The following is a 143299-nucleotide window of genomic DNA, read 5'->3' on the forward strand; positions in this document are numbered from 1 at the left end:
TTTTGTATTTATTATGGATCCCCATTAGCTGCTGCCAAGGCAGCAGTTACTCTTCCTGGGGTCCAGCAAAATTAAGGCAGTTGGACATGGAGAGGTAGTAAATCAGGGTGGATGGGACATGAGGTAAATCATGAGGTATCATTTATGTGCTACAATCCATTTCATTATGTTTTAACATTCATCTTGAAAGCCTCAAAGGAAATGACTATTATCATGACTAAATATGGACCAAAGTACATCTTTATCTATCTCAGCCCTTACCTTGGCGTTCTTCCACCAGTACTTGTTCTTGAGTTTTGCAGCGCTGGTCTCGAATTGTGAGGCTCCAGCCTGCAGGGCATCGGCTCGATCATCCAGCTCTGACAGCTTCTGATCACGCTCCAGAACCTTATCCACATTTACACGCATGATATCGACCACCTGTGGAGGGCAGACACATGGGCCGAAAACAGGGGCAGGATGAATCACTCAATCAACTCAGACTGAGTGGCTGTGTGTTCTCTCCACAGTATATTTACATAATGTATTGATTGTTGACCTAAGTGTGTTGGACATGCATTCATCCAGTCCATGTCGGCTTGTGACTATTCACAACATGTGAAGAAGGTTATGATATTTCTGTGGGTCAGTATGTGCGTAATGCAAGGTGAGTGTGTCTGCATGTTACTCACCTCATCCACCTGAGCCTGTGTCTGTTGCAGGCGGCGGTTGCTAGTGAGGTTGGGAGGGGGCGCCGCTCCATCTGCGGGGGCGCCGGCAGCAGCTGGGGCAGACCTGTCAATCAAACACAACTCATCAGTCTATTCACCTTCAATGATGTAAGAATGGCCATGTAGTAATGCATGCATCTACTAAAATAGGCCAACCTATCCCTTTGGTACATAGAAGTACAGATAAGTTACTATCAAATCATAGCTGCTTGGAATTATTTACCGTCACAGTACTCACTGAGATAGAATCTCAACGTTATAGGTTTGGATCAAGTCAACAGCTTTATGATGACTGGATGATGGGAAAAGGAGGCAGAATATCTCTCTTTAATGAGCCTCAACAACAGGCTGAATGGTTTACAAATACTGAATAAAAAAGAGAACAGTAACATCCAACACCAGGATCCAAGGGCCTGAATAAAAGGATCCACCGAGCATGAAATACAATTATGCGTATCCGTTGTGCTTACGGCCCTTTTCTACTGTATTCATAACACCCACTACTAAAGCACATTCAGTGAGGTTCTGAATTAATTTATTCAAACCATCACATTCTATGGGGCAGCAGGTAGCTTAGTGGTTAAGAGCATTGTGCCAGTAACCGAAAGGTCGCTGGTTCTAATCCCCGAGCCGACTAGGTGAAAAATCTGTCGATGTGCCCTTGAGCAAGGTACTTAACCCTAATTGCTCCTGTAAGTCGCTCTGGATAAGAGCGTCTGCTAAAAAATGACTAAAAAAAAGAAGGCATCTGAATTATGCTCCCTCTAATTAAAACCAGGAATCAAATGTTTTACAAGACAATAGAAAGAAAGCTAATCATAATGACTGGCTTGCATACTATCTGTCCTAACTGCATCCTCCTAAAGGAAACATGAAGACGACCCATATATTCTGCATATCATATCTGGCAGACATACCATCCTGTCCTACAACCCTCAGCTGGCATTGCTAAGGGGAAACTAATCGACGACAATCAAAGATCCTGACACAATTACTACAAGTCTGGTCCTATCAATCTATTCTGACCATCTATTTTAACCAGCTACAACTGGGTACAATAACTAATTCCTTATCACCAAACTATCTGAATGTGGTGTCTTTATTTTCATTCTGATCACAATGCAGTTGTTATTTTTTTCAAAACCTTGACTATAGGCTAGATGAATCTACCATTAGGCCTAGTTGTTAAAAATATGTCAAGGCACTGTAAAGCCCACTGGCAAGGCCCAAAACACTATGATGCAATGGAGTATGCCGGGTAGTCCTTCCTTTGCGTGCCCCCATTGATCTGATAGTCCTGCTGAATTTGTGTTAGTAACTCACTGGGTGAACCATGGAGCTGAGCTGTGTTAATATCTCACTGTGTGAACCATGGAGCTGAGCTGTGTTAGTATCTCACTGTGTGAACCATGGAGCTGAGCTGTGTTAGTATCTCACTGTGTGGACCATGGAGCTGAGCTGTGTTAATATCTCACTGTGTGAACCATGGAGCTGAGCTGTGTTAGTATCTCACTGTGTGAACCATGGAGCTGAGCTGTGTTAGTATCTCACTGTGTGAACCATGGAGCTGAGCTGTGTTAGTAACTCACTGTGTGAACCATGGAGCTGAGCTGTGTTAGTATCTCACTGTGTGGACCATGGAGCTGAGTAACATACGTATATCAAAGAGAAGGCATCCTTTTCTTGTGTCTCAGTTTGGTAATGGAGTGTATTGTGTCCCTCCAGTATTTCCAGCACCCATGTAGAGCAATAGTCATGTAACTGTAACTGCACCCCCAAGCTGGGGTCATACGCTGTACTATAAATGGATTCATGCTTTAGGGAAGTACTATTGTTCATAATATCTCTAGCCTACATACTGTATGTGAGAGTGAGTATCAAGCTCAACTTGGTATTTAATTTGAAGTGTCTGTAGCCTTTTCATTATAGTACAATCATAGGTTCACAATTTAAGGATACGTGGGTAGTAAATAATGCACAGCATCGACTTTGAACCACGTTCAATCTGGTTTCTCAACTACATCTTGAGGCTGCTTCCTGCCTGTAGTGACCCACTTCCTCCGCCAGAGTGAGACAAAACTCAGTATAAAGGTCACCTTTAAGGCCGCGACACACAGAGCGAATCCCCATGTGGCTACAAATCCTTCTGTACACTCATGATGTTTTCGTTTGCCTTTATCAGTCCAAAGCAAGCGCTGTCTGGAAACACTCATTTGCTGGGTTGCGTCATCTTGCCACAATAATCATTATGCTACCCAAATATTGTGTGTTTTACTAGGAGACTCCATTATGTTGATGTTTAGGACGGTTGTGTTCTTTCTCATGTCGTTTACAACAATTCTATTTTTAGAGGCCATCCTACCCAGACTCTTTCACCTTCTCCGCGGAAGAGGCCATCGTCATTGTGCCGCGAGCATAAGCGAGATGAACGATGGACGAGGACGTTATTGTCAACTCCCCTTGTGTGTTTTGTACATCATTCCCCACATTGCTAGACCAACCATTGTTTTCTCAGGGCCTCAGATAAAAGAAGAGGGCGGATTGTGTGTGTGCACGGGGAACATATTCAAAGGGCACGACGAAATGGATTGTGTAGGCTATCAAATAAGAGTAATGGAGTGTCGACAGAAGTCTGGGGGAAACCCAGGGCAAGGCTTACCTCACATTCGCAACGTCCTCCACCAACAGGGCGAAAAAAAAGGTCCCTTGTCAAGACATTGGCCAGTAAAATGGTCTTATTCCCTTTGAAAACAGCTGGCATGCTCTTCTTAATTATTATACAGACACGACGATCGGCCACTTGTTATTAATAGGCGACTACATTAATCACATGTCTTTCTTCCCTGCTTTATGGGCTGTATATGGCCGATTGCCATGAACATTCTGATGAAGCATTTACAAATCGTCTCTCACCCATTACGAGACAGCGCGCATACACACCATAGCCACAAAAACCCTCTAGTCTGCAAGTCTGTTTCAGCACTGTTGGGGAAGACAGCGACAGGCAGCGCTGTCCTGTGCTGAAAAGTAGGATATAGCCTTGGCACGGGCGTTGCATGGTTCCTCAACATTTCTCCATTACAGTTAGCTTTTTTTATTTTATTAAGGGGTGTTTCATATTTGTTGAAATGGTGAGGGTGGTCCTGAGTTTCGTCTAAAAGCAATGTCACCACCAATTTATCGCGGGCATTACAGTGAGAAAATAGGAGAACAATTCGTATGGCTACATGTGTTTATCAACAGCATGTTGAAGATGTAACACTAAGATTTGTTGCTTGGCCTCAATGAGATGTAGTCTGTTTCAACAGCTTGTTTCTATGCACGAATCGACAGAGAAAAGAATGCCACGGCCATCTTCCCTGGCAGTGAAACACCTGCGTCCTGTAGCCTAGCAGTCGCTAAACAAAAACAACCTCAGACGACTGAACATGGTATAGCTTTTCAAGGAAATTAGCGGAAACGGCCACATCCCCGGTGTACCCTTGAAACATAAAATAAAATAGGCTACATTTAATTGGCAGTCCATGCGTGACAATCGACAGATATGAGCGTCAGTTACCCCCACCCCCACAGTTGGTTAGCAATATCACGTAGGCTAAGCCCACAATATGGCTAATAATAGTCTACCCTACTACATCCATTACATCCTAGATAATTTTGATTTGTTGCTTCTCTAATAAGATGTTCAACATGTTGAATGGTAGAAAATGTGTTATTAGGTCCAAGTTGCTTAGCCTATAATACGTGTATATTTAGCCGTAGGCCAATGCATTCATTTGTGGCAGAAACCAATGCATACGTCCAAATAAGCAAATTAGAAATGTGTAGGTTTCTACTTTCAATTCCAATTTCAATTTTCAAATGGATATTAAGACGAACACGCGCACGTCAACCCATTCAAATCAAACCAGTCCAATCCCGAGAAAAGGCGTGCGTGCCCAATTCCAATGATGAGAACATATATATTTGACATTTGAATACATATAACTAACTCATCATAACTAGCCAACATGACTGAATATTTCGTAAAGAAATGTGGCTGACAACAGGGGCCAACCGCCAAAGAGTTGCCTAACCGTTATTCGACGCCTATGGAATAGCCTATAGGCGAATGTTGGATGCTATTTAGCCTATGTGTATAGTCAGTAAATGTCCATAAATAAACATTCAGTAGTAAATCAACACAATGATCGTGTAATTATAGGGTTATTTAACCCTGACGCACGATTAAAATACAATAGGCCTATATGCCTTGGAGACAATTGTTCATTTAATTGGCTTTCTAAAACCATTTCTGAACAACAAATAGGCTTGCATCCTGCTATCCACCGACCACGGATAAATAAACACACATAGGCCAAGACATAACAATAGGCACACAAAGAAAATAATCGTCACAAGGAGGCAACAGTGTAATACTTACATTTCTTATGGTGGTTTATTAATGCAGGCTACGCAAGTCCGACTGGAATGTATTCGCCTAATAAGTGGCTGTTGAGTGGGTTGCCTTCAGCGCTCTTTTTCTCTTTTTCCCTCTCGCTCCCTCTCAGTCGATTCACTCTTCTGGCGTTTTCTATGGGAGGGAGTGATAATGTTTACCACCAAGTTGCTTTTATTCCCCCCTTGTAAATGTTCCCTTTTCTCAGTTCGTGCGCTTATTTTATGCCGCACCTTGCCAATGTATTTTTATTATAACTCAGCTACCGCTAGTCTCCCCTGTGTCACTACTGTAATGAACATGTAATAAACAGACGCTTGGGTTATGAGAACAATGATGGCTTGATGACGTCATTCGTCATCCACGGAGCAGCAGGTTGAAAGGGTTTTGTCTAGAAGGGATACAGTTTTTGTCAAAATGGACTTTTCGTAGCAGGTTTAGGAGAATTTACGCAGCAGGTTAGGCGAATTAACGTAACCGGTTAGGAAATGTAGGTTAAGGTTAGGAAAAGGGTTAGGGTTAGCTGAAATAAAATAATACATCTGCTTTTGACGTCAATTTGGGAAAAACTGTATCCCATCTAGACATGACCTGTTGAAAGGGGTGGTCCGGTTGAAAGGGACGTCCCTACCCTAAACCCTAATCTTAACCCCATACCCTTACCCTAACTATAACCCTTACCTAACCTTAACCCTTACATTTAAACTTTAATTGGGGGGGGGTATGGACGTTCCAAGGATCCCGGATTGCACGGTCCAAAGGAATGGAAGAGAGCAGCCTTGTCTGTAACATGGCAGTGTGTCCATCTACGGTCAAGCGTTAGCAGGGTTGATCAATTTTGAAATCCATATAAATTATAACGGGGAATAAACTATGTCATTGAAAACCTATGCGATTAGTTGAAAACGCACAGTAGCCTACTGTCCTTTTGATGTTGGAGAGACTCATTGGAGGTGGATGGAACGTCAACAAAATGGCATTCCTTGAAAGGGGGTGGGGTGAAACTCCAGCCTCACATTGAAACCCGCAGGTTAATCCCGAGAATTGAGATTTACCGTCTACCGGTAGGAAATGGACATTCCAAATGGCAAAACTTGAAGCCTACCAACCCAACATGGTAACACTACTGATTAGTTGTGCAAGAAAAAGAAAAAAATCCTGGTAAAGACAAAGCATAGAGTGAATTCGGAGAGATTGTGACATCATATAAACTGGCACATCTTAATCCTGACAAGTTTATTTCTTGTTCTAACAAGAGAAAATCAAAACTATTGTTACTAATGCTGCATTCAGGTGCTAGTCGGAAATATAAAACTCAGAAATGTCAGATTTTTAGTTATACACGTGCCACGTTCAACCAGTTGGCAAGTTGGACATTTCAGAGTTTCCTAGTTCCAACTAGTAAGTGAACAGGAAGCTCACCCGGCAAAGTACATTGTAAAATCAGTGGGGACACAGGGCGTTTGAATGGTAGGCCTAATGTCGCGTTCACATACTAGTCGGAACTAGGAACTCTGAAGTTTCTGACATGCTAACTGGTTGTAGTTATACACGTGCCGTGCTGCGTTCAACCAGTTAGCAAGTCGGACATTTCCCAGGTTTCCTAGTTCCGACTAACACATGAACGCAGCTAATACAACCTCCTATAGCTCCTCCCACCAGCCTCCTCTGGTGTGTACATTGTACAATCAATTAGTGAGAGAGAGACTTAAATATTAGGTTCATTCCACTGTATGAATCGCTGCAAAGTTGGTTCCTGTTTCAGTCATCTCTTTGGTCACATTGGCGTGGGTCAAACAAAAATACCCTAATGATTGGTTGACCATAGAGCCTCCCACAATGCAGGTGATGGCTGTTGGTGAAGAGTAACTGCAGAAGCTTGTAGTTGACTGCAGTCAAAACCTCATGACCTTTGAAGCAATGATTTTTGTAAAGTTCATACAGTCGACATGTAGGTGCAAGTTGGACAATTGTTATCCCCATAATGCAACTCACCTTGAAAGACGGTGACCGACTTGACAAAAGTGATCTGCTCGAACACACCCACACTCTTTTCACAGCACTTCCATACAAAGTGATTTTAGTAGCAGGTTAGGAGAGCATTTTCCGTAACCCTAACTCTTTTCCTAACCTTAACCTCAGTCTCCTAACCTGCTACGTTAATTCTTCTAACATGCTGCTTAAGTTCTCCTAACCTGCTACAAAAAAGTCATTTCAGTATTGACATGCATTAAATAGAGTGTTTCCCAAGATCAGTGACATAGCTTTTTTTCTGTTTTGATGTTAAGGTTAGAAAACGGTCATAAATAATGCCAAATTCTGATGTGAATGTCCATCAAAACACATGAAAAAGTTGTCAATATTATGTTTTGTAATTCAGTCATTGTTTTGGTTTACCAACCATAGCTAGCTAAAGTAGGACAGCATGGAGTAGCTAAAGTGGGACAGTTTTATAGGCTTTTCCAATGGAGAAAATAGATCCAGTTTACATTAGAGACCCCGTGTACTTAGGTTAGGCAGGGCTCTGGTTCTTGTAGTACTATATCCTGTTCAGTTCTTCTTGTAGTACTGTTATTAGTACTGTTATTTGCAGTGGAGGCTGGTGGGAGGAGCTATAGGAGGACGGGCTCATTGTAATGGCTGGAAATGAATAAATGGTACGGAGTCAAACATGTGGTTTACATATATTTGATGTGTTTTATACCGTTCCATATAATCCATTCCAGCCTTTACATTGAGCCCGTCCTCCTATAGCTCCTCCCACCAGCCCCCACTGGTAATTTGAGTGAATTCAGAAAAAGTGTGACACTTTTTGCATTTCCATCTTCTGTAACCTCTTCAGACATCTATCCAACATATTAGCCCAACACATGATACATTTCCTAATCACATAAAATGTAATTGAATTGTCATTGGGGTACAATTAGGACTATAATAATGGTATTCCAGTTTATCGAACCTGCTGTCCCAGTCTACCAAATGCCAACTGAAAATATGGTTTTGACTCTGTGTACACAATGGGTGTGTCCTGCCTACTGTGAATATAATATACATATGGTTTTTGTCTGTGTGATTAGGAAACATCTTGCGGATTTCAGAAATGTGTCATGTGTTGGGCTAATATGTTGGATAGCTGTCGAAAGAGGTTACAGAAGAAGGAAATGCACCATTTATTTCGAATTCACACATGCAAAAGTATACATCCAGACAATGGAAACCAACGGATTTATTCTATGGCACAGATCAATAAAAACATTTGGCAGCGGTGGGATTCGAACCCACGCCCCCGGAGAGACTGGAGCCTTAATCCAGCGCCTTAGACCGCTCGGCCACGCTACCTCTTGAAAGAAGAACTTAACATAAAAGGAACATGTAATTGCAAATACATAACATACATCTACACATAATTGTAAATATATAACACATCTCTACACAGGCGTAATCTCTATTCATGTTTGGTTAATTGTGTTGTCCTACCTGTAGATGACTCGCCTGCTCCAGTTTGCTCCAATTCCACATCAGTTACACGTTACATTGGGCGCGTTCGAGCGGATCACATTTGTCAAGTCGGTGACCATCGTTGGTCGACGCCTTTCAAAGTGTGTTGTATTATAGGGGATAACACTTTTCTGACTTGCGCCTACCTCTCGACTGCATGAACTTTTGACTGCAGTCGACTGCAAGTTTCTGCAGTTGCACTTCACCAACTTCATCCTGAAGCCATCATCCACATAGTAGGGCACAGTGGACGCAACATAATACCCATAAAACCTAGCGGTAAAACCCGGTAATGGTTCCAATCGTGTTTTCACCATTCATTTTTGCCTTTGGGATTTTAGAACTACTTCATTTAAGGTCTGTGTTTCGTGTAGGCTTACCCTGGCTTGACATTTTGGTAACTGTGTGATTCTTACTCAGACAAGGTGAGTTTTATCAATATATTAGCTCAAATTTACTCTCAAAATTCGAAATGCTAATACCATTCACCAGCGGGATCAGAGACCTTCTGTGTCCAATCCATGAATGTATTATGTCCCCTTTCTGTCTTAGCTAGCCACTGACTACACTTTATCGAGCTAGTTAGCAGAGCAGTAGAGCAAAACATATTTTTGTTTTACTTAACCTAGATAATTGTTTGTACATTATGTCTGTGTCCAATCCATGAACTTCGTATGTCCCCTTTCTGTCTTAGCTAACCACTGACTACACTTTAGTTAGCTAGAGCAATAGATCAAAAAATAATTGTGTATTACTTAGCCTATATATAATTGTTTGTACACAATGTCGACTTTGGTGTCTATTTCAGACCTTATGGCATTCTTCAAGGATGAGCATAAGAGCATTAAAAGGGGAGAAGACCACGAGAAGTGGAGAAGTGAGGAGCAATTTACCAGTTTGGTCAGGGCCAGCATAAGGGATAAAGTTTATCCTGTGTCGGTGAGTTTAGCTATTAAGTTAAGTTTAAGCATCTTAGCAATACAATGTGTTCTATACAGCCGTCAACATTCTACAAGGAAAGAGCCACTTAATCAATTATATAATCATTAATCAGATTACCCCCGGATACCAGACTTTGATGAGTGATAACTCAGTTCTAGAATGTTGTCATTGATGAGAATGAATCCAAAAATCTGTTGACATTCAGAATTGACTTTGTTTAGACATCCAGCCTGTACTGTAGTTCCATGATCAGAGACACAGTATTTATTTATTTGAAGTGGTACATGCATTCACAGTCAATTCCACTATATGATGGAAATGTCAAGTGATAAAATCCCAAGTTATCAATTGAATAACGTCATTTAGCAGACGCTCTTATCCAGAGCGACTTACAGTTAGTGAATACATTTTATTATTATTATATATATTTTCTTTTCATACTGGTCCCCCGTGGGAATCGAACCCACAACCCTGGCGTTGCAAACGCCATGCTCTATCAACTGAGCTACATCCCTGCCGGCCATTCCCTCCCCTACCCTGGACGACGCTAGGCCAATTGTGTGCCGCCCATGAGTCTCCCAGTCGCGGCCGGCTGCGACAGAGTGTCCTCATGTGAAAATGACAGTTTATTAAATATTCTACAGATGTAATGTTATCAATCAAATCAAACTTTATTTATATAGCACGTTTCTTACAACTAAAGCATTTCAAGGTGTTCAAAGTCATTCATTGAAAAGCATATGGCACTTAACATCCTTCCTCTTGGCAGGTCTCTATAGGTGACCTGCAGTCATAATGGCGCCGGAGGGGATGGCTGCCGTTTTACAGGCTCCTAACCAACAGTGCTATTTTGTGTGTTTTTTCGCATTATTGGTAACTTATTTTGTACATAATGTTGCTGCTACCGTCTCTTATGACCGAAAATAGCTTCTGGATATCAGAACAGCGATTACTCACCTGGAACAAATCCCCGTCATTCGTGTGAAGAAAGACGGAGGTACAGGGTGTGGAGATCGGGGTGCCTTGTGAGAATTTGTCGGCGAGTGGGTAACCCACCTCTATCATCCGTTCTATTGGCCAATGTGCAATCACTGGAGAATAAACTGGATGAGCTCCGTTCGAGACTATCCTACCAACGGGACATTATAAACTGTAACATCTTATGTTATATAATATACAGTTGGCTGGGTTATCTGTGCATCGGCAGTGTGATGAGTGTGATTAGAAGGAGTCAGGCGCAGGAGGGTAAATCACTGAATACAGAGTTTATTCCGTCGTACACAGTTGCGCTGGATAGCGACAACAAAATACAGGCACAGGGGAACAATCTACCCTGGCAATACAAGGTACGGGTAGGTCCAACAAAATACAGGCACAGTGGAAAAATCTACCCCGGCAATACAAAGTATGAGTAGCTCCACCGAGCTACACTCAACTCACATAAAACAATCACCCACAAGGACAAGGGGGCAGAGGGAACACTTATACACGGACTAATGAGGGGATATGAACCAGGTGTGTGTAATTGACAAGACAAGACAAATGGAATGATGATATATGGAGCGGTAGTGGCTAGTAAGCCGGTGACGACGAACGCCGAAGCCTGCCCGAACAAGGAGGGGAGGCAGCCTCGGCAGAGGTCGTGACAGTACCCCCCCCTTGACGCGCAGCTCCAGCAGCGCGCCGACCCCGGCCTTGGGGACGGCCAGGAGGACGCGGAGCAGGGCGAGCCGGATGGCGACTGTGGAAATCCCGCAACAGGGAGGGATCGAGGATATCCCTCACCGGGACCCAGCACCCTTCCTCCGGATCGTACCCCTCCCATTCCACGAGGTACTGAAGGCCACCCACCCGACGCCTCGAATCCAGGATGGAACGGACAGAGTACGCCGGGGCCCCCTCGATGTCCAGAGGAGATGGAGGGACCTCCCGTACCTCAGACTCCTGGAGCGGACCAGCCACCACCGGCCTGAGGAGAGACACATGAAACGAGGGGTTAATACGGTAATCAGGGGGAAGTAATAACCTATAGGTGACCTCGTTGATTCTCCTCAGGACTTCGAACGGCCCCACAAACCGCGGGCTCAGCTTCCGGCAGGGCAGGCGGAGGAACAGATTCCGGGTCGAGAGCCAGACCCGATTCTCCGGTACGAAGACTGGGGCCTCACTGCGGTGGCGGTCAGCGTTGGCCTTCTGACGACGCACAGCGCGTTGGAGGTGAACGTGGGCAGCTTCCCACGTCTCCTCCACGTGCCGAAACCAGTCATCCACCGCAGGAGCTTCGGTCTGGCTCTGGTGCCACGGGGCCAGAACCGGTTGGTAACCTAAAACACATTGGAATGGCGTTAGGTTAGTAGAGGAGTGGCGGAGAGAGTTCTGGGTATATTCTGCCCATGGCAAGAACACCGACCACTCCCCCGGCCAATCCTGGCAGTAGGACCTCAGGAACCTACCCACATCCTGATTTACCCCTTCCACCTGCCCATTAGACTCGGGGTGGAACCCAGAGGTCAGGCTGACCGAGACCCCCAGACGTTCCATGAACGCATTCCAGACCTTGGATGTGAACTGGGGACCTCGGTCAGACACTATATCCTCTGGTACCCCGTAGTGCCGGAAGACGTGTGTAAACAGGGCCTCCGCAGTTTGCAGAACCGTGGGGAGACTGGGCAGAGGAAGGAGGCGGCAGGCCTTGGAAAAGCGGTCCACAACGACCAGGATGGTGGTGTTACCTTGGGAGAGGGGAAGATCAGTCAGGAAATCAACACTTAGGTGAGACCATGGTCGTTGTGGAACTGGTAAAGGTTGTAACTTACCCGCTGGGAAGTGCCTAGGTGCCTTACTCTGGGCGCACACCGAGCAGGAAGAGACATACACCCTCACGTCCTTAGCCAAGGTAGGCCACAAGTACTTTCCGGTCAGGCAAGATACCTGGGTGACCAGAGGAGGGTAACGTGTGTGCCCAGTAGATCAGCCGATCACGGATAAGAGCAGGCACATACCGCAGCTTAGCTGGACACTGAGGTGGAGATGGATCTGTGCGTAATGCCTGCTCTATATCCGCATCCATCGCCCATACTACCGGCGCCACAATGCAGGAGGCCGGGAGTATGGGGGTGTTGTCTCTGGGCCTCTCCTCTGTGTCATACAGCCGTGACAATGCGTCTGCCTTCACGTTCTTCGTACCCGGGATATATGACAGTGTAAAATCGAACCGGGTGAAGAATAGGGCCCACCTGGCCTGGCGAGGATTCAGCCTCCTCGCTGCCCGGATTTACTCCAGGTTACGGTGGTCCGTCCAGACGAGGAAAAGGTGTTTCGCCCCTTCGAGCCAATGCCTCCACACGGTCTAGGCTCGTACAACAGCCAACAGCTCCCGATCACCAACGTCGTAGATCTGCTCCGCCGGGCTGAGCTTCTTAGAGAAGAAGGCACAGGGGCGGAGCTTGGGTGGCGTGCCCGAGCGTTGAGACAGGACAGCGCCTATCCCTACCTCGGACGCATCCACCTCCACTGCGAATGGTAGTGATGGATCGGGGTGGGCCAGTACCGGGGCTGAGGTGAACAGACCATGGAGTCTGCTGAAGGCCAGGTCAGCCTCAGCAGACCAGCAGAGCCGGGACGGCCCACCCTTCAACAGGGATGTAATGCAAGCTGCGACCTTGTCAAAGCCCTGGATAAACCTCTGATAGTAGTTGGCAAAGCCAAGGAAGCGCTGCACCTCCTTAACCATGGTTGGAGTCGGCCAATTATGCACGGCTGAAATGTGATCTCCCTCCATCTCCACACCTGAGGTGGTAATGCGGTATCTGAGGAAGGAGACGGACTGCTGGAAAAACATACACTTCTCTGCCTTGGCATAAAGGTCATTTTCCAACAGTCGGGCCAGCACTTTACGAACCAGGGACACATGCTCGGCACGCGTAGCAGAATACACCAGAATGTCATCGATGTAGACCACTACACCGCGACCAAGCATGCCCCGAAACGCCTCATTCACAAAGGACTGGAAGACAGATGGAGCATTCATCAAACCGTAGGGCATCACCAGGTATTCATAATGCCCTGTGGTTGTGCTGAATGATGTCTTCCACTCATCCCCCTCTTGGATACGCACCAGGTTGTACGCACTCCTGAGATCTAATTTGGTGAAGAAGCGCGCCCCATGCATTGACTTGATCAGTGACGGAATGAGAGGGAGAGGATAACTAAATCTGATCGTCTCCTTGTTCAGTAGTCGATAATCAATGCACGGGCGCAGACCGCCATCTTTCTTCTTCACAAAGAAGAAACTCGAGGAGGCGGGTGAAGTGGAGGGACGTATATACCCCTGGCGCAGGGACTCGGTGACGTATGTTTCGATAGCCGCCGTTTCAGCCTGTGACAGGGGGTACACATGACTCCTGGGAGGTACAGCGTCTACCCGGAGGTTTATCGCGCAATCCCCCGCCCGATGAGGTGGTAACTTGGTAGCCTGCGTTTTTGAAAATATGTGCGCCAAAATCGAGGTATTCGGGGGAGATGCGCATGGTGAAGGTAATGTCTGGACTTTCCACCATGGTTGCACCAACGGAAACACCTAGACACCTACCCTGACACTCTCGCGACCACCCCGTGAGAACCCTCTGCGGCCATGAGAAGGTGGGGTTGTGGAGTGCTAACCAAGGGACACCTAATACCACAGGGAAAGCAGGATACTCAATAATATAAAAAGTGACCTGCTCACAATGAGTCTCCTGAGTAATCATGGTGACTGGTGCAGTAACCTCCTTAACAAACCCGGACCCTAATGGTCGACTATCAAGGGCTCTGATGGGGAGTGGAATGGTTAGGGGAACCAATGAAATGCCTAGACGGCGTGAGAATGCCCTGTCCATAAAGTTCCCAGCTGCGCCTGAATCAACTAGCGCCTTACACTGGGGAACTACCATGTGATCGGGAAAGTAGATGGGTAGGTTACAGTGTGCAGCAGAGGGCTCTGAACGAGTGTGGGTGTTCGATACCTGGTGTGAAGCGAGAGTGCCCTGCCTGCCACCTCCAGACCCAAATGAGCATTGACGACAACGTGTGGTGTACTGTCCCTTCATGCCACCAGAGTCGCACTGTCGCTGTCGTCCTCCGCTCTCTCGGACAGCGGCTCCACCCAGCTCGGGATTCGAGTTGGCCAGGGTGGGAATGGGCAGACCCCTTCCAGGATGTCCTCTGGCTGCCAGCAGGTTGTCCAAACAGATGACCATGTCCACCAGTTGCGTGAAGGACAACATGGTGTCCCGGCAGGCTAACTCCCGTCGGACATCCTCCCGCAGATGGCACCGGAAATGGTCGATCAGGGGCCGTTTGTTCCACCCTGACCCCGCTGCAAGAGTCCGAAACTCCAAAGCGAAGTCCTGCGCGGTCCTCGTCCCCTACCTCAGGTGGACCAGCCGCTCGCCTGCCTCTCGACCTTCGGGCGGGTGATCGAAGACAGCCCGAAAGAGGCGAGCGATCTCCCCGTAGTTCTCCAACGCGTCTCCTCCTTCATTCCAAACCGCGTTGGCCCACGAGGACGGGCACCTTCTCCCGCTCCGATGGGGCCGGCCTGATGCTGGAGAAGTAGAGTTTCAGTTGGAGGAGGAATCCTTGGCAGAGCTTCGCCGTCCCGTCGAACTCCCGTGGTCGGGATATCTGGATCCCTCCGGGTGCTGGGGTGTAGGTGGCTGGATCTGGTTGGCCAGCTGGTCTCGACAGAGCTGGCCAGCATCGTGGAATGGTCCTGGACCCGTGCCACGACTCCAGGCATGCGCTCCTCTCCCGCTGACTCGGGTATACCATATCGGGTGGGTGATTCTGTGATGAGTGTGATTAGAAGGAGTCAGGCGCAGGAGGGTAAATCACCAAATACAGAGTTTATTCCGTCGTACACAGTTGCACTGGATAGCGACAACAAAATACAGGCACAGGGGAACAATCTACCCCGGCAATATAAGGTATGGGTAGCTCCAACAAAATACAGGCACAGGGGAATAATCTACCCCGGCAATAGAAGGTACGAGTAGCTCCACCGAGCTACACTCAACTCACATAACACAATCACCCACAAGGACAAGGGGGCAGAGGGAACACTTATACACGGACTAATGAGGGGATATGAACCAGGTGTGTGTAATTGACAAGACAAGACAAATGGAATGATGATATATGGAGCGGCAGTGGCTAGTAAGCCGGTGACGACAAACGCTGAAGCCTGCCCAAACAAGGAGGGGAGGCAGCCTCGGCGGAAGTCGTGACAGGCAGGACAGAACTGCTACGTCCGGTAAGACAAGGTTTGGTGGTGTGTGTCTACTTGTCAATAACAGCTAGTGCGCGATGTCTAATATGAAGGAAGTCTCGAGGTATTGCTCGCCTGAGGTAGAGTACCTCATGATAAGCTGTAGACCACACTATCTACCAAGAGAGTTTTCATCTATATTTTTCGTAGACGTCTATTTACCACCACAAACCGATGCTAGTACTAAGACCGCACTCAACGAGCTGTATAAGGCCATAAGCAAACAAGAGCTCATCCAGAAGCAGCGCTCCTAGTGACCGGGGACTTTAATACAGGCTAAATTAAATCAATTTTACTTAATTATTACCAGCATGTCACAAGTGCAACCAGAGGAAAAAAAACTCTAGACCATCTTTACTCCACACATAGAGAAGCATACAAAGCTCTCCCTCGCCCTCCATTTGGCAAAGCTGACCATAATTCCATCCTCCTAATTCCTGCTTACAAGCAAAAACTAAAGCAGGACGTACTAGTGACTCGCTCAATACGGAAGTGGTCAGATTTACATTTTACATTTGAGTCATTTAGCAGATGCTCTTATCCAGAGCGACTTACAGTTAGTGAGTGCATACATTTTCATACTACAGATGACGCAGATGCTACTGTCGTGTATTGGGATTATGCTGTTGTTAAATGTTTTTAAGTGGAACTGAAAGAATGTTGATTTTAGTATCAAGAGGGAATGTTTTAGTGTAACGCCACATACAATAGACAGGAAGAGTGTTGTAGACAGAGGAGACTGGTGATTGCCAGAAGAGGGAGCCACCCATCTTTTTGCATTGTTTATAAATAGGGGCTAGACACAGAAAGGGCAGAACGGCCATGGCAATCTGGGACGCCGTTCTCCGGACACCGCGGGTCTGTAACTTATGCTGTAACCTTGTGATATTAATAAAAGCCTCTAATCATTGTGCAGCATAAGCGGACTCTTTGTTGACAGCAATAATTGCCACCATTCACCCGATACGACAAATGGCGCCCAACGTGGGGCTGGTCTGCACCTCTCCTTTGTTTCAGTCAGCCGCCAGGCTAACTCAAGCTAACTCGGTCTGAAGTCATGACCAGACAAGGGTGAGTGTTCCTCACAGCTTGGTTTGGATGCTATGTGATTGTACACTGGAGGGGTGTACCAGAAATGTGCCTCATGTGGCGTTATTGCGGTCGACTAGAGTCTGTTATAATATATTCCATGGGTAAACGGCAGGTAATTGGAAGTTTAGAGCATAAAACGGTAGGAATTAAGTATTGAAGGTGTACAATTAAAACAGATATGCGCATTCATTAGGGCACTGTACCGCTTAAGACCCCGGGGGGGCCATTTAGAAAATGATGGGCCGACAAATCCGCTTACACGATAGAATGTGCAGTCGGTGGGTTTTTAAAGAAAACTCGGTTTGATGGGGTTTATCTGATTGTGATTATGGTTCGACTTTCGTCCGACGGGGTGTCTGATTGGGTCTAATTTCTCGGGGAAATGGTCATTAATCCACGGTAGCAAAAACGGTAGGAGAAATATATGTTAAAAGGAATAAGGGCAGTGCAGGATGTCTGTTGCGTGGTGCAAGCCACAGGTTGGCTAAATGCTAATGCTAATGCTAAATGCTGGGTTGTGTTTCAGGCTACATTATACATAGCGGCTAATGCTAAAGGCTAATGCTAAATGCTAATTGTGTTGCGTGCTACATGCTAACGGATATCCTTAGAGGGCTATTGCGATAGGATAAGCCTCTTAAACTTGTTTGTATGTGGGTGGAATTCAGAGTTCTACGCAAATGTGAGTTCTGTTATGTGTAATTGTGTGAGTATAAGGTATAAAATAGTGAAGCTGTAGCGTAATGCTATCGTTCTATTGTCCGGGAATCGTATCATTGAATGCATTTGCGCATGCGTTTAATTTTATGACACTACACTACAAAACGTGGGAGTTGTAGTTTATGGCACGAGATTATGAGACGTTGGGTTCCGGTACTAAAAACTACGACATGCGGTTATTTGCTAAAACTACAAAAACGGGATTGTGGGAAACGTGTCATATTTCTGGGGGGCTGCGTGCTGCAGGAAGAGACACAGACGTGGGAACAAAGAGGAGAGATTTTAACACGAATCTTATAGGTTAAAGTGACTGTTATTCGAACATGAAACTATTTGTTGAGATGTAGTAAATTTATAAATTAAATATATGTTGACGGAGTATAATGAATTGAATTAAATGACGGATTAAAATAAAATAAAAAATGTTTTTGAGCGATCTATTTAGTCCTGAGTTAAATGACGGATTAAAATAAAATACGTAATGAATTAAATTAAGTCTTAGAGCGAATATGAACGAAGGAATGTTGAATATGGTTGAGATAACTCAGTGATTGCATTAACTACTAAAATGTTATTCTGTGTCTTTGTTCTTCTGTCATATGAGAGGAACGATAAGCAAGAGGAGAGAGGAGATACAGGAAGTGCTGACGTAACATCACGTGACGCGGCAGAGGATCAAGTAAAAAAAAAAAAAGGTTTTGAGATGACAATTTCACATAGGCTTGGCAAACTGATTCATTAAAAATTGCATTTTGGAGGCTATGTGCATCACTTGGGTTAATTACAGATGTGTTGGGAATCAAGGACTGACATTATTCGGTAAAATTAAGATAAGGGTTTATGGTAATTGTAGTGTTGAAGGGTTACAGGCTTTGTTTTTGGGATTGCTTTGAAGTTGACTAACTTACATTTACTTGCATTTGATGGGTTGTGGTAAGATGGCCAACACTAATTGATAAATTGGTGACATAGAATATAGGAATAAAAATTGGTTTTAATTATTCATGATTTTTAATTGATTTATAAAAATAAAAAAAATAAAAGAAATAAAGATTTTTTTTTTTTGGGGTTGTTTGGGTTATATTAATAATTAGAGGGGGGAAGCCATAGGCTATACAGTCTAAAATAAAATAATTCACGATAAAGGAATATAAAAGGGTTGTTACAATGGGGAGAAAACGACATCAAGGCTATAAAAGTCATTACACCGGTTGATATAGTACAAAATGGTAATCCTTTAACTAAAGTATTGCTAGGTTATCCGGCAAATGAAACAAATGTTGCCCTTCATTCTCAAACAAAAACTGATAAAAGATTCCAGCGATAAGATAAACAAAGCTATAGAGATGGGTCGGCAGGTAGCTTAGTGGGTAAGAGCGTTGTGCCAGTAACCGAAAGGTCGCTGGTTCTAATCCCCGAGCCGACTAGGTGAAAAATCTGTCGACGTGCCCTTAAGCAAGGCACTTAACCCTAATTGCTCCTGTAAGTCGCTCTGGATAAGAGCGTCTGCTAAATGACTAAAATGTAAAAAATGTAATAAGGCTAAGGGAAGTAGAGCTTAGGGATGTTTATCCTCAGCTTCCGGTGATCATCCAGGAGGGTGATTGTTGCATCAGAGATGAAGATGAATAATAGATAGAGGACAAGCAAAAACGACGATAAAGGTGAATCCAAAACTCCAGAAGGAAGAAAATGAGATGTCTGGAAGAGAAGAGTGAGGTTAAAGAGGACGAGGATGATGAAGATCAGAGTGATGGAGAAGAGATCATGGGTGGATATGACTCTGTGATCAGAAGGAAGTTGGCAAGAGAGGAAAGAAGAAGGATACTAGAGATTTGATCTCTGATGGAAGTTGAAGGAAGAAGGATACAAGAGATTCGAGTTCAGATGAAGACAGCGATAAAGAGGGGACTAAAGGTGCTGTGTATTCAAAAGGAGTTTGTCCTACAAGGACTGGCACAGAAGAAAAGTAAGAAGATGATGGAAGATGATATTTTGAGGACAGAACTTAGAATATAAGCTGTTGAAGAATCCTGATATGTCAACAGCAAGAAAGAACAGGATCAAGAAACTCAGAAAACTCAATCATACAACTGGTGGAGAAGAGAAGCTTTGGTTATGAAGAATCAGAGTGAACCAAATCAACAATCACTGTTACAGCTTCAACTGAACAATATCAAATGCAATTGTACCAGCCAAGGGGGGTACCAGATGTTCCATATCCACAGCCAGTTTCTGGACAGACACAGAATTGGAGAGGAAGAGGACGAGAAGGCTTAGAAGGAGGAGGAAGATTTCAGCTACACTTCCAGCAACTTTCAGAAGACTGTTATAATTGTGGACAGATTGGTTACTTTACCTGTGAGTGCAACAAGTCAGGAGGAAACACAGAGATCATTTTTAAGGAAGATACAGGGGCAGTCGAGTTCACCTGTTAGTGCCTAGAAGATACGAAGGGGGGTGTCAGCTGATAGCATCGATTAGAGAAGAAGAGAAAATAGCTAACAATTGAAGTAAAACCAGAGGACTATGAGAAGTGATAGTGAATAGTGTAAAAACTTATCTGTGTTGAGCCTAAAGAGGTTAAACATCTCACTATGTAAAATTAACTAATTAGGATAGGGATTTGAGGTAGTAAACAGCTAATTACTCTTAAGGAACCAAGTGAGCTCTGCTATAAAACTCAAGGAGAAATTAAAATAGACATACTAATATTAAAAAATATACCTATTGCAATGTTGGGAAGAGATGCATTGTTTAAATTGAATTGTACAATAAGATGTACACTAAACGGCTGTCTGGTAGAAGATTTTAAAAAGTAGGGTTTTTGGGAATCATATTGGCTTAAAAAGATCATATCATAGGAAGGATGATAATCTATTAGACTGCCTATTAGACAATCTGTCTGACAAATAAAGTTAAAAGGGGTGACTGTTATTCTGGGTTACATTCTTACACCAAGAGATTTCAGGCTAGGCTAAAAGGTGTTTAGTCGTTTGCCAAGTCTGTGTAAAAAAGTCAGAAGCAGGTGGGGACTTTCCCAATCACATATTCTAAAAATTTGGTGGTAAAGGGATTTTGTGAATAAATCAGTGGAAAAGGTTTTTAAAGGTTAGGAGAAAAGATTAGATTAAAATAAGTTAGGAGAACTAGGTTGAAGGAACTCTAAGACAGTAAGCTAAGTTTCAAAGTTAGTAGTAAGAGAGAGAACAATGGTGAAGGACACATTAGAGTAGGGAGATCAAGGTAATTATAGGTGTATTTTTATAATCAAAAGTTTGAAAGTTAGGGATTAGAGATAGGACTGAGAGTTGGGAAAAAGTGACACTAGTGGTGATAGATGGAAGTACAAGCAAAGACAACTTTTCTTTGGGGAAAATGGATGAAGCAACAATAAGGACATTAACACTTCAGTCTACTAAAACAACAGTGAGAAGCAATTTAACTCTTTCAACATTGATAGTTATTAAAGCCATAAATATATTGCATTTGATTATAAGGGAACCAATAGCTCCAGCACCAATTTTAGGGGAAAAAATACTTATTAGGGTTAGGATGCTCGCTTCGAGGCAAGCAACACTGAAGCATGCATGAGAGCACCAGCTGTTCCAGACCACTGTGTGATCACGCTCTCCATGACTGATGTGAGCAAGACCTTTAAACAGGTCAACATTCAGAAGGCCGCGGGGCCAGACGGATTATCAGGACGTGTACTCAGAGCATGCGCGGACCAACTGGCAAGTGTCTTCACTGACATTTTCAACTTCTCCCTGACCGAGTCTGTAATACCTACATGTTTCAAGCAAGAAAGCTAAGGTAACCTGCCTAAATGACTACCGCCCCATAGCACTCACGTCGGTAGCCATGAAGTGCTTTGAAAGGCTGGTCATGGCTCACATCAACACCATCATCCCGGAAAAACCCTTGACCCACTCCAATTCGCATACCGCCCCAAAAGATCCACATTCCACACTGCCCTTTCCCACCTGAACAAAAGGAACACCTATGTGAGAATGCTGTTCATTGACTACAACTCAGTATTCAACACCATAGTGCCCACAAAGTTCATCACTAAGCTAAGGACCCAGGGACTAAACACCTCCCTCTGCAACTGGCTCCTGGACTTCCTGATGGGACGCCCCAAGGTGGTAAGGGTAGGCAACAACCAATCTGCCACGGTGATCCTCAACACGGAGGCCACTCAGGGGTGCATGCTTAGTCCCCTCCTGTACTCCCTGTTCACCCATGACTGCGTGGCCAAGCACGACTCCAACACCATCATTACATTTGCTGATGACAAAACGGTGGTAGGCCTGATCACCGACAATGATGAGTCAGCCTATAGGGAGGAGGTCAGAGACCTGGCAGTGTGGTGCCAGGACAACAACCTCTCCCTCAACGTGAGCAAGACAAAGTAAATTATTGTGGACTACAGGAAAAGGAGGGCCGAACACGCCCCCATTCACATCGACGGGGCTGTAGTGGATCATGGTCCAAACACACCAAGAAAGTCGTGAAGAGGGCACGACAATGCCTTTTCCCCCTCAGGAGACTAAAAAGATTTGGCATGGGTCCCCAGATCCTCAAAAAGTTATACAGCTGCACCATCGAGAGCATCCTGACCGGTTGCATCACCGCCTGGTATGGCAACTGCTCTGCATCCGACCGTAAGGCGCTACTAGCGCGTGCAGCCCAGTACATCACTGGGGCTAAGCTTCCTGCCATCCAGGACCTACAGTACCAGTCAAAAATTTGGACACACCTAATCATGGGTTTTTCTTTATTTTTACTATTTTCTACATTGTAGAATAATAGTGAAGACATCAAAACTATGAAATAACACATATGGAATCATATAGTAAGCAAAAAAGTGTTAAACAAATCAAAATATATTTTATATTTGAGATCCCAAACCATCTCAATTGGGTGGAGTTCGGGGGATTGTGGAGGCCAGGTTATCTGATGCAGCACTCCATCACTCTCCTTCTTGGTAAAATAGCCCTTACACCGCCTGGAGGTATGTTGGGTCATTGTCCTGTTGAAAAACAAATGATAGTCCCACTAAGCCCAAACTAGATGGGATGGCGTATCGCTGCAGAATGCTGTGGTAGCCATGCCGGTTAAGTGTGCCTTGAATTCTAAATAAATCACAGACAGTATCACCAGCAAAGCACCCCCACACCATAACACCTCCTCCTTCATGCTTTATGGTGGGAACTACAGATGCGGAGATCATCCGTTAACCCACACCACGTCTCACAAAGACAAGGCGGTTGGAACCAAAAATCTCCAATTTGGACTCCAGACCAAAGGAAACATTTCCACCGGTCTAATGTCCATTGCTCGTGTTTCTTGGCCCAAGCAGGTCTCTTCTTATTATTGGTGTCCTTTAGTAGTGGTTTCTTTGTAGCAATTCGACCATGAAGGCCTTATTCACACAGTCCCCTCTGAACAGTTGATGTTGAGATTTGTCTGTGACTTGAACTCTGTGAAGCATTTATTTGGACTGCAATTTCTGAGGTGCATTTAACGCTAACAAACTTAACCTCTGCAGCAGCGGTAACTCTGGGTCTTCCTTTCCTGTGGCGGTCCTCATGAGAGCCAGTTTCATCATAGTGGTTGATGGTTTTTGCAACTGCACTTGAAGAAAGTTTCAAAGTTCTTGAAATGTTCCGTATTGACTGACCTTCATGTCTTAAAGTAATGATGGACTGTCATTTCTCTTTGCTTATTTGAGCTGTTCTTGCCATAATATGGACTTGGCCTTTTGCCAAATAGGGCTATCTTCTGTATACCCCCTACTTTGTCACAACACAACTGATTGGCTCAAACGCATTAAGAAGGAAATAAATTCCACAAATTAACTTTTAATTCTAGGTGACTACCTCATGAAGCTGGTTGAGAGAATGCCAAGAGTGTGCAAAGCTGTCATCAAGGCAAAGGGTGGCTATTATAAAATATAAAATATATTTTGATTTGTTTAACACTTTTTTGGTTACTACATGATTCCATATGTGTTATTTCATAGTTTTGATGTCTTCACTATTATTCTACAATGTAAAAAATAGTAAAAATAAAGACAAACCCTTGAATGAGTAGGTGTTTCCTAACTTTTGACTGGTAGTGTATATACTAGGCGGTGTCAGAGGAAGGCCCAAAAAACTGTCAAAGACTCCAGTCACCCAAGTCATAGACTGTTCTCTCTGCTATCGCACGGCAAGCGGTACCGGAGCGCCAAGTCTAGGTCCAAAAGGCTCCTTAACAGCTTTTACCCCAAGCCATAAGACTGCTGAACAATTAATCAAATGGCCATCCGGACTACCTACATGTACAAATTACCTCAACTAACCTGTACCCCCGCACATTGACTCGGTACCAGTACCCCCTGTATACAGTGGGGAGAACAAGTATTTGATACACTGCCGATTTTGCAGGTTTTCCTACTTATAAAGCATGTAGAGGTCTGTAATTTTTATCATAGGTACACTTCAACTGTGAGAGACGGAATCTAAAACAAAAATCCAGAAAATCACATTGTATGATTTTTAAGTAATTAATTTGCATTTTATTGCATGACATAAGTATTTGATCACCTACCAACCAGTAAGAATTCCGGCTCTCACAGACCTGTTAGTTTTTCTTTAAGAAGCCCTCCTGTTCTCCACTCATTACATGTATTAACTGCACCTGTTTGAACTCGTTATCTGTATAAAAGACACCTGTCCACACACTCAATCAAACAGACTCCAACCTCTCCACAATGGCCAAGACCAGAGAGCTGTGTAAGGGCATAAGGGATAACATTGTAGACCTGCACAAGGCTGGGATGGGCTACAGGACAATAGGCAAGCAGCTTGGTGAGAAGGCAACAACTGTTGGCGCAATTATTAGAAAATGGAAGAAGTTCAAGATGACGGTCAATCACCCTCGGTCTGGGGCTCCATGCAAGATCTCACCTCGTGGGGCATCAATAATCATGAGGAAGGTGAGGGATCAGCCCAGAACTACACGGCAGGACCTGTTCAATGACCTGAAGAGAGCTGGGACCACAGTCTCAAAGAAAACCATTAGTAACACACTACACCGTCATGTATTAAAATCCTGCAGTGCACGCAAGGTCCCCCTGCTCAAGCCAGCGCATGTCCAGGCCCATCTGAAGTTTGCCAATGACCATCTGGATGATCCAGAGGAGGAATGGGAGAAGGTCATGTGGTCTGATGAGACAAAAATATAGCTTTTTGGTCTAACACACACCGTGTTTGGAGGAAGAAGAAGGATGAGTACAACCCCAAGAACACCATCCCAACCGTGAAGCATGGAGGTGGAAACATCATTCTTTGGGGATGCTTTTCTGCAAAGGGGACAGGACGACTGCACCGTATTGAGGGGAGGATGGATGGGGCCATGTATCGCGAGATCTTGGCCAACAACCTCCTTCCCTCAGTAAGAGCATTGAAGATGGGTCGTGGCTGGGTCTTCCAGCATGACAACGACCCGAAACACACAGCCAGGGCAACTAAGGAGTGGCTCCGTAAGAAGCATCTCAAGGTCCTGGAGTGGCCTAGCCAGTCTCCAGACCTGAACCAAATAGAAAATCTTTGGAGGGAGCTGAAAGTCCGTATTGCCCAGCGACAGCCTCGAAACCTGAAGGATCTGGAGAAGGTCTGTATGGAGGAGTGGGCCAAAATCCCTGCTGCAGTGTGTGCAAACCTGGTCAAGACCTACAGGAAACGTATGATCTCTGTAATTGCAAACAAAGGTTTCTGTACCAAATATTAAGTTCTGCTTTTCTGATGTATCAAATACTTATGTCATGCAATAAAATGCAAATTAATTACTTAAAAATCATACAATGTGATTTTCTGGATTTTTGTTTTAGATTCCGTCTCTCACAGTTGAAGTGTACCTATGATAAAAATTACAGACCTCTACATGCTTTGTAAGTAGGAAAACCTGCAAAATCGGCAGTGTATCAAATACTTGTTCTCCCCACTGCCTCATTATTGTTATTTTAATGTGTTACTTTTTATTTAGTAAATATTTTCTTTACTCTATTTCTTCAACTGCATTGTTATTTAAGGGCTTGTAAGTAAGCATTTCACGGTAAGTTCTACACCTGTTGTATTCGGCGCATGTGACAAATACAATTTGATTTGATTTGATTCTCCCTACCACATGCGAATGCCTCCGTGGAGCTCATAAGTGTAGCCATGCCGCCTATTTTGGCGGTTCACAATATCTGCCGTACGGATGTGGAATGCGAGTGGAGGAAGCCAGGGTGCCCAACCAGGTGCAGTCAGTGGAGGACCTATACCTGGCTGAAGACTACAACCCTCTGTCCCGAGAGCCCACAGAGGAGGATCTTCAGTGGCTAAGGAACCGTCTCCGGGACAGGTTCAGTGGATGGCATGTCTCCTTGAACCTGAGCCAGAACATTGGCTACACTCCCTGTCATGCCTGTCTGTACTGGACATTGTTAAAAAACAAGGGCACCTGGGGCATGCAGGCATCCTGGCTGGCATGGCACTGTCGGTGGAGCAGGCTATACGGCAGGCAACAGTTGGACAGCGCACCAACCCCAACTGGCACACTATGAGGAGAGGGAGGTTGACGGCCAGCAATTATGGAGCAGTGGTTAGGGCCAAGTGCGTTACTCCGTCACAGCTAAAAAGCGTTCTCAGATCACAGTCGTTGGATGGGGTGTTGTCTGTAAAGTGGGGCACAGACAACGAAGAGGAGGGCACCAGACCATCCAGTGAGGCATCAAGGCAAATGGCTACCGGGATGGATGTAAAGAAGTCAGGGCTTTGGGTCTGGGATCCTGGGCGCCTCACAGGATGTTCTGGTGGGCACCACAGCAGTGGTGGAGGTCAAGTGTCCCTATGGTGCAAGGGACCTTACCATTGAAGAGGCAGTGAAGTCTAATAATTTCTATATCAAGGAGGGAAGGTCTTACAGCCTCCGTGGTCCAAGGTCTGCTCCACATCACTGGACCACCAAAGCCTCCACCATCCCCATCAGCGTGACGACCTCTGACAGACTCATATTTCTCCTCCTGTCAGTACCTGTTTTCAGAGAAGCCAATAGTCCAAAAATATTCCACATAGTTCATACACACACTCTAGGCTCCCAGAATAGGATATATTATAAGCAAGTTTTGCACAAAGCAGCCAACTAAAGTAATGTAGTTAACTTTATCATGGGCGCAGTGGGAATTTATATCTGTGAATCTTACCCCGTGTCTTACTTGCTGAAGGCCCCAGTCATCCCTGCCTGTACCTGACATTGTTGAAAAACAAGTAAACTATGATTAAAGATCATACACAAACAATGGGCTCCTAGAATAGATTATATTACATAAAAGTTTTGCTCAAAGCAGCCAAGTAAGGTAATGTAGTTAACGTAAGTTCAATCACAAAGGCTGGTCTGAGTGCATCTCCTCAGTTTATTCTGACCTGTCCGTCCACAGGCTCGATCTGCTGTAGTCCCCACAACCGGACCACACTGGCACAGGATGTCCATGCCTGAGGGATGCGCTCCTGTTGGACTGGAAAACAGAGACATGGTCAGTGGTAGGTATTTTCCAATGCTGTATCACCATCTTTATCTGGACAGAAAACGCATTGTTTATCATACTCAACACCCAATCCTCATGACTCATTGTTTGTTCTTGTTTCCTCTTCTGCCATGATGGACAAGCTTCCTTTTCTGGTAAATACAGGGCAACTTCTCTTTCCCACCGGAAAATGGCAGCTACAGACCCAAGTGTTGTCACTGGGTTTCCGGTCCACCCATCTGAAAGACCAATTTTTTTTTTACTTTTACTAGCTAACTAAGTAGATTAACATCTGTATTAAAATACCATAACCCACAAACTTGACTATAGTAACGGTAAAATAGACTGGGCTTTGTTCTATCTGGAGATCTAAAATCCTACTATGTGGATGGGACATTTCTGCTGGGATGGAGGAATTATCTGGAATGCTCAACTAGATGATCGGACAGTCTAGGGTACTATTTGCCCGAAGAGGTGAAGTATTGCAATGAGCTATATGACTGTACTTCTAATTCTAATTCTCAAGAGGAAAGTTAAAACCCTCAGCCGTAAGGTCACTTAGGAGGACCAACAGTGATAGGTGGATCGTCTGAAAGGGACTGACATGCAGGGATGTAACATAAGGATTTGGGGCACTGGCCAGCAGACCACGATTTCTACATTCTGGTCCTAAATCTGTGGCATGCGATGTTTGTAAAGGCAACATTTTACTGCTGTGTCAGGCTAGTCAATTAGCCCAGTCTGAAAAGTACTAGACTCAGGCTAGCTTAATTTCCATCCCTGCTGACATTTCTAACTGACTTCACAGGTCATTTGATTAGTCATGTACAACAGATGCCCTCATAGAACAAAACCGTTTCTGTGTTTTTGTATGGGAAAAACATTGAGCCCATAAGTCCTTTGTGAGCTAGCTAGCTAGCCAACTTTAGCTAATGTCGCTAACTAGCCAACCAAGGTGCCTAACTAGCTAGCCCACCAGGTGATATTTAGCTAGCTAACATTAGTTCACAGTTCGTGTAGTCAGACTTTTCTAAGTGGTGACATGCTAGCTAACCAACTATCCTTGCCATGGTGCCGGCCTAACGTTAGCTAGTCTGGTTTATGGGTATTATGATTCATACTGTGGTACTCAATTGTGGGAAGCTGTATTGCCAGCCAATCATTAGGGTGTTTTTGTTTGACCCACGCGAACGTGACTAAAGACGTGACTGAAACAGGAACCATCTTTGTCGCAATTCATTTATACCACGTGTCAAACTCATTTCACAGAGGGCTGAGTGTCTGCAGGTTTTCGCTCCACCCTGTACTTTATGAATTAAGGTTACTAATTACTAATTAGTAAGGAACTCCCTTCACTTGGTTGTCTAGGTCTTAATCGAAAGGAAAAAACAAAAACCTGCAGCATTTGGACCTCTGGGAACGCTCCGCAAAGCAGACTCGAAAGACCAGAACGGTTGTCACTAGTTACCACAGACACAAAAATTCCCTTTTGGTCTTAATATAAGGTTAGGCATAAGGTTATCTGTGTGGTTAAGGATAGCTATGGTTAGGGTTAGGTTTAAACTCTGATTTTTAGAAGAAAGTTACAGATGCACAAACATCACAAAGTGATTCATCCATTGATTCTGAGAGACAATGACTAAAAATATGGCTTCGTTTTCTTTATTTACTTACCCATCACTGCTAGTGAAGCAATGGGAGTGGTAGGGCCTATGGCAGGATGCTTCAAAATGCATGCCCAAATCCTCAGTCACTTCAAACCAAATGTTATAGCAAACCAAATACCATAAGAAGTTACACATATAGAATATTGGAGGCTGTGGCGATTTTAGCATGTAAATCTTGGTGGGGCAAAAAAAAAAATGTTTTAGATGCATGCCAGCAAAGCCACTACACAACACTAAACATTACATTAATTACACTATAACGGTGACAAACGGTGCCCACAAACTGTTAGGGCCTACATAAAGCTGTCCCAAGAGCAGAGCTTTCTTTTCAGCACCATGGAGTGCATCCTTACCACCGCTACACCTGGCTGGCTATCAGCGGAGCCTTGTCTGGCTGCGAAACAGTTAATTCAGCCTAATTTACTACCTTTTTAAAAAACATAGCTGATATGGCTGACTTGCTTAAACAAATGTGGTTTCTACTGACAATTGAGATGTACAAACAATGACATAAGGGAACGACGAGCGATTAAGACATTAATAAACGAGCTAGGACGGACATAGTCAATATAACTATTTGTTCAGCGCTTTTGAAATGTACAGTGACAGAATTCAGAACATGGGCCGTTCTTACAGTATTCTCCCTGTACACCAAGTCAGAACCGTAGGATAAATACCCATACACAAAAATGTATGCACGCATGACTGTAAGTCGCTTTGGATAAAAGCGTCTGCTAAATGGCATATTATTATTATTATTATAAATAAAGGGGGCATATAAGCAGACAATGAAAGCTCTTACAATATCCTGGTTTGAATCCAGGCTCTGTCGTAGCCGGACGCGACCGGGAGACCCATGGGGCGGCGTACAATTGGCCCAGCGTCGTCCAGGGTAGGGGAGGGAATGACCGGCAGGGATGTAGCTCAGTTGGTAGAGCATGGTGTTTGCAACGCCAGGGTTATGGGTTCGATTCCCACGGGGGGCCAGTATGAAAAAAATAATAATATTATGCACTCACTAACTGTAAGTCGCTCTGGATAAGAGCGTCTGCTAAATGACTAAAATGTACATATTCAATTATTACATTTCTCTAAAACAGTCTATAGGCTACATGTGCACAACCAAGTCAGAACAGTAGGCTAAGTTATGAGGGGGAAAGGGACCACATTGTTATGGTGAGGCACATGGGCTACTAACAGCTTACTACACAACATACACTTAGTATTACTTAGCTACAGTATACATATCTCCCTGATATATTACATCATTTATGCAGCAGCATACAATACATTTTTGGACTCACCTTGTTGTGCTGTGCTCACTTGAACAGGAAGGTGGCGCGGCGGTCCTTCTTGTGGGCAAAGTTTTTCACCAAACTTTGTCATCAAAGTCTGGCATTCTCTGGATTAATGGTGCTTTCAAGACAACTGGGAACTCGGAAAAAAAACAATGTTGAATCATGACGTCAGTGATCTTCAGGTCGGAGTTCTAGAAAGAGGCCCAAGCTCCCGACTTGGAATTCCGATTTGGATGACCATTCAAAACGTATTTTCCCAGTCGGAGCTCGTTTTTTTCTGAGTCCCAGTTGTCTTGAACTCACTGAAGTCTGAGATTTCCCAGTTCTGAGTTTCCAGTTGTTTTGAATGTGGCCGGATTGACAGCATGGCCAATGTATTCAAACTTTTCTGGCCCATGCTGTTGCATGTGAATGTTTATCCTTTTAAGCTTGGAAAAGAGACCCTTAAATCCAGACTTGGACCACACAACCACTCCACTGAATAGCAGGCTAGTGATTGCTTTGCAACGCTTGCAGTTAGCCACTGATTCCTTCCAAACCACTCACTGTTGAATTTGCAATTTCCAAATTGTTGTGTAATGTTTATGTTCAATGGCCGATGAGCACCGATACGTTTTATCTATAATTTCTCTTCATATGACAAGGATTGAAAAGGATTTGCCAGTAGATTGTGTGAGAGAAAAATTAACATGTAACATGTTTACCTGCTTTGTTTAATATTAATAGTTAACAATTATATACTGTTTTACTAATGCTGTGTTTTTTTCAATGGAAGTTTTCTACTCCAGCTCCCTGCAGCTAGTCTAAGCGTGTGGTCAAGGACATGGGTTTTACTTGAGATAGGGGTATCTGGAGCTGACAATTGATTTATGAATGGTTTGGTGATAAAACCTACAGCATGCATTCCATAGAATTAGTTGGTGTTTGTGTAATGTAAAATACCAGGGAGAGATGGCTCGGGTATGGATAATGATGAGAGGAACCTTGTCTTGGGGGCCAAACCTTGTCTTGGGGGCCAAAGAACAGTCTTCATAGCAAATGCTATCTGGCTGGGGGATACTCCTTTCTCATATATCAAGTCTCACCTTTTGACTCATTCCACACATCTGCTGTTTGTCATGTAGACAGAGGGTGTATCGTGCTCTAAAAGATATTTGTATTTTTGTATGTCAGAGCTCTCTCGGCCCAACACTCAAGAGTGTTGGGTCGACCAGCCTCACTTACTACCTTATTAATAAGTTTTAAATAAAGTAATATCCTGATTGGTGATTGACGTTGTCTCTCCTCATTATTGATTAGAATTTCCACTACAATTGTCGACTTGATTCATGACGGCTTGTCTAGCTAAGATTTTGAAAGTATGATGTTGACATGATCAGACCAATCAAACCTACAGTAGATATAACATTTTTTTTACATTTTTAGTCATTTAGCAGACGCTCTTATCCAGAGCGACTTACAGTTAGTGATTACATTTTTTTTTTTTATACTGGCCCCCCGTGGGAATCGAACCCACAACCCTGGCGTTGCAAACACCATGCTCTATCAACTGAGCTATATCCCTGCCGGCCATTCCCTCCCCTACCCTGGACGACTTGTGCGCTGCCCATGAGTCTCCCGGTCGCGGCCGGCTGCGACAGAGCCTGGATTCGAACCAGAATCTCTAGTGGCACAGTTAGCACTGCGATGCAGTGCCTTAGACCACTGCGCCACTGACGTCATTTTATCTGTGGCCAATGACCTTGAGCATTCTTGGATGGGCACTTCTAATGTAAATATATGGCAGCACCCAAGGGGCTTGAATTTTCGAGCTCTCCCTGTAGATTTTGCGGTGACGTAGTGTCCCCATGAGTGACAAAACACTGAGCCAATCACGGAACAACTAGAGAACATTGCATTTTGGAGCTGCCTTACTCAAGAAAGCAAAAAAGAGACCATGTTTGTATGCAGCTTTATTAACTCAAATTTTTTAAATGACATTGTTTGCAAACTGATATGTGACACGTATTAATGACAAAATAACATGCGAAACAGGCAAAGAATTACAATATATACAGTACAAGTCAAATGTTTGGACACACCTACTCATTCAAGGGTTTTTCTTTATTTTTACTACATTGTAGAATAATAGTGAAGACATCAAAACTATGAAATAACACATATGGAATCATGTAGTAACCAAAAAAAGTGTTAAACAAATCCAAATATATTTGCGATTTGAGATTCTTCAAAGTAGCCACCCTTTGTCTTGATGACAGCTTTGCACACATTCTCTCAACCAGCTTCACCTGGAATGCTTTTCCAACAGTCTTGAAGGAGTTCCCACATATGCTGAGCACATGTTGGCTGCCTTTCCTTCACTCTGTCGTCCTACTCATCCCAAACCATCTCAAGCGTTCTCTAGACTGTGTGCTTAGGGTCATTGTCCTGTTGGAAGGCAAACCTTCACCCTAGTTTGAGGTCCTGAGCGCTCTGTCGCAGGTTTTCATCAAGGATCTCTCTGTACTTTTCTCCGTTCATCTTTCCCTCTATCCTGATAGTCTCCCAGTCCATGCTGCTGAAAAACATCCCCACAGCATGATGCTGCCACCACCATGCTTCACCGTAGGGATGGTGCCAGGTTTCTTCCAGACGTGACGCTTGGCATTCAGGCCAAAGAGTTCAATCTTGGTTTCATCAGACCAGAGAATCTTGTTTCTCATGGTCTGAGAGTCCTTTAGGTGCCTTTTGGCAAACTCCAAGCGGGCTGTCATGTGCTTTTTACTGAGGAGTGTCTTCCATCTGGCCACTCTACCATAAAGGCCTGATTGGTGGAGTGCTGCAGAGATGGTTGTCCTTCTGGAAGGTTCTCCCATTTCCACTTAGGAACTCTGGAGCTCTGTCAGAGTGACCGTCGGGTTCTTGGTCACCTCCCTGACCAAGGCCATTCTCCTCCGATTGCTCAGTTTGGCCAGGCGGCCAGCTCTAGGAAGAGTCATGGTGGTTTCAAACTTCTTCCATTTAAGAATGATTGAGGCCACTGTGTTCTTGGGGAACTTAAATGCTGCAGACATGTTTTAGTACCCTTCCCCAGATCTGTGCCTTGACACAATTCTGTCTCGGAGCTCTACGGACAATTCCTTCGACCTCATGGCTTGGTTTTTGCTCTGACCTGCACTGTCAACTGTGGGACCTTATATAGATAGGTGTGTGCCTTTCCAAATCATGTCCCCACTTGCCCTGAATGACTGGTCGCCACTGATTTGAGGATATTAATTAATTAAGGGGTTTTATGGTATTTATATAACATTTCGCGTAGAATAACTATTTTTGAGAGAATACATACCAATACAGTACTATTGTAGCGGGTGATTTTGGACAGAGTGAGGCACAGGAGGGTAAATCACAGAATACAATGGTTTATTCGGCAATACAGTGGTACGAAGCAATGTGTAAAACACTACAGTGCGGTATAACGGTGCACTGGAGAAAACAAGGCACACGGGTCAATATCCCGGCGATACAAAATACAATATAGCTCCATTGAGCTATAGTAACCTCCACAATAAACAATCACACACAAAGACATGGGGGCATAGGGAATACTAATAAAGGTACTGATGAGGGGATATGAACCAGGTGTGTGTAATAAACAAGACAAAACAAATGGAATGATGAGATGAGGAGCAGCAGTGGCTAGAAGGCCGGTGACAACGAACGCCGAAGCCTGCCCGAACAAGGAGAGGAGGCAGTTTCGGAGGAAGTCGTGACAGTACCCCCACCTTGACGCACAGCTCCAGTAGCGCGCCAACAACAACCAGGAGGACATGGAGCAAGGCGAGCCGGATGCCGACGGTGGAAATCCTGCAACAGGGATGGATCGAGGACATCCCTCACCGGGACCCAGCACCACTCCTCCGGACCGTACCCCTCCCACTCCACAAGGTACTGAAGGCCCCCCACCCAATGCCTTGAATCCAGGATGGAATGGACGGAGTACGCCGGGGCCCCCTCGATGTCCAGAGGGGGCGGAGGGACCTCCCGCACCTCAGACTGCTGGAGCGGACCAGCCACCACCGGCCTGAGGAGAGACACGTGAAACAAGGGGTTAATACGGTAATCAGGAGGGAGTAGTAACCTATACGTAACCTTGTTTACTCTCCTCAGGACTTTGAGCGACCCCACAAACCGCGGGCTCAGCTTCCGGCAGGGCAGGCGGAGGGGCAGATTCCGGGTCGAGAGCCAGACCCGATCACCCGGTACAAAGATCTGGGCCTCACTGCAGTGGCGGTCAGCGTTGGCCTTCTGGCGATGCACGGCCCGCTGGAGGTGGACGTGGACAGCGTTCCATGTCTCCTCCGCGCACCGAAACCAGTCATCCACCGCAGGAGCTTCGGTCTGGCTCTGATGCCACGGTGCCAGGACCGGCTGATAACCTAAAACACATTGAAATGGAGATAGGTTAGTGGAGGAGTAGGGGAGAGAGTTCTGGGCATATTCAGCAAGAACACCAACCACTCCCCCGGCCGGTCCTGGCAGTAGGACCGCAGGAACCTACCCACATCCTAATTCACCCATTCCTCCTGCCCATTAGACTCGGGGTGAAACCCAGAGGTCAGGCTGACCGAGACCCCCAGACGTTCCATGAACGCCTTCCAGACCCTGGATGTACACTGGGGACCCCGGTCAGACACTATGTCCTCTGGCACCCCGTAGTGCCGGAAGACGTGAGTAAACAGGGCTTCCGCAGTCTGCAGGGCCGTGGGGAGACCGGGCAGAGAAAGTAGGCGGCAGACTTTAGAAAAGCGGTCCACAACGACCAGGATGGTGGTGTTACCCTGAGAGAGGGGAAGATCAGTGACATGGGGGCAGAGGGAATACTTATACAGGTACTGATGAGGGGATATGAACCAGGTGTGTGTAATAAACAAGACAAAACAAATGGAATGATGAGATGAGGAGCGGCAGTGGCTAGAAGGCCGGTGACGACGAACGCCGAAGCATGCCCGAACAAGGAGAGGAGGCAGCTTCGGAGGAAGTCGTGACAACTAATTGTCCATTCAGAGGGTAGCTGATTTCTGTATGACAGTTCTACCAAGTATTCATACCACTGACAGACTTTTATGAGCTCTTTGGACTGCAACAAAGCATACATCTGAAGTTATTTTGATTTTTGTACACGTCATACCAATATATAACCAGTTATGGCCATAGACGAGTACATGGTGCTCCATCTCTGCAAGTGATCTATCAGTTCAGCATCACTCCAACCGGTCCCCCTCCACCCTCTGAGGATATGTCTTACTTAATATTATGTCTCCAAAGAAACCTGCATTCTAATAAATAATAAAAAATGTATTTGCCCTAGAATAACTACTTTTCGGAGAATACACACCAATACAGGTCTCTGCGTAGATTCAAAGTGTATCTTTTTTTGGCTGGTGTGAAAATGAAACCCAAAGGACTTGAATGTTTAAAAAATCCATATTGATACAGAAACACCAAACAATAATTTAGATTTATTAAGAACAAGTTGATTGACAAAGTCATGACATTTTTCAAAAATTGAATAAACCACTTTTGGGCTATGAACAAAAATATGTATTTGGGGTCAAAATGACTCCAGTAGGTAGTATGAGGGTTAACTCTGGTTGTCATAAGATATAAATTCTGTTGAAAAGATTATTGCAATGACTTAACTCTGGCTAGATAAAACATTAAACAGTGATGGGGCGTCATATCCTGCAAACTGTAGGATAGTGGCGAATGAAATGGTGTTCCATTACATTGGATAGAAAGTGATAATAGGCTAGGACCAGATGACTTGAAACAATGAGGCAATAATTTAATGATGTAACTATAATGAATCAGTAAATTCATATTGAAATCAATTGGGTCAGCATGGGTTAGCCTACCTACTACAGTCCTGCTGCTGAAAGGGTTTTCTGAGTGTGTTTCTTTCTGTCACGGTCTCAATAATAAGCAAGTGCAAATGCAATGTTTATGGGAGCAGCACAGTCTTGTAAGTTGTTTGGTGTGGTGATGTCGTTTTACTTTTCTGCCGCGGGGAGCAGCAGCCACTCGCTTTTTGAAGGCAGCAGAGAACCTTTGCTAGCACGAGTGCGGTATAAGGAATGGAGTAGCGGTCTCGCTACTTTATTTCCGACCGTTCTCTTTTGTATTTATTCAGCGAAATAATACAGAACATTTGGACGAAGTTCATCACAAAACATTTGCTTGTAGAAATAGGTTGTTGTGATTAAGATGATAGTACAAATGTGCCACTTTAAAAGCAAATAAACCAACCAGAGTATGCACCAATGGGAAGGCTGGTGGGGCTGAGGTTATGCTAATATTCGCCGCAAAGCATTCTCAAATAAGCTGAAGACACTGACTTTCCATGACATGTACGTAAATGTAACGACAGGGATACAAAATATACATTTTTCAGATAGGGTTGACATGGAATTACGGTTTGAAATGTATGAGCATCGGCTCAAATGTAATCCTGTATCCATGACCTAAAATGAGTTGCCACGCATACTTGTACATTGCTGCCATTGAATGTTAGTATCGTCAGTGAGGTACATCCTTACCTGTTATTTCAGTAATGAAGTATCAGAACATGATGAATGGAATTTCATGAGAAATGATTATTCTCACCTGGTCCTCGGAGAAACGCAACACTCCGAGGATCCCATTCTGATTAGCTGACGATAAAAGAATCATGTTAAAATAAAACTGAAATTCGGTGCGCTTGCCACAGTCTTCCGATTTCTGATCAACAAGTCTTCCACCCACGCACACCTTCAAAATACTGCGTCCATTGTGATACTGTATACTTGAGACTTAACCTCTAATGAGAATTGGGAAATATAGTTGAAAACTAAAATTTGTTGGGAATAATTATTTTTGTTCATGAGTGTTTTAAACAATATGGAACTGGAACAGAGGTTACACATACGACGAGGTGGCCGAGTGGTTAAAATACTGCGTCCAATGTGATACTGTATACTTGAGACTTAACCTCTAATGAGAATTGGGAAATATAGTTGAAAACTAAAATTTGTTGGGAATAATTATTTTTGTTCATGAGTGTTTTAAACAATATGGAACTGGAACAGATGTTACACATACGACGAGGTGGCCGAGTGGTTAAGGCGATGGACTGCTAATCCATTGTGCTCTGCACGCGTGGGTTCGAATCCCATCCTCGTCGTGGGAAGAGATTTTGTCCTCGATGGAAGATTTGTAAATGGAGTTCTCTGCTAAGATCAATATGGTTGGTAATGTTACGTATAGCTGGAATTCTACTCGAGTATTTAGGAAGATGTGTTGGAAACAATATCTGGATGCGGAGCTGTATAGTGAAATGTAATTAAATGTAGGCCTATTCACAAAGATACCACCATGCTTGCAAATACTGTAGAAATTAGTTACATTTTCTATATTTGACTAGTTTACAGACTAAATTATTTCGTCACCTTTAAATTAGCGTGCTATTAATTACTACAGTCAGAATCATTTTCGCAGTTAATGCACTGACTGGACAACCTACAAAAAAAACACTTCGCCCTACGAACTGCAGGCGGTGCCGTGGCTTAGATGGTTAAAGCGCCTGTCTAGTAAACAGGAGATCCTGAGTTCGAATCTCAGCGGTGCCTTTTACCTCTATTCACTTGATCATAAATACATTATAAAAGGTGTATGAAGTATCAGTCACTAATTAATTTAACAGAAATGCAAATGTTGGGTACAGTTATTCATATATTAGGTGCTTTGCAGTTCAACCGTCTATATATCTAATTTTTTTTTCCTGTCAAATACTCTAGCTACATTACTGTCGCTGTTAAATATTTTATACCACCATGTTTACTTGTCTGGCTACCAAAACATATTGCGTCGGCCAAACACTACGCCACCGCGATAGACGATTGGGGGCACACTGGGCTTGTTTGAGTTGTACGGCGAAGCAACCGACTGTAGACGAAAGTCGAGGAGTGAAGTCCGAGGAGGTGCATCTGCAAAAACCCTAATGATTGGTTGACAATAGAGGCTCCCACAATGCAGGCAAAGGCTGCAGGATGAAGTTCGATCGAGTACAGGCTTAAAGCTGCAATAGTCACTTTTTGGGCGACCTGGACAAATTCACACACAAATGTGGGTTATAAATCTGTCATTCTCATTGAAAGCAAGTCTAAGAAGATCTGGCCCATGTGTGCTATTTCTAAGCTTCCCGTTCTTAAGTTTGTTTTTGCATCTTACTTTCGGTTTTGTACACCAGCTTTAAAGAGCTGAACACAATATTTTTGGTTATGGAAAATATATTTCACAGTGGTTTAGATAGTACAATGATTCGCTACACTACACTTGCTTGTTTTGTCACATAAACTGAAATTAGGCAAACTATTAGAATTTTAGCAACCAGGAAATAGCAGCGCGATTTCGGCATAGTGCATCTTTAACTGAATGACAACGGATAGTTTGGGGTAGGCTGGGCAGCTGGCATCGACTGTTTCTCCTGATGTTAGTTTCTTCTCAGCAATGACTCTGGATGATGTTTTTTCTGAGGTCTTGGCTGATTTCTTTTGATTTTCCCATGATGTCAAGCAAAGAGGCACTGAATTTGAAGGTAGGTCTTGAAATACATCCACAGGTACACCTCCAATTGACTCAAATTATGTCAATTAGCCTATCAGAAGCTTCTAAAGCCATGACCTCATTTTCTGGAATTTTCCAAGCTGTTTAAAGGCACAGTCAATTTAGTGTAAGTAAACTTCTGACCCACTGGAATTGTGATACAGTGAATTATAAGTGAAATAATCTGTCTGTAAACAATTGTTGGAAAAATTACTTGTGTCATGCACAAAGTAGATGTCCTAACCGACTTGCCAAAACTACAGTTTGTTAACAAGAATATTGTGGCGTGTTGAAAAACGAGTTTTAATGACTCCAACCTAAGTGTATGTAAACTTTCGACTTCAACTGTATGCAGCGAACATAGAACAGCGGAAGAATTCTGTTTGGAGTCGTCAGGCGACATATTTACATGATACTACAACAGTTGATTAAGTGAACATTTGATCATAGGATCACGCGAGAATTGCTATTAAAACTCAAATGGCAGCAGTGGGATTCGAACCCAAACCTCCAGAGAGACTGGAGCCTTAATCAAGCGCCTTAGACTGCTCAGAGGTGAAAAGTAAAAAATAAAAATAAAAGCTATGCACAGCAAGCGACTTAATAAGAACATAACTGTTTTGCTTCTTTGCCCGTAGACCATTATACATACTAACATATTATGTCGACATACTCACACACTATGTTGTCCTGCCAATTACCCAGTCATAATACTCTAGCATAGTGTGTTGTTACAGTATCCAAACCTTAGAAAATGCGAAAACTACACATTTACTAAACATTCCAGTCTATTTTCCTAACACTGTCTGGAGAACTCGTTTCATTTTCTGTTTCTCACCACTGGAGACCGCCCTTTGGCCACAAACAATCTAAAATTTGACTATATACAGTGCATTCGGAAAGTATTCAGACCCCTTCACTTTTTCCAAATTTTGTTACGTTACAGCCATATTCTAAAATTGATGACAATTTTTTTCCATCAATCTACACACAATACCCCATAATGACAAAACAAAAACAGGTTTAGGAATGTTTGCAAATGTATTAAAAATAAAAAACAGAAATACCTTATTTACATAAGTATTCAGACCCTTTGCTATGAGACTCGAAATTGAGCTCTGGTTTATCCTGTTTCCATTGATCATCCTTGAGTTGTTTCTACAACTTGATTGGAGTCCACCTGTGGTAAATTCAATTGATTGGACATGATTTGGAAAGGCACACACCTGTCTATATAAGGTCCCACAGTTGACAGTGCATGTCAAAGCAAAAACCAAGCCATGAGGTCGGAGGAATTGTCCGTAGAGAGCGCTGAGACAGGATTGTGCCGAGGCACAGATCTGGGGAAGGGTACCGTAAAATTTCTACAGCATTGAAGGTCCCCAAGAACACAGTGGCCTCCATCATTCTTAAATGGAAGAAGTTTGGAACCACCAACTCTTCATAGAGCTGGCCGGCCGGCCAAACTGAGCAATCGGGGGAGAAGGGCCTTGGTCAGGAAGGTGGGCCTTGGTCAGGGAGGTGACCAAGAAGCCTCAGTAAAAGGCAAATGACAGCCCGCTTAGAGTTTGCCAAAATGCACCTTAAGGACTCTGACCATGAGAAACAAGATTCTCTGGTCTGATGAAACCAAGATTGAACTCTTTGGCCTGAATGCCAAGCGTCAAGTCTGGAGGAAAGCAGGCACTGATCATCACCTGGCCAAATCCCTACGGTGAAGTATGGTGGTGGCAGCATCATGCTGTGGGGATGTTTTTCAGCGGCAGGGACTGGGAGACTAGTCAGGATCGAGGGAAAGATGAACAGAGCAAAGTACAGAGAGATCTTTCATGAAAACCTGTGTCAGAGCGCTCAGGACCTCAGACTGGGGCGAAGGTTCACCTTCCAACAAGACAACAACCCTAAGCACACAGCCAAGACAACGCAGGAGTGGCTTCGGGACAAGTCTCTGAATGTCCTTGAGTGGCCCAGCCAGAGCCCAGACTTGAACCTAATTGAACATCTCTGGAGAGACCTGAAAATAGCTGTGCAGCGACGCTCCCCATCCAACCTGACAGAGCTTGAGAGGATCTGCAGAGAAGAATGGGAGAAACTCCACAAATACAGGTGTGCCAAGCTTGTAGCGTCATACCCAAGAGGACTCGAGGCTGTAATCGCTGCCAAAGGTGCTTCAACAAAGTACTGAGTAAAGGGTCTGAATACTTATGTAAATGTGATATTTCAGATGTATATTTTTTATACATTTGCTGTAAATAAAAAGCTGTTTTTGCTTTTTCATTATGGGGTATTGTGTGTAGATTGATGAGGGGGGAAAAACTATTTCATCCATTTTAGAATAAGGCTGTAACATAACAAAATGTGGAAAAAGTGAAGGGGTCTGAATACTTTCCGAATGCACTGTATACACTGGAGTGTACAAAACATCAGGAACACCTGCACTTTCCATGACAGACTGACCACGTTAATCCAGGTGAAAGCTATGATCCCTTATGATCCCATGTCTATTGTTAAATCCACTTCAATCAGTGTAGATGAAGGGGAGGAGACATGTTAAAGAAGGATTTTTAAGCCTTGAGACAGCTGAGACATGGATTGTGTATGTGTTCCATTCAGAGGGTGAATGGACAAGACAAAATATTTGAGTGCCTTTGAATGCGGTATGGTAGTAGGTGCCAGGTGCACCGGTTTGAGTGTATCAAGAACTGCAACGCTGCTGAGTTTTTCACGCTCAACAGTTTCCCATATGTATCAATAATGGTATCAAAGGACATCCAGCCAACATGACACAACTGTGGGAAGCATTAGTCTGTGGATTTCAACACCTTGTAGAGTCCACGCCCCGACTAATTTCCTAATGTTAAGGAAAATAACCGGCACACATACACACGTTGAATACAAGATTTTATAAGACTTGTCTCTAAAACTGAACCCATATCCTCTGATGGAAGTGAAAAAGTGTCATACTTGGGGGAAAATTGTGTACAATTGGGTTTTTAATGGTTTTGTTCACAGTTCTACCTGTATTTGTTTACTGACCTGTTGTAAAGTAGCACTACTGTGTTTTATTTGTACGTAGTTTTTTGTGTAACCGTCTACTGGGGGTCAGGGGCTTGGTCAGAATAGCGGTAAGGGTCAAAGAGGTGACGCTGGTAATCATAGGGGTCAAAAGGTGATACAGTCTCCTCAGCAACAACTTCTTCCTTCACCACCTCCTCCTTCTCCCCCACAACAGCGGGGAGAGTAGGGGGTGGTGGTGGTGGCTCAGTCGCCTGGACAGGGCGAGGTGGGTGATCGATCAGGCAGTCAGGGTCCCAGTAAGGGTCACAGTCATACGCCATCCCTTTAATGACGATGGGAGTAGGAGGAGGAGGTTGGAGAGACTTCTTAGGAGGGGGTGGAGGTGGGGGAGGTACTTCAACAGCTGGCTCCAGAGGTGCTGCAGGAGCTGGCTCCATAGGTGCGGCAGCAATGACCACCTTGCCAATTTGGGGTTTGCAGGCAGGGTTGTAGCGTGGGTCACAGAGGACCGGGATGGCCCCTGCAGGCAGGTAGACGATGTGAGCTTTACAGAGGGGGTCTTTGGGGTTACACAGATACAGGACGTCAGCCTTAGTAAGAGAAAGTGGTGCTAGGGTAGTAGGAGGGGGCTGAGTGGTAGGAGGCAGTGTGGTGGTAGTAGGAGCTGCGGTGGTGGGTGGTGGGGTTATCACACCCAGGGCATTCTGGTAGCTTGAGGCGTCTGGGCCATAGACCTGCTCCAGGTGACGCATCTGCTGATACAGTATCCTGATCCTGTCAATCTCATACAGCTGCGAGGAATAGAGAGAGATCCACACAGGGTTTGAGAATGAGAGAGGGAGGGAAAGACAAAATAAGTGATCAGGTGGGTTGAGGAATGTGCAGATGACAAGAACCTGTAGTAAATCCTGTTTAACATTCATTCTAATGACGCAAAAATCAGCTTTAAGTGTCTCTCATGATATGATCCCTTTACTCACTCCTTCAATATGGCCTATGCTGTTGTAGAATTTGTAGTAGGACTGGAAATCAGGCGTGCCGCGGTGCCACTTGGGGTCGACGTTCCGTTTGGGGCGTGACTGAGACAGGAAGCCATGAGCCTTGGCGGAGTCGATGCTGACCTCCCCCACAGCTGCATTTAATGACAGGAATCATGGTGGGAGAGAGGGGGATGGGGACAACACATTTAGGCAAAATAATAATAAAAAAAATTCTCACGTGCCAACACTCTCTCGCACACACGTCAAACATAAATCAAACAGTAGGCTACACAATCAAACAAGCACGTGCCGTTGTTGTATTTTCTTTTACCTCTAGCCTTCAGAGGTGTAGCATCCAGCAAACCTGCAGAGAGGGATAAGGTGTCGAGAATACAAACAGGGTCAGAGGTGTTGAGAAGGGTCTCGCTGCAGAAATATCTGCAGACTCAGAAGTTTCTGAAAAAAGTTATTTCATAAAATCTGTTTGCGTTATCACGTTTGCAATAGAAAGCTATGCCCCCGTTCTATAGGCTATATTTAGTTGCCATCTAGGCATACATGTTAGTTTAGAGTGGAAACGGACCTGGCAGTAGGCAGCATAGTGTCCCCGTCAGGAGAACCTGAGAAATCATCCTTGCCACCTGGATAACACACAAAAAGACACTTGACTGGCGTAGAATACAGTATTAATTCTATTTGCTTCTGCTTTGATCATAGAACACACAAACATAACTTGCTGTTCACTTAGTAGTAGTATTGGCACATTGGATGATAAACTGACTTGTTTCTTTCACATTTGAAACTACATCAAAATATCCTTTACTTTTATCAGACTACACAATATTTCAATTTACCACATGAATCAATTCAATTACCAGTCCATAATAGATTAATTACATTACACATGACCCTAAACTGACAAGTTTCGCCTTGACTGAGCAGCAGTGACATTTTATATAGAATATAAAGATCTTCCCACTTCACTCCAGCAAAGGCTCTGGTGCTCCAACTTATGTCTACAGCATCAATTAACTCATTTAAAATATCCTGTTTTAGGCACACAATCAATCATTGATGCATGCAATCAAACTTATCCTTATACAATAATGATAAATATATTAATTGAATTAACCTAGTCAGGCCTCTTGACCAGCCTAATGCTCAAAGCACATATTATATGAAGCAGATCATTTGCAAATTATATTCTTACTTGCCTGTACTTGTATCGCTCTTCACAGTCCAGTGTCAGTCTGAGACAACTTTACAGTTCATAAATACTGAACTCAATGCCTCTCATAATTTGGGCGCTTTCCATTGGCTATTGACCCCAAATAACTCCACCCTTTGCACCTCTACCATCCTTTTCTTCTTGAGACGTGGAAATGGTTAAAGTGCTCATTAAGCACTATTAGAAGTGTGTACCCGAGGGAATTAACGATAAAAGTGAAACTTCAAATGAAATAGGCTTACAACGCATTGTAAAATCATGACAGCCAGGCACCCGCTGAGGGCAGAAACAGTGCATGGGGCAGTAGGGTCCCTTGATGTTTTGGCCTCACTACAGCTGCATATGATCCTGTTAGAAATACTCTTCAGAAGAGATACATTGTAGGCTCTCTCTTCATTTCATATTACTACCAATATGGTATTGCATGATGAACATCAACTGACACATATACAGAATACTTGAAACTTTTCAACCCCTTTTCAAGTTTTTAAGCTCTGTTGAGACATGTGTTGGACTCCAAGGGGGTAATATTCGCAAAACAGCCCTTTTCTTGACGATACCTGCTTGAACAGCAAAATTAACGCCTTCTCTCAAAACAGCTGGGGTTTTCCGTTTTAACTTCTGTTACTTGGCAAGACAGAAATTAGGTTGGGGTGTAGGGTTGACTTCTGTTTCAAGTTCATATTGCGCTACTTTACTATCACCCTAAGAGAGACAAATACATTGTACCTCTGCGATCTAAGGCAAATACCAGTACCTTGTCATCATGTTCTCTGCAGGGCATTGAGAAAGCACAAAGAGAATCACTACCCTTCATGAACCAGACAGGCGATGTGGCATGGGGGCCGCCTCCTTTAATTCTTCACTTTGAGAACACAGTCACTACTATCTAAAACACCTAAGAGGAACATTAGGCCTATTTGTACACCTACAGAAATGTTAACATCAATGAAAAAGGGGAACTGAGGGGTGGCAATATGACTGTAGGGGCCTTCATCTGGGCTGTAGTCGTGGCATAGAGTCAGAGGCCCCCTGAACGGGCAAGAGCCATACTTTTAAGGAGGCAGAGAGGCGTCTCAGAGAGATGCTTAAACAGGTGTGAGGGGGACAGGGCAGGAATCTGAGAAATGCGCTAAAACAGTGGGGAGACCCTGACAGAAACACACTCACCATAATAAGAATATCCTGTAATGATACAGCAGAGGATTATAAACCACTTTCATAGCCAGCCTGTCCTGACCAGTCTATCCCCACCCCCTTCAAAGACATACATTCCAAGGAAAATGAGCAGTTGTGTTTTGGGGCACACATTATGACAACATATTACACAACTACCATTATATGGCAGACAGTGAAAATGACTAATATTATATCCTTTAGGGGCACTTCATCATAATACTGCTAAAGATATTCTTCCCCAGCCATGCATGACACCTCTCCAATGCTCCACATTAGGGATAAAACACAATGTTCAATAGTATTTGGGGTTTTAGGCTGGGTATCTGTAAAACACTTTATGACAACTGCTGATGTAAAAAGGGCTTTATAAAATAAAATTGATTGATACAGTACAAACAACAATATGGCACGATGTTCAAAATATGTTATTCGTCACTGGCCTTTGCCACAAGTTGGGATGTTGTAGCTAAGAGACTGCTATCCTCCTCAAGACCAAGGGGATTTATTGTCATTTCGAATATTTGATTTGTCGTCAACTTAATAACAAGTACTATTTTGATTTACTAGTCGACACTGAAAGCTGTATTATTACTATTGCATGATTATAAAATACCTTCAAGCTACAGTAGAGTTCACTTCATTCTGTGGCACTTCATTCTGTTATACTACAACAAAACAAAGTCTCAATGCAAGATGGATAGGGTCCAAACAAACACTTTATTTCTGACTTGTTCATCTAAACATACACTTCATGTCACATTTCAAATACCTCTCATGTACTGTTTGTCATGTGATCTTACTATCCTCCACTGTACAATCCTTTACAGAAATATGGTTGACATTCTTGCCCTGCCTGTTCTCTGTGAGTTAACAGGCCTGTTTGTGCTGTCACTTCCCATGTTGCCCCCATCTGATTTGCTCCAGTGGTCGCGCTCTGCCAGTGCTGTCAGACCGAGACAAGTGCAATGCCTCTTAAGATTGCCGGCAATTGCCCAAGACTCCGCCTCTCAACACAAGCTAGTCTTAGTGGCCCCACTTAGAATGTAAAACCACAAGGAAGCATAGCACGTTCCACAACCAGTTGCAATAAATTCCAATAAATTAGAGAAAATGGTGAAACACAAAATGACTCCTGGGCTGTTCAGGGAAAGAGACAAGCTGTGTAACTCAGTCAGACAGCTATCATAGTAGCTAAAGGGCCCGGGCCCTATTTGGGTCAAAGAGGAGACAGCAAAGGTGCAAGTCGATATTAGGTTTATTTGTGTTGACAAGGGGTAGTGAGTCAGGAAGGGTGATCAGTTCCAGTCATAGTCAGTTTTGCATGGGTTTGCACAGCGACTCCGAGGTGCACAGGCTGACTGTTCACCCAGCAAAGCTGACCAGAACCAGCAGCAACGTGGTTGGATGTTTTCAAGGGATCTAAACCTTTATGAATTCACATCAGAGACACAGCATCTGGACTGTGCTTTCATTATAGTGCAAAACCCACACTAGAGATCCCTGGCAATGTTATTTGCAGCAACTGTGACCAAGGAATTCCTACCCTCTGGTGGAAATGGATGAGTGGTGCACCCTGTGAGTCAGGAAGTGCTGGTTTTGCAGTAGGTCTGATTAGTTTATCTACCTGCACAAACAGCACTTTGGACACCAATGGGCAAAAATTGCAAGTTCAGTGGATCCCACCAATTACAGAAACGATGTAATTGTGGAAATAGAATGAAGTGGACTTCTTTTTATCACCAAAATGTTGGATGACCACGTCAGATTTGAGCAGATAGGGCGTCTGCCTTGTGACAGAAGTGCTCACATTGCGGTAGGTAGGGCATAACCATTACCTGCACTGTAAGCACTTTATTACATAGCAGACAAGCTCCCCACAAAGCACCAGCACAGAGCATTCTCAGTAAACCTTGTAAGGCATCTGGGGTCTCAAAACATTAATTAAATGAAATGCAGCGGTATGTAATTAGGGGGTGAAGTGTTCAAAAGATGCAAGCAAAATGTTTATGTATAGAATCTCCATGTTCCCACAGTCCATAACACTCACCCTCAGGCCTTATGAATGGTCAGTTTGACCCAATCCTAGGGAACTGAAACTAGGCATTGAATTGGCAGGTACAGTATGTCCCACGGTCTGAATAGACTGCTCCAGGCCAGTTGCAGGTACTGGGGAAATAATATTGCATGTTAATGTCTGAATAGCAAATCATGAATCCACAATATCAAAGTCCATTAATAATGTAACATTGTAAAACATACGTGTAGCAATGACCATGGCCTAACCTAATGGAGGAACTGGTGTGGGGGGGGGGTTGTAAAAAAACGTTTCACCCACGTGACCTTCCCCTCCCCCCACCTAAAATCCACACGAGGACATCCCTGTAATAGTAAATGTACGCTCTATGCAATGTTATTAGAGCGCCAATCTATTGCAGAATAGTTAGCTGGCTTCGAGTAAATAGGTTTCAGTGCGCAGTCAATTATTCTCCCACACACCGAATGTTAAAGTGCACTTCCAAAATTAGATAAGGCATGAGTCATGACACATTTAGCTATTATGACAAATCAAACAATATAACTAGGTAAATCTGGTGATGCAGTTCAGAGCTAAACAAACTTTGGGCTCGTTGAGATGTTCGTCCTTACAAATGCAGCTAATGAAAGGTAACATTTGTGCCACTTTCTTCAGGGGTCTTTACCCTCCTTACGAAATCTCTTTGTTGCGTAACTAGCTAGCTAGCTAACGTTAGCAAGCTGGCTAGTGGCTACACACCATCCGGTGCTTCCACACCTGATACCGCAAAGTTACTGGCAAGCTCCATAATGCTAATTGCCGAAAGATTTGAGTAATTTACGCAAACAATTTCTGGTTTGATGGTCAAAGCAACATTGATACCAAAATAATCCGAAATATGGGCGCGCATGTCAAAGGCCACCTACAAAGTAAATATACGCGTTTTATGTCTCATGCAACAAAAAAAAGGACAACAAATTCATTAGATTATTCTTCAACTACACTAAAACGCAGACTTTCTCACCGGTTGTGCGACTCACTTCTTATATGTCCAAATTCCAGGTTCTTTATATAACTATTCACACAATTTCACCACTCCACAAACAGCCGCTGTTTTTGTAAACAAAGAAGCACATGGCTTCACAGCCATATATCTTAAGCGAAATACATTTTCCTACGCTCATCAAATAGTACCTGCACTCCATTTGTCATTTATTGGCTTTTCAGACATAAAACAAAATCGTTGCTCTATTGAAACTTCCATCCTATATCAACGAAAGGATACATTTTAATTCGTTTTTAAAAAATGAATGTCTTCAAAATACCGCTTCGATGTTGCAAAACAGGGCGAGGCAAGCCGCGAGTACTCCGCCGACATCCCTGTCAGTGCACACCGGATGGATGGAGCCTGTGACGCATGGGGTCAATATGTTTAGGAACTCTGTGGTACAACACTTCGATGTTACTTTACCTAGTTACAGTATTTGATCATCTTGGGTAAACATTTATCCCTCACAAAATTAGCCTTTGTAATATCAGCCCTGAGCCTCAAATACATTTTTGTTTCAACATTTCAGAACTCGGACCCAAGCTGCATTATACCAGTCTACCAGAGGGAGGCAGAAGCAAGCACGAGGACTGGGAGACGTACGACTCGATTACACCGAAAGTGCTATTGCATTTTGGTACACCAGAAGTACATTCATTTCCAATAGAACGCTGCCTTTGACTTGCAGCGTTGCAAAGGCAGTTTCAGTGCGTTCTGTGTGGTGCATACATTGGATTTATTGAATTTATGAATCAAACGACAAACTGTATGCGTAGACGGCTTGACAGAAATGGTAGCGGAAGGTGAATGTTGAACTTTTGTTCACACATATCCAGATGATGCTGCGTCCCATTTTGCGCCATGACGCTGTTGGTAATGCCTCGATCACACTGACAGTGTAGATGCTAATGCCTCGATCACACTGACAGTGTGGATGCATTTTGGTACACCAGAAGTACATTTCATTTCCTATGAAACGCTGTGTTGTTCTTGCAGCGTTGCAGAAGCAGTTGCAGTGCGTTCTGTGTGGTGCATACGTTGGATTTATCGAACATATGGATCAAGCTGTATGCATAGAAGGCTTGACAGAAATGGTAGAAGAAGGTGAATGTTGAACTTTTGTTGCACACAGCTCCAGATGATGCTGCGTACCATTTTTGTGTTACGCCTCGATCACACCGACAGTGTAATTGCATTTGCCTTGCAGCATTGCATTGCAGAGGCAGTTGCAGTGAGTTCTGTGCAGTGGCGGTCGGTGCCATTAAAGATAAGGGAGGACGATTTTGGGGCCTTATTTCTATTACAGCATATTGGATAACTGTCATTCATATTCCATCTATCCAGTTTAACATAGATAGGTTTAGGCTACTACATGATACTCAAATTTTCCCTATACCCATCATGAGGTTGCTACAACCTAGCCTATGAATTCAACGTAGGTGCACACAGGTCGAGAGAAAGATTTGAGGTGGAAGATAGTGACACACGGACAGACAGTGACACATTCAATACTGCCTTGCACACTCTTGCCTGCATCTAGCTAACCTAGGGTGTAATCATTAGTCCAACAGTTGCAAACAAGAGTTTCTGTTAGACAAATTCAGGTATGTTTATCCCCGTTTCGTTCTGTTTGCTTCCGTTTAAGAAACGTTTTTAATCAGAATCGGCGGTATTAATACACCCCTGATCACACGCAAATAGTTCACTTTCATAGCCACATACAAACAGCTCGCTGTATTCCTTCTCGCATCTACGCGCTCTCGTCCTCTCACCTTTTCACTTCGCTTGTGGACTTCAATGCACAACACATCAGCTGTCTGTGACCAGGCGAAAAAACCTTTCCAAGCCAAACCTTCATATCATAACCGCAGCTAGCTCACCATATTAGCTAAAGTAACGTCATAGTCAACATAGCTAATAGAACTAATGCGTTAGTAAACCCGCTAAAGTAACGTCATAATCAACATAGCTAATAGAACTAATGCGTTAGTAAACCCACTACAATCATGCAGTTCCAGTGTTGGATAGTCATAGCCAGCTAGCTAACATAGCATTCCTCTGTTTGAGCCGGGTTTTTGAGTATGCTAAACTAGCTAGCTGCATTTGGTAGCCAGCTAAATTAAAGTGAAAAAAATGAAATATAGCTATTTCTCGCTCTCTCAATCTCTCTTGCTCCTCCTTCATTTTTGAATAAATTAATTTGTTCAAAACTGTTCAACTATTGTCTTTCACTCTCTTTGAGTCATCTACACACCACATTTGATGTACTGCAGTGCTAGCTAGCTGTAGCTTATGCTTTCAGTACTAGATTCACTCTCTGATCCTTTGTCTAGGTGGACAACATGTCAGTTCATGCTGCAAGAGCTCTGATACGTTGGAGGACATCCTCTGGAAGTAGTCATAATTACTGTGTAAGTCTATGGAATGGGGTGAGAACCTTGAGCCTCCTAGGTTTAGTATTGAAGTCAATGTGCCCAGAGGAGGACGGAAGCTAGCTGTCCTCTGGCTACACCATTGTGCTACCCTACAGTGCTGTTGAGGCTACTGTACACCTTCATTGCAAAACAGTGTGTTTTAATCAATTATTTGGTGACGTGAGTATATTTTGTATAGTTTGATTTAAAAAGGATAACTTTTTAAATGTAAAAACTATTTTTATTTTTCTGAAATTCACTGACAAGGATGGTCCTCCCCTTCCTCCTCTGAAGAGCCTCCACTGGTGTGGTGCATACGTTGGATTAATCTACTGAACGTATGGCACAAGCTGTATGCATAGACGGCTTCACAGAAATGTTAGCAGAAGGTGAATATTGAACTTTTGTTGCACACATATCCAGATGATGCTGCGCACCATTTTGAGCAATAACACTGTTGGTGTGATCGAGGCATTAGGTCGCATTCCTCTGCTCAGATGTAGCATGCATCAACCAATGGTTGCGTGTCACCATTGACTGTGTCATCGAGTGACAGATTGATATAACATATGATGTGGTTAGCTAATACATAAAATACCCATCCAGGTGTTGTAATGCCTCGATCACACCGACAGTGCTGTTGCATTTTGGTACACCAGAAGTACATTCGTTTCCAATGGAACACTGCGTTTGCCTTACAGCATTGAGTTGCAGATGTAGTACGTTCTGTGTGATGCATACGTTAGATTTATCGAACGTATGCGTGAAACTGTATGCGTAGATGGCTTGACAGAAATGGTAGCAGAAGGTGAATGTTGAACTTTTGTTGCACACATATCCAGATAATGCTTCGTATAATTTTGCACAAGAAACTGTCGGTGGGATCAAGGCGTAAAATCTGGCATGCGACAGCAACGCCTATGCAAAGGAACGCGCCCTCAGACTGTTTTGTCCCTGTTTTATCGCTGCTATACTAGCAGTTCTCAGCGCCAATGTTAGCAAGGTACGAGGCCAAAGTTTACAATACTGCAACCCTAGCCAGAAAAAGCTATAAATGACTAGGAAAAACTAGCAAACTTGCTTAATAATTAATCTCCGTGATTGTCATTGTAGCTGTTAATCGAAGACGAAGAAAGTCCACGAAATCTGAATTACACCCAAATCACTGTACTGCTATCAACATAATTGACTGGAACACACACGAGATCCGTTCTGTGAGTATTGCATACTCAGATTATCAGACCATACGAGTTGATTTGTTCTCAATCAAAGCAATTAGGTAATGCTGGGAAATTATAATTTGTGCAGGAGTCTCTGACGCAATTAGGTAATTCGGGGAAATTATAATTTGTGCAGGAGTCTCTGACGCGAATAATCCACATCAACTACTGTCTATAGTTGTGAATCTGTCCAGTGTTCCGTCTAAACCTATTTTACATTCACAGACAATGTATTTGGCTCGGGTGTTTTGCCGTTTACATGGCTATTTGCAACCCATTTCGAAAGCACAGGCTCCTTTGGTCTCTGGACTCATACGGACCCAGAATGAAGTGAGGTGTTGGAAGTATACTGCTGCTCCACAGTCGACGAGTTGTCACTGGCAACTTCAGGAAGAATGCCTTGGTGAGTGTCTTGGCTATTGTTTTTTTTATATGGGCTTCCCTTTACGAAAGGCTATGATTATTTGGCATTTGATTCGCTCTAGCTACCTATGTGTGAAGTTCAAATTGTTCATATCAAATACAATTGTATTCGTCACATGCTTCGTAAACAGGTGTGGACTAACAGTGAAATGCTTACTTACTTCCTAACAATGCAGAGAGAAAGAAAATAGAGAAAGAATAAAAAAAAACAAGTAATATTAAAAGTTATAATAGATACACAATGAGTAACGATTAATTGGCTATATACCAGGGGTACGAGGTAATTGGAGGTAGATATGTACATATACTGAACAAAAATATAAACGCAACGATTTTACTGAGTTACAGTTTAAGGAAATCAGTCAATTGAAATAAATAGATTAGGCCCTAATCTATGGATTTCACATGATTGGGCAGGGATGCAGCCATGGGTGGGCATAGGAGGGCATAGGCCCACCCACAGGGGAGCCAGGCCCAGCCAATCAGGATGAGTTTTTTCCCAAAAAAGGGCTTTATTATAGACAGAAATACTCCTCAGTTTCACCAGCTGTCCGGGTGGCTGGTCTCAGACGATCCCGCAGGTGAAGAAGCCAGATGTTGAGGTCCTGGGCTGGCGTGGTTACACATGGTCTGCGGTTGTGAGGCTGGTTGGACGAACTGCCAAATTCTCTAAAACGACGTTGGAGGCAGTTTATGGTAGAGAAATTAACATTCAATTCTCTGGCAACAACTCTGGTGGACATTCCTGCAGTCAGCATGCCGAATGCACACACCCTCAACTTGAGACATCTATGGCATTGTGTTGTGTTACAAAACTGCACATTTTAGTGGCATTTTATTGTCCCCAGCACCTGTGTAGTGATCATGCTGTTTAATCAGCTTCTTGATATGCCACACCTGTCAGGTGGATGGGTTATTTTGGCAAAGGAGAAATTCTCACTAACAGGGATGTAAACAAATGTATGCACTACATTTCAGAGAAATATGGCTTTTGTGAGTATGGAACATTACTGGGACCTTTTATTTCAGCTCATAAAACATGGGACCAACACTTTACATGTTGCGTTTATATTTGTGTTCAGAATAACTAGGAATAAAGTGACAGATAGTAAACAGTAGCAGCAGTATATGTGATGAGTCAAAAAAAGTTAGTGCAAAAAGGAATCAATGCAGTCTTATGGCTTGGGGGTAGAAGCTGTTTAGGGTCCTGTTGGTTCCAGACTTGGTGCATCTGTACCACTCCAGACATGGTGCATCTGTGATAGCAGAGAGAACAGGCTATGATACCCACTGGTATAGAGGTCCTGGATGGCATGGAGCTCAGCCACAGTGATGTACTGGGCTGTACGCACTACCCTCTGTAGCGCCTTGCCAAGTTGCCATACCAAGCGCTGATGCAGCCAAAATGCTCTCAATGGTGCAGCTGTATAACTTTTTGAGGATCTGAGGGCCCATGCCAAGTCTTTTCAGCCTCTTGTTACTTGAGAACCAATGTTGGACTTTAATCTGGTACAGTGGTTAGAACAGTGTCTGGACCTGGCACTTCACACTTGAATAGGCCAGTTTCCACATTCTACGCTAATATTTACTTGTAAATCTAACATTTGAATCTTCAGAGCTCAGCTATGGAGGGCTTATGATGCACTTTGACTATGTGTGGCTACGGGATCATTGCCGCTCTGCCTCCTGCTACAACAGCAAGACCAACCAGAGGAACCTAGATACATCAAATGTGGAGCTGAACATACGTCCCACCAACACCAGGGTGGATGATGAGAATCTCTTCCTCACATGTAAGTCTTGGTTTGAAGATTGCTTCTCTCAACTAAGGGGGAGGAGGGGGGGCTGAAGAAACCCAGGACCAATTTCGTCTCATATCACATACGTTTCTTTCTTTGTTTTGATTTGCTGTAAAAAAAAAAAAAAAAAAGTAATATGAATAACTACAGTTGGTTTTGGCATTATACATAGTTTTCTTTGGAATCAAAGTGAAGAATTACTTGTTTTTTTCCTTTAGACCCTGTGGGAAGCCCATATTGTGAAGTAGCCTAGAACTTCTCCACTGCCAAACCTGAGATAGTTACTACATTGTTCAGGGAGACCTTTGCCTCTTGTAAAAGGCTGTAATGACGTACTGTAGACATTGCAGACATTGCTACCATATGATTTATTTTACACTGCACCCAGAGTAAGGGATATAATGGTTACAATCAGTCATTTCATTTGAGGTCGTATATCTAGGTCTGTTTGATATCGACAAGAACTCTAAATCCATGCCAGTCATTCATGTTTTTTATTTCATCCCATTTTCTCTTTGGCAGCACTTTGATATATGCACCTATTGTTGCTCATCATTCTTTTTAACAGTTATTGAATGTATAATAGAAGGAATTGTCTTTGATTTGTCTATTCCAGGGCCCGATGGTCATGTGACAAGGTACAACCTGAGTTGGCTGGCTCAGAACAGCTATGAGGGACAGAAGCAGAGTGCCATGCAGCCACGCTTCATCTGGAACTCAGACATCTATAGCAATGCCAAGGTGCCCTCTGCCAACTGGGACAAGTTTATGACCTGTGATGATGAACTGAAGAAGTTCCTTAGGAACTTTCTGCTGTATGGCATTGCTTTTGTGGAGGGTGTCCCACCGACTGTTGAGGCCACAGAGACGGTTACCCAGAGGGTCAGCCTCATCAGGTACTGGCCTCTGTTAGGGAATGAGAAGGGGGTGTTCAGGGGGCTTAAAAGTAGCAGCATACCACCCACCACAATACATACAAACATAAATGGTTTTGGAATGGGAGATTATTTAATAAGGGGTTAGGACAAACACCCCAGACATCCCTGGGATAAAGTATTTTGGGGGGCATTTCAAAAGCTTGATATTTATCAGGGTTATTTATCAGGGTTAGCTTGTTTACAATGCTTGTGTTACAAAGCAACAGTGCTACAGGGAAGATGTTGGTTTCCTTAACAACAAGCCCCTGATACTTTACTTTTGCCAAGTTAAAATGCACAACAAACTTTCTCAGCACTTAGAATGGAGGGTGGTTTTGTCAAAGAGGAGAAGAGAGAGTAGAGGTACTTTCTTCTCATTCATCCACCAGGTTCATTAAGGACTCCACAGGTGGTGTGGGTTTGAAGTTTCCAATGCCTGAACCAGCACACTAATCCCTCTTTATACTAGACTCTAATTTGGAGTGAAGAGGGAGGAAGCAGTGTCTTATAAGAAATGCATTGCTGCATTGCACATGTTCTTCTAGTCCAGTAACGCTACCACCCGGTTACTCAACCCTGCACCTTAGAGGCTGCTGCCCTATATACATAGACATGGAATCACTAGTCACTTTAATAATGTTTATATACTGCTTTACTCATCTCATATGTATATAATGTATTCTATTCTACTGTATTTTAGTCAATGCCACTCTGACATTGCTCGTCCTAATATTTATATGTTTCTTAATTCAATTATTTTACTTTTAGATTTGTGTGTATTGTTGTGAATTGTTAGATACTACTGCACTGTTGGAGCTAGGAACACAAGCATTTCGCTACACCTGCAATAACATCTGCTAAATATGTGTATGTGACCAATATTTATTTTAATTTATTTGACATTTGGTCATCATAAGTAATCGCCCTCCTCCTGACACCCCAAAAAAAACAAAATATCACTATTTGGAGCCAAGTTGCCATTATAAACCTGCGTTTTGAATTGTTCTTGTATGATGTTGTCGGTATTATTTTTGAGACAGCTGACTGTACTTTGTGTTTTCATTCTGGTTTCCTATTAGGGAGACTATGTATGGCAAGATGTGGAACTTCACTTCAGATTTCTCCCGAGGAGACACTGCCTACACCAAACTGGCCCTGGACCGTCACACAGACACTTCATACTTCCAGGAACCTTGTGGGTACGTATTCAGATAGAAGATGTTCACACACGGATGGGTGTTAATTGAACTGTGTTTGAGTTATCATGTCAGGTCAATTTAGCAAGGCAGCACACATGCTGATCTGTATCTGGGTTAGGTTGAGATTCCTCTTCAGATGAAGACAGACGTTAAACATCTGTAGGTTATTGTGTTAGGCTATTACAATGATGTGGTCTTCTGTAGCTGAGTTGGCAGAGCATGGCGCTTGCTACGCCAGGATAGTGGGTTCAAATTCCCGGGACCACCCATAATTGAAATGTATGCACGCATGACTAGGTCGCTTTCGATAAATGCGTCTGCTAAATGGTGTATATATATATTATATATTATTGTATTGTTAGTCAAATGGAAGTTGTAACAACAGATTCAGCATTGTGAAACAGGCCATTTCTTTTGGAAGCTGCAGTTTGACACCTGTTTGACACCTGTTAATGGATTATTTTAACTGATAAGATGCAAGCCAGATGCACATTGCTATGCCACAGATTTATTGAATCTTGATAAAAGAAGATAAAGTACACTGTGAAACTAGGCTCCACCTTGGTGTCCCATGAAATGACAGGGCAATCCGCCATCTACTGGGCATTTCATAACATGTGACTTACTTTGATGCCATTGACTTTGATTTGCAGGATCCAAGTGTTCCATTGCCTTAGACATGAGGGAACGGGAGGAAGAACACTACTTGTGGATGGATTCTATTCTGCAGACCAAGTGCTCCAGAAGATGCCTGACAACTTTGAGCTGCTTGCCCGGGTGCCTATCAAGCATGAGTACATTGAAAATGTCAGCGACCACCGCAACCACATGATAGGCATTGGCCCTGTGCTCAGCGTGTATCCCTGGAACAATGAGGTGTACATGATCCGGTATGACCAGTCTGTTTTAATTGAGATGTGAATGTCTCCCTGAATGTCTTGCTTTAAACATATCTTCCAATGTCATCATAGGCCATGCAACCTCTAACCAGTCTTGGTTAGCTATTAACTCACAATGTTGTATGCATTTGAGAAATGGTACACCCATCAATATGAATTAAGTCACTTGGGAAGGTTCTTTGTAGAAGGCTCAGGATTTGTTGCTCATAATAAAAATAATAATGCATACACAGTAACACTTGTTAATCCAGAGCTAGCTCCTTTGAGATCAATGTAATGAATATATGATCTAATATTGAGGATTCATATGGTATCACCTCCTGCTTGGTTGCATCTCTTACAGATACAATAACTATGACCGTGCAGTCATAAACACTATCCCCCATGACATTGTCAAGCGATGGTATGTGGCTCACAGAGAGTTGACCACAGAGCTGAGGAAGCCGGATAACGAGTTGTGGGTCAAACTGAAGCCTGGAAAGGTAAAGAAAAAAAGATGCCTTTTCATTGATCTAGCCAGAAAGGATTAATCACTACATGTTGATATAAGAGGGGGGTGGGGGCATTCTGAAACCAGGATTGGTTTTCAGGGGACGGGTGAAGTCTTACAAAATCGTACACAAACAATACAGTATGTTCCCTCTTTTTCTGGTAGGTTCTCTTCATTGATAACTGGCGTGTCATGCATGGTCGGGAGTCCTTCACAGGCCTGCGGCAACTGTGTGGCTGCTACCTGACCAGAGACGACGTCCTGAACACTGCCCGCTCCCTGGGTCTGCAGGCCTGAGTGAAGAAGAGTCTCCAACCCTTCCAGCCAACAGCAAAGTATTTTATTAGATGTGTTTAAGTCAAGAACATGGACTGTGATCTGTTTGGGATAATATTTGTACACACGCATTATGCATGCATATGCTCTTGTCACAACAACAATCATCTTTTGAACTGGAACCTAACATGTTGAGGTGTTTAACATATTGGCTTTGTTTTATCGGATTAGTTATTAATCTTAAATTCTTCTAGTACGTCTCAATCACTACATAGCACTTTTACCAGACATTTAATTGTTGATTCATGTATTTAGGAACTTTTGTCTTGTATACATGCTGAAATAAATGTGATTTTTTTCCTGATTTCTATTGGGTGGCTGTCTTTTTTGTTGTTGTCATGCCCAGACAGACTGACATGCATTAAAACGTATCCAGCATCAAAGGAAAGTACAGATGAGAGTTATTTTGTATGAGTGTCATGCATTCTTTTATAGTTTAATGGTGGCATGTAATCAGAAAATGTTTAACTCTAGTTAGTACTGTTCGATTTCCTTTTTTTTCTCGTTGTGGTGATTCTAGAATGAACTATCGCGTGGCTTGGTTGGGCGGTAGCACTTTTTCTTAAAAAGTCATGCGCATTGAGCACACGTGTCCACCTCAGTCTCGTTGCACACCGAAGATGGCGGACGTAGAAAGTAAGTGGCCTGCAGCCCGCCTTTGCACATCCTAACGTTACTATCTATCAAACTAGCAAGCTACAAGTACTGTGCAATGTGATGTGTTTGTTTTTGAAGGATGTGTAGCTAGCTACGACGTTTCTTATTTGGGGTTAATTGTTACATAATTTTATCAGCACCCTCAACATGGAGGCATGATCAAGCAGGCGGCCACGTTCGCAATAGCCTTGCATGACCTAGTGTAAACCATGTGGCTATCCAACTAGCTAGGTCTATGGCATATATATTTACCTGCGTATGTTCCTAGATGGTATTGCAATCTTGCCGAATTTTGTCAGCAAGATGGCCAGCTAACTTTAGTTAGCTAAGCAAGTCATAAGTAGATAAACTTAGTAAGCTGCTAACGTAACTAGCCTTACTGTACTTAGTTAACTTCATAGCTAGTACTATCAACAAACTAAATGTTTCTGGGTAACGTTAGTGCCTAATGCCATTCCCAAAGCTAGCTACTGATTTTGTTAATCACACAGCCGAGGTGGTGGCCACGCTATTTTCGGTTAACTAGCTAGTTAATTTGACATATCCGAGTTGTATGTGGATGTTTGTCGATATACAAGTTGATGTGACTGCTGACATACAACCTCGTTTGGTAAAATAGGCCCTAAAGGCAGATTATATTGTTGCGCCACCAAAAGTACCACGTGCCCGCCGTGTCGGCCACGTGGGTGCGCCTTACCAAATCCAGTGTGGGCTTCCAATGATGGATGACTTGGAACTACCGAAATTAAATATAATTTCTTACTCAGTATATAACCATTTCTTTATGGTCTGAAATAGTTGACAATAATGGTATGTGTACGGAGATGACATTTAACTATTAGTTATCAACCACCACCTCTGAAAACGGGGGATCCCCCAGTAGATAAATCTCATGCCATGGAACAATACATTTTGTGGGTAGTAACATGTATCCCTTTGTTTTTGCTTTCAAGTGAACTCTGCCAAAAAACAGAAGAAGAAGAAGGAAAAGACAGTTGCTGATGATGACGTTGGGGTAAGTCCTTATTATAATTGTTATGCACCAGTTGGCTGAAAGCTTTTCACTGTTATAGATTAAAATGGTAGTGTACATTTCCCCCCAACATTTTTAAAACAGGATATTCAGGAGAGTGGTGATTTTCTCATCAAACCAGAGTCCAAAGTTGCCAGTCTGGACACATCTCAGTGGCCATTGCTGTTGAAAGTGAGTTTGGCTTCTCTTTGTCCTTGTCATCGATCTGTAGAAGCAGGATGCTATATCTGAAGTGATGAACTTGTTTATCCATTCGCTGAGTGCTGCTGGGCCCTGGCCTTGCAGCCTCCTGTGTCTGTTCTTGACTCAGGGGGTTCAGCGGCCTGACTCTGTGCTTTTGCCCCCAGTGTTCTACTGGGGTAACTGCGTGGGGGCAGGTGTGCTGGTGCATGGGTCAAGGGCCCGGCCACAACTAAGACGAGCGTAAACTCCTGATCACATGCACATCCCTTACTTTGCAGTTACATTTTGGTATTTGTAACCAAAATGACTTCTCCCCGATGACTTTTTTTTGCCTTTCAGAATTTTGACAAACTCAACATCAGGACAGCTCACTACACACCCTTGCCAAATGGCTCAAACCCTTTGAAGAGGAACATTCAGGATTATGTCCGGTAACCTTTGGTCCATAATTTTTTCTTCTTCTTCCAAGCCACATGATGAATGTAAATAGATTGCACTAGCACTATGTGCAAAGATGACTTCTTATCTATCACCCTTGTCTGATGGCTCTACATGGATGCCTTTAAAATTATTGATGTCTTGTCTGTGATTTCATTTTTGCTCCACTTATCTAACCCCATGTCGATCCATGTGATGTGCAGGACAGGCTTCATCAACTTGGACAAGCCTGCCAATCCCTCCTCTCACGAGGTGGTGGCCTGGATCCGACGTATCCTGCGAGTGGAGAAGACTGGCCACAGTGGCACCCTGGACCCTAAGGTGACAGGCTGCCTCATTGTGTGTGTGGACAGAGCCACACGACTGGTCAAGTCCCAGCAGAGTGCAGGTGAGTCACCTTGTAAACCCAACCCCTTCCTGCTCTGACTGTTTACCTCCTGATGGTTATGTAAACACATTAAGATTGGCCTCTCCTTACTACTCTTCTGCCGTCTGTTTCAGGCAAAGAGTATGTGGGAATTGTTCGGCTGCACAATGCTATTGAGAATGAGCACACGCTTGCTAGGGTAAGTTCACTTGTTAATGCAGTTAGTCTTATCTTAGCATGGCTCAGCGTTTAATTTAACTGTAAAATGATACTTTTTCATATGAAAACCATATGAATGGTTTTCGACATAGATGTGAGATGATGAACGTGTTTATCCATTCTCTGAGTACTTGCTAGGGTCCTACTTTCTCTGTGGTGCTCATGTCTGTTTTAGCCATGAGTGTCTGCTGTGTCCCTGGCTCCACTCTGCCACCTCAGTGTTCTACTGGGGCAGCTCATGCTGGAGACGGGGGCAGGACCGGAGGGCCCTGCGATAACAAAGACGAGTTGACACACCTGATCACACATTAGAAAGGAAATGGGTGTTATACCTGTGTTAGGGGACATCATGGTTAATCCAACACTTCTCTTTTTCAATTTTTTTAGGGTATTGAAACCCTCACAGGTGCTTTGTTCCAGCGACCACCTCTCATCGCGGCCGTTAAGCGCCAGTTGAGAGTGAGGACTGTTTATGAAAGCAAACTCATTGAGTACGACCCAGAGAGGAGATTGGGTAAGGAATCTAATGTATTATTTCCTCATGCTCAGGGGGGGGGGAAATGCAGTACTTTAATTACAATTCAATGTCATTATATAATATGCCATTTAGCAGACGCTTTTATCCAAAGCGACTTACAGTCATGTGTGCATACATTTTTACGTATGGGTGGTCCCGGGGATCGAACCCACTACCCTGGCGTTACAAGCGCCATGCTCTACCAATTGAGCTACAGAGGACTAGAAGCTGTTAGCTTAGAGAATAATCTAACTGTATTGTTTGTTGCAGGTATTTTCTGGGTGAGCTGCGAGGCTGGTACATATATCAGAACCCTGTGTGTCCACCTGGGGCTCCTCCTTGGTGTTGGTGGTCAGATGCAGGAGCTGAGAAGAGTTCGCTCTGGTGTTCTGGGAGAGCGGGTGAGTCTCGCCTCTTTCTCAACCCTTTGGCTGTGTTTTGTCAGTGGTTAAATTGAAGTCCAAAGTGTTGAGTTCAGCTCTGGGCCTCTCCCCAGTCCTGGTAATTATTCTTTGGCACAGAAATGGCATAGAGTGGCTCTGAATAGAAAGTAGACATGCCAGCCACTTTATTCCACTCTAGCCAACATGTTATGGAAATGTTGATACTTAGGCCTATGTTCTGTTTAATGTGTCATGTGTTCTAGACCCATTCAATGTTGGAACTTGTTCTCTGCAGGACAATTTGGTGACCATGCACGATGTGCTGGATGCTCAGTGGCAGTATGACCACAACAAGGACGAGACGTACCTGCGCAGAGTCATCTACCCACTGGAGAAGCTTCTGGTGTCGCACAAACGTTTGGTCATGAAAGACAGTGCAGTGAGTTGATTTTTAATTGGTAGTCTGGGTGTCATTTTCAAAATGTGACCTTGTTTAGAGGACTGAAAAATGTATTTAAATAAATTGTATGCTTTATTTTCTCCCCAGGTGAATGCGATCTGCTATGGCGCAAAGATAATGTTGCCTGGTGTCCTACGATATGAGGATGGCATCGAGATGAACCAAGATATTGTGGTTATAACGACCAAAGGAGAGGCGATTTGTATAGGTGAGCAATAGAAATATGCTGTTCTGCAAAGCAATTGGAAGGTTTTTCAAAAGGCCACATGATGATCTCATAGACTGCATTAGCACTTTGTGCAATGATGACCTATTATCTATCACCCTTGACTGATGGCTTTGAAAAACTAGATTTCCTCCATATAAATGTTTTATTTTCGTATCTCAAGTTTCCCCTTTCATTTTTCAGCTACTGCCCTCATGACTACTGCAGTGATCTCCACATGTGACCATGGTGTGGTGGCCAAGATCAAGAGGGTCATCATGGAACGTGACACTTACCCCCGCAAGTGGGGCCTGGGGCCCAAGGTAACACCTCTTGTGCAAGCTATTGGTAGTCTTCCCATTTACAACTGTTTATGCTTTTATTGCATTTATTATTATTATTATTAGGAATATTCTGATTTCTAATTAACAGGCCAGCCAGAAGAAGATGATGATCCAGAAGGGTCTGCTGGACAAACATGGCAAAGCCAACGACAGCACTCCATCAGACTGGAAGAAGGGCTATGTAGATTACAGGTGTGAAGCCAGTCTAATATGGGCTAGATGGAGCAGTGTGGTGTTGAAACCTACATGCATGTTCTGATTCTAGTCAGCAGACGGTTATCCCTTTCTGGTCTGCCCCGTGGTCTCTGAGGGAGTCAGTCTGCAACATCAACTCTCATAGCTCAGCAGAGGTCTGGTCATCAATTCTGCATGTCTGGCAGCTGAGCTGTGTGAACATGCATAGCTATTATTTCCCACCCATGTGGGTTAACTTGCGAGAAACTTGAGGACTATTTTGTGGATGTAGGTGCATTTGTAAATCAGTCTTAAATAAGGAATGAGTCTGATACAAAGACTGACATGTTGCCTTCTCATTTTCAGTGCGTCCAAGCCCAAGGCTGAAGGAACCGGCAATGGTGAAGCAAAGGTATGCTAACATAAGTTTATACTCTGGTATTGATTGATTTTAAATGGATCAGTATTGGCCACAGGAGGCTGCTCTGGGAGAACAGCTCATAATAATCTCTGGAACGGCGCAATGGAATGGCATCAAACACCTGGAAACCATGTGTTTGATACATTTAACTAATTCTGCTCCAGTCATTATCATGACCCCGTTCTCCCCAATTAAGATGCCACTAACCTCCTGTGGTATTGGCACATGCCAAATAAGCAGTTTATGCCACATAAGTTAAGGTCATAATGAGATCGACTAAATGACAATTTTTCAGAGGAAGAGAGAAGACAGCGATAGTGATGCAGCAGCCACCCCAGCACCCTCTGCACCTTCCACTCCATCGGCAGAAGACCTCAAGAAGGAGAAGAAGAAAAAGAAGAAGGAAAAGAAGCAAAAACTAGAGGAGGCGGCGGCACCGGAGCCAGCAGCAGAGACAGACGGAGAGGTGGGTTACTACTGCTGGACCGCTGCATAACATTGTGGCTCTAGAGAGAGATTCTGGTTGCAGGGAGGGACATACTGACGTTATGGTTTTCAGCAGTAGTTTCTCAGTAAATATACTGGTAATGTACATTGAATTAATAATGTGCCATGCCTACTAGTGCACAACCAGTGCAGACAGTTATCCCTTTCCAACCTGCCTGTGGCTTCAGAGGGAGTCAGTCTGCTACATTATCGGGGGTGTGAGTCTTTCTAGCATGAGCATCCGGTCATGTTGGTTCCTTACATTTTCCACATCTACTTTGTTAGCAAGTCGCTACACCCAACATGCACTTAAACTGCAGAGGGCATTTTCACTTAGAATTTTGAATTGCTTTAAACATTTGCCCAAAGAATAACACATGTATTTATGTGCAGGTGGGTGAGAGTGCCAAGAAGAAGAAAAAGAAAAAGAAGAAGGAAGTGGAGGCAGAAGCGGAGTGAAGAGCTTATGGACAATGAAAGGACCATAGAACGTGAGGGTCAGAATGAGTGCCTGCAGATAGTTATCCTACAGATGCAACGGGCGCTGAAGAGGCAGCAGGCTGGGCAAGAACCCAGAGTATAATCATTTTTTTTTGTTAATCATGTCTGTCCAGAATGACCACACATGGATAATCATAAGGGGCTTAGACTGGGTTAGTCTTATGATCATACGGTTGTGACATGTCAACTAGAGCCATGCACGGGTATGAATTTTAAGCCATTCAGGCCCTACCCATGCCTGCGACATTCAAGCCCTACCCTACCCAGACCCGATTGCTTCTGCCAAATTTAAAGCCCGGCCCTAGCCGAAATCAGAAGTAACTTCCTCCGTTAATAAATCCATTAACTTTTCCTGTCTGTCACTCACTCCCTGGGCACAGGCAGCTTGCTCTACATGCACTCTGCTCATGGCGCTCTGCGTCTTGATAATCCACAGCACTGGCTCCGCTTAGGCTTCTCTGCTCAATGACGAGACATGAGAGCAGTGAGCTGTTCGTTACTTTTCGTCACTCTAAACTCAGATAACTCAAGGAACATTATTTTCTGGGAAATAATCTCTTTTATATTTGAGGTTGAATCACCATGTTATGATCTTAGTCAGATATGACTACTGCGCAGCAGATCACGAGCAAATGGCCCAGCTTCAAAATGTTAGTGATACCCGTATCCTAGTTATTTTGGGGGGGGAAACAGGCCCTACCCAGCCCTAACCTGATGTATAATGTCTGGGTTGGGTAGCAGAGCTCTAATTTCAACCGCCCCTGTATGACCTTTGTTTTTGTACTCAAATTTGGTTTTTACACATTTTAGGTACTGTCCCTGTGTGGGCGTTGGTTTCCTCTGGGCGTACCCTCAACTGTGTGAAATGCCATTGGCAGGTTTTTATATTGTACTGTAAATACAAATGAGCTGTAATCATTAATTGTAATTTGAAATGAAATGTTTTTTTTTGTTGTAATGCTGCCTTTGTCCTTTTTCTACCTAGTTTCTAGGATCTGAGGCCATTTTCTACAGTTTAATGACTTGAAGGGCAGAGGTAGAATAATTTTGTATTGACACCTTTCACACCAACTGACAGTGAAACTCGGCCAGTAATATGGAGTAGGAGGGAAATGTAATTCAGTTTGAAAGTGCCTTACATGAGGTATACATCTGAGTTGAGACCATTAATGAGGTTGTCAACAATTCACTCAAGATAAGACTTGACAATTTCATGTAGATCACATTTTCCCTGTAATTTTAACACATTACCATATTGACAATATAGCCACGTAAAATCATGACACCCTGTTACAATTAAACCCGAGTTAAGGATACTGATGATGAAACCCTGTCGGGTAAAGTTGTGTTACGTTCACAGTAGTGGTTCTCTATGCATTAACATGCTAACAATCATAGCTGCAGCCATATGGCACCAATCATTCAGCACCTAAAAAGCCAGAAGCACGAAGAGCTTACAAATGTAAAATATCCCTTTGTGGTGAGGTTCACTACTTTCTGAAATAAAATGTTATTGCTTTTTAATGCATTTGTGCAAAACTTAATGACAGTAACCATAGTGATTAGCTGCTACTCAAACAGTGTGGAGTATCAGTAATGTGTGGCCAGGTCTTGTGGTGTGATATTGCAACAGTTTTTGTTAGACTGTTCTTTAGGGGTACACAGGTCAGTAGACCCAGGAAACCGGCACCCATTGTGGGGTGGAAGTGGCTTGCTCTATGGCCGCCTCCACGCCTTTCACACTCTCATCAACGTCGTTGTTAACCAGCAGCACATCAAAGAAGTGTCTGTAGGTGGTGCGGATGGCATCCGACTCCTCCTGGATCACCTGCACAGCTTCCGACTACAAGAGAAGGTACAGAGATGTGTCAAACTCCTGAGAGTTTCAGGATTTTATTACTTATTAGAAAGGTTGATATGGTATAAATGGTTGGAGAGATGCATTTTGAAAGGTCCTCAAATAACCAAAATACCTGGATATAACGAATGAGTAGTAGTGTACCTGGGTAGCTGAGTTGGTAGGTGCAATGAACACCACTAGAGGCGCGAAGTCTGCCGTCCGCAAGAGTTTCAATGTCTTGATAACAAGAAAACGTAAGCGCCATATTATTCATCGGACACAAATGAATTGCAATTCTAACCAACATTAGTATTTTGTGTATATAAAAAAAAAACGATATATACAAAAGTATGTGGACACCCCTTAAAATGAGTGGATATCACTATTTCAGCCACACCCTTTACTGACTGGTGTATAAATTGAGCACACAGCCATGCAAACTTCAGTAAGAATGGTCTTACTGAACAACTCATTGACTTTCAACATGGCACTGTCAGATAGGATGCCACCTTTCCAACAAGTCAGTATGTCAAATTTCTGCCCTGGTCAACTGTAAGTGCTGTTATTGTGAAGTGGAAACGTCTAGAAGCAACTACGGCTCAGCCGCGAAGTGGTAGGCCGAGTGCTGAAGCGTGTAAAAGTCGTCTGTCCTCGGTTGTTACCCTCAATACCGAGTGCCAAACTGCCACTGGAAGCAATGTCAGCACAATAACTATTAGTCGGGAGCTTCATGAAATGGGTTTCCATGGCCGAGCAGCTGCACACAAGCCTAAGATCACCATGTGCAATGCCAAGCGTCGGTTGAAGTGGTGTAAAGCTCGCTGCCATTGGACTCTGGAGCAGTGGAAACGTGTTCTCTGGGGTGATGAATCCCGCTTCACCATCTGGCAGTCTGACGGACAAATCTGGGTTTGGCGGATGCCAGGTGAACGCTACCGGCCCCAATGAATAGTGCCAACTGTAAAGTTTGGTGGAGGAGGAATAATGGTCTGGGGTTGTTTTTCATGGTTTGGGCTAGGCCCCTTAGTTCCAGTGCAGGGAAGTCAACGCTACAGCATACAATGACATTCTAGACAATTCTGTGCTTCCAACTTGTAGCAACAGTTTGGGGAAGGCCCTTTCCTGTTTGAGCATGACAATGCCCCCGAACACAAAGCGAGGTCCATACAGAAATGGTTTGTCAAGATCGGTGTGGAAGAACTTGACTGGCCTGCACAGAGCCCTGACCTCAACCCTATCAAACACCTTCGGGATGAATTGGAATGCCGACTGCGAGCCAGGCCTAATCGCCCAACATCAGTGCCCGAACTCACTAATACTCTTGTGGCTGAATGGAAGCAAGTCCCCGCAGCAATGTTCCAACATCTAGTGGAAATCCTTCCCAGACGAGTGGAGGCTGTTATAGCAGCAAAGGGGGGACCAACTCCAAATTAATGCCCATGATTTTGGAATGAGATGTTCAATGAGAAGGTGTCCACATACTTTTGGTAATGTGTAGTGTACATTAAGTTCTATGCCTACCTGTGGCTCCACATCCAGCAGGGCGATTTTGCCTTGCTCATGGATCTTCTGGATAGTCTCCATTTTGGTTCCAAACATGAACCCCTGGAAGCTGCCATACTCCAGCAGCTCATTCCCAGTGATGCACTTGGTCATGGCATCGTTGGAGATAAAGAAGTACTCCTGCCCGTTCTCCTCGTCCTTACGTGGGGGTCTGGTGGTGTCTGTTGTTTGGATCGAGCCACAGTTAATGCAGGTTGGTGGATTTGGCAAACCAAATTGCTTTCAAATCAGATAGAAGATCATTAGAAGTAAAGGTCATACTTACGTGGTGCGGGGTAGGCAAACTTCTCTGGGTATTTGGTCAGCAACGAGCTTTTGATATGGCTCCTTCCTACACCTGGTGCACCTACACAGAGAGATTACAGAAGGCATTGGAGGTTAATCTACTAACTGTTATTGTGATTTTTTAAAAAAATATGGCAGGCAGGTCTTGATTATGACGATCACATAGGGAGCTTACCAATAAGCACCAAGGTTTTTCTGCTGAAGGCAGGGAGCCGAACAACCTCTTCATAAGAAATCACGTCCAACTGGTCAAAGACTAACAAGGGAGAAAATAATACACATGGGTGGTTTAGGGATCTAAAACAATACCATGCAATGTAGAATACATTATACATGTAGTTAGTATAGGTAGTTCTCAAGATTGTATTGGGTATAAACAAATCACAAGTATTACTAGAGCTGTGCTTGGCCAGATACTTGTCTTTACACTTCTTCTTCTTTCCAAAGGGGCTGCAGGATTGGGTGCCCACTGTGGCCCTGCTTTTACTTGCCACCCGCCTGGAGCAGAGAGGAGAGACTAGGGGTTACTCACACTGAAAACTATTCTCACCTACAATCCATACAACGTTTTTAACTTTAACACATTACCGCTATATATTCGAGCAAAGTGTTCTTTATTTTTGGGTTTAGAGCAAAGTGTGTTTTTCAGCGTCTAATGTTTTTGTTAGGATTAAGATCATGCCAGCTGATCCTTGGGATTCCAGTACTTTAGAGCAACTTTGAGGCAAAAGCTTTTTTATGAGTAATCAGAAGTGGGTGGACTACTCTACTTTGCGGATCATACCTTTCTTGAACTTCTGGGGAGGGGATGATTCCAGCAAAGTCGGCGGTAGAGCTGTCCACCCGGCCTTGCCACCAGTTTGGATCATGCTTGTTGATGATCTGAATGATGTCTCCTGTTTTGAACTTCAGCCCTGCTTCTTTGCATGGGATGAGGTCATCCTTGGCAGGGTCGTAGTCAAACTGAGCCCTCATGTACATCTGTTGAGTAACACACAACAGCTGCACACACAGAGATGGCTGAGAGGACATGATCTCCTTGCTGGGAATTGGGCAAAAATGTTTGGAATATGTGTATTGCGGTTAATATGGTCTTTGCAATGATTTATAGCACTGCAGTTTCCAGCATATGGTAGAATCGTATATTACTCTAAATTAAGGAGATAGTGCAGTGGAAACTTAGATGAAACTTACCTGTCTCAACAGCATCCTAGATGTTAGAGTTAGTTCGTAATCTATCAGTTAATGGGTCACAAATGCTTCCCATGGTATTATGCTCTCCGACGTAACATACAGAGGACATAGTAGCATCCACAGGAGGGATTTGGGCTCCAAAAGGTTATTGTTTTCTATATAATTACCATATAGTTTAGGATAGGCTACTAATCTATCAATGGGCTTTAAATTAGACTGCCATCACTGACCACACTACTCGAGCAGTTATCATTATGCCTGGACATGCTTCTTTTATTCTGGAATTGACAAACATGACTTTGGTTGAAGCGTTTGTCATTGTGTTGTATAACACTGTTTTTCAATTAGTTTACATTTTAAAATTAAACTAATTTCTTGAAATGTTTAATTATTTTAGGTTGCGAGGCAGAACAATCATTATCAACTGCCGCAAATTGGGGGGGTATGATGGTATAATGTGACCAGCAGATGGCAGAGTGAATGAAACGCTGAACACTACCAATGTGTTTCAGTTCAGTTCGCCAGTCTAACATGAGTGATGATCTGTATATCAGGCCACTAGTGGAATCTAATGGTTTTATAGTCACCTGTGTCTTTCATTGGCTTAAGGGGAGGATTCGCCTGACAAAGAACAAACTCTATTTAATAAAGAGGATTTGGGAGAAGACATGATTGGAGGTAGAGGGAGGTACCGTATCAAAGATGTGGTTACGTTTCAAGCATGGTATCATAGAAAAATAACCTTAACACTGTGGTACCTAGTTTATTTGTCTTATTACAATGGAGGTAGTGAATAATAATCCACCAATATGCTGATATTGTCAAAAGATAATAGGAACAGTATTTTGATTATGTTATAGCACGTGAGTAGAGTAGGTTATGAGTCAATGGCACGAATAGATGACACTATAGTGACTGAGGCCCTCTGTAATGACTGTCAACCCCTTGCAAACTAAAGGATGTACTATACAGTGGGGAGAACAAGTATTTGATACACTGCCGATTTGCAGGTTTTCCTACTTACAAAGCATGTAGAGGTCTGTAATTTTTATCATAGGTACACTTCAACTGTGAGAGACGGAATCTAAAACAAAAATCCAGAAAATCACATTGTATGATTTTTTAAGTAATTAATTAGCATTTTATTGCATGACATAAGTATTTGATACATCAGAAAAGCAGAACTTAATATTTGGTACAGAAACCTTTGTTTGCAATTACAGAGATCATACGTTTCCTGTAGGTCTTGACCAGGTTTGCACACACTGCAGCAGGGATTTTGGCCCACTCCTCCATACAGACCTTCTCCAGATCCTTCAGGTTTCGGGGCTGTCGCTGGGCAATACGGACTTTCAGCTCCCTCCAAAGATTTTCTATTGGGTTCAGGTCTGGAGACTGGCTAGGCCACTCCAGGACCTTGAGATGCTTCTTACGGAGCCACTCCTTAGTTGCCCTGGCTGTGTGTTTCGGGTCATTGTCATGCTGGAAGACCCAGCCACGACCCATTTTCAATGCGCTTACTGAGGGAAGGAGGTTGTTGGTCAAGATCTCGCGATACATGGTCCCATCCATCCTCCCCTCAATACGGTGCAGTCGTCCTGTCCCCTTTGCAGAAAAGCATCCCCAAAGAATGATGTTTCCACCTCCATGCTTCACGGTTGGGATGGTGTTCTTGGGGTTGAACTCATCCTTCTTCTTCCTCCAAACACGGCGAGTGGAGTTTAGACCAAAAAGCTCTATTTTTGTCTCATCAGACCACATTACCTTCTCCCATTCCTCCTCTGGATCATCCAGATGGTCATTGGCAAACTTCAGACGGGCCTGGACATGCGCTGGCTTGAGCAGGGGGACCTTGCGTGCGCTGCAGGATTTTAATCCATGATGGCGTAGTGTGTTACTAATGGTTTTCTTTGAGACTGTGGTCCCAACTCTCTTCAGGTCATTGACCAGGTCCTGCCGTGTAGTTCTGGGCTGATCCCTCACCTTCCTCATGATCATTGATGCCCCACGAGGTGAGATCTTGCATGGAGCCCCAGACCGAGGGTGATTGACCGTCATCTTGAACTTCTTCCATTTTCTAATAATTGCGCCAACAGTTGTTGCCTTCTCACCAAGCTGCTTGCCTATTGTCCTGTAGCCCATCCCAGCCTTGTGCATGTCTACAATTGTATCTCTGATGTCCTTACACAGCTCTCTGGTCTTGGCCATTGTGGAGAGGTTGGAGTCTGTTTGATTGAGTGTGTGGACAGGTGTCTTTTATACAGGTAACGAGTTCAAACAGGTGCAGTTAATACAGGTAATGAGTGGAGAACAGGAGGGCTTCTTAAAGAAAAACGAACAGGTCTGTGAGAGCCGGAATTCTTACTGGCTGGTAGGTGATCAAATACTTATGTCATGCAATAAAATGCAAATGAATTACTTAAAAATCATACAATGTGATTTTCTGGATTTTTGTTTTAGATTCCGTCTCTCATAGTTGAAGTGTACCTATGATAAAAATTACAGACCTCTACAAGTAGGAAAACCTGCAAAATCTGCAGTGTATCAAATACTTGTTCTCCCCACTGTATATGTATAGTATATATACAGTGAGGGGAAAAAGTATTTGATCCCCTGCTGATTTTGTAAGTTTGCCCACTGACAAAGAAATTATCAGTCTATAATTTTAATGGTAGGTTTATTTGAACAGTGAGAGACAGAATAACAACAAAAAAAAACCAGAAAAATGCATGTCAAAAATGTTATGAATTGCATTTTAATAAGGGAAATAAGTATTTGACCCCCTCTCAATCAGAAAGATTTCTGGCTCCCAGGTGTCTTTTATACAGGTAACGAGCTGAGATTAGGAGCACACTCTTAAAGGGAGTGCTCCTAATCTCAGCTTGTTACCTGTATAAAAGACACCTGTCCACAGAAGCAATCAATCAATCAGATTCCAAACTCTCCACCATGGCTAAGACCAAAGAGCTCTCCAAGGATGTCAGGGACAAGATTGTAGACCTACACAAGGCTGGAATGGGCTACAAGACCATCGCCAAGCAGCTTGGTGAGAAGGTGACAACAGTTGGTGCGATTATTCGCAAATGGAAGAAACACAAAAGAACAGTCAATCTCCCTCGGCCTGGGGCTCCATGCAAGATCTCACCTCGTGGAGTTGCAATGATCATGAGAACGGTGAGGAATCAGCCCAGAACTACACGGGAGGATCTTGTCAATGATCTCAAGGCAGCTGGGATCATAGTCACCAAGAAAACAATTGGTAACACACTACGCCGTGAAGGACTGAAATCCTGCAGCGCCCGCAAGGTCCCCCTGCTCAAGAAAGCACATATACATGCCCGTCTGAAGTTTGCCAATGAACATCTGAATGATTCAGAGGAGAACTGGGTGAAAGTGTTGTGGTCAGATGAGACCAAAATGGAGCTCTTTGGCATCAACTCAACTCGCCGTGTTTGGAGGAGGAGGAATGCTGCCTATGACCCCAAGAACACCATCCCCACCGTCAAACATGGAAGTGGAAACATTATGCTTTGGGGGTGTTTTTCTGCTAAGGGGACAGGACAACTTCACTGCATCAAAGGGACGATGGATGGGGCCATGTACCGTCAAATCTTGGGTGAGAACCTCCTTCCCTCAGCCAGGGCATTGAAAATGGGTCGTGGATGGGTATTCCAGCATGACAATGACCAAAAACACACGGCCAAGGCAACAAAGGAGTGGCTCAAGAAGAAGCACATTAAGGTCCTGGAGTGGCCTAGCCAGTCTCCAGACCTTAATCCCATAGAAAATCTGTGGAGGGAGCTGAAGGTTCGAAACCTTAATGACTTTGAGATGATCTGCAAAGAGGAGTGGGACAAAATCCCTCCTGAGATGTGTGCAAACCTGGTGGCCAACCACAAGAAATGTCTGACCTCTGTGATTGCCAACAAGGGTTTTGCCACCAAGTACTAAGTCATGTTTTGCAGAGGGGTCAAATACTTATTTCCCTCATTAAAATGCAAATCAATTTATAACATTTTTGACATACATTTTTCTGGATTTTGTTGTTGTTATTCTGTCTCTCACTGTTCAAATAAACCTACCGTTAAAATTATAGACTGATCATTTTTTTGTCAGTGGGCAAACGTACAAAATCAGCAGGGGATCAAATACTTTTTTCCCTCACTGTATATATATATATATCATTCGAGGATTTTTCTTTATTTTTACTATTTTCTACATTGTAGAATAATAGTGAAGACATCAAAACTATGAAATAACACATATGGAATCATGTAGTAACCAAAAAAGTGTTAACCAAATCAAAATGTATTTTATATTTGAGATTCTTCAAATAGCCACCCTTTGCCTTGATGACAGCTTTGCACACTCTTGGCATTCTCTCAACCAGCTTCACCTGGAATGCTTTTCCAACAGTTTTGAAAGAGTTCTCACATTTGCTGAGCACTTGTTGGCTGCTTTTCCTTCTCTCTGTGGTCCAACTCATCCCAAACCATCTCAATTGGGTTGAGGTCGGGGGATTGTGGAGGCCAGGTCATCTGATGCAGCACTCCATCACTCTCCTTCTTGGTGTTGGGTCATTGTCCTGTTGAAAAACAAATGATAGTCCCACTAAGCGCAAACCAGATGGGATGGCGTATTGCTGCAGAATGCTGTGGTAGACAAGCTGGTTAAGTGTGCCTTGAATTCAAAATAAATCACAGACATTGTCACCAGCAAAGCACCCTCACACCATAACACCTCCTCCTCCATGCTTTACGGTGGAAACTACACATGCGGAGATCATCCGTTCAACCACACAGCGTCTCACAAAGCCACGGCAGTTGGAACCAAAAATCTCCAATTTGGACTCCAGAACAAAGGACACATTTCTACCAGTCTAATGTCCATTGCTCGTGTTTCTTGGCCCAAGCAAGTCTCTTCTTCTTATTGGTGTCCTTTTGTATTGGTTTCTTTGCAGCAATTCGACCACGAAGGCCTGATTCACACAGTCTCCTCTTAACAGTTGATGTTGAGATGTGTCTGTTACTTGAACTCTGTGAAGCATTTATTTGGGCTGCAATTTCTGAGGCTGGTAACTCTAATGAACTTATCCTCTGCAGCAGAGGTAACTCTGGGTCTTCCATTCCTGTGGCGGTCCTCATGAGAGCCAGTTTCATCATAGTGATTGATGGTTTTTGCGACTGCACTTGAAGAAACTTTAAATGTTCTTGACATTTTCCCTATTGACTGACCTTCATGTCTTAAAGTAATGATGGACTGTTGTTTCTCTTTGCTTTTTTGAGCTGTTCTTGCCATAATATGGACTTGGTCTTTTACCAAATAGGGCTATCTTCTGTATACCCCCCCTACTTTGTCACAACAGAACTGATTGGCTCAAACGCATTAAGAAGGAAACAAATTCCACAAATTAACTTTTATTACCAGGTGACTACCTCATGAAGCTGGTTGAGAGAATGCCAAGTGTGTGCAAAGCTGTCATCAAGGCAAATAGTGGCTATTTTGAAGAATCTCAAATATAAAATATATTTTGATTTGATTAACACTTTTTTGGTTACTACATGATTTCCATATGTGTTATTTCATAGTTATGATGTGTTCACTATTATTCTACAATGTAGAACATTTTACAAATAAAGAAAAACCCTTGAATGAGTATGTGTCCAAACTTTTGACTGGTAGTGTATATATACCTGCAGTATTTCTCTGATGACATAATTTGGGATATCATGGCAGAACTAGTCCAACAATGAGCATAACTGTGCTTGAATAGTAACCATTTCTTTGATTATGCATGCAATTGAAATGTGATTTAAGGGTGAAAAAAATTACATAAAAAAATCAGTCCAGATAGTAATTATATCCATGTCCATTCAGAAAGGGGAAATGTGCAAATTCAATGGGTCATTTATTGGCTTACCTCACACACAAGAGAGAACCGTGGCTGGTTGGGGATGATTTTCATTGTGACTACTCCGTTGGTATCTTTCTGTAATGGAGGATGACAACCATTTTACTTGCACTCCACACTATCAAAACTATGACTGTGAGATTGCAACATGTCACCCATTCTCTCAGGGGCAGAGGGTTCTTCAGTATATTTTCTTTGTTAAAATAGAGACAGTAGGGACTTGCCAGGATCTTTTGTAGCTGGTCAACAGATTGGTTGGCCACACTCGTTCCATTGATCTCTGCTATTTCATCCCCTTCATGTAGGGAACCTGGAGAAGGACAGGAAATTATCAGCACCAGTACAGAAGACCAGTATGGCCAGAAAGTGTTATCAGGCAAATAACCAATGTCTATTTGCCATACAAGTATGGGGATACTGTTGCTGTTCTAATACAAATTCATTCCAATCACTTCAGTATGTTTGTCGATGTGGTTGAGTTCTGTACCTTGTCTATGTATCATGCCCCCATGTAATATTCTGGCCACAGTGCACTTCTGTTTTCCATTAAATTTCAGAGTCACACCCTAAAGGCAAAAAACATTAAACCAGCACACATCAAGCTGTCGTCAAAATGACAGAGTGAGTCACAGAGATAGAGAGGAGAGACGGGAAGGGAAAGGATAGAGAAAGACATTGGCATCTGAATGATTTACCATGGGCTCTGAGGGATTTACCATGGGCTCTGAGGGATTTACCATGGGCTCTGAGGGATTTACCATGGGCTCTGAGGAATTTACCATGGGCTCTGAGGGATTTACCATGGGCTCTGAGGGATTTACCATGGGCTCTGAGGGATTTACCATGGGCTCTGAGGGATTTACCATGGGCTCTGAGGGATTTACCATGGACTCTGAATGATTTACCATGGACTCTGAATGATTTACCATGGGCTCTGAATGATTTACCATGGGCTCTGAGGGATCTTTTTCAAACGCCACCTCACGTATCCTAGTTGTCTCAGTTCCGTTCATGTGACCAGCACTGCCGTTGGTGTATTCTTCTGCTCCTTTTGTCTCATAGGCTGGCATAACCCCCTATGGAAAAACATGTCAAGACTTAACATCAATAGGCACAGGAGATGGATTCATTTACAATAGGATACTGGGGGGAAAACTCACTGTGAACACAACTGCAGTGTGCTTCTATACGACATGCCATTTTGGATGTTCATCTGGACAAAATGTCATAATCCATCCAAAACATCCAAGTTTGCAGGGCTACCGGGTGTCAATGGTTGGCCCTATTTGTTTTATAAGTTGTGGCACAATGCAATCATGGATAAGCCTTTTGACAATCTCATGCAAAGCACCCAAACAACTCAAAACTCAAAAGCATTGCCAGTTGCAGCAATACAGCTACAATTAGTATCATTTTGTTGACTAGGAATAAATAAATAAATTGTAAATACAATGAGCTTAACATCCTGATCATCTGATGTCAGATTATTGGAACATTGGCATTTCTAGTGGCGTTATAAAAGCTTTTTTCGGCTGTGTCCCAAGAGCCATGTTTAATTCGCAGTTTCAGCATCTGTTCAGGTTTGAAAATTAACTACACATTTTCACCAGCTCATTAGGCAGGGACAACCCATATCCGCTGCTCTGGTTCCCCTGCTAAAAGGTTGTCATGGCTACGCCTGAGTGAGATCATGTTTCGAAGAAAAGTATTGATATGAACAAACAAATCCCTCGTAAAGATTAAGACATCCATTACATCAACACATAGCAACCCTGGCCACTTGACCACTGTCTGGCTGCGAGAACACTGAACTGTGTGTAATGTAACTCAAAGGAATGTGGCCTTTACTGGTGATCCCTCACCTCCACTCCACCCGTTCCATTTCAGCAATGTGCAAACCAGGTTTGATTGAATAGAAGTACAAATGCCAAATGCTTAAGTACACCAAAGTACTCTATGCGAATGACCTTTTTATGACCTTAAAATACCACAGCAGCTAATTCAAAACAGGGATCCAAAAGTAAACCATGAAATTATTTTAAGCAGATTGGAGACACTGGTGCCTTTCCTTTCCTTAGTTCCACACATGGAGAGGACAATAGAAGAGGAGCGGTCCAGATGGGACCTCCTGTGGGATTTGGCCTGCTCTGCTGTGTGGATGTCTCTCCATTAAACACAGTGCTGCACAAGCTTTTATCACACTACCTAATTCACTTTTACTGCTTTCACCCCCGGCCCCATGGGCATTATCATATTGCTAGCCCTGCCAGGGATTAGTAAAACCACTCACGTGGATGGCCATCATACTAATCTAGCCCCTGACTTCTCTGTACATGGACCCCTGGGTGACAAAGGTTACTTACCACCCGTAAGGTGCAGTAATGGAATTAAGCCTCCTATACTCCCTGATGGAACATGCTGCCAGCTCCAGCAGTGTGAGTTTGTGTAATACAAGCTCTGTGGCTTGAGAGATGTTATTTAACATAGATAAGTTTGAGTATCTTTTAACTGATAACTGCAAGTGTCTCTTCATTGTTAACGATCTGAAGCTCTATGGGGACATGGAACGTAATAACATTAATTCAGAGAAATCACAAGGTGCCTTTATCAACCATAGATAAGCTAAGAATTTGTTCAATGTGTTTGACCACATCACGCTGACACAAGTTCATTCGCAATGACTCTGATAGCTTTGTTTTGTTTCCACAGTTATCTGCTCACCCCAAAAATAATTAGGCCTATAAGAATGGGTTAATCTGTCATAGTTATTTATATGAATAGGAATCAGTACGCCAGTAGTCTTGTCTAGTGTAGTCAATTCCACTGACTAAATAACGGGAGATGGCAGTGATGTCTTTGAGGGAAAACAACAAGGCCATAAAAATGACTAACAACTCCAATGGCAATGAGCTGGTCTTCCGTCATCATATTTTCACAAAGCAATTTTCCTTTATCTTATTGGTTTTAGTCTCTCCTTGTCCCTTGTAACTGAGTGGGTCATCATTAGAGTGTGTGTTCTATGGGCAACAATGGTCAATTCTATTATTGAACAATCGTGTGGAGGTTTTAGGACAAGGTCTATTATGCCTATTTCTATACTCACCACCCCCCAGAAATCCTCCTAAAGTTGTCTGCCTCATAGGAATACAGATAGATTTTGAACAAAGATTGAAAGCCAACTGTCAAACTTGTTACCGCTGTTACTTACAGCCTGATCCTTCACCCAACCACTTTGACTGGGTCTAAAAACATTTCAGGAACAACCAGTTTGATGTTTGTCTGTTTTCCCCCTTTAAAGAGGAGCTGTGTACACTCTGTACACTATCTCAATATGGACACGCCGAGGCTCTATTGTGAAAAAAACTGGTTATGGGGAGCCTTGAGAAAAATGCTGAGGTAGGAAAAATTAACCCTGATCCTGACCATACCTCCCCTGACTGAGAATGACAAAAGGATACTGTCAAAGCTTGACAGAGGCCATTTTCCTTTCAACACAAACCACAATAGGCTGTGGATTCTTTCCAACATGTGAATAGACTTTAATGTTAAAACAACAGTGAAAACAAAAATGACCAAAGACAGATGTTAAGATTATGTGCCCTGTTTGGTGCAGCTGCAGCAGCCACTGGCCATGGGGAGTGAGGGGGCCTAATCATGCAGAGTGCATGGGAGATTCCTCTTCCCTACGGGGGATACATTCCCTACGGCGTGTCTGTGTGTCTGAGGTGGAACACAACAAGGTTTCAACACCATGTGGACTAGTCTGCAGTGTTCTAGTAAAAGCCTAGAGGTGTCTTGTGGTCATGGTGAGTAAACAAGTTGTTTACTCTGCAACATAATACAGATATTTACAGGAGACCAGTACCAGGAGTGTAGAAATAGTCTCTGTCATAACACATGTAGTGGAACACTCTTCAGACTGGATCCAAGGTAAACACTATTATAACATCCCCATAGGGCCATAGAGTGCAGTATGCTGCATGTTTACCAAGACGGACCTGTCGTGGCCTGTTTTGAAAGAAACTGGTAGGGGACACATCACAACAGTTTCATCATCATACAAACAAAAAGGTTGAAGTTCACTAATCATATTGTTCAGCACACAGGACTAAGTCATAAAGAGACAGGCTCACCCAGCCTTAAATCCCCCTACAAGGTGCTGACCCTGGTTGGACTGCGAAGGAAGTCACATGTCCAAAGGAAACTGCCAGACTTTGGTCTAAAGGGTAACTGGTATCATCTGGATAATTAATATCTTTAATAGCAGAAAACAGCTGAGGTCAGCTGAAGAACACACAGCACTTGCATTTCTTGAACAAGCTTACTACAAAGTTGAAAAACGTAGACTTTCCATTTTTGTGTGAATGATGACCCGGGCATACTTGGTTCCCACTGTTACCAGCCGACCTTGATGAACTGTCTGCCTACTGGGCTGTGATTTTAAGGTCAGCTTTGTATAATTGATGAGCTTTAGTTTTCCTGAAGCTTTTTTTGGAACTTCTCGAAAAGGGAAACCAGGGATTTTTACAAGATCCATTTCCATAGTTACAGCCAGGAATGAAAAAGGTGTGGGTCTAAAGCCAAGGTGTCAAACATACGGCTTGCAGGTGGTTTGAGTAAAAAAATAATATATATATTATATATATAACTCAGTATACTTTAAAACGACTATCATTTGCTGAGTTTCAGTGCGGCCCTCCGGACCAGGTTGAAGACCGAATGCGGCCCCCGGGGCAAAATTAGTTTGACACCCCTGGTCTAAAGTGAGACAGAAAAAGTAGAGCTGACAGCCATTTAATACCCAATACAGTTTGAAAGTTAGTTTGCCAAGTGAGCTATCAACAGTCCAGTTACAGCTAAAGTCTCTTCTGTTATCTCAAAATAACAAATTACCTTCACCATATCTCGTAACATGGACACATAGTGCCTTTGTCCAAAAGAGTCCTGTTACTATGTCATGTGAAATACAAAACTTGTTATGCTGTTACAGTCAAATTAGGCAAGCACCCACTGTAGATATTATCAGTTTGACAGTAAACAAAGAGGGTAATCCTCCTCAACAAGTAACACAGTTTAACTATAGCATTATTAAAAGATTACAGCCGCTCATGGTATAATCCCTCCCAATGTCGCTTTAGCAGAGTAAGTATTCTCAATCATTTTCTTTATCTCATAATGCTGAACTAGTCAACAGGATTCAGGAATACCGAATGATACCCTATCTAAAAAAAAAACTTCACGCTCCAAAGTGCCAGGGTGGATTCAACTGTGGAGCTCCTTGGCATTCCCAGTCTCCCAGAAGAAAAACACTATGTTCTTCTGTGGCTTCCTACTTCCACTGCACTGAGCAGTGTCAGATTACGAGGTGGGTTGGGGGAGGGTCTCAGAGTCAAAGAAAAACAAGCTGGTCTTGAAGCCTTGGGGTCTTTTGTACATGTGATTTCCTAGTTGTCATTGGTGTTGACCCCTGACCTCAGTGTGTGAACAGCAGGCCTCTGGGAGTTGTAGTCATCCACCAGTGATGGAAGCTTGGTTATTGATGACTATTTATGACTCCCTGATAAAATAAAGGTTAAAACATAATCATAATTGAAGTGGGGAGGGGAGTAGTGTCAAAAACAACAGAGACTAAGGGCCATGTTTTGAATCAACATTACAACACAGCTATAGGGCTCAGTGTTGTGTGCTCTTTCATTCATCTGTGGTTCCCATCACCTAATCCAGTGTTGATAACATTCATCTGTTATGTTGGAATGTAGGATATTCTTCTATTCTTTTAGATAAGAAATTAACAGGAGGATTTACACTGGGTGCTGTGAATATGGCTGTAAAAACGCGATTTGAAAGACAAAGTGTTCCAGTGAAACAGCAACAACACAAAATTGCTAGACAAACAGTTCAAGGTACCAACTGGATCTAATGTCTCTATAATCAAACCCTCCCACACATACCAGGGTTAGGTTAGGGTAGAATTCCAGCCAATAGGCTGAGAACTATTGATCCACAAGACCTTGCAGGGCCACAGCGGTAAAGCTGCGTTTACAAAGGCAGCACAATTAGGATATTTTGCCACTAATTGGTCTTTTGACCAATCAGATCAGCTCTTTGGCCAATAATTGGGCAAAGGATCAGAATTGGGCTGCCTGTGTAAACACAGCCTAATGCAGTAAATATCTGTGAGCCCCTCCCTATATCTTAACATAAATGCTACAATAAATGGCATTCAAAATATAGAAGAAAATATCAGACAAGCTTCTGCCTACACTCACATATTCAGTTGTAGGCATTTTGTTTAGTCAAGCACATGTTGGATGAGTCCCACTTCACAATAAGTGTTGCTAACCCATACAGTATGTATTTATATTGTAATTACAACTACAGGTACAGTGTAAAGTGGTGTGGTTGGTACTCATTGTTACATAGTACTTAGTATGTAGAATACACAGTTAACCATTTTGTAATTACACAACCAGCAAACAGGTACCATAATTTCAAGTAAGCTTGATACAAAAAGGAGCGCAACGTTATTCATGAGGACATGTTTTTGGGTTCAATGAGAGGATGAGAGCATAGAACATAACACAAGCACATCCGCAATGTTCTAGTGTCTGTCTGTCCCTTTTTTAACTGCACCGATGATACGTGGGTTTAGGATGGGAGACATTGTGCATTAGGCAGACATGGCTGTGTGTCTATTTATAGAAAGCTGCAGTTCTTTAGCCTGGAAGATTAGGCTAGTGTCCAGTGAAACATGACTCAGCTTATGTGGCAGGCAGGAGCAGGCTGAGTCTGCACACTCCAGGCAGCTATCACACACAGGAAGCCTTATTCACACACAAGCAAATACAAACATACTGCACTCTAATCGATCTGGTTGAGTAGTTTTTCGCAAAATACACACTTGCAGTCCAGGCAAGCATCAAAAAGATGGAAAGGTAAAGTCAATGTTGGACACATACACACACACACACACACACATACACACACAAAGAACGAGACACCAGCACTCATCTCTATGATATTCCTAAGATAAGATATTCGTTTGCCTCTTCAAAGCAGATGTGATCCTGACTTGGTGAAAGTCCAGATCTCACAATAGATGATGATTTCACATTTCAGCTTCTCCCTGAGGTACTGCTGCACCAGGTAGTTACACCTGTTGCTGATGTCAGGGAAATAGTCTCCATGCAAGGCTTCCCCTCTCAGCTCTCAACGTTTAACCATGCCAAAGTTGCTACTTCAAAGTCCTTGTTGGAAGTGTCATGACTTCTTTCAAACTTGATTGCCTGGCTTACTGTATCACTCATTAGCTCCTTCTTCCCTGATCAAGCAGAGTATTTTAACCCGTCATTCCACTTCAATAGAGGGGTGACCCCATAGAGATCCTATTAAATTACTAGAGGGGCTATGTCATAATCCCTCAAAGTTCCAGAATGGGGTGATAATGGCAGCCATCAGTCAGGGAGAAATCCAAAACCAGTCTAATTGGAATGAATGGCAGTAGAGGCATAGGTGATGCATTTCCTGCTTTTACTTATGCAGTAACATAAAAGTAAGGCATGTGATGTAACAGAAATGGTGTAATAGAAAATATTGTCACCCCCAAATATTGTTGTATAATTATAAATAAAGTTCATACGGGTTTTATACAAACTATCTGTATAAATAGCCTCTAATATATATATGCAAACAGACCATAAACGTCTACATTTTTGTTTTCTTGGAAAGCTGTGAGTGTTATCATATGATACAATGTCAGTACTTGCATTTACAAGTTGTCTAAATCCTATCATCAACCGATTTCAGACAGTGTAGGGCTGTGGATTGACTGCATTGTTTAAATGGAATGTTGGCATATTGGCAGTTAATTTGAATCATTCATCTAAAACTGTGTGGCTATAGCTACAGTGAGGGAAAAAAGTATTTAATCCCCTGCTGATTTTGTACATTTGCCCACTGACAAAGAAATTATGAGTCTATAATTTTAATGGTAGGTTTATTTGAACAGTGAGAGACAGAATAACAACAAAAAAATCCAGAAAAACGCATGTCAAAAATGATATAAATTGATTTACATTTTAATGAGGGAAATAAGTATTTGACCCCCTCTCAATCAGAAAGATTTCTGGCTCCCAGGTGTCTTTTATACAGGTAACGAGCTGAGATTAGGAGCACACTCTTAAAGGGAGTGCTCCTAATCTCAGTTTGTTACCTGTATAAAAGAGACCTGTCCACAGAAGCAATCAATCAATCAGATTCCAAACTCTCCACCATGGCCAAGACCAAAGAGCTCTCAAAGGATGTCAGGGACAAGATTGTAGACCTACACAAGGCTGGAATGGGCTACAAGACCATCGCCAAGCAGCTTGGTGAGAAGGTGACAACAGTTGGTGCGATTATTCGCAAATAGACGAAACACAAAATAACTGTCAATCTCCCTCGGCCTGGGGCTCCATGCAAGATCTCACCTCATGGAGTTGCAATGATCATGAGAACGGTGAGGAATCAGCCCAGAACTACACGGGAGGATCTTGTCAATGATCTCAAGGCAGCTGGGACAATAGTCACCAAGAAAACAATTGGTAACACACTACGCCGTGAAGGACTGAAATCCTGCAGCGCCCGCAAGGTCCCCCTGCTCAAGAAAGCACATATACATGCCCGTCTGAAGTTTGCCAATGAACATCTGAATGATTCAGAGGAGAACTGGGTGAAAGTGTTGTGGTCAGATGAGACCAAAATGGAGCTCTTTGGCATCAACTCAACTCGCCGTGTTTGGAGGAGGAGGAATGCTGCCTATGACCCCAAGAACACCATCCCCACCGTCAAACATGGAGGTGGAAACATTATGCTTTGGGAGGAGCTGAAGGTTCGAGTTGCCAAACGTCAGGCTCGAAACCTTAATGACTTGGAGAAGATCTGCAAAGAGGAGTGGGACAAAATCCCTCCTGAGATGTGTGCAAACCTGGTGTCCAACTACAAGAAACGTCTGACCTCTGTGATTGCCAGTAAGGGTTTTGCCACCAAGTACTAAGTCATGTTTTGCAGAGGGGTCAAATATTTATTTCCCTCATTAAAAAGCAAATCAATTTCTAACATTTTTGACATGCGTATTTCTGGATTTTGTTGTTGTTATTCTGTCTCTCACTGTTCAAATAAACCTACCATTCAAATTATAGACTGATCATGTCTTTGTCAGTGGGCAAACGTACAAAATCAGCAGGGGATCAAATACTTTTTTCCCCTCACTGTAGCTAACAAACATTCAGAGCAGATAATCTTCAAATTCATTGTTTTGCACAATATCTTATCACAGCACCAGCAAACCATGGTTGTCCAACTCCCTTACCAAAATGGCTGACCTTTAAGACCATCATAAGAAGGTTAATGTCCATTCTAGTATTCTGATTCCTAATTCTATGGGTGACCCATTCCTCAAGTAAATCCCCTCAAACTCCAGGCAGTAGAGGCCCTACTGTGCACCTTAGCCTTAATCCTCTGACCCTGGCCAGGCCTATTGTCCAATCATCACATACCAAGAAATCCCCCCTTGAGACAGACAAAGAACAAGAGGGGCCTTGTTCGTTAACCTCCTGCTTGCATCTAATAGGTACACCTGGCTCTGCATGTTTCCCAAGCAAGCAAACAAAGACAAGGACCTGGGAATGTCATCCTCATCTAGGGGACCAATGGCACTGAGGGGATTAACGGTCTACTATAGTAGTGCCTCATCAAGAGGCTGATAACATTAAGCCCTCACCTGTGGGGTCAAAAGTCCACAGTGAAATGTGTGATTGGAATGGGAGCATACTACTACTGTAAGACCCTTACTTGACACGTGGAAGTCTTTCACAAATAATTAAGAAGACAGATGTATTAAAACATCCAGAGCAGCTGTCTGTTTGGAAAACATCCCTTGACGTTATTGACGCTCAGGAACGTTTCTATCATTTTGGGGGCCCTAAGCGAGATTTGGTTGGGGGGCCCCCTCACGGTCTAAACATTTTAGTCGCCCCCCTCTTGGCGGAGGAGAGAAAATGTAGCAATTTTAAAATACATTTCATGAGATTCTACTCATTTTGCCATGTGGCGGAGCAAAAACCTTGCAGTTTTAAAGCTAATTTCCTGCAGTTCTACACCTTTTGCCATGGGCTGGAGAGAACATTTAGCAGTTTTAAAGCAAATTTCCTGCAGTTCTACACCTTTTGCCATGGGCTGGAGAGAACATTTAGCAGTTTTAAAGCAAATTTCCTGCAGTTCTACACCTTTTGCCATGGGCTGGAGAGAACATTTAGCAGTTTTAAAGCAAATTTCCTGCAGTTCTATGCATTTTACCATGGGATGGAGAGAACATTTTGCAGTTTTAAAATGAATTGCTTGCAATTGTACACATTTTGCCATGACTCATGCCATGTTCATGTGATATCTGCGTGAGAAAAATCAATAGGGGCCCCCGGGAGGTCAGAGCCCTTGGGCACACAAGTGCCTGGTCAGTAATTTGGCCATGATTATAATAATAATAATAATAATATGCCATTTAGCAGACGCTTTTATCCAAAGCGACTTACAGTCATGTGTGCATACATTATTGTGTATGGGTGGTCCCGGGGATCGAACCCACTACCCTGGCGTTACAAGCGCCGTGCTCTACCAGCTGAGCTACAGAGGACCACGATTACTACAAGGTTTAGATAGCTGGCTAAACTAACTTACCTAGCAATCTATAAAATGTTAGCTGACATGGCCTAATTGAGTGACTGTCAGGTGACTGATATAACAAGATGAAAACTTACACATTTGGTGCATTTCCATTGAGATTTACCCCCAGCCTAGTTGGCCGCCAGTGTTTTATGTTAATGTGTGTAAGGTCTAGTGTTGTTGTGTTTCCATCAGGAGTGTGACACTTAAAGTGGAACTGACAGCATTTTATCAACATGAAATCTTATTAAAATGTGTTCATATACACCCCCAGGAAGAATATGACACATTTTTTTCCCATTTTCTGACAAGCGAGAACTTAAGATATGGTCATTTTCACGTTTTCATAAATTCACAGAATGTTTGGGAATGACGTATAGTAAGACATTTGTGGAAATTCTATAGCAATATAGAGTGGGAAAGCGGCCGTGCGTTTGGACAATTAATAGGCACTGCAGTAAATAAAACCTAATAGTTCAGCATAGCTAGCTAGCTAGCTAGCAAAGCGATTCACATTTCTTGCTAGCTAACCAAATGACACTTGCATCTCTAGCTGTAGCCACCGAAAAACGATATAAGGGGAAAAAGTCAGTCACTCACCCACTCCTCCAATGGCATTACATCCTCCCAGCAACTAGCTAGCTAGCTAACATTAGGCTCCGTGTTTTTAGCTTGCTAAATAAATAGCTACATAAGTAGATACGCTTGCCCAGGGGTGTCAGCGCACGGGTCATACTGAAAAAAGACAACGAATTTACGGGCCAGACATAGCCTATTTGTTTTAACCAAAAAATGTGCAACTGCGACCCAAACTGGCCATTGTTTTATTAGAGAAAATATAGCCTTTCTAATGTCCACTTGTGTACATAGGATGCTGTATATAGCCTTTTAACATATTAAAACAATAGAAGTGATAAATTATATTGGTCCAGCCTTTGCTGCTATGCATGCAGATGTGCATAATATGCTGCGACCCTAATCAAAAAGTATTTAATAACTCCAAATAACAAAAACATATCTATAGGTTGTTGTAACATTTAAACTTAAAACATGTTTAACATTATTTTGCACTGCATGGATCACCGGTTTTAAAACCCGAAGCCAGACTGCACTTTCCCTCTGCTGTGCGCTGTAAACGGGACACACAAAAGGAGCGCAATTGAAGTTGAATTCACTGATGCGAGCGTATCAGGCTGTAATTTCATAAGGTAGATGACTCTGTTGACTCATTTATACTCGCTTGTGACTTGTAGTGCAGCGCATCGCGGGCGCTATGATAGCGGTCCGAAATGAATTGACAACCCAAATCATTGCGTGGGCCGGATAGAAATGTGTCACGCCTTGTGTTTGACACGTGCGCTAGCCTATTAGCCACGTTATGAGTGGCTTGTGATCATTGCCCTTGCTAGTTGGATTGTATTGACATTCCCAGCCTAAGTTACAGTAGTCCGTTTTTGTTAAAAATATTGAGTCATTGAAACTGAAACAGTGCATCCTGAATGGGTGGAGGCAGCAAACAATTTACCAGGCTAACTGTGATTTACAACCTGCTAGCAATATTTTTTGGACTACCAAGAAATGTATTGGTGAATTATATGAATCATGCATTGAACTGCTTCCATCTATTCTGCCAACAATGCCTTACTGTACGTCATGGAATTTTTAGTCAAATAGAACCTATTTTTAAAACCTCTTATAAAGTTGGTTTTGTAGCATAAACTAGGAATTTGATATTTTTTACTGATATTATGATTGTCTGTTTGTTTCATATTTGAAAAGTAGTTAAAATGTTGTCAGTTCCACTTTAAGGCCTATGGCGAGCAGAATCAACAACCTCTGCATCTTTCAAGACTGTTGCTTTGTGAAAAGGTGTTACAGTAACTGTTCAGTGAAAATCTCACTTTTAAACGTTCATATTCTGTTAACTCATACCCAATAAATTGGAGAAAAAAAACACTTAAAAACCCCCACCTCAAACTTGTATCTCAAATAGACATTTAAAAATACTTGCTATTTCCTCATAGAGGATGATGTCATCTTTCTGAGGAAGATGAGCTGGCCAATTAAATCAAATCAAATCAAATGTTATTGGTCACATGCGCCGAATACAACAGGTGCAGACATTACAGTGAAATGCTTACATACAGCCCTTAACCAACAGTGCATTTATTTTTAACAAAAAAAGTAAAAATAAAACAACAACAAAAAAAGTGTTGAGAAAAAAAAGAGCAGAAGTAAAATAAAATAACAGTAGGGAGGCTATATATACAGGGGGGTACCGGTGCAGAGTCAATGTGCGGGGGCACCGGCTAGTTGAGGTAGTTTAAGTAATATGTACATGTGGGTAGAGTTAAAGTGACTATGCATAAATAGTTAACAGAGTAGCAGCAGCGTAAAAAGGATGGGGTGGGGGGCAGTGCAAATAGTCCGGGTAGCCATGATTAGCTGTTCAGGAGTCTTATGGCTTGGGGGTAGAAGCTGTTGAGAAGTATTTTGGACCTAGACTTGGCACTCCGGTACCGCTTGCCGTGCGGTAGCAGAGAGAACAGTCTATGACTAGGGTGGCTGGAGTCTTTGACAATTTTGAGGGCCTTCCTCTGACACCGCCTGGTATAGAGGTCCTGGATGGCAGCGGTCTACTCGCGTTAATATTTTTCATGACCGGTATACGCCCACACCATTCTGTTGTTAGGGTACGCCCACACCATTCCAACACAGAAAAGCAGCTTTTTAACATACTTAATTACCATTTTTTGGAAGGAAAACGATTTCACTCATATTGTAATGAATTATAGGTCATATTTCATAGAAATCTGGAAATACTGGACTTTTACTTTAAAGTTCACAGTTATCCATTGTTATGTAAATGAAAGCTGAAAAGTACCCAGGGCCTTGCCTTGGTTCCAAGTTAAGGCAGGTCCGCCGGAGCCATGGCCCAGTGAGACACGGGTGCCGGCCCGCGTAGATGGAAACAGAAAAGTATTTTGAGTAAAACACTGGGGTAAATCCTCAATGGAAATGCGCCAGTTGTGTATTCTACTATCCTAACTAACAGTAAGTTGAGACCCCGACTGACTTCCTGGCGGCCCCCTAGCGGCTGTGGGGCCCTAAGCAGCCGCTTATATTGCTTATGCCTAGAAACGGCACTGTTGAATCTTATAACTGGAGCATAACACATTGTAGAATTCAGATGCTGTACATGGTCACCACATGTCTAAACAAAAGTCACGAGTTAAAAGTAGTGTTAAAAACTACAGTATCCTAGTAGGCCTATGCTGGCTATTAGTCCCAATGTCAGTCACCTCTTCTGAAAAAGACAACTATCCATTATGTAGACATCACATGTAGGCCTATTTCCCGCTATTGCCGTGAAACAGTTAACCTGATTCAGCTATGGCTGTGTTTAGACAAATCAAATCAAATCACATTTTATTGGTCTCATACACATATTTAGCAGGTATCCCAATTCTGATCTTCTTTCCACTAATTGGTATTTTGACCATTCACATCACATCTTTTCGCATCAGGTCTTTTTCAGAGCTGATCTGATTGGTCAAAAGTATCAGAATTGGGCTGCCTGTCTAAACGCACCCCTTCTGCCTGGTATGTGGTTTACATTTACATTTACATTTACCTCATGTTTCTGTTCCTTGTGAGATAAATAGCAGAACTGAATCTTGCTTATTACTTGTCTGGAACAAACTAAGACAGGATTTGACAAGCACTGAACTTTCATGACGCAGTAATGTCTTGGAGTGACGTAGACTGAAGCTCTGATCATGATAGCCTATATGACATAAAAGGACTGTGTGGTCATCATGTTAAACTATTTACAAATAAGAAAAACCTATATTTAATCATGTATATATTAATAATATATAAATATAATATAAAATAATATGTATAATAATGTATGAAAAACACAAAAAGCACATGAACACCAAGATGATCGTCTTAAACCGGATTGTACCAGCGCTGACCAGCGCATTAATAACCCTGCTTCTTGGACTCCTGCAATGAAGTTGACAGACACATCTGCATAGCTTTTACAACATCACCAAGGAATGTATGTAGGCTATAGCCTACCAGACAGACGTATAGGCCTCCTGCTTATCTGATTAAGACATATTTTCTATCATTATAATGTTATGGCAATCGTATGAATGTATTGTAAACCGCTTACCTTTTCAGGCTTTGGTTTGTTTTGAAGCAGCTGCTCCAGGTACAGGTCGGAGAGGGCTGTTCGAGAACTGTTGACCCGCTCAAGTATAACAGCGGGTTCGTTTTTATTGGATTTTAATGTCATCTTTACTGGTTAGCAAAAAAAGAAAAGTGAACGTAATGCGCCCTTGTTCAAGGTCCGCAATAGGCTGGCCCTATTGTAGCAGAGAAGGGAAAATGAGTGATAAGGAACCCTGGCGGTCTGATAAATTGCTGTTCTGGGTTCAAGTCCGAGGTTCTGATCAATTCGGAGGTATTGCAGGCTAGGCTGCGAGGACACAGCTGACAAAGCAAGTAAACATTCGATTGCTAAAGGGGGCAGGCCCACTGCAGCTTCCTCAGCGGTAGAGCTGTTACGTGTTGCTGGCACAGTCGGGGTCATACCAAAAGTAGGGACCGCGCTCCGAAGAACTACGCTACGCGAGGCTTGAATAAGGGCGGTATTGCACCACCAATGGTTTTCAGCTGACCGCTATATGAAAAACATGGGAAATGCCACACACCACTACAGCCTAGAAGATACTCCTCAGAAATTGTGTTTTCCTCTCATCTCTATGCACTGCAATATAGCTGTCATATAGGCTATCCATATAATAAATAGCTCTACAATACGAAAAAGAGTAGCCTAAACCAACCTGGACTCAGGGGTAGACTTAACATAGTAAACGTAAATCCAGGGATACTGCTTTGGTATGATATGTTACATTTGTATGGTATGTATTAATTTGTGGATGTCCGTCATCCATTTCAGATGATATGTTACGAATTACAATTCGTATGATATGTTAAGAATTGCAATTTGTACAATATGTTATGATTATGCAAAACATATGATATGTTATGAATTCCAATTTGTTATGGCTAATGTTAGCTAGGTGGCTAAGTGGCTAACGTTATCTAGGTTAGGGGTTAAGGTTAGGCGTTAAGGTTAGTGTTAGGAGTTAGGTTAAAGGGTTAAGGTAAGAGTTAGGGGAAGGGTTAGCTAACATGCTAAGTAGTTGCAAAGTAGCTAAAAAGTAGTAAGTAGTTGGAAAGTTGCAAATGAGCGAAAATGCTAAAGTTGTCCATGATGAGATTCGTTTTTTTGCCTTAAGTAATCTTCTGTCTTATATAACCATACAAAATGTAACATATCATACTACTTTGAGTGTCCTGGATTTACATGTACTATGTTATGTGTCATCTATGAGAACAGGCTGCCTAAACATGTGTGCCCCACACTAATAAATAGTGTGATAAATAGATACATAGACCCTATGATAAATAACTAAAGTGCCTTATGAAACCAAGACGCAGAATTTAATGTCTACCAAAATAAGCCTAGAGAAAAGCCCTATCAAACACATTATTTCATATCTGAGTGTTCTTGATAAATAACGCTTGTCTGCCATCCTGTGGTTTAATTATGTTACTGCACCCACGGCCAGAGCCACAGTCACCGCCACATAAAAGGCCATTTTTGTTTGGACAAAATCCAATATCAAAGAAATGTCTTCTGTCTTATCAAAATATAATTGAATGTCCAACTGTAACATTTTTATTGGTTTGTTTTGTGTTTATTTGTTGAAATAAAATAACTAAATAAAAGTTCACATATAGGCTACTCCAAAATCCAAACTCTTATAAGCCATTTCGCACTGGCAACAAACGTCAATTAAACATCTATTCCAAATCAATCAAATCAAATATTATTTGCCACATGCGCCGAATACAACAGGTGTAGACATTACAGTGAAATGCTTACTTACAAGCCCTTAACCAACAATGCAGTTTTTTAAAGAAAAAGTAAAATTAAAAAAGTGTTAAGTAAAAAAATAAAAGCATATAACTAAAGAGCAGCAGTAAAATAAAATAACAGTAGGGAGGCTATATACAGGGGGTACCGGGACAGAGTCAATGTGCGGGGGCACAGGTTAGTCGAGGTAATTGAGGTAATATGTACATGTGGGTAGAGTTAAAGTGACTATGCATAAATAATAAACAGAGTAGCAGCATGTTGGTTCAACGTAGTTTTATTGAAATGACGTGGAAACAACGTTGATTCAACCAGTGTGTCGCCAGTGGGTTTCATCCCTCATCCTACCAACTGAGGAGGCATATCTTTTTAAATCATAGCACAAATGTGTTTTATTAAATTCTTCCAATTGACTTTGTCAATCCAGTTGTTCATAACAAATCTAAATAAGTATTTAGTGTCTCTGTATCATTATGGACTTTAAAGAACACCCAGCCGAAAACACCTAATTCCAGCCTATAGTAATTTGATAGGTAGGACCTTTATTTGAATCTAAGATTCTCTGGAGACATAATAACAAGTTGTCCATACCACAAGAGGGTAGACGGGGACCTGTATCAGGGATTTTGACCAGATAGACAGATCATCTGCAGAGATATAGCTTCCCATGTACTCGTCTAAGATTGTAGTTTTCTATACCATATACAGTGGGGAGAACAAGTATTTGATACACTGCCAATTTTGCAGGTTTTCCTACTTACAAAGCATGTAGAGGTCTGTCATTTTTATCATAGGTACACTTCAACTGTGAGAGACGGAATCTAAAACAAAAATCCAGAAAATCACATTGTATGATTTTTAAGTAATTAATTTGCATTTTATTGCATGACATAAGTATTTGATCACCTACCAACCAGTAAGAATTCCGGCTCTCACAGACCTGTTAGTTTTTCTTTAAGAAGCCCTCCTGTTCTCCACTCATTACCTGTATTAACTGCACCTGTTTGAACTCGTTACCTGTATAAAAGACACCTGTCCACACACTCAATCAAACAGACTCCAACCTCTCCACAATGGCCAAGATCAGAGAGCTGTGTAAGGACATCAGGGATACAATTGTAGACCTGCACAAGGCTGGGATGGGCTACAGGACAATAGGCAAGCAGCTTGGTGAGAAGGCAACAACTGTTGGCGCAATTATTAGAAAATGGAAGAAGTTCAAGATGACGGTCAATCACCCTCAGTCTGGGGCTCCATTCAAGATCTCACCTTGTGGGGCATCAATGATCATGAGGAAGGTGAGGGATCAGCCCAGAACTACACAGCAGGACCTGATCAATGACCTGAAGAGAGCTGGGACCACAGTCTCAAAGAAAACCATTAGTAACACACTACGCCATCATGGATTAAAATCCTGCAGCGCACGCAAGGTCCCGCTGCTCAATCCAGCGCATGTCCAGGCCCGTCTGAAGTTTGCCAATGACCATCTGGATGATCCAGAGGAGGAATGGGAGAAGGTCATGTGGTCTGATGAGACAAAAATAGAGCTTTTTGGTCTAAACTCCACTCGCCGTGTTTGGAGGAAGAAGAAGGATGAGTACAACCCCAAGAACACCATCCCAACCATGAAGCATGGAGGTGGAAACATCATTCTTTGGGGATGCTTTTCTGCAAAGGGGACAGGATGACTGCACCGTATTGACGGGAGGATGGATGGGGCCATGTATCGCGAGATCTTGACCAACAACCTCCTTCCCTCAGTAAGAGCATTGAAGATGGGTCGTGGCTGGGTCTTCCAGCATGACAATGACTCGAAACACACAGCCAGGGCAACTAAGGAGTGACTCCGTAAGAAGCATCTCAAGGTCCTGGAGTGGCCTAGCCAGTCTCCAGACCTGAACCCAATAGAAAATCTTTGGATGGAGCTGAAAGTCCGTAATGCCCAGCGACAGCCCCGAAAACTGAAGGATCTGGAGAAGGTCTGTATGGAGGAGTGGGCCAAAATCCCTGCTGCAGTGTGTGCAAACCTGGTCAAGACCTACAGGAAACGTATGATCTCTGTAATTGCAAACAAAGGTTTCTGTACCAAATATTAAGTTCTGCTTTTCTGATGTATCAAATACTTATGTCATGCAATAAAATGTAAAATAATTACTTAAAAATCATACAATGTGATTTTCTGGATTTTTGTTTTAGATTCCGTCTCTCACAGTTGAAGTGTACCTATGATAAAAATTACAGACCTCTACATGCTTTGTAAGTAGGAAAACCTGCAAAATCGGCAGTGTATCAAATACTTCTTCTCCCCACTGTATCTTATGATGTACAAAACCAAAATTACCTTATCTTTGTGCATATAACAATCTGCCAATGGTATACAATATCTGCCAATAGTATACATTCTTATAACTGCAAAACAGACATTAGATTCACTCTGAATCTACACAGAGAGCTGTATTGGTGTGTACTTCCAAAGAGTAGTTATTCTAGGGAAAATATAAAAAAGTATTTATTTGAATCCAGGTTTCTCTGGAGACATGATATTAAGTTATACATATCCTCAGAGGGTGGAGGGGGCCTGTTGGATAGACAGATATCCTGCAGAAATGGAGCACCTGTACTCGCCTATGGTTATATCTTGTTATAACTAGGTATGGCCGTGTACAAAATCAAAATTACCTTAGACATATGCTTAGTTGAGGTCAAAAAAGCTAATGAAAGTATGTCAGTTGTATACATACTTGGTACAAATGTGATACATAAACCAGCAGCTACCCTCTGAATGTACACATGGTGCCAAATAGTTATTCTACGGAAAATGTTATATGAATACCAGCATTCCTAAAATATCTTCCAATATTCTATATGTGCAACTTGTTATGGTATTTGGGTTGCTATAACATTTGGTTTGAAGTGACTTTGAGGATTTGGGCATGCTTTTTGAAGCATCCTGCCATAGGCCCTACCACTCCCATTGTTTCACTAGCAGAAATGCTAATGATGGTGTACCGGCCCTTTAAATGGCATTCATTTTTACCACATAAATAATACAACATTTATATTTACTTCAAAATTCTAAAAACGAAATTATACTACAATCAAATGATTGTAAATCAGCTTTTTAGTACTAGTGTGCATTGTACTTTGGAAAAAAGCTGGACATTATTTAAGGCAAAAATGTACATTTTAGTTTGACAGTATATGCAAATGAACTGTACATTTGTGATAACATTATTTACATGTCTAATGATGTTTTGATAAGAATTTAGTAAATATTTTGCTCTATTGTTGCTTTTTACAATAGTTTCTTCTTGGGGTCAAAATGTACATTTAACATTTTAGTCATTTAGCAGACGCTCTTATCCAGAGCAACTTACAGTTAGTGAGTGCATACATTTTTCATACTTTTTTCATACTGGCCCCCGTGGGAATCAAACCCACAACCCTGGCGTTGCAAGCGCCATGCTCTACCAACTGAGCTACAGGAGGCCCCAGTTTGTAATCCATGTACAGTGAGGGAAAAAAGTATTTGATCCCCTGCTGATTTTGTACGTTTGCCCACTGACAAACAAATGATCAGTCTATAATTTTAATGGTAGGTTTATTTGAACAGTGAGAGACAGAATAACAACAAAAAAATCCAGAAAAACGCATGTCAAAAATGTTATAAATTGATTTGCATTTTAATGAGGGAAATAAGTATTTGACCCCCTCTCAATCAGAAAGATTTCTGGCTCCCAGGTGTCTTTTATACAGGTAACGAGCTGAGATTAGGAGCACACTCTTAAAGGAGTGCTCCTAATCTCAGCTTGTTACCTGTATAAAAGACACCTGTCCACAGAAGCAATCAATCAATCAGATTCCAAACTCTCCACCATGGCCAAGACCATAGAGCTCTCCAAGGATGTCAGGGACAAGATTGTAGACCTACACAAGGCTGTAATTTGCTACAAGACCATCGCCAAGCAGCTTGGTGAGAAGGTGACAACAGTTGTTGTGATTATTCGCAAATGGAAGAAACACAAAATAACTGTCAATCTCCCTCGGCCTGGGGCTCCATGCAAGATCTCACCTCGTGGAGTTGCAATGATCATGAGAACGGTGAGGAATCAGCCCAGAACTACACGGGAGGATCTTGTCAATGATCTCAAGGCAGCTGGGACAATAGTCACCAAGAAAACAATTGGTAACACACTATGCCGTGAAGGACTGAAATCCTGCAGTGCCCGCAAGGTCCCCCTGCTCAAGAAAGCACATATACAGGCCCGTCTGAAGTTTGTCAATGAACATCTGAATGATTCAGAGGAGAACTGGGTGAAAGTGTTGTGGTCAGATGAGACCAAAATGGAGCTCTTTGGCATCAACTCAACTCGCCGTGTTTGGAGGAGGAGGAATGCTGCCTATGACCCCAAGAACACCATCCCCACCGTCAAACATGGAGGTGGAAACATTATGCTTTGGGGGTGTTTTTCTGCTAAGGGGACAGGACAACTTCACCACATCAAAGGGACGATGGACGGGGCCATGTACCGTCAAATCTTGGGTGAGAACCTCCTTCCCTCAGCCAGGGCATTGAAAATGGGTCGTGGATGGGTATTCAGGCATGACAATTACCCAAAACACACGGCCAAGGCAACAAAGGAGTGGCTCAAGAAGAAGCACATTAAGGTCCTGGAGTGGCCTAGCCAGTCTCCAGACCTTAATCCCATAGAAAATCTGTGGAGGGAGCTGAAGGTTCGAGTTGCCAAACATCAGGCTCGAAACCTTAATGACTTGGAGAAGATCTGCAAAGAGGAGTGGGACAAAATCCCTCCTGAGATGTGTGCAAACCTGGTGGCAACTACAAGAATCGTCTGACCTCTGTGATTGCCAACAAGGGTTTTGACACCAAGTACTAAGTCATGTTTTGCAGAGGGGTCAAATACTTATTTCCCTCATTAAAATGCAAATCAATTTATAACATTTTTGACATGCGTTTTTCTGGATTTTTTTGTTGTTATTCTGTCTCTCACTGTTCAAATAAACCTACCATTAAAATTATAGACTGATCATGCAAATGTACAAAATCAGCAGGGGATCAAATACTTTTTTCCCTCACTGTATGTAAAATATGTTGGTAGTATGAGGATTAATATGAATGTTGAACCATTTGTTTTACCTCATTTGCTTTCCTAATTGATCTGTTATACAGTCAGGTCCATAAGTATTTGGACAGTGACACAATTTGCATCATTTGGGCTCTGTACGCCACCACAATGGATTTGAAAGGAACCAATCAAGATGTGCTTTAAGTGTAGACTTTCATCTTTAATTGAAGGGTTTTGTCAAAATTATTGTATGAACCGTGTAGGAATTACAACCATTTTTACACATAGCCCCCCAATTTTGAGCAGATAATATAGCCCTAAACACTTCAGAATTCATCCTGCTGCTTTTGTCAGCAGTCACATCATCAATAAAAACAAGGGAACCCGTTCCATTGGCAGCCATACATGCCCACGCCATAACACTACCTCCACCATGCTTCACAGATGAGGTGGTATGCTTTGGATCATGAGCAGTTCCCTTCTCCATACTCTTCTCTTCCCATAATTCTGGTACAAGTTGATCTTTGTCTCATCTGTCCATAGGAGGTTGTTCCAGAACTGTACAGGCTTTTTTAGATGTTTTTTGGCAAACTCTAATCTGGTCTTCCTGTTTTTGAGGCTTACCAATGGTTTATATCTTGTGGTAAACCCTCTGTATTTACTCTGGTGAAGTCTTCTCTTGATTGTTGACTTTGACACAGATACGCCTACCTCCTGGAGGGTGTTCTTGATCTGGCCAACTGTTGTGAAGGGGGTTTTCTTCACCAGGGAAATAATTATTCTGTCATCCACCACAGTTGTTTTCTGTGGTCTTCCGGGCCTTTTGGTGTTCCTGAGTTCACCAGTGCGTTTTTTCTTTTTAAGAATGTACCAAATAGTTGATTTGGCCACACCTTGTTTTTGCTACCTCTCTGATGGGTTTGTTTTGATTTTTCAGCCCAATGATGGCTTGCTTCACTGGCAGTGACAGCTCTTTGGACTTCATATTGAGGGTTAACAGCAACAGATTCCAAATGCAAATGCCACACTTGAAATCAACTAGATCTTTTATCTGCTTACTTGTAAATGAACTAATGAGGGAATAAGTATGAACTCAGTATGAAAAATGTATGCACTCACTAACTGTAAGTCGCTCTGGATAAGAGCGTCTGCTAAATGACTAAAATGTAAATGTATTAACACACACCTGGCCATGGAACAGCTGAGCAGCCAGTTGTCCAATTACCTTTGGTCCCTTAAAAAGGGGGGGATCACATATAAAAAGTGCTGTAATTCCTACACCGTTCACCAGATTTGGATGTAAATACTCTCAAATTAAAGCTGAAAGTATGCACATTCAGCTTATATTCATTATTTAATTTGAACTCCAATATGCTGTGGTAGGCAGCTAAAATAATAATAACTTGGTCAATGTCCAAATATTTATGGACCTGACTGTATGTAGGCTATATCACTAGCTCTAGTTCCTTCCCTTGTCCTTAAACATCTGCTCTGATAACCAGTTAAAACATGATAAGCAGCACTTCTTCATAGCTACACTGTTAAAATAGAACGACTCAAGACACCATCATTGTGTAGTAAAACCATTAAATGTAGTGCACCTAAACTGAGATCTAGTGTTTGGAGGGTGTTTGAATGTAAACCCAATGTAAGTGTTATGATACACTGAATATATTTCAAAACAGAATGGAAGTACTCTGAGCCACCCAAAGTGGTTCTTCAATCTGAATAATTGTGTTTTTTCTGGTGTTTCAGTGCATGTAAAAGGCAGCATCCAAACACAACCTGTTTTGGCAGACTGTGTCTCTCATATAATCAAATGTTTTTAAATTGCAAATGGTTTATAGAATAAATATTGATTGATTATAAATATTGATTTAATTAACATTTTAAAGAATGGAATACTTTTCCTAGGCCCTAATGCCAGGCAACTTTGTGAGATTGTAAATAATGTTATAATCAAAATGTTTAGGGCTATGTAAGTTATAGCAGAGGTAAAATGAGGTAACATCATTGGTATTCATGTGAAAAGGCGGATGTGAACTCAGGTCAATTGCTTGTCAAAACACTGACTTAGTACACTCATTCAGTCTTCATGAGTAAACTGTTGTGCTGAACCACCCTTGTACACTGATAAAATGGGGCCCGATTCAGACTTGATATAAGTAGACTTAACATGGACTCAAGAAATCATTTACTACAGTCATAATTTTTTAAGTCCACGTTAAATCAACTTATCTCAAGTCTGAATAGGGCCTAGGGAGAATGTTTTTTTTGTGTGAAATTCCACCTTTATTTTTTCATACCTTCATATAAGGAGATAAAATGTTTAGATTAAAGGCACAATGTGAACCTCAAACATTGTGCTTGTGTACTGTTCTGAATTCCCCCAGTCTGAGGTATTGAGGTGGAGAAGGGGCATTAGTGGGCAGGTGTGCCCTCTCGCAAACACAATAGTAAATTATAAAAACAGGCAGGTTTGCAGGCACCTCCCCTGGACGCCCGATGGAAAAATGGCATCCCTTGAGAGGGCAAGAACAAGATGTATGTCAGGAGAACTGCAGTATTATCATATGGAGACGTATACTTGGAATACGGAGGAGGAATGGAGGGGAAAAGAGAGGCAGAGGAGGTCGAAGAGAGAGAAGGAGGGAGAGGGTGAGCTGGAATCGGTTAAAAATGTTGGAAAAAAGGGAGATGGTTTGTTAAAGAAGAATGGTAGAAAGTGTAAGCAGGGTGAGCTGTACACCAGATCAAAGACAGGATGAGAAATGGAAGTGAGTGAGGGCGATGTATCGGAGGGGGTAGGTGTGGTGAAATTCTCGGGGGCCGAGGCTTGCACCGAGGGTCGTGATGAAGATGAGTCTGTCATGGTAGGAGTGACATTTTTTGAAAAAGTGGACCCTTGCCTTTTGGCTGATCCATTTGTGGTTTCAGGGTGGGTGAAAACAGAGTTGGTTGCTGTGGAATCGGTGAAGGTAACCAGAAGTGGTCTGGTGATAATTGTTTGTGTTTCTGCTGGTCAGAGGGAGCAGGTGCTCTGCGTTAAAGAAATGGGGACAAGAGGTGTGAATTGTTTTGCTCTCAAGAAAAGAGTGCCATTGAAAGGAGTGATTACTGGGGTAGCGGTAAATGTGAAAGTTGACCAACTGAAGGGGAAAATTCATGGTGTTTGTGATGCTCGTCATTTGGTGCGACGCAGACAGGGGGGCATGAGTGGTGAAACAGAAGAGTCAATGTCTGTTCTTTTGTGCCGAATACATTACGTTGTTACAGGTGTCAAGCTAATGGGCATGTGGCAGCAGTGTGTAGAGGGGAGGTTCCCAGGTTTGAGAAGTGTGCAGACGGGCATGAGACAAAGTAATGTGTATCTTTGGGGAAAGTATTGGTATGTGTTAATTGTAGGGATGCCCATGGGGCTAGGGATCAGAAATGTCTGGTGCGAGAGAGGCAGGTTGAGGTTTCCAGGGTTAGAGTAGTGCAGAAGTTGTCATATGCTGAGGGAGTGAAGAACTTGACTTTTTCCACATTTTGTTACGTTACAGCCTTATTCTAAAATGGATTAAATTGTCCCCCCCTAATCAATCTACACACAATACCCTATAATGACAAAGCAAAAACAGGTTTTTAGAACATTTGGCAAATGTATACATATTCAGACCCTTTACTCAGTACTTTGTTGAAGCACCTTTGGCAGCAATTACAGCCTTGAGTCTTCTTGGGTATGACGCTACAAGCTTGGCACACCTGTACTTGGTGAGTTTCTCCCATTCTACCTCTACAGATCCTCTCAAGCTCTGTCAGGTTGGATAGGGAGCGTCACTGCACAGCTATTTTCAGGTCTCTCCAGAGATGTTCGATCGGGTTCAAGTCTGGGCTCTGGCTGGGCCTCTCAAGGACATTCAGAGACTTGTCTCGAATTCCACTCCTGCGTTGTCTTGGCTGTATGCTTAGGGTCGTTGTCCTGTTGGAAGGTGAACCTTCACCCAAGTCTGAGGACCTGAGCGCTCTGGAGCAGGTTTTCATCAAGGATCTCTCTGTACATTGCTCTGTTAATATTTTCCTCGATCCTGACTTGTCTCCCAGTCCCTGCTGCTGAAAAACATACCCACATCATTATGCAGCCACCACCATACTTCAACATAGGGATGGTGCAAGGTCTCCTCCAGATGTGACACTTGGCATTCAGGCCAAAGAGTTCAATCTTGGTTTCATCAGACCAGAGAATCTTGTTTCTCATGGTCAGAGTCCTTTAGGTGCCTTTTGGCAAACTCCAAGCGGGCTGTCATGTGCCTTTTACTGAGGAGTGGCTTCCGTCTGGCCACTCTACCATAAAGGCCTGATTGGTGGAGTGCTGCAGAAATGATTGTCCTTCTGGAAGGTTCTCACATCTCCACAGAGGAACTCTGGAGCTCTGTCAGAGTGACCATCAGGTTCTTGGTCACCTCCCTGACCAAGGACTTTCTCCCCCGATTGCTCAGTTTGGCCGGAATGCCAGCTCTAGGAAGAGTCTTGCAACCATCTGTTCTTGTCCAGCCAGAGAGCTGTCATCATTAGTGGAAGTGCATGGCTCGGACTCCTCCGGTTTGCCCTCTTCGCTGCTAGAATCAGCGAACGGGGGCTCGTTGTTCTCGGCGAATGAATGGCCTGTCCTCGGAGGCTTGTCATTCTCCACACCGGCTGATGGACATTGCTGCACGCTGATAAATTTCAGCACAAATGTCTTTGGTTTAGAGATTGTGCATCTTTTCTCATTCGTTTTTGTCTCTTAGACATGGTAGCAAATTGTTTCAAATCTCTATAGCTTACTTTTAGCTAAAATTATATCCACTAGTAGTAGCTAGCTAACATTAACAGGCTAGGTTAGGCTACTGCCTTAATCACTAATCGTCTTCGTCATACACAAACATAAAAAACAAAACAATCATTTAATTGGCAGATTCATTTTTATTAATGTTTCACAGTTGGATAATTCCATATAAACACACCCATCACCATAGCTACCAAGGATAGTGGGAGTGAACTTTGGGAGAAAAGGGAATGGGGTGAGGGCGGGAACTGCAGCAACACTATGAGCTGGTGGCTTGGGTGCCATCGGCGGTGTTGCAACCGATCAGGGGCGCCAGAGGGAGGCAGCCAATTGTCAAAATGCCACCCCAAATTCAGGTGCCGCAATAGGCGGCTGCCTAATCTTGCCTAATGGGAGGGCTGGCCCTGGGAAATACTAATACTAATGGTTGTTGGCAGTGGGTAACAAAATCATAGATTGCAGTCTCCTTGTCCGTAGACTTCTGTCAAGGTAAGGACACAAACATTTTGTAAAAAGTAATTTGGGTGAACTATCTCTTTAAAATAAGGATGGAAGAAAATCCTGCTTGCTCTCCAGGAGGGTTGGCCACCTCTGATCTGTTTCCAAAGTGCTGGGTGTTTGAAAATATTCTTGTTATAACAATTAATTTCTCAAAATCACCCAACCTTCAAGAAAAATCTAATGAATATCAATTATTCAGGTGGTTTATGCCTACTAGTTGAAGATCCTTGCCATCTTACTCTACATAGACAAAATATGATGTATTTATGAGTTGAGTCCCCCTATCATCTCTGCCTAGCATGTGCACAATAATAAAATGTCAAATATTATATTTGAGGCCTGGAGCATTTTATCCAATGCTTATTTGTATGACTTATTCAAAACTCTCCATGAATGGCTGCAAAAACACATAGCCTCATATAATTCATTTTCAAAGACATATCAGATTTCAAATATGTGATTACACTGTCAAAATTGTGAAGAAGCTGAATAATAATGTGGGGAATAATAGTAGTGTTCTTGCTGACAAGTACACTAATTACCCTATATTTTAGCCCATTGTTAAGAATGAGAATTGTTCCATTGATCAGGTAAATAAAGTAAATAGATAATAAAATATCCTGATGACTAGACTACATCCTAACCAAATGATTTTTCTATTTATTTTCCCCCCTCTGGAATCAAACGTACACTTTTGGGTTCACAATCTGTTTGACAAAATTATTTTCATAGTTACAAATCAGGTCACCCTACCAAACTTCCCTGATAAAACATACTGTAGGTCTGTCTGCTGCCTTTTCGTTGAAATGCCAATCACCAAATGAGGGGACTAATGCAAGTGTCGATTTAAATCGGCTTTAGTACATTCTGTCAAAATGCTGCATTCTGCAATAGGGACGGGAGAAACAGCAACCTAATGTTGTTGACAACATTGTACATAAAACAGCGCTACCGTGCTGCTCTTTTACAGTTTTATAAACTCAGTGGAGAACGTTCTCTTTTTTCTCCATTAAACTCCTCTCTACTCTTGAGGGGCGTTTCTTTAAAACATGCATCCAATCCCATTGAGCCCTTACATAACTAGACCAATCATATGCTTCAATGTTCCGTGGTTCACAGTGCAGTGGTAAAACAGGACAATAATGATAGAGGTTCAGCTCGTGATGTTAAAGGAAAGGGTCACCCATTTTGAATGTTATATTGTTTTTGTGCATCTCTGAGTGCTGTTCTATTTCTGGGTCATTTCATGTTTTCAGGTGTATGTGAGTTATAGGCGATATGCACAGGCGAGCATGACGTATTTCCGGTTAAATCTCAGGATGGATGTAAACTTCTGGTTATCGTAGAATGCTGTGCTACCGTATGCTAGCATTTTTGTCGTTGTTGTTGTTTATCTTAATGTTTATGTTAATGTTTTTACTTGTAATACTTCGTCTTAACTTATAACACGATGACGTGTAAACGTACGAAAGTGTCCTTTCAAAAACGGGATGATAGCTCTTCCAGCCATTTTCTAGACATCTAACAGCGATTAATAACATTTATTTCGCAACACATTGTAGTCTGCCTATTTAATTGGACTCTGCATACCTAATTCCGCTTGCCGGAGTAGCATCTGGTTTGGGCTTCACTACAACCATGGCATCCATGGTGGTCCTCTGTAGCTCAATTGGTAGAGCATGGCACTTGTAACGCCAGGGTAGTGGGTTCGATCCCCGGGATCACCCATACGTAAAAATGTATGTGCACATGACTGTAAGTCGCTTTGGATAAAAGCGTCTGCTAAATTGCATATTATATTATTATATTATATTTTATATATTATATCCACAGGTCCTGGCTTCACTCCCTATTTATTTATGAGATGGTTTTAGGAGAGATGCTAGTATGCATGTGACACAACTGTCTGGTATTGAAATGATACAAACCATTGTTCGTGGTTTATGCCACTTCTGCTCTGTTTCAGTGCACGAAAGTACAGGAGGGACGACAGACATGCCACATTCAGAGTAATGGGCAGTCTGATATAGTAATGCAACCAAATGATTGCATATCCCACACCCAGCCACACAGGAACAGTAGTTTTTAACAAGCACAACTGGCTGTGAATCACGCAATGTAATCTGAAATACACAGAAGCATAATTTAATGGGTTTTGAAAGACGAGGGTCTACAGCAGCAGGAGTAGGAGCAAAACTTGTTCTTTCTACTTTTTACTGGTGTAAGCAACTTATCTACTGTCTCGTGTCACTTTTGTGCTTTCTGCATCACTTTCCTACTGTCTTGCACCACTTGGCTATACTGTCTCCCACCACTTACCTATTGTCTTGTGCCATTTACCTACCTTCAAACAGTATTGGCAGAGCAGTAGGTGAGTGGTGCAACATTGTAGCCTAGTACCAATAACAACAGTAGAGTGAAGGTTTTGCTCCTAATTCCTCTTGAAAAGTAGAAACATCAAGTACAAAAGCAAGGAAGTTGGGCCATATGTTTATAAAGAACTAAGTAAAGATGACAGGACAGTTTTGAGTAGAACATCAGCAGTTTGAAGAATAGCTGAGTGGAATATGTTACTGTCATTGCAGTCATCAAGTCAGGAAAAAGTAGTAATCTCATTATTGTTTACATTTCAAACCAAACTCCAATTTGTTTACAACAGACCCAACAACAAAGCATGGCAATTCCCACTCAGCTACCCTGGTCTGTATTAGGCTACCACTGTTCAGCTATCGTGAAAACCACTAAAGTTATAAAGTGTTCTCTTAACAATGGCAATCAAAGCTGTGGTAACATTAAACGAGTAAAACGTGTTGAACGGAACCTTGAACAAGTTCAACAGAACTTTGAACGTGTCACTTAATCTAGTCCTACTCTCAGCTGGTGTGGTGGCTTTAGTTTCTTCATTGAGCGGTAGCAGTGGGCTCTCACAGAGATCTCATTTGTAGCCCTGTTTTTACCTGATACTTTCATAAAAGTACAAACACACGAAGTGAGAGGTATATACACATGATTAAACTTTATTTAAAGCATGATTAACCTGAAGCAGGACGGAGTCATTACTTAAAACACCAAAGCAAGGCTTCTAGCTCAGGCTAGCTAGCGTTAGCATATTACCTTCAAAGTTGCAAAGAAAAGAAGAAACGTAAAATTTGAAGCCTTTATCCAGTTTGCTACGTGGTGTCGTACTGGATGTCCGGACGACCCTCCGTATATCATTAACAGATACTTTAGGCAACTCCAGCAAACACCTTGTAAACTTCATCTCTGCCATCATAACGGTCTACTGTCACTGTCTAATGTTTTCTTCCGGTAACCGGTAATGCCCAAGCATCCTTACGCCAATGCGGAAGTGATGCGTGCATAGAGCCTATTGGCGTTCAAACAGGCAGAAATCCATCCGGAATGACGTAGCACTGTTATAAAGTCGCTCTCGCTACACTGCAAGTTAATAGGAATACGACATTTAGATCACGAAAACGTCTATCATACATGTCTGATTTCAATGCTAGCCTATGTCATAACTCGGGAGGCTGTCTTCTCTCGAATGAGCCATTGATCATATTTTTTGTGCTATTCCTACCTCAAGAAATGTGTAATTTAATGGAGGGTCTAGCACATTTTTCCTATTTGTCTGCCTCTAAGTCCAGGGTGCATTCCATTGTGCCGTTGCCAGAGATATACAACCCATATTTATGTTTATTTATTTTCCCTTTTTTACTTTAACTATGTGCACATCGTTACAACACTGTATATTGACATAATATGACATTTTAAATGTCTTTATTCTTTTGGAACTTTTGTGAGTGTAATGTTACTGTTCATTATTTATTTTTTATTTCACTTTTGTTTATTATCTATTTCACTTGCTTTGGCAATGTAAACATATGTTTCCCATGCCAATAAAGCCCCTTGAATTTAATGTAATTGATATCATAGAAAGGAGATCTGTCACCCTCCTCCTCGTTCGGGCAGGCTTCGGCGGTCGTCGTCACCGGAGTACTAGCTGCCACCGATCGATGTTTCTGTGTCTCAATAGTTCTGTCTGTATTGTTCACACCTGTTACCCATTAGGCTTATTAGTTTCCCTATATTACCTCTGTTTTCCCTCCTGAGTGTGTGCGTGATTGTTCTTGTTACGTCGTCTGTTGAGCTGTTGTTTTTACTCTTCCCTGCGTGGAGGGTTTGCTATATTTACTTGGAGTCGAGTAAAGCCATTAATTCTCAGTTCTGTGTCCTGCGCCTGATTCCGTTTCCCCACTGCACCCAGACGCTGACAGAATCACGCACCCGTTATGGAGTCAGCAGGCACGCCCGATCCCAGCGCTTCGGTGGAGGAACGCTTATCCACCAGCACGCGACCATACTGCAGCGACTAGGCTCGGCTCTGGATCAAGTGATCCACACCATGGATCGATGGGAGAGAGTTGGGTTTTCTACACCTCCTCTTTCGCCGAATTCTCTTCAATCAGGATCCTCAACCCCTGGGTCCAGTGGTCTTCGACTCTCGCTCCCGAGGGAATACGATGGGACAGCTTCCGGGTGTAAGGGTTTCCTGCTCCAGGTGGAACTTTACCTGGCCACCATCCACCCGGCTCCCTCGGGATACGAGAGCGTGTCCGCCCTCATCTCCTGTCTGTCGGGCAGAGCCCTGGAATGGGCCAACGCGGAGTGGGGTGGAATAGACGCTGAGTCCGTTCGCTATGAGGATTTTACCCGCCGTTTCCGGGCAGTTATCGATCATCCGCCTGAGGGGAGAGCGGCGGGGGAGCGTCTATTTCACCTCAGTCAGGGAAGGAGGAGCGCACAGGAATACGCCCTGGATTTCAGAACACTGGCAGCCAGCGCGGGATGGAACGAGAGGGCCCTGATTGATCACTACCGATGCAGTCTACGGGAGGACGTTCGTCGGGAGCTGGCCTGCAGGGACACTAATCTTAACCTGGACCAGCTGGTAGATTTATCGATCCGGCTGGATAACCTGTTGGCTACCCGCGGACGTCCAGATCAGGGTCCGTCCAGTCCATCCCCCAGCACTTCCGAGTCCACACCTATGGAGCTTGGAAGTGCTGATGCGGAGAGGCCGAGCAAGGGGGTGGTCTCCTGCACAAACTGTGGCCGGAGAGGACACACTGCGGGCCGGTGCAGGAGAAGACCCTCATGGAATCGAGGCAGCAGGCAGGGTTCTGGGGCATCATCTCAGGTGAGTAGGCACCCAACTCACCCAGAGCTCCCTGTTGCTCACATGATGATTAATGTTATTTTCCCTGAGTTTTCCCCACATTCCCAGCATAGGGCGCTCGTAGATTCCGGCGCAGCTGGGAATTTTATGGACAGATTGGTTGCGCATAGATTAGGGATTCCTATATTGCCGTTAGATGTGCCCTTCCCCATACGTGCCCTAGATAGTCGCCCATTAGGGTCAGGTATGGTTAGGGAGGTCACAGCTCCACTTCGGATGGAGACACAGGGGGGTCATGAAGAGAGAATTAGTCTCTTCCTCATTGATACCCCTGCGTTTCCCGTGGTGCTGGGCCTTCCCTGGCTAGCCACCCATGACCCCAGTATTTCGTGGCAACAGAGGGCTCTTAAGGGATGGTCACCTCAGTGCTCGGGAAGGTGAGTAGGTGTTTCCGTAGGGGCAACCACGGTGGAGAGTCCAAACCATGTCTCCCCAATGCACATTCCCTCAGAATATGCCGATTTGGCTCTCGCCTTCTGTAAAAGGAAGGCGACTCAATTACCACCCCATCGACGAGGGGATTGTGCGATAGATCACCGTGAGGGTACTGCACTTCCCAGGAGTCACGTGTATCCTCTGTCACAGGAGGAGACGGTGGCTATGGAGACATATGTCACCGAATCTCTGGGACAGGGATACATTCGGCCCTCCACTTCCCCTGCCTCCTGAAGTTAATTTTTTGTGAAGAAGAAGGATGGAGGTTTACGCCCGTGCATTGACTCTCGAGGTCTAAATCAGATAACCGTAAAATACAGCTATCCTCTTCCTCTCATTGCTAGTATGACGGAGTCATTGCACGGTGCACGCTTCTTCACAAAATTGGACCTCAGGAGCGCGTACAATCTGATCCGTATCCGGGAGGGGGACGAGTGGAAGACGGCATTTAGTACCACCTCTGGTCACTATGAGTACCTCGTCATGCCGTACGGGTTGATGAATGCTCCCTCAGTATTTCAATCCTTTGTCGATGAGATTTTCAGGGACCTGCACGGACAGGGTGTAGTGGTGTATATAGATGATATTCTCATATACTCCGCTACACGCGACGAGCATGTGTCCCTGGTGCGCAAGGTGCTTGGTAGACTGTTGGAGCATGACCTGTACGTTAAGGCTGAGAAATGTCTGTTCTTCAGACAGTCCGTCTCCTTCTTAGGATACCGCTTGTCAGAGTCAGGGGTCGAGATGGAGTGTGACCGCATTTCAGCCGTGCGTAATTGGCCGACTCCTACCACGGTAAAGGAGGTGCAGCGATTTTTGGGTTTTGCCAACTACTACCGGAGATTTATCCGGGGCTTTGGCCAGGTAGCAGCTCCCATAACCTCTTTGCTAAAGGGTGGTTCGGTGTGCCTGCAGTGGTCAGCGGAGGCGAACAGGGATTTTGGTCAGCTGAAGGCGCTGTTCACCACGGCTCCCGTGCTGGCTCATCCGGATCCATCCTTGCAATTCATAGTCGAGGTGGACGCGTCCGAGGCGGGGATAGGAGCTGTACTGTCTCAGCGCTCGGGTACGCCTCCCAAACTCCGCCCCTGTGCTTTCTTCTCGAAGAAGCTCAGCCCGGCGGAGCAAAACTACGACGTGGGGGATCGGGAGCTGTTAGCTGTTGTGAAATCTCTTAAGGTGTGGAGACATTGGCTTGAGGGGGCTAAACACCCTTTTCTCATTTTGACTGACCACCGCAATCTGGAGTACATTCGGGCAGCAAGGAGACTGAATCCTCGTCAGGCAAGTTGGGCCATGTTTTTCACGCGTTTTGTGTTCACCCTATCGTATAGACCAGGTTCCCAGAATGCTAAGGCAGACTCTCTGTCCCGGCTATATGACTCAGAGGATCGGACCAGGGAGCCTACTCCCATACTTCCGGCTTCTTGTCTGGTGGTGACGGTGGTATGGGAGGTTGACGCGGACATCGAGCGGGCGTTATGCACAGAGCCCACTCCCCCCCAGTGTCCAGTGGGTCGTGCGTACGTTCCGTCCGAGGTTCGCGATCGTTTGATTTATTGGGCTCACACGTCACCTGCTTCTGGCCATCCTGGCATTGGTCGGAAAGTGCGCTCTCTTAGTGGGAAGTACTGGTGGCCCACCTTAGCTCAGGACGTGAGGGTTTATGTTTCTTCCTGTTCGGTGTGCGCTTAGTGCAAGGCACCTAGACACCTGCCCAGAGGTAAATTACAACCTCTCCCCGTTCCACAGCGGCCGTGGTCACACCTATCGGTGGACTTTGTTACAGATCTTCCTCCGTCACAGGGTAACACCAAGATCCTGGTCGTTGTGGATCGGTTTTCTAAGTCCTGTCGTCTCATTCCTTTGCCCGGTCTCCCTACTGCCCTACAGACCGCAGGGGCCCTGTTTACACACGTCTTCCGGCACTACGGGGTGCCTGAGGATATGGTGTCTGATCGGGGTCCCCAGTTCACATCGAGGGTCTGGAAGGCGTTTATGGACCATCTGGGGGTCTCGGTCAGCCTGACCTCAGGTTTTCACCCCGAGAGTAATGGGCAGGTGGAAAGAGTAAACCAGGATGTGGGTAGGTTTCTGAGGTCGTATTGCCAGGACCGGCAGGGGGATTGGTCAGTTTACATCCCCTGGGCAGAAATGGCTCAAAATTCCCTCCACCACTCCTCCACTGACCTGTCTCCCTTTCAGTGTGTACTAGGTTACCAGCCGGTCCTGGCACCGTGGCATCAGAGCCAGATCGAGGCTCCTGCGGTGGATGAATGGTTTCGGCGCTCGGAGGAGACATGGAACGCTGCCCATGTACGCCTGCAAAGGGCAATTAGGAGACAGAAGGCGAGTGCCGACCGCCACCGCAGTGAGGCTCCGGTTTATGCACCGGGGGACCGGGTCTGGCTCTCGACCCGAAACTTGCCCCTTCGCCTGCCCTGCCGGAAGCTGGGTCAGCGGTTTGTGGGGCCCTTTAAAGTCCTGAGGAGGTTGAACAAGGTTTGTTATAGGTTACAGCTCCCCCCTGATTACCGTATTAACCCCTCGTTCCATGTGTCTCTCCTCAGGCCGGTGGTATTGGACATTGGACATTGAGGGGGCACCGGCGTACTCAGTCCGTTCCATCATGGATTCGAGGCGTCGGGTTGGAGGCCTGCAGTATCTCGTGGAGTGGGAGGGGTATGGTCCGGAGGAACGGAGCTGGGTTCCCAGGAGGGACATCCTCGATCCCTCCTTGTTAAGGGAGTTCCATCGTCGTCATCTGACTCGCCCTGCTCCGCGTCCTCCTGGCCGTCCCCGAGGCCGGTGTCGACGGGGGGTACTGTCACGGATACGGCCGAGGCTGCCCCTCCTCCTCGTTCGGGCAGGCTTCGGCGGTCGTCGTCACCGGAGTACTAGCTGCCACCGATCTATGTTTCTGTGTCTCACTAGTTCTGTCTGTATTGTTCACACCTGTTACCCATTAGGCTTATTAGTTTCCCTATATTACCTCTGTTTTCCCTCCTGAGTGTGTGCGTGATTCTTCTTGTTACGTCGTCTGTTGAGCTGTTGTTTTTACTTTTCCCTGCGTGGAGGGTTTGCTATATTTACTTGGAGTCGAGTAAAGCCATTAATTCTCAGTTCTGTGTCCTGCGCCTGATTCCGTTTCCCCACTGCACCCAGACGCTGACAAGATCGGAATCAAATGAATGAAGGAACGTGTAACGCCCCACCCAGCAGACTGTCGGCCAATCGCGTTCACGTTGTCATGCTGCGTCACGCAATCCCTTCTCAAAGTCAGTGTTTATGTCGAGAAACGTGCCTATTTTCTCGAAAGTACGTCACGATTCCAAAGCTATACGATATTACATAGAGCAAGGTAATTATCTCACGTCTTGGAAAATATTTGTAATGTTGTACTTGTTGTTGACAAAATTCGTGCTAATATTGGGTTTTGGAGCTAGCGCCCAATTGACTCCTATTCACTCCTCGCAAGAGCGCTCCTTGTCCCAGAATCGCCCAGAATGCTCTGCGCGGACCATTGACGTAGCATGGGCAACGTTTCCCATTGTCTCAAGTATATGTGCTGTTTCGAATGTAAGACTCCACTCTCTCGATCTGCAGGTTGAACATGGCGATTTTACAGCTAACTAGCTACTTTACATGCTGATATTGTCTTTGGTATTAGAGTGTAGCTACGTTTGCTAGTTAGCTACTTAGTTAGCCAGCCAGCCCCATAGAGAGAGCATTGCATTGTGTATTTTGTAGTCAACGAACTGCAACGATTTACACATGGTTTTCCATGTTGCTACCAACCTTATTATAACACCAAAATGCTACATTTGTTCAAAAAAATGTTGTTCGCACATATTAGTTTTATTTAACTCTGTAAATTAAAGGAATTAGTGCAGATGCTAGGATTTCAAAACGATTTGGAGCGCAGTTGAAAAGTTCACGCACTGGATTAATTTATAAAAATATAACCTCTACTTTTCGATGCGTGAGACATGAGGTGTGGTGTGTCAGCGTGAAAAGAGGGTCAAATTCGTGTGTCTCATTGCCAATTTGTGAGAATTGGCAGCTCTGACATTTGATAACCTAATTATGCATTTATGTAGTATCATTATTGCTTGTTATTATTGGCTATTTCTCTCTCCCTATAGAGAATCATACATACATACATACTACGTCACCCACCTGTTGGCCAATCCTAACCAAAGCCAAACAAGACCAGGATCACAGGCTAATGTCAATGGTCAATCATATCATATAACTCAACTGTACTGTGATTAAATTCATCTGAACAATCTCCCATGCCATGTACCATCATCTGAATATCAAGACATTAGCATAATGGATGACTGGTGGATCGCATTTATCCCTGGGCTGAAGTTTTTTTTACACGTTTTGTATGAGTGCTACTGCTAACATTAGCAGTCATTGCCTGTATTTTCTTCCCATGAGTGTGTAATATAATGCCACATTGCTGTTGATTTTGAAGAATGATAAATACCTTACAGATATTTGAACTGTCTTTATCAATATAAAAATTTTTGACTTAAAAAAACATGTTTTGTCATTTGATAACTTGCTAATAAAAGATAAAACATTTACAGCTTCAATCATGTCTTGAAAAGTAATTTTGTACTCATTATCCTGGACAAATGTATTAATTTGTATTTTCACAATTATTTTGTATCTTGTCCTTTGAGCATAATACTGTACATTTGACCTTTTGGAATTATCATTGATGAGTTTATAAACACACCATATACTGTAAGAGCAGGGAATATACAATAAGAGGAGACTCCCATTTGCAGTATTTTGGAAACTCCAGAATGGATCTAATTCTGCACTAAACAGGATTTCAAATACCATCATAGTGTTTATGAGCTTTAGATAGGAAACCACACCAAAAGAGAAGGGATCTAATTCTGCTACACAGGACTAATAGTGTTTTCAAGCATTTCTGTTACGGTTCGGCACTGTTGGTCCGGTTCCCGCTTGTTTCCCTTTTCCTTTTCCCCTGTGTGTGTGTGTGGTCTGTGTCTGTCTCCCCCTGCTGTGCAGCCCAGTCAGAGGATCTAGGTCAGGGGGCGTGGCCATTCTCTCTCATGCTCCGTTACTTCCAGCTGCGGCTCATTGTCATCAATCAACCAGCAGTTATCTACCCGGGCTGGACACCTCTCCAGCGCCAGTTCGTTCCTACACTACCTGTGGTAACTTGGCCCCGTACAGCAATCTCAGTCTAGTTGTTACTATCTCAGCATTATAGTTGTTTCTGCCACGTTTTGTAACCTGTCTCTCCTTCGACCAGATCCCGTCTGTTCCTGCTGCCTGCCTACCTGCCATTCCCACGCCGCAACCTGCTCATCTGTTGTCTGATATCCTCGTCATCCAGCTCTCCGGACTACTGGCTCTCCCCCCACTCAGCTCCTACCCCGGTCTGAAGCTATTCCACCCTGAACTGTTTCTCTCTGCCAATTCACGCTGAATAACGACATCCTAATTCACCCTCTGTTGTCCGTGTGTCCGTCTCTGCACCTGAGTCCCCCACCAAGCCTAATAGAACGAACTGGCCAAACATGGACTCAGCAGAGATGCCACATGAAACAACGGGTGATGGCGTACAACGCGCCCTCCATTCACAGGGAATGTTATTGGGACAACACGACCAACTCATCCGGACTCTTGTGGATAACAACCAGCAGTTGTTGGATCAAGTATCTCATCTCACCTCTCAGGTAGCTAACCTGGTAACACTCACTACCCTTCCTCCCTCTGCTTCTCCTCCGCCTGTTCCTCCTACAGTGGCTCCAGGCTCGAGCTTCCGCTCCTGCCCTTCGGGAACCCCCTACAACCTCACCCGAACCTTTCACCGGGGACCTGAACAAATGCCGTGGTTTCCTGCTTCAGTGCCGCTTGGTGTTCCAACAGAAGCCCCTGTCTTTCTCCACGGAATCCTCAAAGGTACATTACGCACTGGGGTTAATGAGGGGCAAAGCTTTGATTTGGGCAGAAGCGGCTTGTTCTACTCAGCAGATTGCCAGCCTGTCGTTTGACGATTTTTCCTCTCAATTGAAAGTTGTGTTTGATCACCCGGACCATGCCGGGACCGCCACAAAGAGACTATTGAAGCTACGACAGAGGCACGGGTAGCGTGGCTGAATACGCCATTGATTTTTGGACCTTGGCAGCCGATTCCAAGTGGAATGACGAAGCTCTTCAGGGAGCGTTTGTTAACGGTCTAAGTGACACGATTAAGAATGAACTAGCTGTTCGTGATGAGCCTGCTAACCTTCATGTTCTCGTTTCCCTTGCTACCGAATAGACAACAGGCTACGGGGAGAGGAGACAGGAGAGGGGCGGTCGGGTCCACACCGCAGGCGGGGCCCCCTCGCTTTCTGCAGCCCGAGCTACACCACCACTCGGACACCGCCCACACACGCAGCGGATCCCTCCACGGAACTAGACGAGCCCATGCAGCTGGGCCGTGCTCGTCTGTCCCCTGCCGAAAAGGAACGGGCGCATGCGGGCTGGTGAGTGCATGTACTGTGGGGACCGCACTCATTTCCTGGTTAACTGTCCGGTTCGCCCAAAAGACCAAGCTCGCAGGTAAAAGTGGGCATACTTGCGAGTGCTACACCTGACTCAATGCCCACAGCACCCCGTCTAGTTATCCCAGCTACAGTCCAGTTCAGGAATCTATCTCTCCCACTAGCTGCTCTCATCGACTCTGGTGCTGAGGATAGTTTCCTTGACGTTAACCTGGTCACTCAGGCTGAGATCCCTGTTAAGCCCCTGCCTAAGCCTATAACAGTAACCGCTATTGACGGCCATCAGTTTGCCAACATCACCCATCAAACTGTCCCCGTTTCTCTCATGCTGTCCGGCAATCACAAAGAAACCATCCAGTTTAAAGTAGTCTCCTCCTCGGCCTCCCCCCTTATCCTCGGTTTCCCTTGGCTTAGCATTCACAACCCCCATATTGACTGGCAAAACCACAAAATACACAGTTGGAGCACTCACTGCCATTCTGTTTGCCTTGGGTCGGCTATTCCGCCCTCGGTAGGTTCCCCTGCTTCCCCTGTCAAAACCCCAGACCTCTCTTCAGTCCCTGAGGAGTACCTGGACCTGGCCGAGGTATTCAGTAAGTCAAGGCACTTTCATTACCACCTCATAGGCCATGCGATTGCGCTATTGAGTTACTGCCTGGAGCCCCTTTGCCGTCCAGTCGGCTTTTCAATCTGTCCCGTCCTGAGAGAGAAGCTATGAAACCTACATAGGCGACTCCCTAGCCTCTGGCATCATTCGTCCCTCATCTTCCGCTGTTGGTGCTGGGTTCTTTTTGTAGAGAAGAAGGACAAAACATTACGCCCCTGCATTGACTACAGAGGACTTAATAACATCACAGTCAGAAATACGTACCCCCTGCCTCTCATCAACTCAGCATTTGAACCCCTTCATGGTGCCACCGTGTTTACCAAACTCGACCTACGTAACGCTTACCACCTCGTTAGGATCAGGCCGGAGACGAATGGAAGACTGGGTTCAATACCCCTCTCGGACACTTTGAATACCTAGTCATGCCATTCGGTCTCACTAACGCCCCAGCAGTGTTTCAGGCCATGGTTAACGATGTGTTGAGGGATTTTCTACACCGTTTTGTGTTTGTCTATTTGGATGACATTCTAATATTCTCTAAGTCACAGGATGAACACGTCTCCCACGTCCGTCTGGTTCTCCAACGCCTCATGGAAAATAAACTGTATGTGAAAGCAGAAAAATGTGAGTTCCACCGGCAGTCCGTCCCCTTTTTTGGGCTTTATTATCGAGCGGGGACAAGTGTCACCAGACCCTGACAAGATCAGAGCGGTTGTGGAGTGGCCCACACCCACGTCTCGGAAGCAGCTACAATGCTTCCTGGGCTTCGCCAACTTCTACCGCCGCTTCATCAGGGGTTTCAGCCGAGTGGTTGCCCCCTGACCAAGCTCACCTCCCCTAAGGTGCCATTCCTGTGGACGCCTGAGGCCGAGTCAGCTGTGAGTACATTGAAGGAACTGTTCACCACCTCACCTGTTCTTATTCATCCAGACACTAGTTTGCAGTTTATTGTGGAAGTGGACGCCTCTGATTCGGGGGTGGGGGCAGTCCTGTCACAACGTTCCCCCACGGACCAGAAGCTCCATCCTGTGGCCTTTTTCTCCAGGAGATTGACCCCTGCTGAGAAGAACTACGACGTGGGTAACCGGGAGTTGCTTGCTGTCAAGTTGGCGTTGGAGGAGTGGAGGCACTGGCTAGACGGAGCAGAGCAACCCTTCATAGTCTGGACAGACCACAAGAACCTGGCTTACATCCAGTCATCCAAGAGGCTGAACTCCCGTCAGGCCAGATGGGCTCTGTTCTTCAGCAGGTTCAAGTTTATTTTAACATATCGTCCTGGCACACGTAATGTCAAGCCTGATGCTCTCTCTCGCCAGTTTACAGACAATGAAGACTTCAGCAATCCTGAACCTGTTCTGCCCGCTTCCTGTTTGGTGGCGGCTGTTCACTGGGAAATCGAGTCCCTCGTCCGATCGGCACAAGAGTTGGAACCTGGACCGGCCGATGGCCCCCCGACCTTCTCTATGTTCCCGCAGCCGTGCGGCGGCAAGTGCTCAACTGGATCCACACCTCACGATTCTCCTGCCACCCTGGTATGAACCGTACACTGTCGCTACTTAAGAGGCACTTTTGGTGGCCATCCGCCGAGGCTGACGTCCGGGAGTACGTGGCGGCCTGTTCCATCTGTGCCCAAAATAAGGCTTCCCACAGGGCTCCTTCGGGCCTGCTGCGGCCTCTCCCAGTCCCGAGTCGTCCTTGGTCTCACGTGGCCTTGGACTTCGTCACTGGACTTCCTATGTCTGAGGGTAATGACACCATACTCACCATCGTGGACAGATTCTCTAAATCTGCCCATTTTGTTGCATTACCAAAATTACCGTCTGCCAGTGAGACAGCCGACCTCTTTGTCCTACATGTATTCCGTCCCCATGGAATACCTGTGGACATAGTGTCCGATAGAGGTCCACAGTTCATTTCTCGGGTATGGAAGGAGTTTTGTTCGGCTCTGGGTGCCTCTGTCAGTCTCTCATCAGGTTTCCATCCCCAGTCCAATGGCCAGACTGAGAGGACCAATCAGGACCTGGAGGCTGCTCTACGCTGTGTGACATCCCAGAACCCGTCCACCTGGGCCAAACATCTCCCATGGGTCGAATATGCCCACAATTCCCTCACCTCATCTGCCACCGGCCTCTCACCTTTTGAGGCGGCTTTGGGGTACCAACCGCCATTGTTCCCGTCTCAAGAAAAGGAGTTAGCCGTCCCGTCAGTTCAGGATAACCTTCGTCGCTGCCGCAAGGTGTGGGTGGACACCCGTGAGGCCCTTCTACGGACAGCAGAGCATAACAAGAGGGTGGCGGACAGGCACAGGGTAGTCGCTCCCCAGTTCCAGCCTGGTCAGCGAGTCTGGCTCTCCTCCAGCAACATCCCCCTGCGCACGGACTCCCGTAAGCTGTCGCCCCGGTATTTGGGTCCTTTCGAGATCGACTCCATCATCAACCCCTTCGGCTGTTCGGTTGAAGCTTCCCCAGGCCATGAGAGTCCATCCTACATTTCACGTGTCCCAGCTGAAGCTGGTCTCCTCCAGCCCTTTGTGTCCGCCTGTGGATCCCCCTCCGCCACCGCGTGTGCCACGACCATCCAGCCTACACGGTGCGGAGACTGCTGGACGTCCGGAGGCGTGGTAGAGGGCTTCAGTACCTGGTGGACTGGGAGGGATACGGTCCCGAGGAGAGGTCCTGGATTCCCCGACGATTTATACTGGATCCGCAGCTGGTGGCTGACTTCCATAGGGACCACCCTGACAAGCCGGGTGGGTCGCCGGGTGGCGCCCGTTGAGGGGGGGTACTGTTGCGGTTCGGCACTGTTGGTCCGGTTCCCGCTTGTTTCCCTTTTCCTTTTCCCCTGTGTGTGTGTGTGGTCTGTGTCTGTCTCCCCTGCTGTGCAGCCCAGTCAGAGGATCTAGGTCAGGGGCGTGGCCATTCTCTCTCATGCTCCGTTACTTCCAGCTGCGGCTCATTGTCATCAATCAACCAGCAGTTATCTACCCGGGCTGGACACCTCTCCAGCGCCAGTTCGTTCCTACACTACCTGTGGTAACTTGGCCCCGTACAGCAATCTCAGTCTAGTTGTTACTATCTCAGCATTATAGTTGTTTCTGCCACGTTTTGTAACCTGTCTCTCCTTCGACCAGATCCCGTCTGTTCCTGCTGCCTGCCTACCTGCCATTCCCACGCCGCAACCTGCTCATCTGTTGTCTGATATCCTCGTCATCCAGCTCTCCGGACTACTGGCTCTCCCCCCCACTCAGCTCCTACCCCGGTCTGAAGCTATTCCACCCTGAACTGTTTCTCTCTGCCAATTCACGCTGAATAAACGACATCCTAATTCACCCTCTGTTGTCCGTGTGTCCGTCTCTGCACCTGAGTCCCCCACCAAGCCTAATAATTTCTGGATTAGGGCTCCCAGTCTCTGGCAAGGTGTTGCACAACACTTATGTGGTGTTACAACACACCATGTCATGTTTCAGAACACCTCAGGATGAATGTTTCAGTACACCTTAAACCTGTCCCAATACCTACACAACCAAGTGTTTCAATACTCCAGCAAAGTTAAGGTTTTGTCTCCTTTAAGGTGGTGGCAGCTCAGTTGCCACTAGTTTGTGTTACAAAGCACTTTATTTTTTACAGTGTACATTAACTTCAGTGGATGTATTCTGCTTCATGTTTGAGTAAGCGATTTGCAACATTTGTGTGACCAGATAAAGACATGTCACTCTCGGCCTGACTAATACAGCTGTGCTCTGTGGCCACAACAATAACCTGAAGTTCTGTGTTTTCTCAGGATGTTTTTTTTGCACAGCTCCATGCACTGCTACATGAAACCAGGCCCACCTCAGACATTCCTTTTTATGTTTGTGAAACCCAAAAGGGTTGCAGATGATTGTTGACATGTGCATGTCATACTATGGAAAGAACTGAAGGAGAGGGTACCTTGAACAGCTGTAAATAGGATCAAGAGTTTCCCTGACAATGTGACCTGACCAGAAAAAACACTACAGATACCACAGATTGACACGGGAGGGTGGGAATAATGATAGACAATAAACAGACACAACGCACAAAGTACGATTCAAGTAGTTATTGGGGTGGTGTATTGATTTGGTATCACAAACAATCCCAATGCCATCCGCTGTGGGTGTATCAGTGCTGACCAGTTTTCTACCTGCACCTGGGAGATGTGCTGAGCTTTGGTGTGTAGCTTGAGCTGTGAACAGGTTGAATCCCCAGCCACAGTCCATATGGATGCTACAGTAGACTACACAGCAGCACAGATGCAGCTTGCTCCGTTGTATCAGATGATAAATGATAAATGCCTCCAGATGCCAATGCTTCCAGAATTCCAGAAGACTAATGTGCAGAGAAACATTTCTTAAAACATCTTGATATATGAGGTGGCTTCACCTCTTCTGAATGCACTGAGAAGCAAAGTCGCAATGCATCATAGATAACATATACTTACAGTGAGGGAAAAAAGTATTTGATCCCCTGCTGATTTTGTACGTTTGCCCACTGACAAAGACATGATCAGTCTATAATTTGAATGGTAGGTTTATTTGAACAGTGAGAGACAGAATAACAACAACAAAATCCAGAAATACGCATGTCAAAAATGTTAGAAATTGATTTGCATTTTAATGAGGGAAATAAGTATTTGACCCCTCTGCAAAACATGACTTAGTACTTGGTGGCAAAACCCTTGTTGGCAATCACAGAGGTCAGACGTTTCTTGTAGTTGGACACCAGGTTTGCACACATCTCAGGAGGGATTTTGTCCCACTCCTCTTTGCAGATCTTCTCCAAGTCATTAAGGTTTCGAGCCTGACGTTTGGCAACTCGAACCTTCAGCTCCCTCCACAGATTTTCTATGGGATTAAGGTCTGGAGACTGGCTAGGCCACTCCAGGACCTTAATGTGCTTCTTCTTGAGCCACTCCTTTGTTGCCTTGGCCGTGTGTTTTGGGTCATTGTCATGCTGGAATACCCATCCATGACCCATTTTCAATGCCCTGGCTGAGGGAAGGAGGTTCTCACCCAAGATTTGACGGTACATGGCCCCGTCCATCGTCCCTTTGATGCGGTGAAGTTGTCCTGTCCCCTTAGCAGAAAAACACCCCCAAAGCATAATGTTTCCACCTCCATGTTTGACGGTGGGGATGGTGTTCTTGGGGTCATAGGCAGCATTCCTCCTCCTCCAAACACGGCGAGTTGAGTTGATGCCAAAGAGCTCCATTTTGGTCTCATCTGACCACAACACTTTCACCCAGTTCTCCTCTGAATCATTCAGATGTTCATTGGCAAACTTCAGACGGGCCTGTATATGTGCTTTCTTGAGCAGGGGGACCTTGTGGGCACTGCAGGATTTCAGTCCTTCACGGCGTAGTGTGTTACCAATTTTTTTCTTGGTGACTATGGTCCCAGCTGCCTTGAGATCATTGACAAGATCCTCCCGTGTAGTTCTGGGCTGATTCCTCACCGTTCTCATGATCATTGCAACTGTTTCTTCCATTTGCGAATAATCGCACCAACTGTTGTCACCTTCTCACCAAGCTGCTTGGCGATGGTCTTGTAGCCCATTCCAGCCTTGTGTAGGTCTACAATCTTGTCCCTGACATCCTTGGAGAGCTCTTTGGTCTTGGCCATGGTGGAGAGTTTGGAATCTGATTGATTGATTGCTTCTGTGGACAGGTCTCTTTTATACAGGTAACAAACTGAGATTAGGAGCACTCCCTTTAAGAGTGTGCTCCTAATCTCAGCTCGTTACCTGTATAAAAGACACCTGGGAGCCAGAAATCTTTCTGATTGAGAGGGGGTCAAATACTTATTTCCCTCATTAAAATGCAAATCAATTTATAACATTTTTGACATGCGTTTTTCTGGATTTTGTTGTTGTTATTCTGTCTCTCACTGTTCAAATAAACCTACCATTAAAATTATAGACTCATAATTTCTTTGTCAGTGGGCAAATGTACAAAATCAGCAGGCGATTAAATACTTTTTTCCCTCACTGTATCTGATTACTTAATTCTGCGATAGGTGGCTTGGAGTTTTAGCATGTGGGTGGTGAAAGTGTGCTTTTGCAGGCTGCTAGAGCATTTCATTTCCTGTTCTACGTGTTTGTTTTTTAATGTGGTTTGATAATTTAGTATTAGGTTCAAGCTGCATTACTACAAAAGCGAAAAGCTTTAGACTTCCATTTAACATCCTATTTAACAGGAGATCTGTATGTCATGAACCAGCAAATAAAGTAATGCACTGTCACAGAATCAAGCCCAATGACTTGTGTCAGTAGTTAACACTGGAGAGAGTCCACACTCTTAGAAAAAAAGGTGCTATCTAGAACCTAAAAGTGTTCTTCGGCTGTCCCCATAGAAGAACCCTTTTGAAAAACCCTTTTGGTTCCAGGTAAAATGGGTTCCATGTTCCAAAACCCTTTCCACAGAGGGTTCTACATGAAACCCAAAATAGTATCTACAATACATAATGTATAATACCACCATACAACAATATTACAATGTATGTGTGTGTAGAGTGTGTGTGCTAGCGTGTGTGTGCGTGTGTCTGTACCTGTGCGTGTCTCTTCACAGGCCCGCTTTTCCATAATATGTTTTTTTATCTGTTTTTTTAAATCTGATTCTACTGCTTGCATCAGTTACCTGATGTGGAATAGAGTTCCATGTAGTCATGGCTCTATGTATTACTGTGTGCCTCCCATAGTCTGTTCTGGACTTGGGGATTGTGAAGAGACCTCTGGTGGCATGTATTGTGGGGTATGCATGGGTGTCCGAGCTGTGTGCTAGTAGTCTAAACAGACAGCTCAGTGCATTCAGCTTGTCAACACTTATTACAAAAACAAGTAGTGATGAAGTCAATCTTTCCTCCACTTTGAGCCATGAGAGATTGACATGCATATCATTAATGTTAGCACCCTGTGTACATTTAAGGGCCGGCAGTGCTGCCCTGTTCTGAGCCAATTGTAATTTTCCCAAGTCCCTCTTTGTGGTACCTGACCACATGACTGAACAGTAGTCCAGGTGTGACAAAACTAGGGCCTGTAGGACCTGCCTTGTTGATAGTGTTGTTAAGAAGGCAGAGCAGCGCTTTATTATGGACAGACTTTTCCCCATCTTAGCTACTGTTGTATCAATATGTTTTGAACGTTTTTGAAATATTTATGACTAACTTATTCCTTGCCACCCATTCTGAAACTAACTGCAGCTCTTCGTTAAGTGTTGCAGTCATTTCAGTTGCTGTAGTAGCTGACGTGTATAGTGTTGAGTCATCCGCATACATAGACACACTGGCTTTACTCAAAGCCAGTGGCATGTCGTTAGTAAATATTGAAAAGTAAGGGGCCTAGACAGCTGCCCTGGGGAATTCCTGATTCTACCTGGATTATGTTGGAGAGGCTTCCGTTAGACAGTTAACTCTTTATCCACAATATAGCAGGGGGTGTAAAGCCATAACACAAGTTTTTCCAGCAGCAGACTATGATCAATAATGTCAAAAGCTGCACTGAAGTCTAACAAAACAGCCACCACAATAAAACATTTTTTATCATCGATTTCTCTCAGCCAATCATCAGTCATTTGTGTAAGTGCTGTGCTTGTTGAATGTCCTTCCCTATAAGTATGATGAAAGTCTGTTGGTAATTTGTTTACTGTAAAATAGCATTGGTGGTCAAAACACAATAGTTTCCAAAAGTTTACTAAGGGTTGGTAACAGACTGATTGTTGGGCTATTTGAGCCAGTAAAGGGGGCTTTACTATTCTTAGGTAGCGGAATTACTTTTGCTTCCCTCCAGACCTGAGGGCACACACTTTCTAGTAGGCTTAGATTGAAGATACTGCAAATACGAGTGGCAATATCGTCTGATATTATCCTTAATAATTTTCCATCCATGTTGTCAGACCCCGGTGGCTTGTCATTGTTGATATACAACAATAATTTTTTCACCTCTTCCACACTCATTTTACGGAATTCAAAATGACAATGCTTGTCTTTCATAATTTGGTCAGATATACACTACCGTTCAAAAGTTTGGGGTCACTTAGAAATTTCCTTGTTTTCAAAAGAAAAATTTTTTTTTTGTCCATTAAAATAACATCAAATTGATCAGAAATACAGTGTAGACATTATTAATGTTGTAAATGGCTATTGTAGCTGGAAACTGCTGTTTTTTAATGGAATATCTACATAGGCGTACAGAGGCCCATTATCAGCAACCATCAGTCCTGTGTTCCAATGGCACGTTGTGTTTGCTAATCCAAGTTTATCATTTTAAAAGGTTAATTGATCATTAGAAAACCCTTTTGCAATTATGTTAGCACAGCTGAAAACTGTTGTGCTGATTAAAGAAGCAATAAAACTGGCCTTCTTGAGACTAGTTGAGTATCTGGAGCATCAGCAATTGTGGGTTCGATTACAGGCTCAAAACGTCCAGAAACAAATAACTTTCTTCTGAAACTCGTCAGTCTATTCTTTTTATTCAGATTTGTCCCATGATTTCTCAATTTGCAGTACGTTTGCCAACCAGTTGTGCTACCAGACTTATTTGCCATACCTTTTGCCTCATCCCTCTCAACCATAACATTTTTCAATTCCTCATCAATCCAAGGGGATTCAACAGTTTTATAGTAATTTTCTTAATGGGTGCATGCTTATTAGTAACTGGAATAAGGATTTTCATAAATGTGTCAAGTGCAGCGTCTGGTTGCTCCTCATTACACACCACAGACCAGCAAAAATTCTGCAGCATTAGTAAAGATGTGATCAATGCATGTTGATGATTTCATTCCTGTGCTGTTTGTAACTACTACTACTGTTTGTAACTACACTGGTAGGTTGACTGATAACCTGAACCAGGTTGCAGGCACTGGTTAAAATTTGAAGCTTTTTCTTGAGTGGGCAGCTTGATGCAAGCCAGTCACTATTGAAATCACCCAGAAAATATACCTCTCTGTTGATATCACATACATTATCAAGCATTTCACACATATTATCCAGATACTGACTGTTAGCACTTGGTGGTCTATAGCAGCTTCCCACAAGAATGGTCTTTAGGTGAGGCAGATGAACCTGTAGCCATATTTCATCAACAGTATTTACCATGAGATCCTCTCTAAGCTTTACATGAATGTGGTTCTTAATATACCCTGCAACACCGCCCCCATTGGCATTTCTGTATTTTCTGTAGATGTTATAACCATGTATTGCTATCACTGTATCATCAAATGTATTATCTATATGAGTTTCAGAGATAGTCAGAATATGAATGTCATCTGTTACTAGCAAGTTATTGACTTCATGAACCTTGTTTCTTAGGCTACATTTGTTAACGTGGGATTTTTTATTTTCTGGGATGCTTGATTGTTTTCATTGCTTTACTGGGAAGCTTAGCAGAAGTAGACATGCTCATGCTATTTATGTTAGTGCAGGGTGAGCTGCACACAGTGGACTTCCTATTAGGGCACACTGCCTCAGTGCTAACAGTATACAGTGGCTTGCGAAAGTATTCACCCCCCTTGGCATTTTTCCTATTTTGTTGCCTTACAACCTGGAATTAAAATGGATTTTTTGGGGGTTTGTATCATTTGATTTACACAACATGCCTACCACTTTGAAGATGCAATTTTTTTTTATTGTGAAACAAACAAGAAATAAGACAAAAAAACAGAAAACTTGAGCGTGCATAACATGAATTTCCCTGAATTTAGCGCCATCCATCATTCCTTCAATTCTGACCAGTTTCCCATTCCCTGCCGATGAAAATCCCTGCCATGCTTCACTGTGGGGATGGTGTTCTCGGGGTGATGAGAGGTGTTGGGTTTGCGCCAGACATAGCGTTTTCCTTGATGGCCAAAAAGCTCAATTTTCGTCTCATCTGACCAGAGTACCTTCTTCCATATGTTTGGGGAGTCTCCCACATGGCTTTTGGCGAACACCAAACGGCAGGGACTGGGAAACTGGTCAGAATTGAAGGAATGATGGATAGCGCTAAATACAGGGAAATTCTTGAGGGAAACCTGTTTCAGTCTTCCAGAGATTTGAGACTGGGACGGAGGTTCACCTTCCAGCAGGACAATGACCCTAAGCATACTGCTAAAGCAATAATATAATAAATAATATGCCATTTAGCAGACGCTTTTATCCAAAGCGACTTACAGTCATGTGCGCATACATTTTTACGTATGGGTGGTCCCGGGGATCGAACCCACTACCCTGGCATTACAAGCGCCATGCTCTACCAATTGAGCTACAGAGGACCACAAAGCAACACTTGAGTGGTTTAAGGGGAAACATTTACAGTTGAAGTCGGATGTTTACATACATTTAGGTTGGAGTCATTCAAACTCGTTTTTCAACCACTCCACACATTTCTTGTTAACAAACTATAGTCTACTTTGTGCACGACACAAGTAATTTTTCCAACAATTGTTTACAGACAGGTTATTTCACTTATAATTCACTGTATCACAATTCCAATGGGTCAGAAGTTTACATACACTAAGTTGACTGTGCCTTTAAACAGCTTGGAAAATTCCAGAAAATGATGTCATGGCTTTAGAAGCTTCTGATAGGCTAATTGACATCATTTGAGTCAATTGGAGGTGTACCTGTGGATGTTTTTCAAGGCCTACCTTTAAACTCAGTGCCTCTTTGCTTGACATCATGGGAAAATCAAAAGAAATCAGCCAAGACCTCAGAAAAAAGATTGTAGACTTCCACAAGTCTGGTTCATCCTTGGGAGCAATTTCCAAACGCCTGAAGGTACCACGTTCATCTGCACAAACAATAGTACGCAAGTATAAACACCATGAGACCACGCAGCTGTCATACCGCTCAGGAAGGAGACGCGTTCTGTCTCCTAGAGATGAACGTACTTTGGTGCGAAAAGTGCAAATCAATCCCAGAACAACAGCAAAGGACCTTGTGAAGATGCTGGAGGAAACAGGTACAAAAGTATCTATATCCACAGTAAAACGAGTCCTATATCGACATAACCTGAAAGGCCGCTCAGCAAGGAAGAAGTCACTGCTCCAAAACCGCCATAAAAAAACCAGACTACGGTTTGCAACTGCACATGGGGACAAAGATCGTACTTTTTGGAGAAATGTCCTCTGGTCTGATGAAACAAAAATAGAACTGTTTGGCCATAATGACCATCGTTATGTTTGGAGGAAAAAGGGGGTGCTTGCAGGTCGAAGAACACCATCCCAACCGTGAAGCACGGGGGTGGCAGCATCATGCAGGAGGGACTGGTGCACTTCACAAAATAGATGGCATCATGAGGATGGAAAATGATGTGGATATATTGAAGCAACATCTCAAGACATCAGTCAGGAAGTTAAAGCTTGGTCGCAAATGGGTCTTCCAAATGGACAATGACCCCAAGCATACTTCCAAAGTTGTGGCAAAATGGCTTAAGGACAACATAGCCAATGTATTTGAGTGGCCATCACAAAGCCCTGACCTCAATCCTATAGAACATTTTTGGCCAGAACGCATAAAGCGTGTGCGAGCAAGGAGGCCTACAAACCTGACTCAGTTACACCAGCTCTGTCAGGAGCAATGGGCCATAATTCACCCAACTTATTGTGGGAAGCTTGTGGAAGGCTACCCAAAACGTTTGACCCAAGTTAAACAATTTAAAGGCAATGCTACCAAATACTAACTGTGTGTATGTAAACTTCTGACCCACTGGGAATGTGATGAAAGAAATAAAAGCTGAAATAAATAATTCTCTCTACTATTATTCTGACATTTCACATTCTTAAAATAAAGTGGAATTTTTACTAGGATTAAATGTCAGGAATTGTGAAAAACTGAGTTTAAATGTATTTGGCCAAGGTGTATGTAAACTTCCGACTTCAACTGTAAATGTCTTGGAATGGCCTAGTCAAAGCCCAGACCTCAATCCAATTGGGAATATGTGGTATGACTTAAAGATTGCTGTACACCAGCGGAACCCATGCAACTTGAAGGAGCTGGAGCAGTTTTGCCTTGAAGAATGGGCAAACTTTCCAGTGGCTTGATGTGCCAAGCTTATAGAGACATACCCCAAGAGACTTGCAGCTGTAATTGCTGCTAAAGGTGGCTCTACAAAGTATTGACTTTGGGGGGGTGAATAGTTATGCACACTCGTTTTCTTTTTTTTTGGTCTTATTTCTTGATTGTCTCACAAGAAAAAATATTTTGTATCTTCAAAGTGGTAGGCATGTTGTGTAAATCAAATGATACAACCCCCCCCCCAAAATCCATTTTAATTCCAGGTTGTAAGGCAACAAAATAGGAAAAATGCCAAGGGGGGTGAATACTTTCGCAAACCACTGTATACATAGTGCATTCGTATTCAGACCCCTTGACATTTTCCACATTTTGTTACAGCCTTATTCTAAAATGTTTCCTCATCAATCTACACACAATACTCCATAATGACAAAGCAAAAACAGGTTTTTAGAAATTTTAGCAAATGTATATATAAAAAATAAATAACCTGAAATACCTTATTTACATAAGTATTCAGACCCTTTGCTATGAGACTCGAAATTGAGCACATGTGCATCATGTTTCCATTGATCATCCTTGACATGTTTCTACAACTTGATTGGAGTCCACTTGTGGTAAATTCAATTGATTGGACATGATTTGGAAAGGCACACACCTGTCTATATAAGGTCCCACAGTTGACAGTGCATGTCAGAGCAAAAACCAAGCTATAAGGTCGAAGGAATTGTTCATAGAGCTCCGAGACAGGATTGTGTCCAAGGTAGATATCTGGGGAAGGGTACCAAAACATTTCTGCAGCATTGAAGGGCCCCAAGAACACAGTGGCCTCCATCATTCTTAAACGGAAGAAGTTTAGAACCACCAAGACTCTTCCTAGAGCTGGCCGCCAGGCCAAACTGAGCAATCGGGGGAGAAGGGCCTTTGTCATGGAGGTGACCAAGAACCCGATGGTCACTCTGACAGTGCTCCAGAGTTCCTCTGTGGAGATGGAAGAACCTTCCAGAAGGACAACCATTTCTGCAGCACCATGAGAAACAAGAATCTCTGGTCTGATGAAACCAAGATTGAACTCTTTGGCCTAAATGCCAAGCATCACATCTGGAGGAAACCTGGCACTACTCATCACCTGGCCAATACCATCCCTACGGTGAAGTATGGTGGTGGCAGCATCATGCGTGGGCAAATTAAAAGTAATCCAAGAAGTAATCATCTAGTTTTCCAATAGTATCTGTAATCTGATTAAAATTTTCTTTCTTTCTGGTAATGTAACTGATTACAGTTAAATTTTTTTTGGTAATCAGATTACTGTACATGTAACTGATTACTCGCCAACCCTGCTTCTGTAGTATTTCCCTTGGTGAAACATTACCTGTATTCCAATAATGTGTTAATAAGTGTAATAATATTTAATAATCCTATTCAAATATGCAGGACGCAACTTTGGTTTTAGAGGTAGGGGGACACTTCGGATAAACACTCCAAACAGCCTACCCGAGCGCTCGGAGGCGTCTGCATGGTCCTAAAGTACACCGTTGCCTCGTTTTGTATAACATTCCAATGATAAAACTGGGGGGGGGGGGCAAAAATGCAATTTCAGAATGTGGGGGGTCATGTCTTCACGATGCTTGTACTCCATAGACCCAGTATCAGTATATCATAACCTCTTATAGTCCCCAAAACAATGAAGTCAAGACAATGTTGGTTTTTCTTCAAATATTACTCATCCACATCTATCTAGATCAACGTCCTGACAGGGCCCTCAGAACTGTCTCAGTCTCATTTTCCCTTCACTGAAATCTTTGCGATAGAGGAAGCAACATAATCTGCCTTAACAGGGACGATTTGATGGTTGACTCACGTCACATCTCAGTATTTCCTTGATGAGACATGGTTCTGTCAAAAGCACTGCTCATGCACAGGAACTCATTCATTTCAGTCCGAGACTGAGAGTGGAGTGGAGCGGAGGGCAGAGCAGAGCAGCTAACCAGGTAAGTTCTAGCTTACATTTCTGGTTGTAATAACATGGCTTGATGATAGTTTATTTCAGACTTCAATCAACACAGCATAATATAACAAATATTGCAACTTTCATCACTTTTATACATTTTGTTTATTTGATTTGAGCATACTTTTTCTTGCATTGAAAGAAAAAACTTGTATGCATGGTGTTTATAAAACGCTGTCTTTGAAATGCATGGGTTTTAATTAAACTTGTGCCTTTCTTTAGTTGATTGATCAGCGTGTGTCGTCAGTGTGATTCAGCTTGTGTCTCGGCCGGCGAGACTGAATAACACCGTTAGTGGGACGATGAGGGAACTAGGAGTAAACTCCAGTGGGCTTGATGTTAACGGCAACTGTGAGATCCATGACGGCTTCCTGTCTCCTGCCTTACCCATTCTCAACTTAATAATCTTCTTCTTCGGCCTGGTCAGCAACACCATGACCATATTTGTGTTCTTCCTGAGGAAGCACTCCGACTCGTCCATGGCTGTGTACATGAGACACCTGGCCATAGCTGACTTCCTGTTGGTGCTGTGTCTGCCCCTGCGGGTCTACTACCACAACAGCCAGAGCCCCTTCTACCTCTGCAAGGTGCTGGGCATCTTCTTCTACGTCAACATGTACGCCAGCATCCTGTTCCTCAGCCTGATCAGTCTGGACCGCTACCTGAAAATCATTAAGCCTGTGTGGGTCCTGAGATTCCACTGGGTGCGGTGGAGCCACCGGGCGTCCTTCTTGGTGTGTGAAGGTCTGATTCTGGGCATGTCTCTGTTCTTCCTCAGGAAGACAGGATCTGCTGACAGGATCTGCTTCCACTTCCACCACAAAGGTCTCCTGGGGGGCGTGGCCAACCTCACTGTGGTGGCCTTCTTCTGTGCCACCTTCCTCCTCTTCCTCTGCTTCTATGCCAGGATAACCACCAAGCTGAGGACCATGTCCCTAGGCAACCGGGACCCCAAGGCCCAGCGGAGGAAGAGCAGGGTGGTCTGGAAGACTTTTGTGGTGCCGGTGATCTTCACGCTGTGCTTCCTGCCATACCACCTGGTGCGAGTGACCTATGTGCTGGCCAAAATGGATCTGATACAGGCCCTGGACAGTAAGAAGATTCTCCACATCCTCAACGAGCTCACTCTGCTCCTATCTGCACTCAACAGCTGTCTGGACCCCATCATCTACTACTTCCTGTCTTGCACCTATAGGAGGACCATCCTGTGTGCCCTGCAGGGGCAGCTCAAGACCATGTACGCTGTTAACTGCAGATGCATCAGTATTAACCAACCTATTACAGAGATATAGAGCTATCTAAGGCAGGGAGTTTTTAACATTTTGCACAATGGGGTTAGATTAATCAAGGTTGGATTAGTAGCTGAGAAATGATGTATAATAATGTACAATACGTGTTAATACTGTTGATAATATTGACTCTATAAAATAAAGTATAGAAGGGTATTCTTGAATGTACATTATGAAAGATGAATATATATGTATATATATATATATATATATATATATATTTGTGATGTCACGAGAGGCTGTGTCCTGGAGGGACGTTACATCCCCCTGAGGTGGCTGCAAACCCAGACAGCTATGGCTCCATCTGCTGGTATGGTCGGGAACTCCAACCCTCTATGGCCAATCTTCCCACGCAGCTGAAACAAATGAGGAGCTGATGAGCTGAAGGTTTTGGAAGGGAAGAGACACAGTCTCCAACCTGGGCTCTCTGGAGGACAAGAGTGCTGCACGTCCACTTCCATGAGGAATATAAGGATTTGGAGATACTTACCTTTGGGAAATACTCACCTTTGGATATATGCACCTGTGGAAATACGTGAGAGACATTTGGAAGGACTTTTTGCTGGGTTGGCCACTAGCTGCAACGTGGACTACAGTAAGGCTGGGGAAAAGTTATCTGAGCGAGTGAGAATTATGATTTTGGATGTGGAAGAGACATCCCTGAACTGTTAACCCTTAAAGAGCCACAAGAGAACAGAATTTTGTTATATTTTCGTTAATTTCCCAAGACCTATAATAAATTCCTTGTTTTGTTTGAACCTTGTCTCCTTGCACTACTTGAGCAATCCCGCTGAAAGCTGTGTAGCCTCTCGTGACGTCACAGATGGTGGAGAATACGGGCACGCTCAAGCGTTAATAGTGCATGTCAGAGGAGGATACCGAAGGTTTGATCACCCAGTTTTCCAAGTTGGCCGTAGGCTCCCCGACCGACTGAAATGGAGGACATATTGAAAGCCCTTGTTGCTGGCCAGCAAGCCCAGATGCAAGCAAACGTGGCTCTCTTGGAGGAGCAAAGAAAGCCAACCTTCTGAAGGCAGAGGAATTGCAGTTGCAGAGACAGAGGGTGGTCCAAAATACCCGCCCAATAAAGGCAAGTGACTTTATATCTAAGATGGGAGCTACCGATGACATTGAGGCCTACCTGCATGCATTTGAGGCCACGGCCACTAGGGAAGCCTGGCCCAAGCAACAGTGGGTTGGTCTGTTAGCCCCCTTTCTAACCGGGGAATCGCTGAATGCTGTCCGGGGACCTGGGCCCTGACCAGGTTACTGACTATGATGCCCTGAAGTCTGAGATCCTCAGCAGATATGGACTCGCAAAGTTTGGTATGGCCCAGCGCTTTCACAGCTGGACCTTCCAACCAGACCAACCTCCTCGGGCGCAGATGCATGAACTTGTCCGAATCGCAAGGAAATGGCTGGATCCGCAGAGGAATACAGCAGCGGCGGTGGTGGAGGCCGTTGTGGTGGATCGTTACCTACGCGCCCTGCCTTATGAGGCAAAACGGTTCATCAGTCAACAGGCCTTGACCACGGCTGATCTGACCGTGGAAGCTGTGGAAAAGTACCAGGCCACAGCGGAGATGCTGAATGCTTCCCGAAAAAGACCCCAGGAGTGCGGCCCCACCACAAATGGGAAGAACCCGTCCAAAGGACCCCGAAGGTCTCGAACCCAGCCACGTCAGGACTTATCCCGGCTCCAGGGGGAGCCAGAAACCAGGCGGGTCCAAGAAGAGTACACCAGGAGGGGGAAACTCGACAGTGTTACCGGTGTGGGAGATGGGACATATCTCCTGGCAGTGTGGGAAACCAGCCGATGAACCTATGCCCACTGCGGAGTCCTCCAGCTCAGCACCCACACACCGCTTTTGCCTCGCTCTTGGGAGTCGTAGATGGCGGCCCAGATCGACCCCCCCACCTGCCCGGTAACTGTGAATCACCATGATGTGGGAGGCCTTACTGGATTCTGGTAGCCGGGCCACCCTGGTGCGTAAGGATTTGGTGGGCCCAACGTGTCTGACCCCGGGGAAAGTCCTCCCAGTTTCCTGTGTCCATGGGGACACCAGAGAATACCCCATTACTGAACTTACAATGACCAGCACACGGGGAACCATACACACGACGGGCGGGGGTGGTTGATTCCCTCCCCGTCCCTGTCCTAATTGGACGAGACTGCCCAGCCTTTTACCCACTCTGGAGAGAGTCTCAGGAGAGGATAACCCGAGTACCTCGGAAACGGAGAGGCAAGACTCATCCTGGGAAGGCTCCGGTGCAATCCTCCGAGTTACTCACTCCCGCCCCGGGCTCTGATAGGGATGGCAGGTGCCCAGACCGACACAGAGACGGAGCTACAGAATCTGGACAAAGAACTGTCTGGTCTGAAGGGGACCGCTGAGAGGTATCGTTTGTTAAAGCAACAGTTAGACATGAAGACAGAAGAGTTAGATATCCTCCAGGCTAAACTCCAACAGAGCTCCTTCCCTAAGCAACAGGAGGAGCTGGAGAGGCTGCGCAGGACCATCGAGGAGTGTGAGGAGACCCTGCGCAGTAGTAAGGAGGTCCAGAAGAAGGCAGAGGAGAAGTACAAGGTGTTGGAGAACAAGATGAAGAATGCGGAGGCAGAGAGAGAGAAGGAACTGAAAGCTGCTCAACAGAAGCTAAACTCTGCTAAAACCAAGGCTGATGCGTTCAGTAAGAAACTCAAGGAGAGACAACAGGAGGCTGAGTCCCTGGTCCTAGAGTTGGAGGAGTTGAAGAGAGAGCAGTCTGGCAAGCACCACGGCAATGCGGACGCCCTCTCCCGGCGTGATGCCTTCTTCGCTGCCTTTACCCCGACGAGGACGTCGGTCCCGAGGAGGGGGATGTGTGATGTCACGAGAGGCTGTGTCCTGGAGGGACGTTACATCCCCCTGAGGTGGCTGCAAACCCAGACAGCTATGGCTCCATCTGCTGGTATGGTCGGGAACTCCAACCCTCTATGGCCAATCTTCCCACGCAGCTGAAACAAATGAGGAGCTGATGAGCTGAAGGTTTTGGAAGGGAAGAGACACAGTCTCCAACCTGGGCTCTCTGGAGGACAAGAGTGCTGCACGTCCACTTCCATGAGGAATATAAGGATTTGGAGATACTTACCTTTGGGAAATACTCACCTTTGGATATATGCACCTGTGGAAATACGTGAGAGACATTTGGAAGGACTTTTTGCTGGGTTGGCCACTAGCTGCAACGTGGACTACAGTAAGGCTGGGGAAAAGTTATCTGAGCGAGTGAGAATTATGATTTTGGATGTGGAAGAGACATCCCTGAACTGTTAACCCTTAAAGAGCCACAAGAGAACAGAATTTTGTTATATTTTCGTTAATTTCCCAAGACCTATAATAAATTCCTTGTTTTGTTTGAACCTTGTCTCCTTGCACTACTTGAGCAATCCCGCTGAAAGCTGTGTAGCCTCTCGTGACGTCACAATATATATATATATATATATATATATATATACTCTTGTTATCAAGTTCTTACTAGACTTTGTAGATATAATTGTTGGTCCAGTAAGAATGGTGTTTGTATGAGTATTTGTACAGTCTGCGTTATTTTAGTATATTACTCACACTTATGGTGACCTTGTCACGGTTAAAAGGGCATTATAAACCGGGTGGTTCGAGCCCTGAATGCTGATTGGCTGAAAGCCGTGGTATACCACGGGTATGCCTCAATTGTATTTTTTTCCTTAACCTCTGTTGTCTGAAAATGTATTCATTCTATGAAGTACTGACAAAGGCTGTTATGGCCATGTTGTGTCAGTCTTGTACACTTTTTTAAATAGTTTTTTCTGCCATGGGATCAATAAATGTATATTTCCACACAATGGAGAGCCTTGAAGTTTATTTATGGAGATATTTGCCTTTTACAGTTGCATAAATTCACTAAAGGTACTGATTAATTAAGTTCACCAAAGTTACTTTCATGTGTTGTTCATGAGGGATTATCTCCTCAGATAACACTTTGAGCCTTTAATTATTATGGAATCATTATTTTCTTGCTTTCAAAACATTTCTATTAAATTGATATTAAATGATAACAGAGTACTGATCAATTTAAGTAAGTATGTGAGTAGTCTGTATAGTAGGGGTAGTATATTATCTACATTTTAAGTAGTCTAATCCAATCACTGTCAGGATTCACTCAGTTATTCACTGATTTATCAAGTAAATTATGTGTTGAATTATTTAGTTTTATCACCTACTGCATAAAAACAGGCTTGGCTTAGACTGAAAGCATAGATTGATCACAGAGACTCATCAGTTAAAACGGAGGAGCAGAGGAAGAGTGATATACCTGTTGTTCAAAGCCAGACACTCACTTTGATGATATCACTGTCTCTGGTGGATGATCTGCAGCCTTTCATTAAAGAGAACAAAGCCATTTCCAGTCTTTATCTTGGATAAATACTGTTTGGTGCATATTTAGGCTATTTGCATTGGGATGAGTTTACCTTGCAGTACAATACCTGAAGTAATAATGTCCGTAGGTTAAATAAAGGTGAAAAAAAAGAAGAAATGTCCGTAGCTGACAAACATATTTTCTGTCATTTGTATAATAACCTGTAAATTATCCTTTGTCTTACATTTCAAACCCATTCTTATCAGGGGTGTGCACAGACCTTTCAGGGGGCAGGTGCTCAAAATAAAAATAATTTTATAATTATGTAGCAATGTATTTTTATTTTTAAGAAAATGCCTTTTTTTCTACAACACACTCATTACAAATTGTAAGCCTCCTAAAGACATGATTGACATAGGGAAAAGAGGGTGGGCTTTGAGCTTGTCATTGTTGATAATTGATGTTAATCTGCTAGTTAGCATCTTCAATGTTCTTAAATTCTTAAATAATAACTTCATAATGTAATATTAATAATCTTCTAACTCATGACACATGGCTGGCTGGCAAGTGGCTTGTGTTGATATTTTAGTATTATGGTGGTTAGCTAGAGTAGACTACCTGTGTTGCTGCTGCCCTGACACACAGTGCTTCTCCCGACTGAAGAATGCATGGAGTTGAGTCAGAGGGTCGTTGATGCAGACGCTCCTCTATCTTTCTGCCTCTCTCTGCTACGCGTATTAGCCAACCAGACCGAATATTGATGATGCTATAAATCTAGTGTTATGAAGTGTTAATAAAATATTATGCTGATGTGGCAGTACTGTTGATATTTAAACTAGTTAGCTAGCTACACACACTCAACTGCTGACCGCATCTCAATCATACACGTTTGGATACCGGGCATGCGCAATCTCCGTACAAGGCAGACTGGCAAACAGGCGCAACCCGGGCGCGCGCGCGAGGTCTTGTACAACAGGCGCAACCAACGGACGTCGTGGGGGTGGAGGGTGGCGGGGCAGTGGCTTCAGAACAACGACAAAAACTGTATACAAAAAACATACAGTGCCTTCAGAAAGTATTCATACCCCTTGACCTTTTCACCCATCAGACTATTCTCAACTTAAACTTGCATTTACTAATATGTAAAATTATACTGTTGTTACAGCCTGAATTCAAAATGTATTACATGTATTATTTTTCTCACCCATCTACACACAATAACGCATAATGACAAAGTAAAAACATGTTTTTAGACATTTCTGCACATTTATTGAAAATGAAATATGGAAATATCTCATTTACATAAGTATTCACACCCCTGAGTCACTGCTTTGTAGAAGCACCTTTTGCAGCGATTACAGCTGTGAGTCTTTCTAAGAGCTTTCCTCACCTGGATTGTGCAACATTTGTACATTATTATTTTCAAAATTCTTCAAGCTCTGTCAAATTGGTTGTTGATCATTGCTAGACAACCATTTCCAGATCTTGCCATAGATTTTCAAGTAGATTTAAGTCAAAACTACCTCAGCCACTCAGGAACATTCACTGTCTTCTTGGTAAGCAACTCCAGTGTAGATTTGGCCTTGTGTTTTAGGTTATTGTCCTGCTGAAAGTCCCCTGTAGCTCAGTTGATAGAGCATGGCGCTTGCAACGCCAGGGTTGTGGGTTCGTTTCCCACGGGGGGCCAGTATGAAAATGTATGCACTCACTAACTGTAACTCGCTCTGGATAAGAGCGTCTGCTAAATGACTTAAATGAAAGGTGAACTAGTGTCTGGTGGAAAGCAGGTTTTCCTCTAGGGTTTTGCCTGTGCTTAGCTCCATTACTTTTATTTTTTATCCTGAAAAACTCCCCAGTCCTTAATGATTACAAGCATACCCATAACACAGGGGCGTAACTTTGGTTTTAGAAGTGGGGGGGAAATAACTGTTATGGCAGGGGTGCAGCCATAGTGGTGGCTGCACCCCTGCCATAACATGATGCAGCCACCACTATGCTTGAAAATATGGAGAGTGGTACTCAGTAATGTGTTGTATTGGATTTGCCCCAAACATAACACTTTGTATTCAGGACATAAAGTTAATTTCTTTGCCAAATATTTGCAGTATTACTTCAGTGCCTTGTTGCAAACAGGATGCATGTTTTGGAATATTTTTATTCTGCACAGGCTTCCTTCTTTTCACTCTGTCAATTAGGTTAGCATTGTAGAGTAACTACAATGTTGTTGATCCATCCTCAGTTTTCTCCTATCACAGCCATTAAACTCTGTAACTGTTTTAAAGTCACCATTGGCCTCACAGTGAAATGCCTGAGTGCTTTCCTTCCTCTCCAGCAACTGAGTTAGGAAGGAGACCTGTATCTTTGTTGTGACTGGGTGTATTGATACACCATCCAAAGTGTAATTAATAACTTACACCATGCTCAAAGGAATATTCAATGTCAGCGTTTTTATTTTTACCCATCTATCCAATAGGTGCACTTCTTTGTGAGGCATTGAAAAACCTCCCTTGTCACACCCTGATCTGTTTCACCTGTCTTGTGCTTGTCACCAGGTGTCGGACATTTCCCCCATTATCCCCTGTGCATTTATACCTGTCTTTTCTGTTTGTCTGTTGCCAGTTCGTCTTGTCTCGTCAAGCCTACCAGCGTGTTTTTTCCCCATACTCCTGTTCTCTCTAGTGTGTGGGGTACAGAGATAAGGTAGTCATTCAAAAATAATGTTTAACTCTGTTATTGCACACAGAGTGAGTCCATGCAACTTATTATGGGGGTGGCAGGTAGCTTAGTGGTTAAGAGCGTTGTGCCAGTAACCGAAAGGTCGCTGGTTCTAATCCCCGAGCTGACTAGGTGAAAAATCTGTCCATGTGCCCTTGAGCAAGGCACTTAACCCTAATTGCTCCTGTAAGTCGCTCTGGATAAGAGCGTCTGCTAAAATGTAAATGTAGATTATGTGACTTGTTAAGCATATTTTTACTCCTGAACTTATTTAGGCTTGCCATAACAAAGGGGTTGAATACTTATTGATTCAAGACATTTCAACGTTTCGTTTTGTATTAATTTGTAAAGATTTCCTAAAACATCATTGCAATTTGACATTATGGGGTATTGTGTGTAGGCCAGTGACAAAAAAAATCTCAATTTCATCCATTTAAAATTCAGGCTGTAACACAACAAAATGTGGAAAAAGTCAAAAGGTGTGAATACTTTCTGAAGGCACTGTATATATACTACCACCCAAAAGGGCACTTGGTGAGTGGGAGGGCAAAGGGGCAGGTGCCCTTTTAACAAAAATGTGACCTTTAGCTGTGCATGTACCTGGCTCAAATTTCAGTTAAGTTTCCTGTGATTTTTGTTAGCAGTAACACCAGTTCTGGGCTTTCAGCTCCCCCTACTGGTCATTAGTACTGTCCTTGAAACAGTATGTGGCATAATATTTGACAACAATGTTTTTCGTTTCTGTTCGGGCCAATTTTCTGGAGTATCCATCTGTTCCCACCAGAGACTTATAGGTCCACACTCCTCTGTTTTCATGCATATCTGAATCGTGTATGTGGGATCAGATGGACTCTGTACTCACACAGCTCTCTCCCTCTCCTGATAATGAAAAAGGTGAGGGATTAACCCAACATTAACACAGAGCTCTATTCTAATCTTTTATACCATTATTTTTCTCCATGGGCTCATTCTTAGAAATGTATTTCTTGGAGACAGCAGCGAGGTGTTAAGGTCAAGTGGCAGAGTCCACCTCTGATTGGCTGTGCTCCCCTCATGTTGCTCTCCTCAGGGTGCCTGGAAAGGCCACAGGGAGTCATCACAGTCATTACAGACAAAACATATTAGAGCTCTCCTCAGGATTTACCTCCTGTCATTCCAGACCATGTGTATATTCACATTAGTAATGAAACGCTCGTCTCAGTTATGCAAAATTAAATGTGTCTTTATTTTTTTCCAGAAAGCATGGATGAGCATTGGTTAGAATGTTACAATGAATATGAAATGGGAATAAAAATTTATTCAGGGAATGGATGGATTACCACATTAATCAGGGTGTAGGGTGATTTGCATTTTTTTGTATGTAAAATCAAGATATTTGGAATTTCTTATATCACATAAAACAAATATGAAGCATTACTTAAATTGTGAATAAAAAATAAAAACATTATACAAAAACACAAACTCCAGTGGAGCATTGTTTTTCAGAGCAGTGATGTCACCCCAGACGTGTGTCAGGCCTCTCCTAAGCTTCAGCCTTCTCTCCGTCAGCGTCAGAATGGATGTGGCTGCTTGTTGCCATAGGAACCCCTCCAGAGTTCTCATAGGCTTGATGGCCACTCCCCTTGGTAGGGACGCCTTCATACGCCACTGTGGCCGAACTCTTAGGGATGGCTCTGGCGGGGGAAAGGGAAACTATAGGTAAAACACTGCACCATACATTTTAATTGTATTATTGTCAATGAGTTAAAAGCAGCACAAATCATAATCACTCACTGCATCTCTGTTGCCTTTGCAGTCTTGTATTTCTGCTTCTTCATGGAGTGTGTCATGTACCAGATGATAAGGATAATAAGGACAGCTCCAAGAAGTGCTCCAATGACTGCACCAGCAATGGCCCCGTCTCTTAACTCTGTTAATGGTGGGTTATTGGTAAGATTAGTTACAGCAGTGTGTTTAAAGATGATATTATATAAGATCTGCCACATTCAATAAAAGTAAAAACAACAGCATACGTATATATTACCCATACCATGGTTGAGCTCCACAGTGCAAGTAGCAGATCCTACAGCGTTAGAGGCAGTGCAATGATACTCTCCAAACTCAAACTGGGATATGTTTCTGATGTACAAGGATCCTATTTTCGGATCTGAAAAGAAAAAGAAGGAACACAAGTCTAGTAAAAGCATTCTAATGAATCAGAGAACAACAGAGTGATGGGGAACGTGTTCTACAGAGGAACAGTATGGCAACCCACCAGTGTTCCCCATTACAGGTTTCTTGGTATTTTCCTGATCCAGTCTGGTCCAGGTATAGGTGGGGGTGGGGCTTCCCCACTCACTGTGGCAGGTGAGGGTAACCAGGTGACCAGACTCCACATCACCATGGACAGCACAGAAGGGCACAGATGGCCTCTCTTACAGACCATGTGATAGAGAGAGAGAGCAAGTGTTAACCTTACGTAATATACTGCAAGCTGGACCCAGTTGATCCAACTACTGGCAGGGAGAGAAAGTGCCCAAAGGGTATAGCCAAGTTAGACATAAAAGTCAACACTTTGCCCTGGACCAGTAGCTAACTATTTAAAATAATGACTTTATTATCCCTGTGGGGACATTTTGGTAGCGGCTCTATGCATAGATAAAAACATAATCAAACATAGACAAAGAACATATACAATAAATACAGGTAGAAAAGTGCAATTCATGTGCGATCAATGATTAATCTGTACATTATACACTATACACAGCAGAACACTCTGTCAACTACAAATTCAACTGTAGGCCAGCCCGCTGGTCCTACTTGTGGTTTTAAACATTCAGGATTTGGTTTAGTAGTAGGTACCGTTGACGTTTTCATGCTGAACACTGAATGCCAGGACTTGATACGAGTCGTTACTGTGGTACATTCAAACATGAGCAGTCTAGTAAAGATGATATCATCCCCCTGAGTGTCTCTTATACTTTGCTATGGTGACAAAGGTGGCATTGTACTGTACACCATTATCCTGGCAGTGTTTACGGTGACTAAAATGAAGAATTTATACAACAGACATTACCAATTAAGACAATGATATATTTGCAAGATGAGCAGCCATTGTGGATTTGTACAATCAAATGTGTATAGATACACAGTATTAAAAATAAAAGGCCAAGACCATTTCTATGGTAGGACTGAATACAGTGTAATACCTTCACCGTAATGCTTCACTACAACCTCTCTGCTCCATCGAACTGGGAATTATTAATTTAATTTAAAATAGTCATGTGTCTCTCCAGTCTATTCCTGTGGAGTACGAGACATGTCGGGAGGCGGTCTTGTACTCCTGTGTTCCTGTTCTAATTTCTGACACTGACAATGAAGAGACTAGTCTGCTCCAGTTCCCATGGAAACTACTGTGGACACTGAGGCCTGCAAGGTTGGCCTGGTAACTCTGTGGATGTGTGGAATCACAGAAGGCATGTAATTCAATGATCACAAAACTCAGACTAGGAAAAACAGGGTAACTATTTCATAGATCTGCTTGTGTGTTGTGTTGACACTGAAATAGGAAGAAGATTTACGTTACTATTATATGTGACTTCATTGTATTAATTGATTAAATAAACCATTACTAATTTCAAAGCATTTGACCAAATGTAAAAACAAAACTTACCAAGAACGTTGACAATGATAGTGGCCTCAGTCTTCCCATTGACATCAGGGAAGTTGTGGACTTCGCAGGTGTAGGCCCCTGCATCTGACACTTGCATGTTGCTTATTGTTATTGAGGCATTCACAGTAGTTGGATAGGTGGGAGGCTTCAACCTGCCTTCATACGGTTTAGAAATAACGTCCTCTCCTGACTGAGAGTAATACACCTAGAAAGTAACAGCAAGAATGTCTTAGAGCCTGCATAAAAGCAACCACTGGACAACCATTTCTTACTAAAAACACAATTTGTGCACTGACAGATTTCGTGTTGATATTTCAGAGACTACTCATTCTACAGAAGAAGGTTACAACATGCCAAAAATGTTGGAGCAACCCCAAGTGTTAGTGAGACTGTGTGACGTGAGAATTCTGAGGTCTGAGGTTCTGCTCTACTGTATACTGCCTCTGGTAAGAGGGCAGGGAGCCACTTGTGCTCTGGTGACTGTGCTCTTTGTTGTCTTGCTAGGGTGTGTCACAAAATGGGCTCTCAAGAGCAACCACCATATTGAATACTACCTGCTTCGGCTTTTATGAAAATACTGAAGCACCAACATACTGAAGCACAACAATCAAGAGCAACTATGTACTGTTTGTGATTTAGGGGCAGTCCAGAATGAACTCCACTTTTTATTTTATTGTACTTTATATGATGATTTGAGAATTATACTGTTTGATAAAATGTTGCAAGATAACAGGAACTATTCTGAATTAGAAAAACTTTAATGGCTATTTAGGAAATAAGTATTCCTGGTTGCAAATTATGTGTCCAGCTTGGAAGACATGACAAGATCAGTTGTATATTTGAAATGTTTTTGTTTTGTTCTCTCAACTGTTTTTCACTGCTGTATGAACGTATGTTTATATACTGTGTATGTATGTGTGCACATATAGACATGATTATTTTATTTTGCTAAAGCAAATACAGTGTCTTATAAGCCCATGTGGGCTGGGCATCCAGAAGATGCATGACACAATAATAATAAAACAAATCAAATCATCAATCCTTGTGGGACCTCATATGATTCAATCACATGCACAACAACTGCAATGACTCTCCTGAATTTCCATGTATACCTGAAAGCAGTTTGATCACACATTTTCAAATTCAGACTTTGTAAATCCCTGTAAGTGCAATAACATTGCCTTTAGCACTTTTGTCCATGAACCGAACAATATCCTTTGGAGCACTGGGTGTGTAGAATGGTCCAGGTGACTTTGAGGACACAGGGAGTGTGACATTGTGGCAACATAAGACATAGTAACGTCAGTCTACATACCTGCTGTGGCACAATGGAGGTTTTGGCAACAAAACTCCACTGGATGATGAGGTCGCTGGTGTTCTGCGCGGTGGTTACAAACGTGCACTGGAGAAGAGCACTTTCACCATTTGTCACGTTCATAGATTTCTGGGGAACCATCACTGTCATTAAATGCCCACATCCTAGAAAAAAGAAGACTGTTAAAAAACATATCATTTTTTTTACTTTTATGAGTATTTTCCTCTGCTTGAACATGATCCTTTAATCTCAAATATGTAACACTCCAATGTGTAAGGCCAAGATATATACAGTAGGTACAAAATCCTTCCTCATTACTGTTTAAAAAAAAGTATAATACAGGAACAATAAGTTACTCACCCATCATGCTGAACAGCATCACCATTCTCAGTGTAGATGACATTCTAAAGGAAATGTTAATGTATCGTTCAATAAGCCCGTCGAGAGTGTTATCGTAGCAGTACCTGAAAAGCCCTCACCTTTCTCAGTCCTTACCTATCAACGAAGGAGTAATGGGCAACGGCCAGGTAGAGTGTACTGTATTAGCCTGTGGTGACACTGTAGTAGTGGTCAGGCTGATTTTGTGCCTGTAGATATCATGGGGGAGTTCAAGGTGTTTGCACAGCCTTGTTTGCCATGTCACCTAGACTGAGCGGGAATACTCTCAAACGGTTATCGTTCAAAATGTGGATTAGCATTTCCAAATTAGCGCCATTTGTTCATACTTCAATCTTAAGACTTACAGGCAGGCCATGATGTCTGTGCTAAAGAATATATTACACAATTGAATTTATGTTTTTGCACTTTACACTGTCAGTTGTACTCTACACAGTACCGAATATCTTTTTGTTAACCTTATTCCAGCGGCCCACTAT

The 143299-nt window shown here is 43.6% G+C and overlaps 7 protein-coding genes, 1 long non-coding RNA gene and 9 other non-coding genes across 22 annotated transcripts in view; 12 read left to right on the forward strand and 5 right to left on the reverse strand.

Annotated features, from left to right (window-relative positions):
* Positions 1-5457, reverse strand: part of LOC121579463 (vesicle-associated membrane protein 2) — a 10285-nt gene extending 4828 nt beyond the window's left edge. Inside the window, exons 1-3 of the mRNA XM_041894063.2 lie at positions 5134-5457; positions 672-774; positions 262-420 (exon numbers count right to left, since the gene is read on the reverse strand). Coding sequence (XP_041749997.1) covers positions 262-420; positions 672-774; positions 5134-5135 — 264 coding nt within the window. The 5' untranslated portion in view covers positions 5136-5457. The remainder of the gene's footprint in view (positions 1-261; positions 421-671; positions 775-5133) is intronic.
* Positions 5458-8405: 2948 nt separating this feature from the next.
* On the reverse strand, positions 8406-8487 carry trnal-aag. Its single transcript has one exon. It is a non-coding gene; the product is annotated as a tRNA-Leu (tRNA).
* An 8574-nt stretch (positions 8488-17061) lies between these two features.
* Positions 17062-29139, forward strand: LOC121580221. The gene is made up of 3 exons (XR_006003001.2): positions 17062-17398; positions 27177-27279; positions 27407-29139. It is a non-coding gene; the product is annotated as an uncharacterized LOC121580221 (long non-coding RNA).
* A 7641-nt stretch (positions 29140-36780) lies between these two features.
* Positions 36781-36914, forward strand: LOC121580383. Its single transcript, XR_006003042.1, has one exon. It is a non-coding gene; the product is annotated as a U8 small nucleolar RNA (small nucleolar RNA).
* A 430-nt stretch (positions 36915-37344) lies between these two features.
* Positions 37345-37426, forward strand: trnas-gcu. Its single transcript has one exon. It is a non-coding gene; the product is annotated as a tRNA-Ser (tRNA).
* A 371-nt stretch (positions 37427-37797) lies between these two features.
* On the forward strand, positions 37798-37871 carry trnat-agu. Its single transcript has one exon. It is a non-coding gene; the product is annotated as a tRNA-Thr (tRNA).
* A 3864-nt stretch (positions 37872-41735) lies between these two features.
* On the reverse strand, positions 41736-48374 carry LOC121579464 (WAS/WASL-interacting protein family member 3-like). Of its 3 annotated transcripts, XM_041894066.2 has the most exons (6): positions 48291-48374; positions 47300-47418; positions 43429-43486; positions 43177-43209; positions 42846-42997; positions 41736-42656 (listed from the first exon to the last, which is right to left on the reverse strand). In XM_041894066.2, the coding sequence occupies exons 3-6, from the start codon at positions 43475-43477 to the stop codon at positions 41940-41942; spliced, it is 951 nt and encodes a 316-aa protein (XP_041750000.2). In that variant the 5' UTR covers positions 43478-43486; positions 47300-47418; positions 48291-48374; the 3' UTR covers positions 41736-41939. The 3 variants fall into 3 exon arrangements, with proteins under 3 accessions (XP_041750000.2, XP_041749999.2, XP_041749998.2); XM_041894065.2 differs by lacking the exons at positions 47300-47418; positions 48291-48374 and adding an exon at positions 44056-44540; XM_041894064.2 differs by lacking the exons at positions 47300-47418; positions 48291-48374 and adding an exon at positions 44060-44539.
* Positions 48375-51016: 2642 nt separating this feature from the next.
* LOC121580329 (trimethyllysine dioxygenase, mitochondrial-like) lies at positions 51017-58315 on the forward strand. 3 transcript variants are annotated; one of them, XM_041895381.2, is made up of 9 exons: positions 51017-51117; positions 51842-51942; positions 52174-52351; positions 53988-54164; positions 54787-55066; positions 56167-56286; positions 56940-57176; positions 57529-57667; positions 57841-58315. In XM_041895381.2, exons 1-9 carry the CDS (start codon positions 51069-51071, stop codon positions 57970-57972), a joined length of 1413 nt encoding a protein of 470 aa, XP_041751315.1. In that variant the 5' UTR covers positions 51017-51068; the 3' UTR covers positions 57973-58315. The 3 variants fall into 3 exon arrangements, with proteins under 3 accessions (XP_041751315.1, XP_041751316.1, XP_045080520.1); XM_041895382.2 differs by having other exon boundaries at positions 52240-52351; XM_045224585.1 differs by lacking the exon at positions 51017-51117 and adding an exon at positions 51611-51731.
* A 276-nt stretch (positions 58316-58591) lies between these two features.
* LOC121579875 (H/ACA ribonucleoprotein complex subunit DKC1-like) lies at positions 58592-65357 on the forward strand. Its single transcript, XM_041894826.2, has 15 exons — positions 58592-58647; positions 59622-59683; positions 59786-59872; positions 60224-60315; positions 60526-60710; positions 60824-60888; positions 61296-61422; positions 61696-61826; positions 62104-62247; positions 62356-62476; positions 62678-62796; positions 62906-63009; positions 63358-63403; positions 63708-63878; positions 64292-65357. The coding sequence occupies exons 1-15, from the start codon at positions 58632-58634 to the stop codon at positions 64355-64357; spliced, it is 1536 nt and encodes a 511-aa protein (XP_041750760.1). The 5' UTR covers positions 58592-58631; the 3' UTR covers positions 64358-65357.
* Positions 59929-60140, forward strand: LOC121580405. Its single transcript, XR_006003060.2, has one exon. It is a non-coding gene; the product is annotated as a small nucleolar RNA SNORD17 (small nucleolar RNA).
* Positions 60353-60432, forward strand: LOC121580387. The gene has a single exon (XR_006003046.1). It is a non-coding gene; the product is annotated as a small nucleolar RNA SNORD83 (small nucleolar RNA).
* LOC121580406 lies at positions 61003-61213 on the forward strand. Its single transcript, XR_006003061.1, has one exon. It is a non-coding gene; the product is annotated as a small nucleolar RNA SNORD17 (small nucleolar RNA).
* Positions 61884-62016, forward strand: LOC121580395. Its single transcript, XR_006003052.1, has one exon. It is a non-coding gene; the product is annotated as a small nucleolar RNA SNORA36 family (small nucleolar RNA).
* LOC121580385 lies at positions 62530-62607 on the forward strand. Its single transcript, XR_006003044.1, has one exon. It is a non-coding gene; the product is annotated as a small nucleolar RNA SNORD83 (small nucleolar RNA).
* Positions 65358-65494: 137 nt separating the features above from the next.
* On the reverse strand, positions 65495-90492 carry LOC121579876 (55 kDa erythrocyte membrane protein). 2 transcript variants are annotated; one of them, XM_041894827.2, is made up of 12 exons: positions 90074-90492; positions 76140-76268; positions 75680-75758; positions 75417-75502; positions 75202-75270; positions 68872-69089; positions 68482-68585; positions 68263-68343; positions 68068-68148; positions 67761-67963; positions 66402-66476; positions 65495-66242 (listed from the first exon to the last, which is right to left on the reverse strand). In XM_041894827.2, exons 1-12 carry the CDS (start codon positions 90194-90196, stop codon positions 66066-66068), a joined length of 1425 nt encoding a protein of 474 aa, XP_041750761.2. In that variant the 5' UTR covers positions 90197-90492; the 3' UTR covers positions 65495-66065. The 2 variants fall into 2 exon arrangements, with proteins under 2 accessions (XP_041750761.2, XP_041750763.2); XM_041894829.2 differs by having other exon boundaries at positions 68872-69068; positions 90074-90491.
* Positions 90493-129378: 38886 nt separating this feature from the next.
* On the forward strand, positions 129379-130368 carry LOC121578909 (probable G-protein coupled receptor 34). The gene has a single exon (XM_045224484.1). The coding sequence runs from the start codon at positions 129379-129381 to the stop codon at positions 130366-130368; it is 990 nt and encodes a 329-aa protein (XP_045080419.1).
* An 8351-nt stretch (positions 130369-138719) lies between these two features.
* LOC121580223 (V-set and immunoglobulin domain-containing protein 1-like) lies at positions 138720-142970 on the reverse strand. The gene is made up of 7 exons (XM_041895272.1): positions 142785-142970; positions 142425-142588; positions 141110-141314; positions 139712-139870; positions 139487-139603; positions 139231-139366; positions 138720-139130 (listed from the first exon to the last, which is right to left on the reverse strand). The coding sequence occupies exons 1-7, from the start codon at positions 142825-142827 to the stop codon at positions 138980-138982; spliced, it is 975 nt and encodes a 324-aa protein (XP_041751206.1). The 5' UTR covers positions 142828-142970; the 3' UTR covers positions 138720-138979.
* Positions 142971-143299: the final 329 nt, after the last annotated feature.

This window comes from Coregonus clupeaformis, chromosome 13 (genome assembly GCF_020615455.1).
Source record: "Coregonus clupeaformis isolate EN_2021a chromosome 13, ASM2061545v1, whole genome shotgun sequence".
Lineage (NCBI taxonomy): Eukaryota > Metazoa > Chordata > Actinopteri > Salmoniformes > Salmonidae > Coregonus > Coregonus clupeaformis.

Excerpts from the sequence above, each read along its gene's own strand:
- LOC121580223 (XM_041895272.1), bottom strand. The coding sequence starts at position 142,827 with ATGTCATCTACACTGAGAATGGTGATGCTGTTCAGCATGATGG. Across the intron at positions 139,604-139,711 it reads ACCTGTAATGGGGAACACTG|ATCCGAAAATAGGATCCTTG; the intron begins GTGGGTTGCCAT and ends TTTTCTTTTCAG. Across the intron at positions 139,131-139,230 it reads GCAAAGGCAACAGAGATGCA|AGCCATCCCTAAGAGTTCGG; the intron begins GTGAGTGATTAT and ends TTCCCCCGCCAG.
- LOC121579876 (XM_041894827.2), bottom strand. The coding sequence starts at position 90,196 with ATGACATTAAAATCCAATAAAAACGAACCCGCTGTTATACTTGAGCGG. Across the intron at positions 75,271-75,416 it reads ACCAGCTACAAAAGATCCTG|AAAGATACCAACGGAGTAGT; the intron begins GCAAGTCCCTAC and ends CCTCCATTACAG. Across the intron at positions 68,149-68,262 it reads AAAAACCTTGGTGCTTATTG|GTGCACCAGGTGTAGGAAGG; the intron begins GTAAGCTCCCTA and ends CTCTCTGTGTAG.
- LOC121578909 (XM_045224484.1), top strand. The coding sequence starts at position 129,379 with ATGAGGGAACTAGGAGTAAACTCCAGTGGGCTTGATGTTAACGGCAAC.
- LOC121579875 (XM_041894826.2), top strand. Across the intron at positions 62,477-62,677 it reads AGGAGAGGCGATTTGTATAG|CTACTGCCCTCATGACTACT; the intron begins GTGAGCAATAGA and ends TTCATTTTTCAG. Across the intron at positions 63,879-64,291 it reads CAGCAGAGACAGACGGAGAG|GTGGGTGAGAGTGCCAAGAA; the intron begins GTGGGTTACTAC and ends ATTTATGTGCAG.
- LOC121579464 (XM_041894066.2), bottom strand. The coding sequence starts at position 43,477 with ATGATTTCTCAGGTTCTCCTGACGGGGACACTATGCTGCCTACTGCCA. Across the intron at positions 42,998-43,176 it reads TACACCTCTGAAGGCTAGAG|CTGTGGGGGAGGTCAGCATC; the intron begins GTAAAAGAAAAT and ends CATTAAATGCAG. Across the intron at positions 42,657-42,845 it reads GCATAGGCCATATTGAAGGA|CTGTATGAGATTGACAGGAT; the intron begins GTGAGTAAAGGG and ends TATTCCTCGCAG.
- LOC121580329 (XM_041895381.2), top strand. The coding sequence starts at position 51,069 with ATGGCACAAGCTGTATGCATAGACGGCTTCACAGAAATGTTAGCAGAA. Across the intron at positions 55,067-56,166 it reads CAGAGGGTCAGCCTCATCAG|GGAGACTATGTATGGCAAGA; the intron begins GTACTGGCCTCT and ends GTTTCCTATTAG. Across the intron at positions 57,668-57,840 it reads TCAAACTGAAGCCTGGAAAG|GTTCTCTTCATTGATAACTG; the intron begins GTAAAGAAAAAA and ends TTTTTCTGGTAG.